We start from the raw sequence: 136,864 nt of genomic DNA on the forward strand, positions 1-136,864 counted from the left end.
CAACTTTATCAAACAGAACCTTTGGGGCCTCCATTCTTGACTACAACCATCAAAGATTATTCAAGAAAAAGCCACATTATAACAACCCACCTACCAATATTTGTTTAGTTTATAATAAGCCAAATTAGTAGCAAGACTTTCTCATGTATATTCTTATCGCCAACTATATATTTATTTTGAAAAATATCAAATACTTATCACCACACCAAAAGTAATAGCCAGTAACGAAAACAGAATTACATTTCCTTATACCGCCACATTTTCGAAAGACATGGTGTTGGACTTGACTCTCCCTCCAAAGTCCAAACAACTGCCAGCCTTAACTGCATAATGCATCCGCCCAACAATCTCCCTGACTTGGCCCTTCACTAGTCTCTGCTGAACAAAGGGAGACTTGGCCCTTCACTAGCCTCTGTCTAACAATATCACTTTTCTTAAAAGTACGATGACTCAATGGCTCAGCAGACATGGCCAAATGTTAGTGCGCACAAGAGATCTGCCAACTTTGAGCATAATCCTCACACTGCCGCCGCCGAGATTTAAACATTGGTCTTTTCTCTCAAATACTACCTACTGAACCATTGAACTAAACCCATACCGACAACTATACAATTTTTTTTAGAGAAGTAGATAAGGGTTTAAATAATGGTGTAGTGAATTAGTAGTAAAGTGGGGAATGTGGTAACATTGATCAAGACTAAGAGCATCCACATCAGTGGATATTATGGAGATAATGTCAGATAAATTATCTCGGGTGGGGATAATAACAAGTGTGGGGTGAGGTTATTGGTGGAGATATTCCTCCTGCAAATTCAAGGAGAATACAGAAAAAGAAGAAAAAGAAAGAGAAGAAAAAGGAAGCTGCTGTGCGCGTTTCGTGCACAGCAGCTCGCCCACACGGGCGCGTCAGGCGCGCCGAACGGCGCGCCTGACTCTTTTTTTTTTTTTAATTTTTTTTTTGTTTTTTAATTTTTGATTTTGATTTTTTTGTTTTTTTTTCCTCCCTTCCCACATTCTCTCTCCTAATCACTCTTACATTATCTCACAATTCTCCCCAAGCATTGTGGATGCTCTAAGAGTGGGAAGAGATGGGTGAGCTGTAATGGGGCCAATGAAGCATTAGTGTGATAAACCTTTGGGCCAAAACAAAAATGAGGAGGAATCATGTTCATCCCATCAGAAGTTGTTTTCAGAGCCCCAAAATCCAATCCCCCATTGAAAGGCTTCCCTTTGATTGTGTGCCTATGGGCTGTGGTGTCAGAGGACAGAGAGCACCATGGCTGTTTCCACTATCTTGTGTTTCTGCAGTCTGCTCATCCAGGTTGCCATTTCCCACTCTCTCATATGTGCCTGCCATTTCAATCATCACACTTGCACATTGCTACACTATCCTGTATTCTCAGTTCAAGGAATTCTCCATTGCATTAGAATGTTGGTTCAGTATCCCCTTCCATTCCCACAAGAAATGCTGGTTTTGTTGGTTGCACGGCTAGCTCAGTTGGTTCTTAGGTGATAAATTATGAGCAGAGGATACGGATTGAGCCTTGACAGTCTCAATGTGAGAGTTTCACCCAATGTGGTGGGTTTTTTTATAAATGACTGATCCTCCTATCTAATAGGTCGCTGAGTCATTATGATTTACCCCTCCACTATCCTATCGAGCCAGGTTGTGGGGTCTTGGCACGAGGGAATTTTGTCTTTTGTGAGCAAAAGAAATACTTGTCCTGATGCTCCCACCTAATAAGCGGCTGAGTCGTCGTGATTTACCCCTCTACTATCCTGTTGAGCAAGGGCGTGGGAACCCTGGGACGAGGGAATTTCGTCTTTTATGTACGAAAGAAACGTTTGTTTTTGTTCCCGACACAATTCAACTGATTGGCCAACTTTAAAAAGTTGACACTTTTACTTCAGCCTTGACAGTCTCAATGTGAGAGTTTCACCCAATGTGGTGGATTTTTTTTATAGGCACTAGGCACTGATCCTCCTACCTAATAGGCCGCTCAGTCACTATGATTTACCCCTGCACTATCCTATTGAGCCGGGTTGTGGGGTCTTGGCACGAGGGAATTTTGCCTTATGTGAGCAAATGAAATGCTTATTCTGGTGCTTCCACCTAATAAGTTACTGAATTGTCGTGATTTCCCTCCATTTTCCTGTTGAACAGGAGTGTGGGAACCCTAGAACAAGAAATTTTGCTTTTTGTGGACAAAAGAAATGCTTATTTTTGTTCCCGACATAATTCAACTGATCGACCAATTTTAAAAAATTAATACTTTTACTTTGCCAACAGTCACATGGTGCAAGGTTTGATTCTTACAGGAAAAGTTATAAAATTGACCTTATTATGGGCACCCCACCAAAGCTCCAGGGCAGAGGCGGTGGTGGCATTCAGGATCAAGAAATGCTTGCCCTTGTTGGGGCAACCATTTTTTGCCAACCTACTTTTGCCCTTTAAAAGAAGGACACTAACAATCAGATCCCTGGCAACCACTCCATAGACAGTATAAATATGGGCAAAAAAGTGGTGGGGGAGGGGGGTGGGGGGTTTGCCCATCTTCTTGGCACATGCTCTAAAGCAAACTGGCCTAGCAAATTGTGGGGAGGGGAACACAAAAGGTGAGCAGTAAGAATTCTCACTTTACATTTTACTAGGTGCATATATATAGTATATACAACTTGTTTTGTCATCAAAATGATGGTCTCTGGGAGGGGAGAATGAAAATCAGATTAAAACCCTACAGTAAGATTTTGCGAAAATGATATCGCATTACAAGAACAGTTTCACGCTTCCATGGCAGCACTAAGCTCTCAGCAACCCGAAAAATTACATTTATGGAGTAGCTTTTCCTTGTAGGAACCAGAAACGCTATAAATCTACAAAATGAAAAGTTAGGAGGAAAAACCCACGGGTGCAGAGAGAAGTTAGTTTGCTTTGGGGGCAAGAACGAATGCTCAAAATAATTGGAAGAAAAGGCCTGTGGATCCATCTCCAAATGATCGTAAATCAGCAGGTCTAACCAAGGCTCTGCACAAGGGGCACGTTCTTTCTCTTTCGAACCTGGGAAAAAGGGTTACCGTTACATACGGATATATGGGAGGAAAAACCGAAGAAGCTCACTGACAAGACTTTTGAGCTTTGAAACGATGTAACCAAAGAAACTAACCATTCTGAGACACAGTCTTCACAGAAGATGTGGTTACAACACAATATAATCGGTGCGTGCATCTTCTCCTGGCAAATGGCACAGAGATCACCAGCTGCATTTACCTGCGGTGAATAATCAGAAATTCTAGTTAAGAGTCCACATTGATAAAATAAGAGAGAACATATGAGTTTATAAGGCTATGGGTTAGACTAGCTAATTGGTTGGATTCAATCTTTTAGTGTGATTTGGCCCATGTGCATTATAGCCCAGTTGAGTGACTCTGGCCCAAGCCTTTAAGGCTGCTGTTTATTTCCAATTTTTAATCCGAACCAACACGGTACCTGTTCAGTCGTTGCATAAGATCCATAGTGTACTTCTTTTCTGGATAATGCCTTAATAGCAGCAAAGAAAGACTGGACCTGAAACACGACACATGATGAGGGAGAGATTAGCGGAGAAGGGTCATACAAAAGACGTCTTGAAAGAGGAACTTGCATAGTCTCTAAAACGAGATGAAAAAAGGACAGGGACACAGAAACGACTAAGAATAACATACTTTCTCGACTATTGACGTAAGCTTGAACGTTAAGTACAACCCTGTTATCAGTGACGAAAAAAGGCTTCCGTAATCTTTGTTCAAGAAGAATCTATACCAGACCGGAGTTGGTAACATTGCTCGGTATAGCAGCAAGGTGTACTCGACCAGAGTCAGCATTTGGCCCTGAGAATTCAATTAAAATGAGAATCCCGAAAATAGAATACTGATTCTAACTTAATTCTGTAGAATATGATTATAAGGTTTACCTGTCTCCGGAAGTTCTGGCCCCTGCCGTTTTTGTAATACATTAACAACAACAACTTCAAAGCCATTGCGACCTGTCGTACCATTGTGTCTGGAAAAAAATTTTTTAAAAAAATTCAGAAAAAATAATTGTGTTGCATTTACGAGAGATAAGGCATAGAAAGCAGGTAGGAGATGATACCATTTACGAGAATGATGGAAATGGCATGCCAGAAGGGCGGGATAGCCTTTGGAGGAACCATGAATAATGGGTAGAAAAGATCATCGTTTCTATACCACCAGTAGACTACAACTACATGAACAGTGAAGGCCAGAAAATAACCAAGAAGGACATGTATCTTTCTCTCTCCCTGCATAAGACTATCCATTAGGACAGGATTCCTTCATTTTAAAATCTTCTTGACAAGACACAAATATATAATTTTACATAGCATTTTATACTAAAGAAAGTTACAAAAATGGCACCTTAAGAGCTGTTTGCTTCCGAAGAATGTCATTTGACTTGAACATGAAAGCAGTGATCCAAATTGCAACAAAGAAACCTGAAATCCCACGTAGGACCGGGGGAAAAGGCAAAAGAGGAGGGATTTCAAGAACTAGTTTACATATTACAATTTACTGGTGAATAACGGTGTCATCATTTACGAATTTAGAACCCATTAAAGAGTATCAAATTTAAAACACTTAAAGCAGATATTTCCAGTTCTCTACATATTACGTTATGCTTGCTAGCAATCAAGTTCAAGCTCTTAAAAACTTTAACTTTTACACTTGGAAGCAGAACAAGAACCAGTGCTTCCCTTCATATAAACACAAAATCAAAGCTCACTGCCTATCAGTCAACATGATTATCAATCCAATCTACGATCATTACAGATTATCAAATACTTATTCACAATCAAACATTACAAGATGCACAATTACAAAAATGCCACCGCGTTTTTTAGAGAAATACTTGAATCAATGTGTTTGGATAGTAGTTTCCCGGTGCACAATCAGTAATCCACAAATACACAATCAGGCATTACAAGATACACAATCGTAATTACAAAAATGACCCCTCATTTTTTTAGGGTATTTGGATAATAGTTTCAAGGTGCACAATTAGTTAGTTATCCGCGAATGCACAATCAAACAATACCAAATGTGCACATAGGTTGTTTGCAGTTCTCACAGGTCTCATTTGATTCTAATCCTCAGAGGCTATTCATATTCATATTATAAAAAGACAAAATAATCAAGAATTATACCTTGCAAGTGCTGGCGGATGAAGACAACCAAAAGGAGCAAAGAAAAGGGAAGAACTTGCTCAATCCACCTGGCAATCCGCTGTATATCATATCTCTGGTAAGAAGAACCCCTACCACCACCACCACCTCCGCCGTCGCCGCCGGAATCATCAGAGACCACGGCGGCGCCACCTACGCCTCTGTCCTCAACCCCACCATCCATCGCCGCCTCCTCATCCTCCTCCTCCGCCTCAACCCCAACGCGGTCCTGCTCCCCAGCTCCAATTATCCTTATCGAAACCTCCCCACTCCCACTACTCCCAGGCTCCGCAGCCCCATCCGCCATGAGACCCACACTCTCCGGGCTCTCGGGCCTGACCCGCAGAAACCCGGAATACTCCAGTATGGAAGATACCGGGGATCGAAGGAATCGAAGTGGGGTCAACGTAGCAGAGCTACTGGGAAACGGAACCGCAGAAGACGACGATTCCGACCCTGACCCATTTGCTACTTCCATTAAAGAAACTCGAAACCCTACAACTTGCTGATTTTTTCCCTAAAGATTGTATCTTGGAAATGAAGAACGATTTTACAGAATGAAATGCTCAAAGAAGAAGACAGATGAATGAAAAAGTCAATCGTTGAGAGATAGAGAGCTCTCTGAGCAGTTGAGATAATAAACTAATAATTACAAGTACAGTATAGTAAAGTACTCCCTAATTAAATACAGTTTTTTTTTCTATAAATAACAAAAAGAATTTATTTGTCCGAAAAGGTAGCTAAATTGGTAAAAATTGAATTTCATGAAAATCATGGATTTGATTCTTAATCAATAAATACTTTACAATATTTTTTTGGTCTAATTCGTTGTACATGATCTTTTGAGTTTGAGTTTACCTTCTTATAATTTGTAGGCTATTATATAGTAACTAGTTTACCCAGTGTTGTAATGCACATCATCAAGTATCGGATTTTTCTGTTCGTACGGGCTTACCTCACTGGTTCAATAGATAGTATTAAGAGAAGAGATAATGGTTTGAACCTCGGCAACCGCAATGTAAGGCTATGCCCAAAGTAAACAGATCTCTTATAGATATTTGACACTGTTGAGCTATTGAATCTTTGTTATTTACATCCAAAAAAGTAAAATCAAAATCTAATGAAAATTTTACACCTCTTACTATCTTATTATGTTATTAATATACTTTTTATCAAATTCATGGAATTTATTTCTTTTTCTTCTTTTAAGTGATGAGAAAAACCCGTAACAAAAATTAAAAAAAAAAAATTGATGGGCTTGTGTTAGTCTAATAATGAGTTGGGAGGGTAAGAAAAACAAGTCTCCATAGTCCTTACATTCTCCGGAAAAAATTGGTATATGTGTATGTGTTTTTGCACCATCTTTTTTGCCGAAAAATGTTGGATCAGTAAAAACTTTTACTTCCGCTTCGCATGACGCTCAGGTAAACCGCACCATCTCTCTTCGCTTTTTCATTTTTTTTTTCCAGATTCTTATAATTTTCTGCTACCAAGATTCCTTCATTGTCTATGTTTTAATGTTTCTGGGAATGGATTCCAATTATGATTCTCAGAATCTGTGCTGGGAACGAGAAATTAATGAGGTGGGTGGGGAAAGGAGGGGGTAGGTGGAGAGTTTTGGGATATGAATATTTGCAAATACTGGTAACAGATTCATTGTTTCTATGTTTTAATGATGTTTTGCTCTAAAAATCAAAACTTTTTTATTCGGGTAGTTATGTTTCATTCTTTATTTTGTTGATAATGCAAGGGAAGGTAGGAAGGAAGGAGGGGTAGTTGGAGAATCTCAGGATAATGGGTATTTGCAAATAGCCAAATATCAACAATTACATTCGGAGTATACTATGTTTTTATGATGTTTTGTTCTAAAAATGAAAACTTTTTATTATCTGGGTAGTTGTGTTTCTTTCTTCATTTGGTTGATTGATAATGCAAGGGAAGGAAGGAATGAGGGGTAGGTGAAGAATCTCAGGATAATGGGTATTTACAAAAACCAACAACCAGGTTCTATACACTTAAATGTTTCTATGTTTTCATGATGTTTTGTTCTAAAGATGAAATCTTTTTATTCGAGTAGTTGTGTAGTTTTATTTTTTTGAAGATTACGACGATGTCTCGTCTTACCCAAATCCATATATATGATGGAATATTGAATGTAGGTCACAGGTGCAGTGATATAAGCAGGATTCAGTTGTTAGTCCTCCATGGGGCAGTGCTGGACTCAGGTTTACAACAAAACAAGAATGTTGAATTCATTCTTAGAGTTAATACCATCTGAGGCCCTCCGAATATAGTGATTTTGTCACGTTTAGTCCTAAATTTTTAAATTGACCATATGTGGTCCTTCGACTTTCAAATTTAACCATTCGTGGTCTAAGTTAACCACCCATGGTCCTTAAACTATTAAATTTTAACCAACCATGGTCCTTCCAAGAGGACCATAGCTGGTTAAATTTCGAAACTTGAAGGACCATGGGTGGTTAACTTGAACCGCGAATGGTTAAATTTGAAAGTTGAAGGACCACAGATGGTGAATTTGAAAGTGTAGGACTAAACGTGACAAAACCACTCCACTCGGAGGACCTCAGATGGTATTAACTCTTCATTCTTAGGTTTATATGTTTATGTGTGTTGATGAGATGAATTTGTGGATAGCTATGCGGACCGGGCAACGAGGATGAAGGCAATACGGGTTCAGCAGAGCTTGCTGGGGGAAATGTTCACCTAGTGACGACCATGGAGAAGTGGGAAGAGTTGATTTCTGAAGCAAACAAGAATGGCCAGAGCGTGAGTTCAATTCATTTTTTTTTTTTTATGACGAGAGAAATTCGCAGTCACTATTTAAGGGTATGAGCGAAGTAAACTTTCGTCACCAGTTGTCATCATTTAAGGGTGTGGACCTTGTGATTTTAATAGGTCAAATGGAGTAAATCAGTCTAGATTGTTCATAGCTGATCAGCGTTCTAACTGGGAGTCGAACTTGTAAGATTATAGATCTTGTGATCCTAATTGGTACAATGAAATAAATCAGTCTAAGTTATCTATAGCAGACCAACTCAATTAATAGGATGTTCTAATTGGGAGTCGAACTTGTAAGGTTGTGGACCTTGTGATCCTAGCTGATACAATGAAGTAAACCAGTCCATAGCTGATTAACTCGGTCAATAGACCGCTCTAACTGGAGTCGAACTTATAAAGTTGTGGACCTTATGATCCTAGCTGATACGATGAAGTAAACCAGTCTAGTTGTCCATGGTTGACCAATTCAGTCAATAGACCACTCTAATTGGGAGTCGAACTTGTAAAGTTACCAAGTCAACAATTAGATCAACTTGATTGGGTTGCCTCTAATGTTTTTTATCAATTGATCTCTCTCCGGCTGCCGGCATCTATAATTAACCGGGCGAAAAACTGTGTGATATGCAGGTGCTGGTAAATTTCAGTGCAGCGTGGTGCAATCCTTGCAGACAAGCAGCACCGGCGTACCGCGACCTCGCCGACAAGCATACCACGGTGATGTTTATTACCGTGGACGTTGACAAGTTAGCGGTTAGTTAGTTAGTTAACCTTCTTCTCCAACGATACCATTCTGTTAAGCATGACATGATATCTATATGACTATATATAATGTGTGCGGGATGCAGGAGTTTAGTTCTTCGTGGGATATAAAAGCGACGCCGACGTTCTTCTTCTTGAAAGAGGGGCGGCAGGTGGACAAGTTGGTCGGCGGCAGCAAGCAGGAGCTGGATAAGAGGATACTCTCCATGGCGGAGACACCGGCGGGCGCCGCCGCCACAAGCTGATGATAGAGTTTGGTTGGTTGATTCATTCAAACACTAAACACTACATATACTATAATGAACAATCATGTAGAAAGAAAGAGACACGGAGAAGCGAAAATTGTGCAGATATTTTGTTGCAAATCAAATTCTGGGTTTTGTCGCTCGTCAAATTTTGCACATTTTGATTTTCATACCTTTTGTATTTTGGCTAGAGAAATTAATTACAACATTTCTTGGGGAGAAAGCATGAGATTCAGGTAGCAATGAAAGCTTTTCTTCGGCACCGTCATCTGATCGGCGAATCAAGAATTCAATCTAGTGTCTGCACGGGCATCTCAATTGGTCGTGGGTGATAAATTGTAGACAAAGACACGAGATTGAACTCTAAGAGTCACAGACTCTTAGTTACACCCAGCATGGTAGACTCTTTGTGGGCATCTGTTTTCTTATCTAATGGGACGCCGAGACACGTTAATTTAACCTTCCATTGTTCTGTCAGGCCCGGGCATGGGAGCGATGGAATTTTGCCTTTTGTGGGCAAGAACTCAAACTGTAGTGACAACTCCAACCAAGTTTGTTAGGTTGTTGACTCAGTGGTAAGCATAAGATTACGAGTTGTACTCCCAGCAAGAACAACCTATTAGTTTTCTTGATTTGAACAGGTCACTTATAGGCAACTTAAGTTAGTTTACCTCCGTGTGACCTTTTGTCAGCTAGGACAACAAGGTGGAGTTTATCTAGTGCACACTTTAGGATAGTAACTACAGGTTTCCCTCGTCACCCCAAACAAAAGGAAATCAAATTGTAATCTGAATAATCTTTAGAGAAAGCAATTCTTCAATCGCATTTAATATATAGACTTTACTGTAAAAAGGGTGTGTTTTGTCTGCTATAATATTTACAGAAAGAAAGAGGAAGAAGGAAGAAGGTATAATTTCTATTAAGCATCCTTACTGGTATATGATTCTTTGTCCTCGATTCTGGGTGATGTTGATGCGCTGATCGCGGAGCATGTTCATGTTTGGAGCTAACAATCTGGTGTATCTGTCAAAATACAGCAGCTGTTTCATCAGGAGTGCAAACTCCCTGGGAAATCTCAGCCCGTAAGACTCGCTGACTCGAACCTGTTCAACCGAGAAAGATAAAGCGTTGTGACAGATAATACGAATATTGCAATGATACGAGAGGTTAGAAGAAAAAAATAAAAGCATAAACTCAACCGAACATTTCTTTTTCTAAACGTGATCTAGTTGGATCATGTCTTCCGTTCATCTCTTTGTGCTATAATGTATTTATTAGCGTCTGCCTAAGCAAGTTTCTCTACTACTATGTCAGTTGATTGTGAATTCTTTCAACAGAGCAACCCGAGCGGGATGATATATAATGTTGACGGGACAAAACTTTTAGGGGGTTATCAGGGTGATATAGAAAAGCTTACCAAATCGAGAAATAGAGCATTCATTTGTCTCTCGTCAAAAACTACATTGGCAGAGACTGCGGTTGCATTTGTGTTTGTATCCCGGGCTGCTGCAACAATGATTTCCGTATCCAATTCCTAAATCATAATAGAAAACGCATCGATTAATATCACTAGAGTGCTAGGAACCAGATACATATAGTGTTCTCAACGAAATTATTATCCTCGAAACGACAGCATGTCAACTACTTACACACTTCATTTCCCAAAACGGCAGTTTTTTCTTGTCTGTGTTTCGGTTCAGTTTACTGTTATTAAGGAAACATTTCTGTATTTCCTGAACATTATCTCTAATTATCCCAAACGAAGCTCAGAGCCTAGTGTGTACCTGTATTGACGAAAATATCTTCTCTAAATCTCTTGAAAAGGCCTTGGAATCCACATCCTTGCCCGTAGCGCCCATGTCAATTAAGCCGGAAGCCATTGCATCATAATCTTCGGTCGATATGGATGTCAAAAACACTTCCATAGCCGCCCACGTTTTAGGAGATATACGACCAACAATTCCTGTGTAAAACACCTCAATCTTGTAATCCCACATCAAATAAAGCCATAAAGAGACTGCAAAAAGTTCTGTGAGTCACAAACGAGGGCCAAGAAAGAAAGATTTAGATACCGAAATCAAGAAAACCAATGCGTCCATCACGAAGAAGCCACAAGTTGCCAGCATGCACATCAGCGTGGAAGGACTCACAAGCAAGCAAGCTTCCAAACCTTCAAACCACATGGAGAACTAGAATTATATTGTACGATAAGTAACTATAAAGCACAAGTTGGGGAAATGAATCGAAGTTATGACTGAACCCTACCACACATTTAAGGCAGTTATAAGACTGGCCTCGGGATTAGGAACGAGTGAGTTTATCGAGTCTAAATCAGTGAGGGGAACTCCATAAAGCCTCTCCATTGTCAGGATCCGTCGTGTGCTGCATTGCCTGTACACTCTTGGTGCTGTAGCCTGCCTAGTCAGACCCATGGCTTCCAAGTATCTCCTAAACGCTTCAATATTTGCCGCTTCTTTAGTGAAGTCAACTTCTTCAAGCATCGACTCCCTTATGTCTTTGACAATCGCAACCTTTTAAAAAATTATGTAAGAAAATACCTAATGTAATATTAGCATAAGACTCCCTACAAAGTATCAGTCAATTGAGAACTTATTTTCCAAACAGAAGATTAGATGCCAATTAAGAAGTTTGCAGATTTCTCGTAGCACTTGGCAAGGCAAGTCAGCAATTCCAATGATTGAATTAAAATGTCCAAAACCTGCCAGCTAAGAATTGTACTAAAGATGTTAAAGTATTTATGCGCATTATACCAGAGATGCACGATCTAATTCAGGACTCAAGAACTCCAAAGTGCGAGCCACAACGTATACAAAGTTCAGATCTGCCACTAAAATATCTTCTATCCCGGGTTTCAAGACCTTTATCACAACATCATCTTGGGAGCCCTTTAGCCTTGCCCCATGCACCTGGAAATTGAAATGTAAAGTTCAAGTCATTTATCATATTCAGTATTTATCACTTGCAACTTGCAAGGACTTAATTATCAAGGATCACTCATCATTATAAAGGACATGTTGTTGTAGGATCAAAGAAAGCGGAACCTGAGCTATAGAGGCAGAGGCAATTGGTGTAGGATCAACATACTCGAAAACCGTATCAATTGGTCTGCCTAATTCCTCACGTAATATTGCTTGAATCTGTTCATAAGGAATTGGTGGAGCCCTATCAAAACAGTACTGGAATTCTTGAACATATTCTGGCGGGAAAATTGTGGGTGCAGATGCTATAAACTGCAATTGCAAGATAGTCAAATTTTTGTAAGTCATATATCATCACAAGACGAAGATATATAAGAGACATCCACGACAATTAAAATAAAAGGATCAAAAACATAAAGCATGCAGATATGATTAAGAAAACAATTACTTCAGTATCATCAAATAGTCTTGGAGGCACTAAAGCCATCCACCAGTATTGCATGACAAAACTACAGTAAATAAGCAAGAAAACCGGAGTTTAACTTGAAATCTTTAGGAGAATTAGAAAATAACAAGTTTACCTGCCCCAATTTTATATAAGTTGCACCCATGCGTTCGAACAATTTCCTCAAATATAGGGGAGATAATAATCCAAGCTGCATCTCGGTTGGTAATCTAGTGGATGAGTTTGCAGTCTAGAGGAAGATACAGAGAATTAGTATTACTTGATTGTTTTATTAAAAAAGGTATTACAATCAGCATTCAAAGACTAAGTTGCAGAAGATAAACTGAATCACGTGAATGCAAGATAAGCGAAAGAGACAAAGAAGGGGGTGGGAGGTCAAACTGAGCTTACATAATGGAAATTACAGTGAACAAATAAATTCATTTTGTTCATATAATGACTGTACACCTTCAGAAACAAAGTGAATACACCATATTAAAAAGATATATTGTCACATCCGTTGCAAATTTGCAATCATTGTCTGTAAGACCATTGTCCATTCATTTCTGTTGAAGAGAAATATAAAATATTAAGTTTTTAGTTAAGTCGAAGAACATCCATTAATGTGATATAGAGTAAGGAAGCCCCGAGTTTGAATCCCCTGCACTACCCATGGGAGGTGTATTGAGGCTAAATATAACATAATGTGATACTCACTACTAGATTAGCCTTTTAGCTGAGTTGGAAGATATAATTCACCAATTTCTAAGGTCTAAATACGACAAAATAAAGTTCAATTGTATCAACAAAGAAGATTGGCCCCTAACAATCATAGCAGAGTCCAAGGGCACCTTTGAGACATCGGCCAGCCACTCACTACCAACCCCAATTACAGCTTGGACACCTTGAGCAAACCTTAAAGCCCCACGTGGACCTGTATCTATGGACGTCTGAACAATATCCTCCACAAATTTAGGCAAGTTCCCAAGACGATCTGCAGAAAATAATTTTCAGGATGTTAAACAAACATTTCTTCCAAATACTTGCACACGGGTTTGTCCAAAAGAAAACAGTCAAATGACAGTAAAATTCACTTGAAAATGTGTAAGAATTAGTTCTTCCTTGTTTTATCCATCATGTGGTTTCATTTTTCATCCCAAGTCTCACATTGGACAAAATAATTTGATGGCCAACTTAACCAATCATGTAGCTAAAAGCCTAAAACAGATTCTATTTTATTCATCCCATCCAACTGTCCAGAAGCATTGGACCTTAGAAATGAATGCTGCATATGGTGGATGATGAACAAAAGGGGGGGAAGAAGAACAGGCAGAAAGTTCAAACTTATACTGAACCAGATATAAAACTACATTTATAATCTATGAAGCTATGATTAACATCCAAATAATTGCTGAATTGCTCCAATAATCACATAAAAACAATCAAGGCTGAATACTTTTTTAAAAGATACAAACCTTGAAGACGAGTGGTGAAAATCTCCTGGGTCTGCGAATACCGGGCCAAAACAGTGAATCCAGTTCGGCGAATTCGATACTGAAGCTTCATTGGCTTATCCAATCTGTTTATAGTTGGAAACTGCACCAAAATTCAACCATAAAATTTCACAAAAAAACAGTATGAACTCCCACTCGGGGAATTCTATTGCGTACCGAGATTGAGGATTGAGCTATGTAGAAGCGGGAATTATACCTGAGAGTGATGAAGAAGAGATGAACGTCCATGAGCGACGCCTCTTAGCACTGAAACCCCCGCCATTCGTCTTCCACAGAGGGCTAAGAAAACCAGGACAATAGTATCATTACTCGTTTTTATTTTTTTATTTGTTTTTTGGATATATATTTAGCATTTCAACTTATTTCAAATTTCAACTAATATAAACTCTCAAAATCGCTATTTAAGAATCATTAGAGAGGAGATAAATTATGAGTGGATCAATTAATTTCTTTAATTGTGTATTTTGCGCACAAAAGATTTTCATCATTTATTAATTATAAATTTTTCATGAGATTTGAACGCTCATGTCCGGGTTAGACTTTCATTTAGAAGGTTGTGAGTTTAAGCTTCAGTTGAGGCGTTATTAGTTCTTTGTATTTTATTAGTTCTTTGTGTTTTAGTAGATTGAGAAAGTAACAGATACTACATTGTAATAGAGCCCTTAATTGAACCAATTAACCTAATCACGGGAAAAACTCACAAACCTTATTCACTACTATATACAAAACCCTTATCAAAATGAGGGTTTCCTTGTGCACAGTAAGCAAATGTCTAGTTTATGTGTTCAACTAAGTTACCATAATTTATATTTTCTCAAATGTTCTGTCAGATCATACATGAAAAGTCTTGGAGTTGGAAATTCAACCTATTGAAAAAAGAAATAAAAAAATCTAAAAGCAGTGAAAGAGCAAACGCTACGTGTCACTGGTTCACTGCGTAGTGCGTTTTCTGGTTTGCAAGTTTGCACCCCAAAACGTTTGTTATTTTGTTATTGTACCCAAATTTTGGTGTTTTTGTAATTCTGACCACATTATTTTGAGTTATTTAAATTCCCTTGGAGTTGGTAGAGGTAGGTTGGTAGAGGTAGAGGAGATACAAGTTGCCAAGTTGAAATATGGAGAAATAAATTGCGACAATTAATAATACCTCATTGCACCCTAGCAAGTTTTGAAATAAATAAATATTGATGGGGCCTGATGAGTTATGCCATGACGTCTAATTAATGGAGATGATGCAATTTGAGAGAGGGGATTTTTGGATCCAACCAATTGATTGAAAGGTAGTGGGCTAAATATATGAGACATGCTTTATATTAGGGTTAATTGGCAAATAGTATGAAGAAGGGCTCCAAAGGGACAATTTGGGCCGGAGAGCATTTGTGGGGGTGGGGGTAGCTTTCAGCCTCTGCTTGCATGGCTGGGGGGGGGGGGGTGCAGCTGATTTTACCATCACTTATATATTTTAAAAATCTCTAATCTTAATTTTAATTTTTAAAATAACACTTAATTAACTAACTTAATCACTTAATTGTTTATAGGTAGTTGGTTGAATCACTACGTTAATCCCATATTCAATCAACTTGCAACATTTTAGATGGTACGGAATATTTATTTGTTTGGAGTCTATAAAAGCTCTCAGGAGAAAATTAAAAATTAATCTCAATCTCACAAATAAAAAAAATAAAAATTGCAAACCTTTGATGGAAAAAAAGCGTTGTGATATTTTTATAAATTTCATCAACTTTAAAGTACAGTGCATTTTTTAACACTATAAAGTGCTGATACATTTCCATTTGTGCATATTTTTCATCTTGATTTTTGATTAATTTCTGGGCTTAATTGCATTAAATCACCATTTGCATGCAATGCTTATTCCTTTGCTCCCCTATCAAAGTATGGATTAATGCTTGATTTGAATGCTTTTGTTGTGTTTACTTGTGTATTAATTGGGACATTTGGCAACCATGCAATGGAGCAAAGAGATGAATGGAGCAAGTTTGGGGTCGAAGGCAAAATGGTCATTCCAGAACTTTCGACGCGTCGAACTTATGCCATAGTTAGAGATTTTTCACTAATAGTTCGATGCGTCAAAAGTGCTTGCTCTGCAACTTTCAAACTTCGGGAATTTTATGTTTTGACCCCTATTTTGTCCTCACACTATAAAACGGTTCATCTTAATTTCCAAAATCCTAGCTAGGTCTAGTACTCATTTTTGGGAGACAAAAGAGTGAGAGAGTGATTGTTATACTTTTTAAAGGTGCAAGGAGGGATCCACCCACTTTTGAGAGAAGACAATCACATCAAGGTTGAGAAATGAAGATTGGGAGTGTCGAGTCACATTGAAAGACAGAGGAAAAGCTAGGATGATAATCATTCGGGAGAATTTCTTCCCTTTTTCTTTACCTTCTTTGTTTCTTGTTATTTTCCATTAACTCTTGTGTAAAAAAGACAATGTTAGCCATGATTGGTTAAGGCTACTTAGGGATTTTTGGTAAAAAGAGGTTATGAACCTATGTGCTTGATTCTTCAATTCCTTAATGAAATATATATATTTAAGTTTTATAACTTGTGTTTTATATTGTTGATATTCGTAATTAAATACCTAATATAAATTACTTATGTTTTGCTATAATTGTGTCTTGATGAGAGTTAAAGCATATATTAGACCTCACTTCCCTGTGGATCGATATCTCGAGAATACTCTGAATATTTGTTTGTCGTTTTGTATTGCAATGCAACCAAGTGCACTTTTTAATACTATGAACTATGAAGTGCACATTTTTAGCAATATATATTCAAAGTTGTTTGTTAATTTTATATATTGATAAAAAACGGTTCCACATCAATTAAAACTTTATGCCATTAAGAAATATATATATATATATATATATATATATAAAACTTTATGCATGTCATGATTGAGCACACATATATCTAAAATTGTGCTCCACCACTCAACCACCCATTCGGGCAACAATACATTATTGTACATTTTTTATACTCTATAACATATATTATTGACATTTGACATAATTTAATTTGTACTTTTTAACACCGACACAACTAGATAAGTAACCACTTGATGGAAACATTAAATTGTTTATTGTTCATAGGGGTTTGCTAATGCAAGTTGCAAAGTTGTTTTTAAAATTCTTTATTATTTCAAGCTTAAACTGTTTGGTCAAACTGATAAAATAATACGAAGCATCTGAAATTTTATTTGTTGAGAATTAAAATCTAAAAGTTGTGGATCTTCAAATTAATTAAAGAATCACAAACACTTGAGGACAAGATATATAATATAATCTTCACTTAGATCCGTACGTTCTCTTACAATTTCCAATCTTTAAAAAAAATCCTTTTTGGGTAGTAAATTTTGTCTAATATCCAGAATCACTACTCTGAAAGTTATGAAATTTTCGACCACTTGAAAATGATTTTAAATCAAGTCAAAAGTAAAAAGTGGTCGAAAATAGCAACAAAGATTTTTTTGCATACCAAAAGTGGCCGGAACAAGGCTTTCAACTTAATTTAATATTACTTTCAGGTGGTCGGAAATTCCATATCTCTATTCCCTAACATGAACTTTCGAATTTTGTGTGTGGGATGAGTTTCTTATGCACAGAGATGTACAGTTTGGTGTTGAATCTTAAAAACAAAATTAGATCGATTTACCTCCTTGTGGGCATATGAGCGGGTTTATGGGGTCCATAATATAGTTTGGCAGCCCTAGGGCATTGGACCATTGATCTAATGGATATATGATAAGTTTCATTTAATACTTGCTTTCAACAACAGAGTGGAGGTTCGATTTCTGCCATCCACGAACATTGGGGTTTGTGTAAGTACGTAAAAGTGTACAACTTAGTGTTGAATTTAAAAGATTGAATCGATTTATTTTCTCATGAGTCTAGAATGAGTTCATGAGATCCAGGATATATAGTCCGGAGAAGAAACAAAAGCGGAACTCAAAAAGCCACAAAATGCCAAGAAAGGATGGGGTTGGTGAGATGGAATTGAAGTATATTATGAGTGTGGTGATGAACGTGGTATGTCTTGGTGGAGAGTTATCCACAGAAATTAATTACACTTGTGTTAATATATACAAACATCACTGCAAAATACATACATGCATGTATGTATGTAAAGTTTATAATAATTATGTAATATATAGTTTACAGCTATTATAATTAGCTGCAGCTTGGGTGGTTGGGTATGGTAGACATGATTAGATAAAAGCGGCAGTGCCTGGCAACAGTGCAATAATAATGCATTAATTATATTATGTGTTCTTAAAGTTGAGTTAAAATAGTTCAAACTAGCAAGTTGAAAATAATTAGGGATGGAGATATATAGATGCATGCATCCTATCTATCTGAAGCTGATTTTGAATATTCAATATTATATTACTACAACTAATTTAATACATATATTATTTGTACCGTCTTAAAAGCCGAGCAAGTAAATTAATTATTTATAGATGCTAGCATGTAGGGTTATAGACTGTTTGAATTGGACAACTTGACCTAATTAATCAAATGTCATGTCTCGTTCAATGTTAGTGTGACTAATTATTCCGTTCACTGCCAATGACTTTGTGGTCAAGCGACATAATGTGACTCTTTCTTGTTGGTTGATTAAAATAATAAATTATTACCAAATGACAAATATATAACGTTTTATATACACACATATTAACAATGACTTTGTATAATACTTATATATAAATTGTTACAAATATAACTAATAGTAAATAAATTAGTAATACTCAAATAAATATGGGTGATGAATTAATTAAAATAAATAAATAAACACGAAATATCATTTCTGATTAAAATATACTCTATGAAAATTCGAGTACCATCCTTCTATATAGTTTGCCAAAATTTACTACCCAAAACTGAAGGTTTTTTTTTAAAAAATAAGGGGTAATTGCATCTTTGGTCCCTGAGTTATACCCAAGTTCCGATTCAGTCCCTGAGTTATGACTGTATGCATATTTAGTCCCTCAGTTATGAACAAAGTGGCGTATTTGGTCCTCGGCCGTTAAAAGTGACGGAAAATTTTTAAAAAATTTAAAATTTGACGGGTAAAGTAGGAAATTCACATTTTATTCTCCTTCTTATATCAAAACCACTTTCACAACATTATTTTTCACTTCTTAGCCTCTTATTTCATGATTGTTCAATTTTAAAAGCATTTCAATAACTTTAGTATGACTTGTTAGGAACCTAGCTCTCGTATAACAAACTTAAGCCTTAGCACAAAAATAAAGAAACATTTGATCATTGTCTTCAGACGTGTGAAACACACTATCCTATCAATTTTCAATTTTCCTTACTAAGAAACAAATGTAATCAAATCAGAACTTTTGAGATACAAAATGATGTCAAATTTCTCAGGTTGCTTTTATGAGAAATTCACCAACTGAATAACTTGAGATTTTTAGTATGTAACATTTTTTCGTATAGTGTGTTTCTTTATTTGTGCTAAGTCTTAAGTTTGTTATACGAGAGCTAGGTTCCTAACAAGTCATACTAAAGTTATTGAAATGCTTTTAAAATTGAACAATCATGAAATAAGAGGCTAAGAAGTGAAAAATAATGTTGTGAAAGTGGTTTTGATATAAGAAGGAGAATAAAATGTGAATTTCCTACTTTACCCGTCAAATTTTAAAATTTTTAAAATTTTTCCGTCACTTTTAACGGCCGAGGACCAAATACGCCACTTTGTTCATAACTGAGGGACTAAATATGAATACAGTCATAACTCAGGGACTGAATCGGAACTTGGTATAACTCAGGGACCAAAGATGCAATTTTCCCAAAAAATAATAATAATATAAAATAAACCCCCCACAAAAAATGTTTCTAGAAAATAAAAATTACGAATGATGATGTCATACAGCTTACGTCATCACTCATTAGATTTTTAACTTTTTATGACAAAAATAAAAAAGAAATAGAAAAAAGAAAAAAAAGCTTTTTTCATAGATTTTTCTATAGCATTTCTTCCTCAGATATTCCTCTCAGTTGCTTCTCTATTTCCTCCTCCAATCATCACTCGCCTTCATCTTCCTTCTCTCTATCCAAACCCTATCTCTCTCTCTCTCTCTCTCTCTCTCTCTCTCTAGATCTTTCATCAATCACGGCGGTCTGCAGTCCGAAATGGACGTGCCGGAGAATCTACGCTTGCGGCGGAGAAGAGCGATCACGGAGCTCTTAAAAGGCAAAGCCTCGGTCGTTCAGCTCCAAACCCTACTCCAAAACCTGCCCCCCGACGGCGCCTCCACCTTACTCTCCGCCGAGCTCGCGCAGGAAATCTGCAGATCTTTCACTCAGGCCATCTTCGAGCTCACTTCCGGCGATGCGGCGGCCCAGATTTGCCAGATCCCATCCGCCTCCGCCTGCTCCGGCGGCCTGACGTTTGAGGACTCCGGCGAGACTACTGGCACGAACAAGAAGAAGGGCCGCAAAGGGCGATACAAGAAAAGGTCAGAACAAAAAAAAAAAAAACAATAATAATAATTTTTTAAATAATAATAATTATTATTTTTATTATCTTCCAACATTCTCAGAGGCCTTTGAAACTTTATTTTTTCTTGAAATTTAAATTAATCAGAAATCTTAATGGTCACACAGACATTGAGACATACATATATAAAACATACATTAATTAATCTTCACGAAATATTAATTAAATGAAAATAATAAGATATTCACCAATAATTAATCAAATTATAAGAACCCCCCACCCCCCACTTCTCTATATTATATATATTAGCAGCATGAACATCAAGCTGGATTAATTATTTAAAATTATTTTCTCCAGTTTTTTAAATTCAGATCTGGATAATAATGGATAATTTTATTTATTTATTGCAGTAAAAATTCGGAGACATGGAACAAGGTATCTGAAACCCAGGAAGATGGTGGTGCATGGAGGAAATATGGCCAGAAGAATATACTCCACTCAGAATCTCCCAGGTATATATATATATATATATATATAGACATATATTTTTCTGTGTGTATATATATACATATTTCTCCACACTAACCTAATTAATCATCAAATTCTCTAATTACCCATCAAAGTTATAATCAAAACTCCAGTCAAGTTAATCAGATTATTAACGGAAAATTGACAAAAATAAATAATTTGATTAACTTGACTAGTTAACGATGAGATTACAAATTGGACTCTTTAAAAAATTTTGTACTGCTACCAATTTTGTTGGGAAAAATTAAAAAACGTCCTAAATCTCGGTCCACTTTTTAACTTTTATGTTTTGGATGGATTAAGGTGCTACTTTAGGTGCACCCACAAGAGGGACCAAGGCTGCAGAGCGACAAAACAAGTCCAAAGAACCTCGGAGGGGTTGTACCAGACAACATATTTCGGCTACCACACCTGCAAGGATCCGCAGAGGTTTCCACGCCGGAAAACCGATCATGTCGCCGGAGCCTTCTCCGGCGACGCTCCAAACGACCATCAAACCATGGTGGAAGCTGCTAATAAGCAGATGAGTCTCCAAGAAGAAGAAGAAGATGGTGGCGCCATTGATACAGTGAAGAAGGAGGAAGAAACAGCACAGAGCGAGATTTCTATAAGCAAATCACCAGATAATAATGATAAGTGTTATGATGATGATGATAATTTTATATGGGGGGATATTATTGGGGAGTCTAGTAATTATGATACCAGTTTTTATGCATGCTCTTCAACTAGCTTCAGTGATCTTGATATGGGTGGCGTTGCAGATTTCGACACCTTTTTCCCCCATTCATGAGGAGATCGATATATATATATATATATATATATATATATATATATATATATATATATATATCACCATATCATTGCTGTTGAATAATACTGGGTAATTTGAAGAGTTGTAAACACACTAGTTTCAATGTATTTTGACTACGTACTACTGTATTATGATGACTTCAATTTCAATGAAAATAAATGTTTCTGCTCATCAGTTTATGTTTTCCTCAACTTAATTGACATTGATTTGTGTTAGGCAGTTTTCACTCTTATTCGGATTCGAATCCGTGACCTCAGCTTATCATTACGCCAAAGCTGAGCTATAGTTAATAATGAAGGCACAATTTTATTTACTTTTACCATTATATTTTCCAGATAGAGACAAGATATATGGTGGACTCGTCCTTCAAGCCTTTATCTAACAATCCTCTAGCTACCTCCTGCTGATCAACTTGGCCTTTCATAGTCTATATATATATATATATATATATATATATATATATATATATATATATATATATAGGGAAGGGTTCAGGTGCGGGTATAGCTTCTCGTGCGGTTGTGCGGTTAAATCTGAGCAATTGATCAAATTTAGATCAACCACTCAAATCAATAAAAATTAAAAAAAAAAAAAAAAACGCTTGCCAAAGCCCAGTGTGCAAATACCAGGAAAGCGAGGAGGAGACTCATTCAACTCATCAACTCTATACTTTGAATTTGGATTTCTCCATTTATCTTGCTTAGGAGTAGCGCAGCTTTGCTGGAGGGTTTTGCCAAAGCCCAGGGCAAGTCGGAGGCTTGGTGCACCTTAAGTGTTAGATCTTAATCACAAACTCACGCACTTTAAGTACAAAACCCACACACATTAAGCACAACCTCACGCACATTAAGTACAAAACCCACGCACTTTAAATATTAACTCACAGACTTTAAGTTTCAGCAACCAAGTACAAAACTCACGCACATTAAGTACAAAACCCACGCACATTAAGCACAAAACTCACGCACTTTAAGTATTCACTCACAGACTTTAACTTTTAACAACTATTCACGTTAAGCACATCCCACGCACATTAAGCACAAACCTCACGCACATTAAGCACAAAACACACGCACATTAAGCACAGAACTCACGCACATTAATCACAGATCCGCTCACCTTAATTTTGACATAGATGCAAAAATTACAAAATTGTTACCGCGTTTTTTTAAAAACTTTGATAATCCTGGACGTTGATTAAAGCGAGATGGATTGCTCAGATTAAACCGCACAACCGCACCGGAAGCCCTCACCTGCACGAGAATCTAAATATATATATATATATATATATATATATATATATATATAAATAAGATGAAGAAAAAAAATCAGAAATGACTAATATTTATTACTGAAAATTCAAAGATTTTCGTTTATTGAAAAGTAAACTAAAATTTCTATCAACCACAACAAACGAATGAATTTTCCTCCTCCGTGGAAGAAGAATGACTTGATTGTCTTTAGTTTTTTGGAGTAGTCCAAAAGTAAATTATATCATGGACTAGGGTCTACCTTGCATTGTGGATTTTGGTTAAAAAATAGCATTCAAATTCTATACCTATAGTTAACATGATAACTACAAACACATAAACTATTAACTGCAGATACAAAATATGTTAATGGAATAAGGGTCAAATAGGCCATCGAACTGCACACGATAAAACAATTAGGCCATTGAACTTAAAAAACCAACAATTAGGTCCCTAAACTAATCAATTTCAAACAATTCTTTCAATTTGAAGGTTTCCAACAGGTCAACAGGTCATCTCCCAAATTAATTTTTTTTAAAAAAATAAATTTTAAAAATTAATTATTTATAAATTAAAAAAAAAAAAAAAAACTGGAATCCAGCCGGAGACGGTGGAACCAGTTTTTTTTTTTTTTTTTTTTTTTTAAATTTAAATAATTAATTTTTAAAATTTAAATTTTAAAAAATAATTAATTTGGAAGGATGACCTGTTGACCTGTTGGAAACCTTCAAATTGGAAGAATTGTTTGAAATTGATTAGTTTAGGGACCCAATTGTTGGTTTTTTAAGTTCAGTGGCCTAATTGTTTTATTGTGTGCAGTTCGATGGCCTATTTGACCCTTATTCCTATGTTAATTGTAGACACATAACATATTAACCAACATTTATGTGTCAGTTAACATATTATATAGTTATTATTTTATGTGTACGAAATTACCATGTTATTATTTTATGTTACCATGTTATAGACAAAAATTGTAAACTTCAAGTACAAAATAAGTTAATTGTAGACACAAAATTTTTGGACTTTATATGATTCATAGTGCAATATGAAACCCTAATCCATGGTATAGGATTGGGCGGGTGGATGGAACATTTGTTTGTACTAAAAGGTCACAAATTTAATGAGTCTTTCAAGACATTAGATAGGACTAGAGTTTACCTATTACATGCTACAACTTTCACTTGTCACAAAAAAATGGAGTGGCAGTTCTAATTTCTTCCTTTTGAATTTACATGATAGAAAATTAGAAATTTGGAAGGTTTCAAAATTTCAAAAAATTTTGGAATTTGGAAGATATAATCTTTTCTTTTACCAAGATTATGTGGTCTAATGGTACCCGAGTTGGACTTTCATTTGGAAGGTTGTGAGTTCAAGTCTCAGTGGAAGCGTTATTGGTTCTTTGTAATAGAGCCAGTATAGGTTGAGAAAGTATATAAACAGATACTACATTGTAATAGAGTCTCTCTTAATTTTTGATTCTTCTGCCCACCAAGTAGTGTATTTTATTATTATTTATTGAATTCTTTTTTAGGTATACCAGGGTTTCCACCGACACAGTTATTAATCCCCTCGAATTCATGACCTTTAGTTAAAGATAGATGAGTCACTTCCACTCAATCACACCTTCCAAGTTATTATTATTTATTGAATCGAGTGTTATAATTACACTCGTTTTATTTAGTGAAACGAGAACTTTATGGTCGGACCATTGCACCAAATGTATGGATTGAATTATTATAATCTTGTCCCAAATACTGCACACTAAACCATTGAGCTAAGCCCGAGCTGGTTGAATTATTATACTCCATTGGGCAAAATGTGGCAATATATATATATGTGGCATAGTCCAAAGTAGTGACGTACTACGTCGTATCAATCATCCTCAGGGCATCCTCAATAGTGAGAATTTTGGTGTGATTTTTTTAGGTGGCAACTAGGAAAGAGATGAGGAGAGAGAAGAGAAAAAAATAGAAAGAAAAAAAAAACAAAAAAACAAAAAATTGACGCCTCCAGAAAAAATTCAGGAAATCTGATGCCTTGGCGCCATTGCTCCACGCATGACTTTCCAGCCTTCTCTTTCATTTTCTCTCTGTTATTGGGCCCAAAAAACTTTCATATTGCGGGAGAAAAGTTTGGCCAAAGACTTCATCTTTCATTTGTGAAAATTTCCTCCATGGAATTTTGTTGTTCTAAAACTTGGTGAAGACCCTTCTAATGGGGGCGGATGCCCTCAAGATTGCTGAAGAGTGAAATAAATCATGTCAGTGTTAGGCTACGGTAATACTTTAGTAGGCGTCGTCATGCACTGAATGTTTTAATCCTTCCAATTTTGAATTTGGCAACCTTTCATCTAAGAGTGAAAGTGAGTCGAGTTGTTTGTGATGAGTTGTTCAATCAAAACTTGATTCCAGTTCGACACACTCAAATTTAAATTTGAGTTACGCTCGAACTTAATTAAATACTGATGGTTTGTAGCTCGTAAAGCTACTCACTACTTATACACACACAAAAAATAAAAAATTCAAAACATTTGGTGAATAGAAGTATAATTAAATTACTAAGACTATGTGGTATAATGGTATCCGAGTTGGATTTCCATTTGGAAGGTTGTGAGTTCAATACTACATTGTAATAGAGCCAGTAACATTCAAAAAAATAGACGAAATAATGAAAAAAATTTCGTCAATCCACTTTTAGATTAAAGTTTATCAAATAACTGATTTTGTGGTCTTTTACCGATCATAGTCATAAAGCGAACTTCACTTATAGTACACATTCGAGTAACAAATACAAACTTGTAGTATATCAAAGATTGAAATGGACCATCATATATACCAATTCAATCACAACAAGAAGTGTCAAGGGGTGTTCAAAAATGATTTGTTTATTATCTAGAAGGTCTTTACAATTCTTCTCGTACTGTTTAATTTCTTTGGAGCATGCGTTGAGTTTTCATATGTAAAAACGACATTTTGTTATGTAGTAGTTAGCTAGCTACAACCCACGAATTGAAGTGTGAACGCATTTGATGTCGCCAACTAATATAATCTCCATACCAAATCACAATAAAAACAATATATATAATCTTGGGGTAGATAGAACATAATTCCCCTACTTAAAAATTAGGGTTATGATTTTTACTAACATTATATTATTTCAGTCAAATCTACAGGACATGATTCTTTTAGTATAATTTACGTACCTTTCTTTTAATTTATAGAAAAGCCCGTAGTATCTACTTAAAAGTACACATCTAGACTTCCTTGTAACCCTAGTCAACAAAAGATCACTGCACAATAAGGTAAACCAGCATAGGTTCCTCATAGTTGATCGTCTCAAACCAATAAGGCTAATAGCCAGCTCCCACGCACAGTCTCTCATAGCGACAAACTTGAAACCCTGTGACTACCAAATCAATTGTTCAACTAACTTGGCTTGGGGTTGTCCTCACGGTTTACCTTTATAGTGTGGTTTGCACATATATTATATAAAAATAAAATTTAAGTAGTGACTATGAGTTTCTCTAATTACTCATAAAGAAAATTAAAATCAGACAGATATGATGTGTGTATACATAAAGTTTACTGATGCGGATCCTCCATTAGTGACTGTGAATTTCTCTCGTGATTTGAAAGGAAATTCAAACCATCCAGCAGACAGAATGATGTGTGTAGGCAGAAAAAGGGTTGTCGAATGCGAAGCATATAGTGAAATTTCGCGACGATCACGTTTTAACGTTGTTGTCTGATCGTCATCGTCGTCTCACTTGTCAGCCGGCTAAACTGACAGCAAAAAAAAAAAAAAAAAAAAGTTTGAATTTGAACGAACGTAGTTTTTGCCGTTGTCGTAGTTATCTCTTCGTACGTTTTCACTGTAACTCCGTTCTCCGTATGTCCCACAGCGCCGTGCTCTAATTAATTGAAAGGGATAGATGTTGTTTTTATTTTTTATTTTTTAAATAAATTTGTGAAGCTGTAAAGCCAAGTTTTGCAGCTGTATGTATTGCAGCAAATAATTTACCAAATTTGGGTAGGTTTATTACTATAAAACCTGATTTCCGTCTACGTTGATAGTTGGATAATATAATCGAGAAAATGTTATGTGATTGTCAAAATTTTTCAACAACCTTTAACGGTGAGTGGTGTTACCACTTTTGTAACGGTAGGAAATAGTTACGAGTATTTCTTTTTCTAAATTCTAAAAGTGGTTAGATTTTTTTTTTTTTATCATTATTGCTAATTCTAAATTTGTGACTATTTTTCGATGGTTAGAAATCTCAAATTTTTTAGTAATATTGTACTTGGTATGATCAGCGGTTACCTCTATATTAAAATACTATAATTAATAATATATTTGTACGCCACATTTTAATAACAGCATGCTAAACTCTTTTAATTTTTAAATTGCTGGCAAACAATACTAGTTTAATTAGATGTGTCATGTGTACGTGCAAAGTGTTGGTGTGAATGTGCCCTATCCAATGTACTCAACTAGTAATTAAATAACTAATTAATAATATAATGTCACATGAACTATAGGAATGGGAATCAATTAATTAAATAACTTTCTTACGTTCCACTTACCTCAATCAATTTCTTAATCAAGGATAGGTTTGTCTCTTTTACTAGTCCAACTCAATCTATCGCTACCTTATTGGGTAATTAATTAATGATTCTATTTTTGCTCAGCTCCTTAATCATCATTATATTATTTGGTTTGGATCGGAGCTAGTTCCTAGCCTGCCTTTTCACACACATTCACACTCCAATTTGATATTTAATTAATTAAGGATAACTCGGTTTGTTTTACTCGTCCAACTCAATCGCTACCTTAATGGGTAATTAATTAATGATTCTTTTTTGCTCCTTAATCTTCATTATATTGTTTGGTTTGGAGCTAGTTCCTTGCCTTTTCACACATGTTCACAATCTCCACTTTGATATTTGATTTAAAATTCTAATTAACTCAAATTTCATTATATATATATATATATTATTTTAGGAAATTCTAGCCGAGGAGATGCTATGCATGTCCCGGTCCAGGAGGGTCTTCATATCTTCAGGAAGCTGCTCGAGGATGGTGGTGTCCCAGGTTAGATATTGCCCCATATTGACAAGAAAGTCGACACATTGATTTCCTTCGCGAAACACATGCTTGAGCTTAATCACCTGGAATTGATTCATGAGAAACCTACAATCTGAGATCAGGGTATCCGCCTCCGGGCTGCCACTCTTAGCTTGTCTTTATCTAAGGCTTGCTCATTCATTAGAAGACCAAATTTAGTAGATATAGATGTTGGTGTAATGGTAAGCGTTTGATACTAGAGATTGTTAAATGTAAGCATGCTCATTCATTATTAGTTATAACTTTTAGCATAGTAGTAAGCGTTTTATTATGGTTGGGTGTGCGGTACCCTTTGCAACTGAACCAACAAACCTGAGAAGATATTAACAAAAATCAATCTCGTAACTATCAAATTAAATACAAGAATCAGGGTCCACCCCTTACCAGGCAAAATTTCAATATTATGTATGTATAGCAACAGCAACCAATGCCATGTATATTTTGCATGGATGATATTAGACTTAATCCTTAAATCCTCTAACCAACAATAAATAAAGAATCATGTTCTGACCTAAGTCGGAAACCTAAGTGTTAAAAAAAATTAAAACAATAAATAATCTCGAAGAAGTAGAATGATACTCTGTATATATGTATCAATTAGTACAAAAAAACTAGCACAAGTTCAATTCTAAAGTGAAAACTCAATGATTATTTTTTTAAAAAAAAAGTGCAAATTCTCAAATTGTAATATATATAGGACAACAACAGGAAATCAAAAACAAATTAATGTCGGAGAAAACAAAAAGTATCAAAGTGTGGAATAACTGGCCGGAAAGGAAGAAAACTTTTTTTTTTTTTTTTTTTTTTTCTGTTTGATCAAACTGTTGACTGTTCGCCGGTTCCGCACTTTCCGTCGCACGTTAAAACGCTCAAACTGAAGTAGAAAAGTCAAAACAGTAAAATTAAATGAGAATTATTGTGATAAAATAATTTCTCAATTTTCATTCGTGGTATGGAAGATGAAGTCCATGCTATTGTTACTGCTACTCCCGGAGTTAAACATGGCATCCGCCATATCCACCACCGCTTGCCCCCCGAAATCCGCCTCCCCCCGCCCATACCTGCCGGACCCAGACGGCCCCGCACCGCCGCCGCCCGCCGCCGCTCCGCCGCTAGTACCCGCAAATTCAGTCTGCATTTGCCCGCCTTCCGATGTAGTCATAGGCATGATATCCATGGAGAGCCAGTAGCCGCCGCCCCCTGCCGGCGGCGGCGGATGGGTGGTTGTTCCTGGCGGTTGAAGTACGTCCCCAGCTGTCGGCGGCGGCGGCGGCGCCGAAGGCGCCGTGGCCGACATGTGACACGTGTGGTGGTACCTATACGTCACTTTCAACATCTGTGGATTGTTGTCAAGACGTTGAACTTGTTTTTTGGCCGGACAGCTGACAGCTTTTGATGGGTACATCTGTAATACGCCCTGGGAGTAATTAATTAACCACAAAAAAAAAAAAAAATTATCCCAAAATGAACAATAATTTCAGTAAAAAAATAAATAAAATGAGACTATAAATTAAATTAATAATAATAAAAGGGTCAAAATATGAAGATGGGGGAGTCCAAGAACGATAACTTGTTCAATGGTCAAAACACAAGATTATTGAATGGATTGGACGAGGATGGACCAGTTTGATTACTGCTTGAACTTCAACTTTCAATTCAAAGGCATTCTTAATTTCATTGAAAAAAAAAACAATAATGTATTTATTAATATTGTTATGAATTTCATTTGACTCCTTCTAGTAAAATAAGAAATACCAAGAACCAGTCATATATCCTAGTCCTAGTCTGTTGATCTGATCAACAACCAGCTGTGTGTATATATTATATATTCTTGTGACAAAGAATATATAATACAGGTTATTCAATACTGTCAATCCCTATTAATATATGCAAGTTAGTTGGGAGTGAAAATTTGATATATCACTACTGGAAATTATGAAATTTCCGATCACCTAAAAGTGATCTTAAATCAAGTCAAAAGCCTTGTTCCGACCACTTTTGGTATCCGGAAAAACCTTTGTTGCTATTTCCGACCACTTTTTGGTATTAACTTGATTTAAGATAACTTTCAGGTGGTCGGAAATTTCAGAATTTCCAGTAGTGCTACCTAATAGTACATATGTAATTTGGAACATATTAAATGAGATTTAGGACGAGACGGGTGAAGGTAATACTAGATGTGAATTAGATTCAGAAATGATTTAAATAATTCTAAATATATTCGGATTCGTGAATGACTGTAGAAACATAATATTGAAGGAGTAGGTAGGGAATGAGTACATACCTTATTACAGTATTAACAACATGTTAATATGTAACATGAATAACATGTTAATATGTAACATGGATAAAATTACCTTGGGAATCTAGAACCCAGGATGTCTTTCTGACCATATTTCCTCCATGTATAGCCATCCTCAGGAGGCATGTCAAGATTTCCCATTTGAGGAGCAAGTACATATACAGTAGTTCTGTCTGTCTCTTCCCTCCTACCACTCAAAAACCACATATATATGATGCCATCATTATTAGCTAAGATCAATTCAATAATAAAGATTATTTGATTTACCAAAAAACTTACTATCGCTACTTAAATAAAATGTATGTTCTGAATTAAAAACGTCTCATGACCTTAGTCAATAATAAAAGATCATAATGAAACTTAGAACTTTATGGTTATCAAACCAACAACCCGACCAACTCGAATAAGGCTGTCCCTATAATAAAGAAAAAATTCAAAATCTTCAAATTCAATGGTTTTTGTACTATGTATGGTCACAATGTCTAGTTGAGTCGAGTTTTGTGTTAACTACTAAGCATGATCATGCATGGTCTGATATGTTTAATTGTATTAGGTACTATAGTAACAAATACAAACAATACCCAATATAACTGTACCCAGATAATATATATGATTGTAATTAGTACAAAATATAATAGCGTCTTTCGACACTCACACACATGTGTCACTATCAAATCCAAAAAGTGTTGCCGTGTTGAGGGCAATTTAAAATTATGTGGGTTGTTCTTATATGCAAGTTGTCCTACAATTCTGGGAAGCATTCATTTTCAAGAAGTCACAGGAAATGAACATAGAATGTAGATGCACAAAAAAGTCCCAACCACCAAATGGAATATACAACATAATATTTAAAAAGTGAAAACGAATCCCTTTCCAAAAAAAAAAAAAAAAAAAAAAAAAAAAGTGAAAAGGAATCGAAGAACAATAATTTTATCGAAATGGGGTTTCTGTCGGAATCAAAATGAGAACGCAAAAATAAAATAAAATACTATGTATTGCAGTCATACACATGCAGCTTTATGTTCCCACGTCGTAAACATTGGAACGAAATATAATATAATTGTGATTTAACGTTTCGACCCGTCAAACTTTATGTTATGATCAATACCTATCAGTCCAATATCGTGATTTTCCAAAGATTTTAGGTTCACATTAATTTTTGTTTTTTTGATATTTTTCTACAATAATAATAATACTACTATGTGTAATTATACATGATATACCTAATTATATCAGCGGGCACAATGAATATCAACATTGATGATACCTAATACAACAACAAAATAAAAACTGAAAATACTATACATATATAGTTATATTCAGTGATTTCTAATCAGGTGGTGAGAAATGAGAATCAACCTTAACATGCAAATTCGAACTAGTAAATGATTGCATTGCACTTAATACATAATTGCACTGTTACAACTCTTAGACATGTCTGGAGGACCTTGCAGTGCAATCGTATCCAGGTGCGGTGCGATTCTTCATAAGTTCGTAGTTCACAAGTTAAGGTTGGTTATCACCTAATTATGGACCTATATTCAATATTACTATCTGCATCATAGACTACATAGTAGATGCTACATAGTTGGTTCTCATCCTTCAGAGACTACGAGTGTAATAAGAGCATCCGTCGACAAAAGGATCACCCTAAGATGATCATCTCGTGGCTATTGAGAACGAATGAAATCAGATGGTTCTATTTCTCAATCTTTCTGACTTGCTCCTACGGAACCAAGGTCGAAAAGATTGAAAAAATCAGTCATTCACAACCACTGATGAAGGATTCCTCGAAAAGTTCAGGATTAGTAATCCTTTTTAGAAATCGAATGGATTCGGTCTTATACATACGCGAGGAAGGTAATCAAAAAAGAAAGAAGAACCCATCTTCTTTCTTTTATCACTTAGGAGCCGTGTGAGATGAAAGTCTCATGCACGGTTTTGAATGAGAGAAAGAAGTGAGGAATTTGTATTTTATTGATATTATTATTATTTATAATATAATAATAAAACATTCGTCTTTTGAATCATGATTATTTAGAATTATAAACCAATAAACAATAACACATCACTCAAACTAGACATTGATATATTATTATAATATAATTAACTAACTAAGCCATCGATTTTCAAAAAAAAAAACTAACTAAGCCATCGAAGATACTAAGATTTGGACTTATCATATATGATGAAAACGTAAGGAAAAAGGTCAGGATCTCATCATCAAAGTGCACAACATTTTGGTACTTAATTAAGGAACATTGATTCGGTCATTTGTAGTGAGCCTAAGTTTCATTGTCCTTATCCTTGTGAAGTCAAACTCAAAGATCTTTACCCTAACTTGAATGCTTCAAACTTTCCTAACAGAAAAAAGACATTGCTAATATAACATCTGCTGATTTATTATTGAGAGTTTTAGTATATGATTTGTTCGATATAGTAAATTAGTACTGTACATTGTAAATTTCAACAAATTAAAGTAAGGGGTATCGACATTTGTTTAAAGTCAATCTAACAATTTACACACACATACATATAAGTCATCTCTTTCGAATCTTTATTGATATATCATAATAATGAAACTATCGTAGTTATTGTAAAAGTGTTTACCCTCTTGATCTTGAAATATTCACAAAACATAGTACACACATATGAAGTTTTGTACTTTTGTATGTATATATATACAATCTTAGCTTGAATTACTTAATTAAAGTGTTAATGAGAAAAGTTTGTATATTTATGAATTCCTTTCAAATTAACTGATTTCGCTGTAAACTTCTTAAATGAAATTATTTAAATTTGTACAAAAAAGTAGTAACCTTTTAATTAAGGTGTGTGTAGCACACATGAAATGACTAGAATTTTTTTGTTTAAGAACAATATTGTTGAATTAATGAAAAGCCTAAATTTCTAGTTTCACATTTCCTAGTAAGATTTGAGGCTCACACATTTCACACTATCTGTGTTATTAAAATAATTAAAGTAATTAGTAGTTAACCTAAATCCTAGGAAAGTTCAAAGAAACCTTAAAAAATAGAAATGGGAACGAATGGATAAAAGAATTAAGTTTCACAGTCACCTTCTCCGTTGGGTCTGCGAAGAAGAAGCCCCGGCGCCGAGCCCTCTGCTCGGCGGCTCCGCCACCTCGCCTCCGCTCCCCGCCGCCTGCTCGCCGCCCGCCACCTGATGAAACAAGTCAAGTGCTTGACCACCGCTCTGCTGCTGCGGCGGCGGCGCCTCCTGGATCATGGCCAGGCTATACGGCTGCAAACTCGACGGCGCCGGCGACGGTGGCGGCGGCGCCCGCCCTATCGTCTCCCTCGCGCTAGTAAAAACCCTAATGATCTCGTCGCAGCTTGCAGAAACGGCTTCCGGCGGCTGGCTGGCTAGGGTATGAAGATTGGCTTCCAGCTCCTTTGCTAGATTAATCCCATGTTGGATTAACCTCGTAGTAGTATTATCGTTATCCATGTTCTGTTCTTATCCCGGACAGATCAATATCCCGGGTTTAGCTGGGATACTGGGTTCATCATCATCATATTCATATACTTATATATATAACAACAAAACCTATAATGATCGATAATGGAGGTCACTCAAAGTAAATTACAAGGAAAAAGAAAAAGGGTTTTTGGGGATTTCTCGGAAATATCTTGGCATTCTTTTAAATTCTAAATTCTATTTTTATTTTTATTTTTATTGTCAAAGTAATTGCATATACTTTGAATATGAGCGGGACAAATACTTATATTTTCATGGAAGAAGCATAAGAAGGTATGACTAAGTCATGGTCCACTTCCCTTTACACAATATTTTCTTGAGTCCACCAGAAGACTCAGCCCCATTGAAAACAAACCCTTTTTTGGGACCATTGATTTTTTTTTTTTTTTTTTTTACTTTCTTTGGGTTTAGGGAAATTTATAACGTATTTTTAGCAGTAAAATTAACATTAATGGTAATTATATATTATATATTTTCTGTTTCGGAAATGTTTAGGATCCTGTCGGTTGAACATTTCTCATGTATCGGGCCCGTTTTACTTGGCTGTTGTCCACCTTGCTACTCACTTATTGGGTGGATATTTGTTCATTAAAATATATATTATATTTTTGCTCGATTAATATATCATATTTATAGGGAACAAATAATGAATTGTTAAGTCACTAGCTATACAACTCCATATGATGTTATCATTCATTGATCAACTCGAATGAACCAACATGAATTCATGTTAATCAAAATTCTCCGATTTCAATCTCCATCAATCCATTATCACTATAATATATATAAACTTAGGATCAAAGTTTACATAATACATACACTTGAATAATAATAAATGTGAATTTCCTTCGTCACAAAAAAAAAAAAAAAAATCTAATAACTATCAAAAAACCATTCAAAAAGAAGGCTTCTTGAGAGGCCTTTTGTCTAACATTGATTTTACAACTAGTCTTTTCCTCCTTTATAACATATATTCTACCTTTCTAAGCCCTTTTAAATATTGTGGAGAGGAAAAGAGAGGGGAATTGAACCAAGCGATGCCGTGTATGGGGTTCTCCGGCTTCTTCAAGGTAGAATATTATAAAGGAAGAAAATTAAAGACTAGTTGTAAAATCAATGTGGGACAAAAAGAATCTCAAAAAAATTTCTTTTTGAATGGTTTTCCAACAATAACAAGTTTAGAAGATTGTTGGGTATACATTGTACTTACTACCCATATTTTTACTGTGATGTTTTGATTGGTCATTAGTTATTGAGATTATATATTTTTTTCTATACAATTAATAGAACTCATGTAATAAGTATAATATTTTCACAAAATATCACGAGTAATTAATAACTACAAGTTAAAGGGACGATAATATTGGTTTTATGGTTAAAAGAAGGTTCAATAATAAGCTTGTGGCATACATATTCTCATTTTACTCTTATTTTTTAATGTCTTGGACTCTTGATTAATCATATTTACTTAGATAATATATTTTTTATTCAAAAAAATAAAATAAAATTATACGCAATCAATTCAAATAACGAGAGTAACACTCTCTAAACAATCATGACTCATGACTTGTAAAAATTTATTATTACCACTATAACTTTATTTTCTGTGGTTTCAATTTTTTGTATGGAAGAACATTTTGCTTCCCATTCATGGAAACTTCTGTGGCCCCCACAATAATCTTGTATTCCATTTTTGTCACGTTCATGGGCATTTCCCCAATAATTTAGCCGTAATTTGTACACTACAGATATGGGCAACTGCAGGAATATTTGCACACAAGTATTGAATTTTCAAACTTCAACTTATTTATTTTTTGAATAATTTTGCACAAAAGTTCTCCTGCATGTGAGCTACCTATTGGTCTTCTCAGTATGAGTCAATTGATCAGTTATAAGCAACTTAGACTGTTTTATACCATTGTGATCTTTTGCCGGCTTGGGTCACAAGACAAGCTTCACTTAGAGCTCATATTCGGATAATAATTGCACACTTTCTCGTAAATCAAAGATATGGATCCGGACGATTAGGGGCAACCTTAGCCGAGTTGGTCAAACTGTTGGCTTAGTAACGACCACAATGTTCTACGTTCGAATTTTAATGAGAGCGGCTTATTAACATTCTTGGTTTGAGTCAGTAAGCTAGCTACGAACACCCTAAACTAGTTTACCTTATTGTGATTCTTTACCAGTTAAGGTCACAAAGTAAATTCTTTCAATGTACATTCTCGATAGTAACGGCAGATTTCCGTCTAAAAACTTTAAAAAAAAGATATGGGCAACTGCAGGAATATTTGCACAAAAGTTTTGAATTTTCAAACTTTTTATTTATTTATTGAATAGTTTATCACTTTAATTATATTATCCCTAGAAGCTAGAAGACTGCGACAGTACAACACGCCAAGCTATCATGTACAATACCCCCAGACCAGTGACAAATATTGGCTTTGAGTTTCAACACATGTTCCCCCAATTGAGACTTGTAAAAGTCTATGTTACAAAATATGGAGGAACAATTATACAATATTAAATAATATTTAATATATAATTATCAATATTATCTATTGCCATCCAATCTGCCCATGAATGTTGTGTACCAAACATTGTACCTAGTTCCCTATTAATATTGCATGAATGTGGTCATGTTGACAATATTTTACTTTCTATGATAGTAATATGTAAGATGATGATAGCTACAATGAATCTTTACTGTAACATTGATGAATTCATACTAATTAAGTTCTAGACGAAAGCTACATGCATGTAATTTGTAAGTAATAACATGTGTGTAATATAAGGTGGTTGATTGATTGGCATGTTCAAATGGCATGGTTAAATGAATGTGTGCTAAATGACGAGTGCTTACTTTTGAATTCTTTGAGTATTAAATGAATGTGTATAAGATTTCAGCAAGTAAAAAAAAGGGGGGAAATGAATAATAGTTTTGTTGAACGAAGGTTTGAAGGGTCGAGTTCAATATCATGCATGTTATCGAAACGTGACATTATTCATAGGTGTACGTGAATGAGATGACACGAGTTTCTTCCAATTTAACCAGATATCTTGGCTGGATTATTCAAGCCTTAGAGACTAGAGTAGTGCTTTGCCATCCTTACCCTTGGAGGACAAAAAAATATATTAGGGCATGCAATAATGATGGTATGTAAATATATATTAGGTTGATATATGATGAAGAAGTTGCAAATAAAGTTATAGATTGCAAATATTAGGGCATGATGTCCTATATCTCTCTTCCTAACTAATTTGGGCATACAACTATAATTCTAACCAAAACTTTGCTTTAACAAATTAAAACTTGGACAATCATCGTTATCCACCGTCCCTTTTAACCTAGCTGATTTTCTTGATCTATTAGGTCTCGACTTGCCTTTCATGAAGTCTACTTTACTCGTCAAGCCTAACCTAATCTGTCTGCCTTATAAGATTATCTAAATTTATAAATTAAAAGTGAAAGCTACTAGATGAAAGCTACCTGTGAATAAATAACATGTGTATAGTATGAGGTAGTTGAGTGGAAATGTGGAATGTTAACATGGTTAAATGAATGTGTACTAAATAAATACTTTTGAATATTTAAGTACCGAATGCATGCATGAATGTATTATAAGATTTGAAGTAAAGAAATTTGGAATAACATTTTAATTAGAAATTTGTAGCAAGTAAAATATATCAAGGCCGGGCCGGCAGCGTGATGGTGATGAGTATCAAATTAATTAGCTTGAAATATTTTTCAAAAAAAAAAAAATTAGCTTGAAATATGAGGAAGAAGTTGCAAATAAAGCAATAGATTGTTATGAGTGTGATTACTACTGCTAGAATATGATAGAGGAGTCCACACGGGCTTAGCTTATTGGTTCAGTAGGTAGTATTATATTTGGAAATTGAAGAAAGATCAATTCAAATATCGACAGTGACAGTGTGAAGATTATGTTTAAAGTGGGTAGATCCCTTATGCGCATCAGCATTTAACCTCTTTGGACAGATCTCTTGTGTGCACCGACCTCGTCTACTGAGCTATTAGGGATTTAACCTTTTGGGGAAGAAGAATCTGTTCCAAGTCTAGCCCAACTTGTCATCTTCAAACCCACGGTCACTTATCGGATTAATTAGCTTGTGCATTTGACCCAATATATTAGAATACCAAACTTATAAATTGGAAGACTGAAAGTTACTTATGTATAAATAACATGTGTATAATATAAGGTGAAGTGGAATGTTAAAATGGTTAAATGAATGTGTACTAGCTAAACTTAAAAATTATAAATTAATAATTAATAAATACGACACCGCGTCATAAGTTAAATAACATGCATCTTCTTATAGTAAAATACTTGAAACTAAAGAATTGGTTTAAATATAATCTTTAATATTTAGCGATTGTGATGAATATATATAATAAATAAGTTAATTAATGGATTATTATTGAGTGTATTGTATTATTTAATTTGTAGACCTCATAAGTACATAACACCACTGTTGCAAAAATCGGTCTAGGTGCCCGCCTAGGCGCTAGGCGCCCCTAGACCGTGGAGAATTCCCCCCTAGGCGACCGGCCGCCTAGGCGTCCGCCTAGCGCCTAACTCGGCCGACTTGACTGCCTAGCGTCTAACTTAGCCAAACTAACTCGTCCATTTTGATCGAGTTAACCCGATCAGCTCGGCCTTGCTAATATTTTTTCATTATATATATATATATATATATATATATATATATATATATATATATATATATATATATATATAGATTAGTTTGATACTTTGAATTTTTTGATGATTGAAGTATTTGAGTATTCATATTTGAGTATTTTTAAATTTTAATATTGTTTTGATGTTATGACTTATGAATTATCATTATTCCATTTATTTGGATGTGTTATTTGATTGAGTGTTGAAATCAGCCTCATTAAAATTGTCAAACTGCAAGTCTATCACTGTTTTTTTTGCGCCCGACTAACGCCGCCTAGATTCCGCCTAGGTGCTGCCCAGGCGCCCGACTAGCGCCTACTGCAACCATGCATAACACATAATATAAAGTTAGTCATTACCCATTGATAAGACAGAATTCTATGGACGGTTTAATGGTTATGGATTGAAGCCCATTTCTGTATTTCACACAACTTAAAAGGTTTTCACAAATTTATATTTTATACTCTGTCAAAATAATAAGTTTGTTACTTGTTGCTTAACTGGTTTGTTGCTTAACTGGTTTTCTGTTCAACATATTAGCCTAGCCTTTAAGGGCTTTTTTGTAATTTCCTTTTCCTTTCATTCTGTTAATTCTGTTACATGGCTGCCAGCATATATAATGATGCTGCTGCTTCCTATCTCTCTCTGTAACTTCTTCTTCTTCTACTTGCTTCAATAATGAATAAACAACTTTTCCCCCTTTCAATTCCCTCACTAAAACAGCCTATCAAGCTCTAAGCATTCTATCATGGTATCAGAGCGGCATACATACGCTGCTGCAGTCACAATGAACAATCAAGCCGCCGGCGAAGGAAGCTCTGCCGGACAGACGGCAAATCAGAATCAGATCCAGCGGAATGATGAATTTGATGATCCGCTATACCTACATATCACTGAAAATCCGAATCTAGTGTTAGTTTCACCGGCCTTATCCGAGCACAATTATGCTTCGTGGAGTAGATCAATGAAGATGGCTCTAGAAGTGAAAAACAAGTTCGGATTTGCCAGTGGATCTATCCCTAAAGCAGTTGAAAATGATCCAAAGTTTGGAGTATGGAAGAGATGTAACAATGTTGTGTGTTCGTGGCTCTTGAAATCTCTCAATTCAACAATCGCCGAAAGTGTTCTCTATTATGAGTTAGCAGCAGACATTTGGAAGATCCTCGAGAAGAGATACTCACAGGCAGATCCGCATAGGATTGCAGAGCTACAGAATGAGATCTTCCGGAATGTGCAAGGTAACATGACCATTAATGAGTATTTTACTAAGAGTCATGCGTTATGGGAGAGAATGAATGCTATGAGACCTATAACACTGTGTGAGTGTCTTCCTAGGTGTTCCTGTACTCTCCTAAGCAAGATACAAAAAGAAAGAGTTGATGATCAAGTAATTAGGTTCTTGGAAGGACTCAGTGATGATTATGAATCTGTTAAGTCCAATGTGCTTGTGATGGATCCTATTCCAGAGATGGAAAAGGTTCTTAATATGACCTTGAAAATGGAGAGAAAAATCAATGGTTCCATTAGTCAGAGAAGCAGTGACCTAGTTCAGTCCAATGTTATTCAGAATAGTCAAAACCAACCTACAGATGAACATAGTAGTGTGGCAGTTTCAGCTTCTAATACAAAGAAGAAATTCAATGGTAATGGGGGGAAGAATGTTCCTAAATGCACATACTGTGGGATGATTGGCCATACCATTGAAAAATGTTATAAGAAGCATGGTTATCCCCCTGGTTGGGTGCATGGTTACAAATCTAAAAACAGACAGGTTCAGGAAGTTCAACAGGCTGTGAGTCCTTCTATAAACCAAGTTGGTGATATAGGGATATCAGCTGATCAACTTCAAAGGTTGTTGTCCTTGTTGCAAGGACAAAGTCAAGGAAATCAAGCATCCCAAGCATCCTCTAATGCTGCTGTGACAGTGAGCAGCTCTGGAATAAAGCCTGCATTCAGGAAAACCTCTGAGAACTCCAGTGAAGGTAGTTATATTTCCAATCTGCATGTTAACAATGTTTTGACTTCACCATCTGTTTGGATATTGGATTCAGGGGCAACAGACCATATTACCTGTTCCCTAGAGTTTTTTGAAAGACATCAAACCATACATGGAGTGTTTGTGAGATTGCCTAATGGAGAAACAGCTAAAGTAACTCACATAGGGGAAGTCAGACTGGATAAAAACCTGCTATTAAGAGATGTCTTATATATTCCTGCTTTTTCATTCAATATTATATCTGTTAACAAGTTGGCTAAACAGATGTCTTGCAAAATTATTATGAATGGTGATTCATGCAATGTCCAGGGTCCTCATGGGACAGTGGTTGGTTTTGCTAAGGAGAAAGATGGACTATACCTGGTTACAGAACCACCTGTCAGAGGAAAGAAACATTATGCTGATGAAACTTGTGATGCTCAGTGTAATAGGTTGTCCTTAATGCAATGGCATAATAGACTAGGGCATTATCCCATAAATAAGATACATCTTTTGAAAGGAATAAAGCATGGATATTCTGTTAAGCCTTCTGATTTTCCTTGTGATGTATGTCATTTTGCCAAACACAAGAAATCAACATTTCCTGTCAGTTTTTCTAGAGCTGAAAGATGTTTTTATTTAGCTCACATGGATGTTTGGGGCCCCTTTGCTATTGCTTCCTTAAAGGGAGAATACTACTTCTTAACTATTGTTGATGACCATAGTAGGTTTACTTGGTTGCATCTAATGAAAAATAAATTAGAAGTCAAGTTGCTATTTCAGAATTTCTGTCAGTATGTCCACACTCAATTCTCTGCAAGCATTAAGACTGTAAGAACAGATAATGGGACTGAATTTCTCATGTCTAATTTTTCTAATGAGAAGGGAATTATACATCAAAAGTCATGTGTATATACACCTCAACAGAATGGGATTGCAGAAAGGAAACATCAACATCTTCTAAATGTAGCCAGAGCTCTTAGATTCCAATCTGGTTTGCCTATGGAGTTTTGGGGACATTGTGTCTTACATGCTTGTTATACCATTAACAAACTCCCTTCTCCTATTTTGGATGGTAATACCCCTTTTGGAATACTGTTTGGCAAGCAGGTGATATATGATCAATTCAGAACTTTTGGTTGTTTATGTTATGGTGCCACTATTGCACAAGGAAGGAACAAAATGCAACAAAGAGCCAGAAAGTGCGTTTTTTTAGGAATCCCTGCCAATGTGAAAGGTTATCTATTGTATGATATCATTGACAGGGATTTCTTTGTCTCTAGGGATGTCCATTTCTATGAACAGAACTTCCCCTTCAAAGAAGATGTTGCACAGATCAGCTCAGAACCACTTGAAGCTGAGGAACTTGATCCTTCTCCCCTTTTGTTCTAGGATATAAATGATACAAGAATCTCTGGACCAGGGACATTGAGTGAATTGGATACCTGAGGTACCTGAAGGCAATCTCACACATAACGCAGTACATGATGCAGTTTTAGAAGAAAGCAGTTCACCTCAAAACTATGAATCAACTTGTGAACCTGTTCATAGAACAGATGATGATATGACATCAGAATCAGACAGGTATGAAGTAAATAATGCTCAACCATCATTGAGAATATCAGAAAGGCCTAAAAGTATTCCCACAAAGTTGCTGGACTATTACTGCCACTCAATGGTCAGCAATGACATGCAGGTTAAAACTTCTCCACACTCCGTTACAAAATTCATATCTTATGAGCATTTGTCTCCATCTCAAAGGCTCTGTGCATCCTCCATTTCTGTTGAGCATAAGCCACAATCCTATAATGAAGCAGTGCAACATGAGTCTTGGAGAAAGGCCATGCAATCTGAAATACAAGCACTTGTTGAGAACAAGACTTGGATACTAACAGAACTCCCAAAAGGAAAATCTCCCATTGGATGTAGGTGGGTCTATAGGATCAAACACAAGGCTGATGGGTCCATAGAAAGGCATAAGGCAAAGCTTGTTGCTAAGGGTTATACTCAGCAGCTAGGGGTGGATTATGTTGAGACTTTTTCTCCTGTAGCTAGGATGACTACCATCAGGACTTTTCTGGCAGTGGCTATTGTAAGAGGTTGGGATATTCAGCAATTAGACATCAATCATGCATTCCTACATGGTGATTTGGAAGAAGAAGTTTATATGACTTTACCCCCAGGTTTTCAAAGTGAGAATCCTAAACAAGTTTGCAGACTAATGAGATCTCTCTATGACCTAAAACAGGCTAGCAGGCAATGGAATGCAAAATTGACAAAGGCATTACTTGATAATGATTTCCAACAGTCCACAGCTGACTCCTCATTGTTCACTAAGGCATCAGGGAACTCATTTACTGTTCTCTTAGTCTATGTGGATGATATTCTTGTTGCAGGCACACACCCTCACCTGATTGATGAGTTAAAACTCTTTCTAGACAAGGCTTTCAAGATTAAAGACCTTGGACAGTTGAATTATTTCCTTGGAATAGAAGCTTTCAGATCCCCTAATGGCCTCAATCTATGTCAAAGAAAGTACACCCTAGATATCTTGAAAGAATATGGTTTTCTGGAAGCTAAACCTGCATACACTCCCTTCACTGCAGGACAGAAACTCACCAATACTGAAGGAACACAACTTGATAACCCTGAAGTCTACAAAAGATTAATAGGAAAGCTATTGTATCTCACAAATACTAGGCCAAATATCACTTATGCTGTTCAACAGCTAAGTCAGTTTGTTGATCAGCCTAGAGACATTCATCTTGTTGCAGCTCACAGAGTATTAAGATATTTGAAAGGGGATCCTGGCAAAGCCTTGTTTTATCCAGCCAAGTCTCACCTCAAGCTCTATGGCTTTTCAGATTCAGACTGAGCTACTTGTCCAGAGACAAGGAAATCCATCACTGGTTTCTGCATTTACTTAGGGGAATCATTGGTTTCTTGGAAAACAAAGAAGCAAGCCACTGTTTCTAGATCATCTTCAGAGGCAGAATACAGGGTTTTGGCTTCTTCTGTGTGTGAAATTCAATGGCTCTTATATTTGATGGCAGATTTGAAAGTGCATCCTGACAGTCCAAGTGTATTGTTTTGTGATAATCAATCTGCTATAGCTATTGGAGAGAATCATGTGTTTCATGAACGAACTAAGCACATTGAGATTGATTGTCATGTGGTCAAGCAAAAGGTTAATGAAGGTGTTGTAAAACTGCTTTCCATTTCATTCAAGGGACAAACTGCAGATGGCTTTACCAAGGCCTTACCTAAGCCATGTTTTGATATTTTCCACTCTAAGCTGGGCCTTCAAGACATTCATGCTCCAGCTTAGGGGGGGGGGTGTCAAAATAATAAGTTTGTTACTTGTTGCTTAACTGGTTGTCTGTTTAACATATTAGCCTAGCCTTTAAGGGCTTTTTTGTAATTTCCTTTTCCTTTCATTCTGTTAATTCTGTTACATGGCTGCCAGCATATATAATGCTGCTGCTGCTTCCTATCTCTCTCTGTAACTTCTTCTTCTGCTTGCTTCAATAATGAATAAACAACTTTTCTCCCTTTCAATTCCCTCACTAAAACAGCCTATCAAGCTCTAAGCATTCTATCATACTCACACATCAGACTTTATAGAGTTTGAGTTTTATCCTTTTTTCTAAATAAATATATTTTTAAGTTTGATAGTGTCATCGTATTTATGAGATTTTAGTTTCAAGTCTTGATAATGTTAAAATCGATAATATATTATGTTAAATATGTTCGAAATTAACATTAATTAACTAGTAATATTGGTACATATAGTTAGGATGAATTTGAAGTGTAGGCAATCCTTTGAGGCCATTCAAATGGCATTAGGAATGGGCTTTCGTTGTGTTATTTATAGTATGATTTTGAGACAATGGTAGTGAATTGGGTTACAGGGGTGACGTATAGTATCTTGAGGTCCAGTGAGAAATCTCTGAATTATTAGAATCATGTAAATGAGATATAGGTTATCAGTGAGAAATTTAAGTGACACATATATATAGGACCAGACGCAGATTGTATGTCACACAATCTGTGTCTGATGTTACCTAAGACACAAATTGTTTAACCAATTTGTGTCTGAAGTATTTTAGATGTAAATAATCCTTTACTTCAAATACAGATAATTCATTTTGTACTAATGCTTCTCTTTAACATGTTTGGAGTATTCGAGTGCTCGAGTTATCTTTTATGAAGTTGTAAGTTTGTAGCAATTGTGGACTAAAGATAGTCTATGTATTTCTCGTTTGAGGAGAGTCATTAATAATAATTTTTTTTTTTTTGGGGGGGTTCTCTTCTAGTCTTCTACCGGTAAAAAAATAAAATAAAATAAAAAATAAAAAAATAAACATTACCTATGACTACATTTCTTATTTGTATAATTAACATTCATCATATTTGTTAACATGTCCACTACATTCAACCTATACGGAGTACTAATTAAAAACTCCTTGAATTAATAACACAGTGAAATTAAGTTCACTCGGCCTATGCAGAGTAACCACAAGAGAGATAAACAATACTAAAAAGGATAATAATTAAACTTATAATTTTTAGAGAAAATTGTAATTTTCGTCCCTAATTTATAAGTTAATTGTAGAATTCGTCCATAAGTGTTGGACATATTTATTTTTTTGTCTCTAAGCTAAGTTATCATTGACGTTGCACTTTTTGTCCATTTACTAATAAAATATTAGGGACGAAATGTGCAATTTTAGTATAACTCAGGGACAAAAAGTGAGCATGAAAGGACGAAAGGTGCAACGCTAATGTTAACTTAAGGACGAAAAATGAGCATGACAAACACTCAGGGACGAATTCTACAGTCACCTTATAACTTAGAGACGAAAAGTGTTATCTTCTATAGTTTTTAAATACATATATTATGTTCCACCCAGCCTACTCACTTACTTCTTTCGAGGACAGATATTTAAAACTTGATTAGATTAATCTTATTTTACAAAATGTGGATTTATTGTTCGGTACTTGAAAATAAATGAAGAAAAGTGGTCAAAATACCTACGAGATCCCCGTACTATAGTGTTTTGTTCAATTTAGTCTATGCACTTTAAAAGTGGTGTGGTTAAAGACAATAGTTAACGGTGTTAATATTAGTGTTAACTTAGGTTACATGGCGCTGACATCATCATTGTCACATCATGATATTTATATTCCTACTCATATATTACTTTATAAATATTTAAAATTAATTATTTTTTACCACCAATAAGGCAATATATTAAATTAGTATGTCCAAAATAAATTAGTATGTCATAGCAATGATATCAGCGCCGCATAAGCTAAATTAACGGTAATATTAACACCGTTAACTATTGTTCTTAATTATATCCATGGTTGCAGTAGGCGCTAGGCTCCCAGGCAGCGCCTAGGCGGAATCTAGGCAGCGTTAGGCGGGAGCAAAAAAAAACAGTGGTAAACTTACAGTTTGACAATTTTAATGAGGATGTTTTCAACATTAAATCAAATAACACATCCAAATAAATGAAATAATGATAATTTACAAGTCATTACATCAAAACAATATTAAAAAATTTAAAAAAATACGCAAATATGAAATACTCAAATACTTCAATCATCCAAAGATTCAAAGTATCAAACTAGTCTACGGGTATATATACGTCATATTATATATATGTATGGGTGTGTATCTATATATATATATATATATATATATATATATATATATATATATATATATATATCTACATCTACATCTAAATCTACATCTACATCTCTACAATTCTAATAAGTGCCAATAATGTTAGGCCCTTAACTGGAACAAAAAAATGTCGGTCCTATTGTTTCTTAAAATGAATGGTTCATATTATACTATTGTTTCTTAAAATGAATGGTTCATATTATACTATTGTTTCTTAAAATGAATGGTTCATATTATTTTTATTTTAGTATTTTTTATTGATTTTCCTTATTTACCCTCTATTATATTATTTTCTTCCCTTAAATAACTTAAATTCCGTTAGCATAAACTTTAGTAACGGAATATTCCGTTAAGTATTTATTATTTTAACTTACACATTAATTTCTATAAGAAAAGTCTTAGTTTTGAACCACATCTTAATTAGAGTTGGCATAATTGTTAAACATATACTACGAATATGTTAAAATATATTTAAAATATATATAATATAAAATTTAACATAAACTTTGTTCAAATAATTAGTTTGACTAAATACATAACATTCAAAGTTAAGCATCAAAAATTATAAATCAAGAACTTTAAAAATCATTTGATCAGAAAAAAACTTAATATTCTTTTGATTATTTAGATCAGAAAAAAACTTAATATTTCAATTATACTTTTGCATTAATATTTTTTGTATGTTTTTTAAAAAAAATCAATGATTGCATTATTGTTGATGAAAAGTATATACGCCACTTTATTACTTTTATTAAACTAAATAAAGTAGTAACTACAACAAAAAATAATACATATGCATTTAATTAATTTAGAAGTAGATGTCTATAATGCCTTTATTTTTTTTAAAAAAAATAATTCATTATAAAAAAATTTTAAAATAGATATAATTTCATTAGTTATATTATCTTTATTTTCTACAATTAAAAGATTCATTACCTTCAAATTTATTAATTTATTATATTCAGTGCATTGTCCATTGTCTTCTTTTTACATTATCTTGTAATTAAATATCAAAGTTATAATACAAAATACATTATATATATTTATTTACCAAGTATTTTATACAAATATAATAAATATTAATATTTTGTTCAATACTTTCACATGATAACCTACGACACACATCTCACAATGCATGAAATATGTAGGGGAATTAGAAAATTCAATAAATATTATCTTGCATTTATATATTTTGAATTACCGATTTAAATAAATAAATTTAATATTTATTTACATATGCATGAACATCTCCGATATAATATTGCGTTGATATACTTTGAAATACTTATTTAAAAATAATCATTGGGCATTATCCCATTCGCGCAAATCGCGTAAAAAAACTAGTATATATATATATATATCTATATAATGAAAAAAATTAGCAAGGTCGAGCTGACCGGGTTAACTCGATCGAAATGGACAAGTTAACTCGACCAAGCTAGACGCTAGGCGGCTAAGTCGGTCGAGTTAGGCGCTAGGCGGACGCGTAGGCAGCCGATCACCTAGGCGGACGCCTAGAGGGAAAATCGCCACGGTCCCGGAGTGCTTAGAGGCTAGACTGATTTTTGCAACAGTGATTATATTACATAGAAAGACTAAACTGAACAAAATAAAAATATAAGAATTAAATTAAACAAAAGGCATGTAGTACTTTAACCAAGAAAAGTTGATGAAGGGACTATGAACCTGAACCTATGAGGATTAATTACATACTTTAATAGGTCATTTGTCTGACTCCTTGACGCAGCAAACCAAATCGAACCAAACTTGTACGGACTACAAGAACTCCAGTCACTTTCTTCCATTCTGCTCTGGGATTTCCCAACATTTTTTAACCCATATATTATACACACGCATATACATTTTATATAATATATATAGAGAGAGAAAGAAATTGAAAAGAAAGGGCAAGAGAGAGTGAAATGAGATACAGGGGAAATAATGAATGTGATCTGATGATGGGCATAATGTGGGTATTTCAATTTGTGATTGTGGGGAGTGGGGTTATAGGGGTGGAAGGGTCGATCCACGAATATGGGAACGAGGCTTTCATTCCTCGCTTCAATTCCTTCTTCTTCCATGGCGGCAGTGAAGGGCTTTACGCTTCCAAGGTGCAGGAACAGGACCCTCCCAAACCCTCTCCTGAAGACGCCAATAAACCACTCAATGGCAAGTCATTCATCAGGTATCAAAGATTCAATCTTTTTGTTTTTTTTTTTGTTCATTTCTTCACTTGCCCTATTTCCCATTTCTATTCTATTGTCATTGTTGGTACTATTATTTTGATTTTTGTTGGTCAACATTGTGCCATTTTGAGTATATTTACTGCTTGTTTTGTCTGCCTGTTTGCATTCTTTTGGTTTGAGATATTTATCATTTTTTCTTTTGAATTTGCATAGCTGCATTGTATGGAAAGTTGGTTCTAGGAGTATTGCTTGTTGATTGGATTGAAATAAAAAAATGCATTTTTGTCATCTAGTTATACATGTGGTACAGACTTAATCTCTGAGTTATATGTGTAATCATCTTTAACTCATAAATTATGCATGGAGTGTCGATTTAGCCACTTTATTAAGTGACAAATTGGTGGTAGAAATAGTCCCCGAGGGACTGTTTTGTGCATAACTTAGGGGTTAAAGATGGTCACGCATATAACTCAGGGACTAAGCTTGTACCATGGGTATAACTGAAGGATCAAAAATGCAATTTTCTCTGTCTTATTTGCTTCAAATTCAAGGGAGAGGTGTGTAGAATCCTGTTGTTTAGCCAGTGTGTACAGTCATGAAGCCAGAGGTGTGTAGAAAACAGGGAAACGAAATGAGATTTAAGTCATGGATATAATAACCTTCAGTGTTCTCAATTCAGAGTTTTGTTCTAATGGTAGTTTAAGTACTAAAGAATTTTCCATCATATTGTCTGTTGTCACTTCCACACTTCCAAGTTTTGCATGTTTTGAATCACTTGAGTACTGAAAATTATTCTAAACTAGAACCATCATGATTCGGTTATTTTTGATAAACGAAAAATTGTGAACCAAATAGGATGAACAGTTTACTTCTCCCTTCCCACATTGTTTCAGATTTGAGTCCATCACCTTTAGAAGGACAAAAGAGGCTGCAAATAGGCAAAATGAGATGCAGCAGAGTACGGGAATGGTTGAGGCCATTATACTGGACGTCAAAGATAGGGATAGAATTGGTGGCTATTATCTCAACTCTGATGCAATATGCTGCACCCCAGATCTTGCCAAGGATGGATCGTGTAAGGTAGGAGAGGTTATCATACGCCAAGATCCTAACAACCCTGGGTGGCCTAAACGAATTCAGACTTCTTTTGAGGGAAAAAATGAAGAGGCATATATGATGCTTCAAAACATTGAAATCAATAAGACGGGAATGTATTATCTATATTTCATGTTTTGCAACCCAGAACTCAAGGGCACATTGATTAGTGGAAAGACTGTTTGGAGAAATCCAGAAGGTTATCTACCGGGGAAGATGGCACCACTCATGACATTTTACGGCCTGATGTCTCTGGCGTACCTCATTCTTGGTCTCGTATGGTTTTTGCGGTTCTCGAGATACTGGAGGGATATAATACAGTTGCACTACCACATAACTGCTGTTATTGGGCTTGGAATGTGTGAAATGGCTCTTTGGTATTTTGAATATGTCAATTTTAATTCCACAGGAAGCAGGCCAATGGGAATTACCATTTGGGCAGTTACCTTCAGTGCCATCAAGAAAACCGTCTCAAGGCTACTTCTTCTAGTGGTTGCAATGGGTTACGGTGTTGTGAGACCCACCCTTGGAGGGATAACCTCAAAAGTACTACTTCTTGGTGCGGTATACTTTCTGGCTTCTGAAGCTCTTGAGCTTGTCGAGCATTTGGGGAACATCAATGACTTTTCTGGAAAGGCAAGGCTCTTCTTGGTACTACCCGTTGCTTTACTGGATTCCTGCTTCATCGTCTGGATTTTTTCATCATTATCGAAGACTTTAGAGAAACTTCAGGTGATGATATGGTCCCTTGTCATGGAAGCTCATAACTATTTCCATCTATGGGTGCTTAATTTGAATGCATATTTCTGTTCTCTTCAATTGGGATGGGACTAGAACAAAGGTACACACTTTCTATGCAACTGAAATTCTTGACCTATGTGGAATTCAGGTTCGGAGAAGCCACGCCAAACTTGAGTTGTACAGAAGGTTCACCAATGCTCTTGCCATTTCAGTTCTGCTTTCTGTTGCCTGGATAGGTTATGAGGTTTTCTTCCCTCCTTTCTCTTCCGTTTCTTTACTCAGACTAATGGAAAATCACTTTCTCCTTTTCCTAATGTCTCTGCATTTCGATTTTGATGACCCACAATAACAATGGTTTTCTGGTTTTTGGTTTTTGGTTTATGGTTTAGTTATACTTCAATGCAAGTGACCCTTTGAGTGAATTGTGGCGAAGAGCCTGGATTATTCCGGCTTTCTGGATTTTATTAGCCTATTTGCTGTTGGTGATGATATGTGTTCTCTGGGATCCTTCATATAACCCTACCAGGTACAGGATCCTATACTTATTCTATTATTATTAGCAATCCACTCATTAACCCTTTTTATCCGATTAATCCCACTAATTGATCAATGATGTATCAACCTCCTATACGGTTAAGTAAAACCTTATCCCTCCTAGTTGCTGCAATGCGAAGTTCTGAGAAAATATCTCGACTTTGGGTTCTGAGAATCCAATCAGACGATGAAGGGAAAGCGGGGGGGTTATGATTTTGAATGCAAATTTGTGCAGATACTCATACTCTGAGGAAGTTGGCGATGATGAGGAAGAGGCGTTGTCCCTGACAGCCAGTGGGGTAAAAAAAGTGGCAGGAGACTTCACGAGCAAACTGGAAAGAAAGGAAAGGAAGGCATCAATGTCAACAGAGCACGTGTTTGGACTAGCAGAAGTTGTGGAGGAGGACAAGAGAGAATGACATTTTCATCTTCGCCATTTTGTTGTCCATTCCTTCATACACAAGTTTTCCTAGACGCGCTAACCACTCCTTTCACATTTTTCTGTAAAACGCTTGAGAACAGACTGCAATAAACGCCTGGGCAGAGACAGAGGAGCTGAAGGAGATTTTGACAGAAAACCGTTAAACTACCGAAAGGGACTTTCTTTCTGCTAGAAGTGTTGGTGAAAGATGAGGGTTATAGTTTCATTTTGTGAAGAAGGTCAAGAGCTGAGCTCTCATATAGAGGTATAACTGAAACAACTATGGCATGCATATTCAAGGGTAATTCATTGATAAACTATTGTGTGTGAAAAGCTTGATAATGAATTAGATTGTGTTTAGACCTCATATCTGGTATTCCATACACAAAATTCTTGATTGTTCATCTGATATTCATTTGAAGAAAGAAAGATCGTTGTGTTCTTTTTCTTTTTTGGTTCACGAGAGAAACATGCAGTCACAACCCAAGTGTGTGCATTAGGTAAATCTCGCCTTGTAATCATAGTTAGCAAAATACCACAAAAAGGCAAATCAGTCTAAATTGTCGATAGCTGATCAGTTCAAACCAAGAAGGCCAGTAGGCCGTTCCTACAGGAAGTATAATTTGATATGTCGTGGAGTTGTGGTTATCAAGCCAATAATACGATCAACTTAGCTCTGGGGTTGCCCCATTATGAAGGCAAAGCCTCTTACCTTATTGAAAATTTGGTCACAAACTCACAATAGTGTATACTTTTCGTGTTGTACCGTGTATTGTCAACTCGTGCTTGTAATACTTGTATAATCCAAAAAGCAAAAATGGTTGTATGCAGTATAGAAGCCACAAGTGTCAATTAACACCATAGAATTTTTCATAATTTATAATATCAGGATACACAATATTGAGTTGATAAATGAGAAGAATGAAGTCATTGTAGGCAACTTTCACTATAATCACCTTTCCATTTCATAATACTTCTGAGACTATGAAGAGTGTGATATACCTGAATTGTCCTGGGGGAGGATGAATCACCTGAGAAGAAAACATCAGTGCTATCTTTCACCTCAATCCAACTGCATCCACCAATCTTCTTCAACCCTTTCTGCTTCATCTGAGCCCTCAAATTTGCCGCCTTTTCTTTCATCCCAGCCTCCCCATACAGATTCAGCACTTGAACATAATTGCTACCTCGGGTTTCTTCCATCTTCAGGAGGTTCTGGGCAGCCAGCTCCCCGAGCTCTACATTACGATGGACTCGACAAGCAGACAATAAACATAGCCAGATGCTCGGTTCAGGGTCCATCGACATGTTCAGTATGAGATTGTAGGCATCATCCAACTGCCCAGTACGACCAAGCAGGTCCACGATATTGACATAATGATCTATTTGAGGCTCGATCGTATACTCTCTCATTAACTGGAACAGCTTCAAGCCTTCATCTACTAAACCGGAATGGTTGCAGGCAGAGATTAAGGAAAGGAAGGTTACATGATCTGGTGTAATTTCGGATCTTCTCATTTCACCGAACAAGTTGATGGCTTTGAAGCACTCGCCATGGGATCCATAACCGGCAATCATAGAATTCCACGTGACCAAGCTTCTACCAGGCATGTTATTGAAAATACATTCTGCATATTTCAAGCATCCGCTTTTGATGTACATATCAGTCAAGGCGTTTCCCACTTGATTATCTTCTTGGATCTGATATCTTATAAGGTAACCATGAATGGCCTTCCCTTTAAGTAGTGCTGCTACTGATGAAACTGCAGCAAGTGCAGTAGTGACTGAAACAGCATCCGGGATTAAGCCGTGCTGTACAATTTGGGGAAGAACAGAGATAGACAGCTCCGGGAGGCCATTTTGGGCATAACACGAGATTAAAGAATTCCAAACCACCACGTTCTTGTTGGAAACTCCAGAAAATATTCTTTTAGCCATTTCTGGCTGCCCAAATTTTGAATAAAGATCCATCAAAGAACTCCCCACAAAAGCATCTGATTCCTGCCCAAGCTTAATAGCGAGCCCAAAGAAAGAGCAGCCTAACTCTAGACTTTCAACCCCCACACTGGCATTTATCGCCATCACCAATATATTTCGGTCTGGCTTCATATAGAAACTCACCATTTCTTTACATAAACCAACTGCATCTTCATATCGTTTATTTTTGTAAAAACCCGACACCATGGCACCCCACGCAACCACATCCTTCTCCTCCATTCTCCTGAAAACCTCGAGAGCATCCTCTAGTTTCCCACATTTCGAGTACATGGTCATCAGTGCGCTTTGCACTGAAACAAAAGCTTGCACTGGTCTTTTTATCAGTTCAGCATGAATCGATCTACCAAAATCATAATAACCAATTATACTACACGAAGTTAAAATATTTGATATTGTGAAAGAATCAGATGCAACAACTCTTGTTTTCATTTGATTGTAAGTAAGCAGAGATTCATGAACCCAGCCATTACCTACATAAGCAGAGACCATAGCATTCCACGTTTCGACCCCCTTCCCTAATACAGAACCAAAAACTTTCTCTGCATCCTCTATCAGTCCACACTTTGCATACATGGTTAATAGAGAGGTATGAACATACTGATCAGACCCAAACCCCATCCTAACAACATCACAATGGACCTGCCTGCCAAACTCAAGATCTTCACCCTCAGAACAGGCAGTCAATACACTGCAGCAAGTGCTTGACATGATTTCATAATTCCTTTCTCTTAATAATGAATATAACTCCAAGCTCCTATTCCACAACCCATTTTCACAAAACCCACTCATCATTGCATTCCATATAACAACATTGCTCTTGTCTCCCTGGCTCTCAAACACGTTCCAGGCATCCATTGCCCTGCCACATTTTGTGTACATATCAACCAGAGCCGTCACGATAAAAGGGTCGCCCTCGAACGAGTTTCGAATCACATAGCCGTGAATTTCCTTCCCCGTTGAAACCCCAGAGAACACTCCAAGAAGAATGCTAAGAGTATACCCATCGGGCTTCACCCGCAACGCCTGCATTTCGCGAAACTGAGCCACGCAATCCTTGCGAAACCCGTTCTTGAAATACCCATCAATCATAGCGTTCCACACAGTCACGTCTTCCGACTTGGGAATATGGTCGAACACCTGTATTGCATTGCAGATTGACCCGCATTTCACATACATGTTGATAAGCGAGGTGGCCATGTAAGGGTCGCACTGCATACCCATCACAATTATCGTGGCGTGGATGGTCCTTCCGATGCTCAGGCTCTGCAGAGACGCGCAGGCTTTGAGGAGAGCTGGGAAGGTGAGTTTGAAAGTTTTGAGAGGTTCTTTGGAGTAGCATTGCAGAGCTTCAAAATGCTGACCTTTCTGGACCAAAGCTTTGATATTCAAGTTGAGGTGTGATGAAGAATGGGTTTGCTTCAAAGTGCAAAATTTTCTGGAAATGAACGATCCTAGATGCATAGCATCATCCTGGAAGCTCAAATTTTGCAATGGCGCACTTTTTTTTTTTCTTTTTTTTCAAAGATATAGCAGACTGAAAGAAACTATAGGCCCAATAGTCTAAGCTCGTGAACAAGCCCATTTTGGCAATTTTTTTTTATCGCAAATTATGCCATGGAATCGTGTTCACCGAGAATGGTGAACACAAGGCAAAACGACATCGTTTTTAGGCAAAAAAAAAAAAAATAAATAAAAAATAAATCGCGGATGTGAAGTTAACAGCGCGCGTTTGATCAAATTATGAATTTTCTGTTATGAGATTATGAATTTTATGAAAATTCATAATCGCATAACAGAAAATTCATAATCTCATAACAGAAAATTCATAATCTCATAACAGAATATTCATAATCTTATAACAGAAAATTCATAATCTCATGGTTCCAAAGTGAATGTGTGGGCATGGTTCCAAAGTGAATGTGCAGGCATGGATTCATAATTTATGAATGTCCGTGATTTCGGACGGGAATATGTAGGCATGGTTCCAAAGTGAATTTGCAGGCATGAATTCATAATTTATGAATGTCCGAAATTATGAATGTAATGAAAATTCATAATCTCATAACAGAAAATTCATAATCGCATAACAGAAAATTCATAATCTCATAACTGAAAATTCATAATCTCATAACAGAAAATTCATAATCTCATGGTTCCAAAGTGAATGTGTAGGCATGGTTCCAAAGTGAATGTGCAGGCATGGATTCATAATTTATGAATGTCCGTGATTTCGGACGGGAATGTGTAGGCATGGTTCCAAAGTGAATGTGCATGCATGAATTCATAATTTATGAATGTCCGAAATCTTTGTTCACCTCAAATTAAAGTGAAACCGCAAAATGTGAAAATAAAGAAGAAAAGTCACACAATTAAAAAAAAAAAAAAAAAAAAAAAAAAAGATAACGGTCTACTAACACCGTTGGAACCGTGTTCACCATGAATGGTGAACACGGTTCCATGGCATAACGTCCCGCAAATTATTATGTGGACCCGAGTTCAAATGACAATTTACATATTAAATTTTCATAATTTACTTTTTAAAAATTTAAAATTTGTATACTACGAAGACACAATGTTAACATATATATAATTGCTTACCTTGTTTTGTATTCACAAGTTTCTTTCAAATATTGCAGTCACACAATATTAACAGAGTAGGATTTAATGATCATGTATTGTATTCACAAATTCCCTTTGTGTTTTGACTAATAAACACAATTTATAGGACCAGGATCCACCTTGTAAGGTGGGGATAATTATGCTGTGGGCTCGTGCCCAGCGTGCTTCATGGCCACGGATAACGGTGCCGTCAGGCACCGTTATCTTCCCTTTTTTTTTTTAAAAAAAAAAAAAAATTAATTTCAGACCACTTCGTTATAGGAGCATATATTCACAGCTTTGTGTTTATAATTTCATAACTGTACATTCATAATTCCATAACTGTACATTCATAATTCCGTAACTGTACATTCATAATTCAATAACTGTAAATTCATAATTTTCGAAGCTCTATGTTCATAATTGTAAGTTCATAATGTCAGAGTTCTATGTTCATAATTTCATAACTGTACATTCATAATTCCATAACTGTACATTCATAATTCCATACTGTATATTCATAATTCCATACCGAACATTCATAATTTTCGAAGCTCTATGTTCATAATTCCATAACTATACATTCATAATTCTATAACTGTACATTCATAATGTCATAACTGTATATTCATAATTTCATAACGAATATGCCGTTAACGCCGTTTCGAACAATTTTTTTTTTTTTAGTTAAAACGGCGTCGTTTTCCGTGAAAACGACGCCGTTTAAGGTGGACCTGGTCCATGGTATAACAACTCTTTTTTTTTTTTTTTAAAGCGGTAAATAGTATTATTATTATTATTTTTTGAATGCTATTAGCTCTATTAGATTGTAGTATCTGTTCATATACTTTCAGCTAATAACGTCTCCACTGAGGCTCAAACTTACAACCTTCCAAATGGAAGTCCAATCCGGGTACCATTAGACCACATAGTCCTGGTCGCCGAAGTATATGTTACCGCTGAAAGCAATACTTTTCATCTACTTAGACTAATGCCCAATGGGCAATATTAACATTTTTGAATTTATTACTAAGAAAAATTAAATTTTTATGTTGGTCCCTAATTATTAACATATATATTTTTTCTCTCTTCCATCCAAAAAAACATCATTGATAAAATTTGTAAATTCATCTAAATTTTCTCATTCCCTCACTGATTTCTCTTTATTCGACATATAGGAGAATTTATGATTTTAAGTTATTTGAGCTGAACTCACGAATTAAATTGAAAATTTAGTGTTTTGTCTCAATAGTGAAGAAAAATACAAGAGGAAAAGAGAAAATTGTGTGGGCTTTACAAATTCAGCATTGAAAAAATTAGATTTTAAGACAAAAGTTAATCGCTAACGGTTTCGTTCCAATCAAGGAAACACCACTACATGCCCCAATCGGTGTAATTCAAATAGTTGGACAATCAATGTTTAGTATTATTTCTAACGGTATGATATAGTTTGAACTTCAATGGGAAAGTGAGTCATTGAGAGACTTTGACCACAGAAAACTTAAGAAGTGACGATCTCTTGTGAAAAAAATTACAAGTAACAAACATTGGAACATATATTACTTTGTAAAAAATTATGAGTATTTAAAAATATATACTATTATTTTCTTGTAATTCAGAGACCATTTTCTTCTACATAAAAGTTAAAATTGATGAATTAGACGAGTAACGCCCAACACGGATTCACGTTCCTTAACGCTGTCCAGTTGAATATTTTCTCATTAAGCTATTAATTAATTAATGCTTCCACCCAAAGAAACAACGACTCCCCCATTCTTTTCTATATAAACTTATCAGATTCCAACTACCACCTTCCCCTTTATTCTTCTTTCTCACCTCTATATATTTCTACTTTTCCCAACTCCACTCCAGATCTGCTGAAATACCAGATTCCCAGGTACGCCCATGGACCTCTAAAGTATTCTTCTTTCCACTTTTTTTTCCAAGATTTCACAGTGGGTTGCTTTCAATTTGCATATTGTATTCTGGGTAATCGTTGGATTTTGGATTTAGGTCAAAGAAGAAGATGGGTCACCACCACCACCACCACCATGGCGGTCCTGATCCGTGCCTGTTGTGCTGCTGCTGCCCTTGCATGATGGTGGCGTCTTTGTTCTCCGTCTTCCAGAGGTGCCTCATGTTTGTGTGCTATCCTTTTCTGAGTTGCTTGGGGTGTGTTGAGCATGGCCATCACCACCACCACCACCATCATCATAGCCATTTCGAGTAGTATGTAGTCTCCATTAGCTAAAAGTCCTAGATTTAATTTGTATCTTGGTTTTGTTTATGATGCTTGTTCGGTCATACACTCATACTTGGCTCTTTGGACTCGTGTCTTCTTCTTCTTCTTCTTCTTCTTCTTCTTCTTCTTCTTCTTCTTCTTCTTCTTCTTCTTCTTCTTCTTCTTCTTCTTCTTCTTATTATTATTATTATTATTATTATTATTATTATTATTATTATTATTTATTATTATTATTATTATTATTATTATTTTATTATTATTATTATTATTATTATTATTATTATTATTATTATTATTATTATTATTATTATTATTATTATTATTATTATTATTATTATTATTATTATTATTATTATTATTATTATTATTATTATTATTATTATTATTATTATTATTATTATTATTATTATTTTTTTTATTATTATTATTATTTATTATTATTATTATTATTATTATTATTATTATTATTATTATTATTATTATTATTATTATTATTATTATTTTATTATTATTATTATTATTATTATTATTATTATTATTATTATTATTTTTTTTTTTTTTTTTTTTTTTTTTTTTTTTTTTTTTTTTTTTTTTTTTTTTTTTTTTTTTTTTTTTTTTTTTTTTTTTTTTTTTTTTTTTTTATTATTATTATTATTATTATTATTATTATTATTATTATTATTATTATTATTATTATTTTATTATTATTATTATTATTATTATTATTATTATTATTATTATTATTATTATTATTATTATTATTATTATTATTATTATTATTATTATTATTATTATTATTATTATTATTATTATTATTATTATTATTATTATTATTATTATTATATTATTATTATTATTATTATTATTATTATTATTATTATTATTATTATTATTATTATTATTATTATTATTATTATTATTATTATTATTATTATTATTATTATTATTATTATTATTATTATTATTATTATTATTATTATTATTATTATTATTATTATTATTATTATTTATTATTATTATTATTATTATTATTATTATTATTATTATTATTATTATTATTATTATTATTATTATTATTATTATTATTATTATTATTATTATTATTATTATTATTATTATTATTATTATTATTATTATTATTATTATTATTATTATTATTATTATTATTATTATTTATTATTATTATTATTATTATTATTATTATTATTATATTATTATTATTATTATTATTATTATTATTATTATTATTATTATTATTATTATTATTATTATTATTATTATTATTATTATTATTATTATTATTATTATTATTATTATTATTATTATTATTTATTATTATTATTATTATTATTATTATTATTATTATTATTATTATTATTATTATTATTATTATTATTATTATTATTATTATTATTATTATTATTATTATTATTATTATTATTATTATTATTATTATTATTATTATTATTATTATTATTATTATTATTATTATTATTATTATTATTATTATTATTATTATTATTATTATTTATTATTATTATTATTATTATTATTATTATTATTTATTATTATTATTATTATTATTATTATTATTATTATTATTATTATTATTATTATTATTTTATTATTATTATTATTTATTATTATTATTATTATTATTATTATTATTATTATTTATTATTATTATTATTATTATTATTATTATTATTATTATTATTATTATTATTATTATTATTATTATTATTATTATTATTTATTATTATTATTATTATTATTATTATTATTATTATTATTATTATTATTATTATTCTTCTTCTTCTTCTTCTTCTTCTTCTTCTTCTTCTTCTTCTTCTTCTTCTTCTTCTTCTTCTTCTTCTTCTTCTTCTTCTTCTTCTTCTTCTTCAATAATAGTGAAATAAATGAAAATAATACACTTATTAAAAAAACACACTTAGCTTGCAAGTATAATTGGTGATTCAACTTTTAGAATCATTTATAATAATAATAATAATAATAATAATAATAATAATAATAATAATAATAATAATTATTATTATTATTATTATTATTATTATTATTATTATTGTTATATGTAATCAACTATCAGGTAATAGTTAATTTACCAAACACCTTTTTATAACCAACTAATACTAACAGTTGTGGTCAAACTAACAAACACAATCAGCTATCAACTAACAACCAATTACCAAACATCCCCTTAATTAGTGTTTTGTAGGGATGGCAATGGGGCGGGGTGGGTGCGGGGGATAAATCCCCCGCCCCCGCATTCCCACCCTATTCCCCGCACTCGCTCCCGCTCCCGCGCGGGTAATAAAATTCCTACCCCATACCCGCCTTCGCGGGAATTTTGCAGGTGCGGGTATTACCCAACCCGCAACTTTAATTATTAATATTACACTTAAATCTAATAAAAATTTTATACTACAATTCTAATTATCACATGGATTTTTTTATATATGTTTGAATATAACTCTAAAATTTAATAAGAGCCAATAAATTTGTCCTTAATTGGAACTAAAATTGATTTGGTAGTATAAATATATTGTATTAAGTGTTTACTCATTATGTTATTTGTGTTGTTCCTAATCAATTTTCATAAAGAAAAAGCTAAGACAATGAAATGATAATTCAATTGAATCTCCGAGGCACTAGCACATAAAGAAGTTTAATTTATTAAGCATTTTTTATTATAAACTTATATAATAAATGAATACTAATAACACAAGTATATATATATATATATATATATATATATATATATATATATATATATAAAAGGTTGCATTCAAATACAAACTCCCTTAAAATACAAACTCCCCTTAAAATACAAACATGAGTTCGTACACACATTAACATACTTACATGCACACATCGCGCACTGCCAACAATTTATGGGATTAACTCGTGCACACACTAACATACTTACATGCACACAGCGCGTAGGAGAAAAAAATCACAACCATTCATCAAAGCTCGTGCACACATTAACATACTTACATGCACACAACGCGTATGAGGATAAAATCACAACCATCCATCAAAGCTCGTGCACACATTAACAAACTTACATGCACACTGGGCACACTGCCAACAATATATAGGATTAGCTCGTGCACACACTAACATACTTACATGCACACAATTTGTATTTTAAGGGGAGTTTATATTTTAAAGGTGGTTTGTATTTGAAAATAATCCTCTCTCTCTCTCTCTATATATATATATATATATATATATATTCTATATATATATATATATATATATATATATATATATATATATATATATATATATATATATATAAAAGTGTGGGTGCAGATGCGGGGCGGGGATACCTCCCCCTGCTCCCGCACCCATTACCCAAATTGTGCGGGTATTTTAAAACCCGTAGGGGCGGGAATGCGGAGAACCCATTGGGTGCGGGTAGAATTGTCATCTCTAAGTATTTTGTCTCAATAATGAAGGAAAATATGAGAGGAAAAGAGAAAATTGTGTGGGATTTACAAATTCAGCATTGAAAATTTAGATTTTAAGACAAAAGTTAACAGTTAATGTTTTTGTTTCAATGGAGAAAACACCACTATATGCCCAGTCGGCGTAATTCAAGTAGTTCTACAATCAATGTTTATTATTACTTTTTGTGGTATGATGTGATTTGAACCTCAATGAAAAAAGAAGTCATTGAGAGACTTTGAATATGAAAAATCTAAGTGACAACTTCTTATAGACAAAACTTACAAGTGATATTTTTTTGGTAGGGAAACTTACAAGTGATATGTATTAGAACAAATACTACTTTGTCATTTTCTTTTACGATGAAAAGTCAAAATGGAGGAATTAGAGGAGTAGGAGAGTAGGAGTAGTAGCGTCCCACACGGGGTTCACGTTCCTTAACGCTGTCACGTTCCTCCACGATTCTTTTCTATATATATAAACTTTTCCACCTTATCAGATTCCAACTACCACCTTCCCCTTTATTCTTCTTTCTCACCTATCTACTTTCTCCCCACTCCACTCCAGATCTGCTGAAATTGCCAGATTCCCAGGTACGCTCATGCCCATGGACCTCTAAATTATTCTTCTTTCCACTCTTTTTTCCAAGGTTTCACAGTGGGTTGCTTTCAATTTGGATATTGTATTCTGGGTAATCGTTGGAATTTTGAATTTAGGTCAAAGAAGAAGATGGGTCATCACCACCACCACCACCACGGCCATGGCGGTCCGCACGATGATCCTTTCCTGGCGTGTTGCTGCTGCCCTTGCATGATGGTGTCGTCTTTGTTCTCCGTCTTCCAGAGGTGCCTCATGTTTGTGTGCTATCCTTTTCTGAGTTGCTTGGGGTGTGTTGAGCATGGCCATCCCCACCACCACCATCACCATCACAGGTTCTAGTAGTAGTCTCCACTGTGTTTCTTTCAGTTTTGAACTCTATGTATTAACCTGATGTGGACATGTGATTGTGTTGAACTCTGCATATTTGTAAGTCTTGGATGGATGGCAGCCCCCCAAGTTGTGTGTTTTTTTTTTTTTTTTTTTTTTTTGTTGGAAAGATTGAAACTTGGTGGGCCAGTCATCTGTGTGTAATGTGGTTTTGTGACTCTACTGTTATCTGAGGTTATGAAATGGGAGACAATTATAAAATGCTATCATGTTTTTGTAGTCAATAAATAAGGAGTCTTGTAATGAGTAAATCCTGATTTGTGATTTTAGTCAATAAATAAGGTAAATCAGTATAGGATATTCAATTGGCTCAAATCAAGAATCAAATCAAGGTGGTCAATTGGCTACTCCCACGAGAGTCAAAGGTAACCACAACTCTTGGAGCGGATAAACCCTTATTTGTGACCTGACCCTAATTGGCAAAGGACCATAAGGTAAACCAACATTGGTTGCCATTGACCAACTCAAGCTAAGGCCAATTGGCTACTCCTACGGAGAGTTAAAGGTAACGGCAACTCTTGCAGTGGGTAAACCTTGATTTGTGACCCTACTCGGTAAAGGACCATAAGGTAAATCAACATTGACCAATTCAAGCTAAGGACAATTGGCTGCTCCCACGGAGAGTCAAAGGTAACCACAGCCCTTGCAGTGGGTAAATCTTGATTTGTGACCCTAATCGGTAAAGGACCATAAGGTAAATCAACATTGACCAACTCAACCTAAGGACAATTGGCTCTTCCCACAAAGAGTCAAAGGTAACCACAGCCCTTGCAGTGGGTAAATCTTGATTTGTGACCCTAATCGGTAAAGGACCATAAGGTAAATCAACATTGACCAACTCAACCTAAGGACAATTGGCTCTTCCCACAAAGAGTCAAAGGTAACCACAACCCTTGCCGTGGGTAAATTTTGATTTGTGACCCTTATTGGTAAAGGACCATAAGGTAAATCAACATTGACCAACTCAAGCTAAGGACAATTGGTTGCTCCCACGGAGAATCAAAGGTAACCATAGCCCTTGCAGTGGGTAAACCTTGATTTGTGACCCTAATGACAATTGACCAAGGTAAACCAACATTGGTTGCTCATTGACTAGCTCAAGCTTAAGGACAATTGGCTGCTCGCTTGCTCCAATTGGGAGTCAAAATTGTTGCATTGTGGCTACCAAGTTAACAGGCCAACTTAGTTGGGATTATCCCTAATCTTGAATATTCACTAGGTTGAATGCATAATTGGAAGATTTATCAATAAAAACATGAGAAAGAGAATATCTCAAAAAAAAAACATGAGAAAGAGAACCCAATTGGATGTTCATTTCATTCTTGGTCCCAAACATTATGGCTAAACTCAAAGGGGAATGATGATGCTATGTCATCATCCTTCAAGAGTGCTGGTCCCAACCACTATGGCTGAAATCAAAGGGAATGATGCTATGTCATCATCTTACAAGAGTTCAGAAACTCAAAGAATGACTGCTAACTGGAAGAAATGGAAAAAGACATTAAAGAGTGTTTATCAGATCAATGATGTTTTGATCTTTATTATCCTCAGCACTGCATCAATTGCCCTCTTAATCGCTTCACATCTGCGTGTTTGAGTGGCTTTAGCATGAACATCTGGGCTCCTTCCTCCAAGCATCTGCATACTTTCCCAGTTAGACACATTTCATGGCATCAAAATGACCAAATTATAACAAAACTTTGAAGTTTACAGTACTCACTGATTGATCCGAGTTGGAATGTTCTCAGATGACATTATCACAACAGGGATGTCCTTCATGTTAGAAGATTCCTGGTTTCAACAATATCATCAGATGTTTAGATGTTAAGGTTTATGATCAGAAAAAAACAACAATATTAAACCAACACTTCATCAGTAAACTACCTTGATTTTCTTGAGCAGCTCATAGCCTGTCATTTCAGGCATGCAGTAATCTGTGATGATCATATTCACCTTTGATCCCTGCAGAAAGGGAAAATCTACAAAGTTAACGAAAATCGCAATGAAAACAGTCTATTTTCTTCTCAAAATATACAGATTTGCCTGCCTGTCTGCTGACATTTTCATTTTCATTTGAAGTGTTGTGTTGTTCATCTCCCAACCCCAAATACTCCAAAGCCCTCAACCCATTCTCTGCAGTAGTCACTGATGAAATACAAATCAAACTGTCAATACAGATTCTACTCTATGATTAACTTTAAACAACACAGACAACTCTTGCCCACAAAAGGGCAATGAAATTCCCTCGCTCCCAGGACCCCCACACCCCAACAAGATAGTGGAGGGGTAAATCACGGTGGCGGGTCATTAGGTGAGAGGACCAGTGCCTGATGCTCACAAGGAGCCCGTCACAATTGTGTAACTCTCACACTACAACTGCCAGGGTTTGATCCTGTGTTTTTACTCACAATCTACCACTCGGTTCTTACCTCTGCAGGATGAATTCTTGAGTAGCATTTCAACGAGTTTGCGATCGACGAGGTTGTCATCAACAGCTAGTACATGAGGTGATTCATCTCCCCCATTCCTTGAAGAAGTTGCCATTATCTCCAGAATCCTCACCAAAGACACAACCTTTCTCCAAGAAAAGCAGGCACAAATTAAACCTTAAAGGACAAGAACCTCAACTATATATATATATATATATATATATATATGATGATGATGTTGCAGAGGATTGGTTTGCAAGAATGATGCAATGAAATGTTGAGTAGGGTGTGGGATTTAAAGAAGGAAAGAATCAGCAGATCAGAGGGGATAAAATCAAAGGATGTGGGGTGGGGTTCTCACTGATATTTCGTGATCTTTTAGGAATTCTTTTTCTTGATTCGATGCATTCCTGAATCCACTGTTTTTTTACCTCCTATATACATAATGTATGTATAGCATGATAGTATCAACAGATATTGATATCAGTATCAGCTCACTGCTCTATGAGATCCCCATTTTATTTTTTTTCAAATTTTAAACTCCCTCCAATAAAGATAAAAAAGCAAGAGAATCCACTGTTTATATGTAAATTAAATATGAGAAGTCAAGTGGTTTTAAAATATTTATCTGGTTAGAGTTTTGGAGTATAAAACAGAATCTGATCTGAATCTGCATGCAATGGGGAGAAGATTTCTGAGAGCAATATCCACAAAATATATAAGCAATCAAATCTGGCCCTCAATTCTTATATTACAAATATTCCTCAAATATAAAATACTAACTCGTAAAATAATAACCGTCTTTTTGTAATATATATAATTATAATTATGCGGTGTTCAATATGCCATGCACGTTATATTAGTTGAGTTTTTACATCATGTTAATTGATTTTTCACGAGTGTATAATTTGCAGGAATTAGTAAAGAGCAGTTGGTGCAATTACACACAATGTACATTCAAAAACCTACATTATATCACGTACACTCTATATGTTAGTTGACTAGTTGAGTTGATATGTTATGTTAATTGAGCTTGATATTATCCTTGTATAACTCACGCGAATTAGTAAAAAGGAGTTGGTTAATACCCAATTCAGTCCTATGGTTTTTCTTGATTTAGTCATAAGACATTTTGTGTTTAATTAGGTCCTCAACTTTGAAGGTTTTACCGAATTGAGTCATTGATTGTTATAATCAAAGACTAAATCAAGAAAAATCATTATATTTGAGGACTAAATTGGGTAAAAGTGTAAAACTACTATAGTCGAGGATTAAATTAGGTATTTTAATTACCAAGATGACTCAATTGAGTAAAACCATAAAAATCGATGACCTAATTAAGCACAAAAAATCGTGGTAAATAGCAATTGTGGTGTACATGATATATGCATTACTAATTTACATTAGACGCTAAAATTACATTATTGTAAAACCGCTCACATTTGAGAGTTTTGGTGTACCTTTAATAATTAGCTTGTGAGTTGTGAATGAAGAAGAAAAGTTTAGAGAAGATTGAAAACGATTGGATAAGTATAGAAAGGGGGTTTGATTAGGCTAAGGTCGTTTCAAGAAGAAGAAAGTCGAAAGTGGTCCAAAGTCCGAATCGGCGCAGAGATCCGATTCGATTTCACAATGCACCATAGAGATACGAATTGCAGTCATGATCTTTGAGATTTTCAAAGACAAAACGTGTCAATGGCATTTCTGCATAGATTTTCAAGGTACGGTCGCCATTCATATCCCATCACTGTAGAATACTACAACATACAGCACAACTCCAGCTAACCAAAACTTTTCCAACAAAATGCAGTTTGCTCTACAAAAGATAATCATTATAATATCTAGGTTGAACTGAGAAAATTTTCGCGATCTCGCAGATTTCAAATGTGCGTCCATCACTTGATGCTAGCACGAGGGAGGGAGGATGTGCAGGGCCCAGCAGAAGTCATGAATGGGATACCCTTGAATGTGGCCACGCCATTGTCATCCGTGAAGAGGTTCTGCATCCAAGGAAAAACTCAATGTAGTTTGAGTACTCAATTGAATTACAGAAGCCAGAAGGGCTAAAATCGCACGAGATGCTCGTAATTTAAACATATATGGATTCTTCAGTATTTAGTTATTGAAGACACGGAAATCCATCAATTCTGGATTCTGGTATGTGAACTGGGAGAACTTCAATATAGACAACTATGGTGTCCACCAATGAATCAATATTGCAAATCTCCATATTTGAAATAAAAGTTAGAAAGACAGATACATACCACAGCTATTTTGTCAAACTGTTTCTTTTTAGGGTTCAATACATCCTCTGGTTTTCCATCATGTCTGGACCCAAAGATATTAAAAACATACGTTTAATAAATAATAATAATAATAATAATAATAATAATGAAGATAGTCTGTACTTTGAACTATTGAAGCAATTCATCTAAGATTAAGTATAAACGTAGAAGAATACTCAAAATATGGTAATGCAAGGGGAATTCACATATTAGCATGTATGGCCATGTAGATAACTTAGTACCAAGCTCAGTGAGTGATCACAAACCAAGATTAAGCAATGTCATTTTACCAACTGCCATAGTTACTAGATATAAGATGGTATGAAACAGCTGAAATTTTTTACCATGAAACTAGCGTTTTTCATAATGGTGCCAGGACAGATAGTAAATCGCGGCTGCTTATATTGTGCATAATCTAGTTGTCCATAGAACAAAATTTTAAACAAGTTTCCCCTATGACCCTATCAAAGGAATGGTTCTCCATGATGCCTCTAGGTAATGAACTACTACAAAAGAGAGGGAGAGAGAGAGAAAATGAGAAACCACAGAATTGATAATAAATGTTGGGCCTCAATCCTTCTTGTTAACTTATTTCAATTATTTCAATATAAGGTTTAAAAGAAATTTAAGCAGAATTGTCAAGACCAAAAAATCTAATAGGCTAAGACATACCCAGAAAAAGACACACATTCCCCAACTTTTGCCCCTTCCGGTGCTATTAGAGGCTCCACAACTGTGTGATCATCATTAGAAGCACATAGTACCTGAAAGGATTAAATAATATCAAAAACATTTAACACCCAGTAAATTACCTTAACATCGACTAAATTCAAATGCTGAAGAACTGCATATGTTCTCAAGTGAACCCTTACTCAAACTATTCTGATGGTAAATGGCAAAATTTTCAAATCAAAATAGGCAAATTCAAGATTGAGAATAGTATCATATCCTAGTATAGCATGTTCAAAGTAGGCCCAGTAGCTAATTAGGATACTGACATAACTTTAAAGAAAATAGCTCATACCATATTAGTAGCACTAAACTCCTATTACAATATTTGGAATAAAATGAATTAGTCAAGATATTAACAAAAATATGGTGCTAAAAATACCATCCCCTCAGATGCCACATCTCGAAGTTTGGACGGTTTCATGTTTGTGATAAGCACCACTAGGCGATTCTGTAACATGGACAATAAAAATGATTTATCAATACTACAGCTAATAAATATTGGATCTGGGAATGTATTTCATTCATGGAAAATTGCCCAAAACATACTGTCATTTGTTCTGGGGTGAAATACTTTGCCAGACCACTGACCACTTGTCGACATTTAGCTTCCCCAACATCTATCTCCTCAACTAGTAAACTACACAAGTAAATCAAAGAACAATGTTCAAATAAGTAAAGCTTTTTTTTTCTTCCTTTTTTGCTGATCCATAGTTATTTGGCAACAAAATGTGACCATAGATGTGTGCTCAAATTCTTTAGCTTGGAAATGAAAAATAAAAGGAAAAGGGAGAAGGGTAAACAAAAATCACATTAAGTAATTATATATATATATATATATATATATATATATATATATATATATATATATAACAACAGATAAGGAGGGTTTAAAATTCTAGCAGGTTGACCATTATACCTGTCAGCTGATGGATGCTTCCATGCTTTACGAATATGACCAATCTGTACTTTAAGCAAACTTACACTAATGTCTTTATCCTTCTCATCCACTTCTTTTTCAGGCACTTTCTTATTGTTCTTATTGTCTGTGGTAGTTTGATTACCCCCTGCAGCTTTTTTCTTCCATTTTTCAGAAACAAAAGGCAAGAATGTCAGTACTAGGAAATTAATACGATTTAGGTAAAACAGAAGTATAACTTTATAAAAAGTGTTTAATGATTCTTCACTAGATATATGCAATCATCAAAAAGAAATTTCCAATGATTCCTATTTCCAGCATGCTCTTTTGGTATAGAATGTTGCATAAGCTTGTCAAGAATTCTTTTCATAGAGCCATAGAGGGCTTTAATAACGCCATTAGACTGAAACATTTGATAAATAATGTACCGCATCAGCATTCTTCTTTGGTTTAACATCTTCTGCACTCTTCTTTGGTTTTACATTTTCTGCACTACCAGACTCTTTCTTCCCCTGCTCAGGATTTTTTACATTTGAATCTACTTCTGCCTTCTTCATAACTTTCACTACCTGGAAAAATATATATAATAATAATAATAATATTAATAATAATAATAATAATAATAATAATAATAATAATAATAATAATAATAATAATCATCATCATCATAATCATTATCATCATCATCATCATAATCATAATCATAATAATAATAATAATAATAATAATAATAATAATAATAATAATAAAAGATAAAAGAAAAAGAAACATCCCAAAAATAAAGTTACGTTCTTTTACTAATTTTTTTTTTAAAAAAAAAACTATTTATTTCCAAACTATTATTCTGTATGACTGTATTAAATCTATTAATTAATATTATTATTACTTGACAAGTTGACATATATAATAACTTTGATTTATTTATATCAAGTAATAATATATCATTAATTAATAATAACAATAACTTTGGAAAGAAAATAAAATAAAATAAAAATATCAACAAGTTAATTAATAGTGTAATGGCTAGAATTTCTATTAATTATTTAAGCAGCGTAGGATCAATACTAGATGAGAAAATGATGAGTGATGACTAGGCAAAAAAAATACCCTTGTATGGAAAATAAGTTTTAAACTACCCTTATTTAGGAAAAAAGATTTAGAAACCACTCTTGTGTGGAGGGGAAAAAAGAAAATCAATTTAGCAATCTAGTATTTGAATGTGTATATTTCACAATAATAGATGCAACCCAATTCCCAGCATTCAGCTTTGTATCCACTCCCAGAGAGTGCAATTCAAGGTTTCCATAAAGTAAAATTGCAGATAGCTTTTTAGCTGAAAATTCACCAGGATGGACTATGGAGGGTTTACTCACAGGAGGGTCAAATTCAACCTTCTCAAGTTTGATTCTTTCAAATAGATTTGCCACATCAACCATGTTCTACAAGAAATAAAAAAGAAAAAATGTCAATGAGCCTTATAATCATACATGGAATGATGGAAATTATATGTTCTATAAGGTTTCAAATAAAAGCAGGTTATATTGTAAAGATACTTAAGCAATCTGAATTGGTGATTCACTTAGTTTTGATATAATAGTACTTAATTGCAGATATTTCCAAACTGAACTCAAACAACCTTAAGAAAATAATTTAAGGTTAGTCTGTGATGGACAATTATGGATAATGAGATATAAATATATGAATATATCATAACTTTTTAAACAATGATAAAAGATGCCTTAACTCACATAATATGAATTATTGAATCCCTCCACTCCTCAAACTACAAATTCTGAAATTTGCCCCCTTTTTCATTACTAGTCAAGAGTGACCAGAAATTCAATATCCTTTTTTTTTCTTTATATATAAGAATTCTCTCATTATGATGGGAACTATCAATTCTGACAAAAAGCTATTACTATAGTCTTCAATTTGACTTTTTCCTCTCAAAATAACAGCTAAACCCAATTGATCCCCCCTTCCCCCTCCTCCTCAAGCAGAAGCTAATAGTGCCAACAATGCAACAGAAGAAAAAAATAAAAAAAACTGCCACTAACTAGATTTTGCTTTGTCATGGTAAGGTATGCAATTCTTTTTAAAAGAGAAGTGCCAGGTTATACCTGGATGTAATCCACCCATCTAAGCAAATGTGGTAATTTGTCTTGATCCAACTTTGAAAGGCCAATCTGAAAAGCAGTAAGACCTATTATACATACAACTAATGTTAAAGAAACCAATATTCCATTTACAAATAAGTAAAACAATTCAAAATTCAAATGATGGTACTGCTATCAGAAGTGAAGAAAGTATATAGGCATATAGTAGTAGCTTACATCTTATGTATCCAAAGCAAGGGATACTCGAAACCACTGTAGATTTTCATTTCTAAGCAATATCATTGCTCCAATGATGCATTGAAAATGCACCATTCGCAGAAAAATTCTTAATTTGAAAACTAATAAAACATAGTACCAAAAAAAAAAAAAAAAAAAAAAAAAGAAGAAGATGAAAGCAACAAGTTAGATGTTAAGTGCAAAAGATCTAGCACTTGGCAGGGAGCACGAGCAGCAAATTTATAATTATGATTGAGCTTAAAACTTGTAAAAGCATTTATATCATTAAAAAGACAGCAGTGTTTTTAATTCTTTATGCTTTTTAAAAATTCAACAATCCCCAAAATTAAGTACAATGACAACTCCTAAAGCAGAAAGGAGAAATGGAGAATGCATACCACAGATGAGTGAACAGTGGAAAAGACAATGATATCAGCAGCTGAATGCTCAAACCCATTGCCTAAAAGAACAGATATTTTAACCAATTCTTCGTTCAATTCACTGAGTGCTTTAAAGCAAGGCTCTGAATCCCCTGGGAATTTGTCAGCAAACTCTATCCACTTCATGAGCTGTAACAAAATTCGTAAATTTCAACATCAAAAACAATAAATCTTAATACTACTACTCCATGGTTATGCAACTCGCTAAACTGCCACGAAATGTCAAAATTGACGGCGTTCACCTCATTATCCTTTAACAAGGCAGCACCACTGGGGGTTGAGCTGATAATTTCTATACACAAACTCTTGATATCTTTCTCTGGATTCCTCAAAAACTGTTTCTGCGTGCATTTCGAAAAAAATAAATAAATCAAATTTATACACATTCGAGATTGAATTTTATGGAAGGAAATTTAACTCGGGAAATTACTGGATCCAATGATAGCTCTTTGCAGAGAGCCGTGGCAATAAGTTGCTTACGATTAGACGCCATTGTTACGCGCTCGACTCACTCCTCGGTCTGCTCTTGCTTCTCAATTCTCATTCTGCCAATTTCACTTGATCGCTTGTTTCAGTTCAACCCAGAGGAAGAAAGAAATCTTCCGTAGGGTTTTGGACTTTGGGCCGTTTCGGGCTTTGTTGTATGGACTATAGTATAATAGTTTGCTTACTATTGACTCAAAGCCCACATTGACCGAGACCAATCATTATTGCATGAACCATGGTCTATACAATTGTATGGACGATAAATAAAAAGTATATTTTTAATATACTAAGGGTACATTATTTATGTACATAAAATATATTTTTTAAAAATACATTTTTAATATACTAAGGGTACATTATTTTATATAATGTACCTTCAGTACAAAAATAATGTACTTTTAATATATTAAAAATGTACATGATTTCTTCAAAAAAAAATAAAATGTACATGATATTCATTATCCACACAATTGTGTTATTTGCCGTCCGAAACCGCAAATTATGCTGTGGAACCGTGTCCACCTTGCAAGGTGGACACGGTTCCAACACTGTTCATAATTATGAATATATACTTCAAAAATTATGAACATATAGTTCTATAATTATGAACATAGAGTTATGAATATATAATTCTGTAATTATAAATATAGAGATTCAATAATTGTGAATATGAAGTTCAAAAATTATGAATATATAGCGTTATAATTATGAACATATAGTCAGTAATTATGAACATAGAGTTTTGTAATTGTGAATATAGAGTTTACTAATTATAAATATGAAGTTCAAAAATTATGAATATATAGCTTTATAATTATGAACATATAGTTCAGTAATTATGAACATAGAACCATGTTCACCTTGCAAAGTGGACACGATTTCACAGCATAAGGATTGGTCCGAGATGGCAAATTATATCATAGACCAGAGTTTACTTTGTATTGTGAATTTTGATTTAAAATAGCTTCTAAATTATGTGTTTACAATTAAAATATTTTGTAACTGTAATATATCAATTGCAGACACATTATTTTTGGATCAAGATCCACAATGCTAGATGAATCATGATCCATCCATGGTATAACAATTGGTCAGAGACTAATTATATATATATATATATATATATATATATATATATATATATATGCGTTTTTTTTTTTTTTTTTTTGCGTCGGTTTCAATTTTTTAATTCTAATTTTTCATTTTTAATATCCTAAATATTTTTTTCTATTTTCTATTTAAATGTCCATGTTTCATTTTATATTCCCTTTTTTTTTTGCAACATGCCTCACAAATCAATTTGTGAAAAAATTTACTTATCAATCGCGTTAAAAAAATCTAGTATAACATAGTGTAAAACAAATTTTAACACAAGTTTGTCAAATATTTAACTTGGTAACCACAACGTCGCAAATTTAGTTTTTTTTTTTATCTTTTTAATTTGAATTGACTAACTATAAACAACCTAAGTTGATTTACTTTCTTGTGAATATTTGTCGTAGAAGGTAGAATCACAAGGCTGGCTTTCTCATAAATCCCTTTGCCATGCAGGCTAGAGTCACAATGGAAGATCTGATAGCAACTTTATATATATCACCCATTCAGCCCACAGTGATCGGTTTACCAATGAAAACAAAGGATAAAATTCTTTTACATTTCTCAAAACTTTATATATAAGCTAATTGATTTCCTAAAGCAACTAACACATATATAGTAGCAGCACAAGTATGGCAAAAATTCTATCGCTGTAAAATCAAAATTTCCTGTTGAATTCTTCTTTGTTTGCCTCTCCTACCAGAGTGGGTGGCAATCAGCATAGTTTTTCTTTTACATCTACAAGAAGCTGGCGAAAATCTATCTATAACTAATCATCCCAATCATTACCCCAATGATTCGTGTCTGGAGAGGCAGTGGTATTACCATTTGCCAGGCGTCTTGGACCGGGCGATGTAACTGCCTTCTCTTCATCCCAGTCATCGTCCCAATCCTCATCCCAGCCTGCCGCTGATTCCACTTTTGTAGATGAAAGAGACCCTTGCTCTCCCAATTGGAGCTCTTGGTAGGGAACTTCACCAAGATGCCTTTCCCTTTTCCAGAACTTGCAGCAAAGCAATGTTCCGCCAATTATTAGACACACCATGGCTAGAAAGAATAGCCCGTAGATGGGTGTCACGTGTGGCGTGTAAGAAGGAAAATTATAATTGTGTGTCGGAAATGAAGCCTCCAGGGAAATTGTACAGTTCAAATTTGCAGCACTTACCACAATTGATGAACTGCCTCCGATGTCAGATGAGATATTAATCTAACCCAAGGATCAGAAAAGAAAAGAAAAATGCAAAACAAGCCATCAGGAGGCGAAAAAGGAGACATGAAACCAATAAATGCAAAGGTATTATGAAAGAATTACTAAAAGACTAAGAGGCAATTGATGAAGCTAAAGGATATTGTACCTCATTCAGTTTGAGCTTCAGTTCTACATTCTCAAGTCTTTTATTCTTCGGTAAAAAGGTAATGTTCAACAGCTTGGGGTTCGTGTCATTGTATATGACAATCAGATGAGAGTCATGGCCTATTAAAGAAGCAATTTGCGCTCTCAGCTAGTATACATATGACAAAAAGCATCAAGCCAAAACCATAGTCACTCGGAAAGCAATTAATCATAGTATACATGAAACATAAAACAATATGCAAATCCAGAAGCCATGAGCTTTTCAGCAAATAAATAGCACAAGTATTATGACAAACCAAAAATGAATCCAAACAGATGCTCCATAAAAAAAGACACGCAATAATTTACTATGTTAATTTTTAATCATAATACCAGCTAAGAAACTAATGCTCCTATACCAATTCTAAGGAACTTCAAAATGAATATATATCTCTTTTAAAATCAAGTGGAGTCTCAACCAAGCTCAATCATTCATTGTCAAAAGCCATAAGCAGCATAATTACATTGGTTTAGAAGTCAAACAAAAACATAGGTATCTCTTGTGCTTACAGATATACACAGAGACTAAGTGAAGTAGATGAGAGTGGGGTAAAGAGGGTAAAACAATATACACATTACTTATCTCTCACCCAGATCTAAAAGAAAGCAAGGGGATATACAAATACACAATCATATACAACAATTCCTAGAAACAAAAAGATCAAGAACATGTACAGAGTAATAAAATATATTAAATGAGAAAAGGTTGAATAGAAGAGATGCTGAATATTACTCCGTACTACCCTAAGGCAATGGAAAATGACTACAGATAAATAAGATTTAGAAAGAATGCATCTTAGGCAAAGGAAGGATATCCTAGGTCAGACTACCAAGTACCATCATATTTCAGTATTTCACAAAACAAGAGTGAAATCGGTAAGAGTCTTCATGAGTTAATAAGCTCTGAAGTTTTTTTTGTTTTGTTTTTTTTTTTTTTTTTTTTTTTTTGCAAAAAAGCTCTGAAGTTCTATAAAACCAAAACTTCAAATAACATATTCCAAGTCCACTAAATCAATAGATGTTCGGTAAATCAGTAACTAATTAAAGATGAATTGCCTTTAACATCACCATTTGAACTAAAAAGGTTAAAACAAACAATTTTCCTTTACTTCTTACTAGTCCCATACTCCCATATGGAGAAAAAACAAAGATGGCCTGTCAGTCCAAACCCAGAAAAAAGCCCTATTTCTTACACTGAAGCTTAAGTTATTGCCAGTTCAAAAAATGTGACCACTCGAACAAAAGTGAAAGACAATTGTGATTAAAGTTAAATTCAGATAAAGTTGCTCTACTTTCTTACCAAATTTGTATAAAAGTTGATGAAATGCATGTTATATTCCTAAAAACACTGAAAAGGGTCAGAAATTCAGAATGCACAGATCATATGGTCATGCCAACTATTTTAAGGTAAATAAACAGAGGTGCAAGAACCCTTTTTTTTTTTTTTTTTTTGCTTATCTCCCTTAAACTTGCCTACTTGTAGCTCAAGTGCTCAAGCGCACTCCAAAAAACATTCTTCCAAAGGCTGAACCCCAACCCTAAGGGCCCCCCACACCCCCGACCCGACAGAGCATTTGGGAGGATTTAAATCATGATAACTCAACTGAACATGAACCACAGAGGCTAGACCAGGAACCCCTCACTTTGAGAGGTTGCTCCCACACTGCCTCTGGTGAGATTCGATCCCTGATCATTCTTCCAAAGCGCACTCCAAAAAACATGATCAAACACATAGCGGCAAGTCATGATATAGTTCTTTGTTCATCAAAGTAAACTGTAACAAGTAAAAACTAAATTTGCATAGGCCCTAACTGGTTACCAACTATAGCATCCTAATAAAAGTCTCTATTATCAAAAATTTAAGCAATATCACAAATGTTCACCTCGGGAAACATTGTTATCACAGTATTAAAAAAAAAAAAACTATTAACTAAACACAAACAGGTACAAATCACATAGCAGTAAAAGCACACTTAAACAATAAATTACCTTTTTCAGCATGCGGAAAGCAAGCGGTGACATTGATTTGAGGAACAGTGCACTTCCTAGACACCTTATCGCATGCATTTTTTGCAACTGCGTCACCATCAGAAGGCTTATTCCCTGAACCTTGCTTGACGCTATTATTCGGCTTAAATGCTGCAGCGGGGCTCGGAGACGGAGATATCTGTCAAACAGGATAAGCGGATAATAGTAAAAATAAATTCCAACTGACAAGCACATAACAATATAAAACTAATTAAAAAAAAAAAAAAAAAAAAAAACAAAACAAAACAGAGAGATTGAATCTGAGAGAAAACCTGATCCGTATGAGGATGATCAGCCTGAGCTAAAACCCGGAAAAAATTAGGAATCGCGAACGATTCTCGAACAACCAGAGTAATCAGAAGGATTACAAGGAAATGGAAGCTCCTATGCTTCATTTTCCTTTATCTTCTTCTTCTGATGTGATTTTAAAAAAGGTATAAAAAAAACTGTAATCTGAATCCTATGTTCTAGCTCCGGAAACCAATCCGGAAAAACACGAGCAACGAGAAACTACAAAAATGCTCATTGTTATATGCTCCGTAATTGTTTAAGAGAAAAATGAAAGTTTCGAGGAAGCAACCGGGCGTATGAATGTTGACGGAGGAATCGAGAGCGGAAAAGGAATTAGAAGAAGAAGTCGACGACGACGAAAACCGCGTCAACGCTAAGGGAGAAAGTGAAGTCGGAGAGAGAAAAGGCTGGACTCGTCGCGGCGTGGCGTTGCTCCTCCTTCCTTCGCTCGTTGCGTTCGAATGCGTCGTTACTCGGTTCGTTTTTACGAATCGCTCGCAAACCTTGCGGGCCTTCGAAAGTACAATATTAGCCTCCTGTCCAACTTTAGTACAAATAATTAATAGTAGCTTGTAGCGCAATGTTACTTATGTAATTTAATAGATTGATAAAGTATATCACTACATTATAATAAAGTTATTATTACTCAAAAAATTAATACAAGTTTTATTTTTTTTTGGCAATAAAAACCTACCGTTACTCTAAAAAAAAAATCTAGCGTTACTATACGAAGACGTGCACGAGGTAAATTCTACCTTGTGACATTAGAACATCCCCAATAGTTGTAAATTTTTTGAAAAATTTTTACAAGTGTGACTAGAAAAAAGAGGACGAGAGAGAAGAGAAAAGAAAAGAAAAAAAAAAATACATCAAATTAACGCGCCCGGTGCGTTGTACGTGACCAAATGCAAGCCATATTTACACACGATGGGCCCCACTTGTCTGAGTAAAAACCAACTCCTTGCATGGAGAGTTTTTAAAGATAAACTAAAAGATAAACCAGTTTAAGTAGATCAAAACTCATATTGTGACCCTAGCCGATAAATGATCACAATGAGATAAACCAACCTAAGTCAGAACCTTTATGACTACCAAGCCAACAACTCGATCAACTTAACTGAGATTGAAACAAGTCCAAATCTTCTCAATCAAGACCGTTGTACATAATCTTTTTAATACAATTTACACAAGAGTATAGTTTACCCAATGCACACTTTTCAAATAGTAACTATGAGTTATTCTCTTCACCCAAAAAAGTACAAAGAAAGCTCTGTAAAGCTAAGTATAATGCAAATAGTAAAAGGTCAAATGTAATGTGACCATCAAAATATCAAACTCGTGAGGTGTTATAATGATATCTTGCAAGTAGATTGACACCAATGGCATGACAATGTACTCAAGACCTCAACACAACAATGGAAGCATAAGTCATCGGTATAACAAATAATTAGATTACTTTATAGCATCTCCATATGTGATTTTTTTCACAATTTTTGAAAAAAATATTTTTTATGTGGAGAAAAGAAAAGATATGAATTTCTCATGCAAGATTGATTTTTTGTGAGGTTTGTCAGGAAAAAGAAAAAAAGAAATGAGAAAATGAGAGGCACAACCACGTGAGTGGGCTGCACAGATTGGCACCTCAGATGCTCTATTTTTTCTTTTTTCTCGTCAAATTTACTTTTTTATTTTATTTTATTCTTTTCTTTTTCCTTTTTATCTTTTCCTACTATTGAAAATGCTCTTATAACCTCGCCACTCATGATTATTTAAAATTTCACAAATTCTTGAAATTAGCATCTTATTAATTTCACGATTTCTTGAAATTAGCATCTTATTTTCTCTTCAACACCATCCATACATTCATATTTCTCTTTGTTCTTGTCTGTCTGCATAGCTTTTGGTACAAAGACAAGATAGAAACAGTTTGCCGAGGGAGAGAGTATGAAATAACACATGACAACTCTAGCAGTATATATACATTTATTGCAAATTCTTATCACTTTCAGTGAGAAACAACTTCAGCTACTTATTACTAATAGCAATCACTTCAGCCATGAGAAAAAGGGCGAAATGGCTAGTGTTCATGAAAACGAGAGAGGATCGATGGAAGGAAGAACTCGAAAGTGGATAAATATGGAATAAATATTGGCGTGTTCGTGAGTTGCAGTGGTTAGAATGATCAGCAACAGGGTAGGTTTTCAGTTGATGCCAGAAAGTTGCAGGTCGAATAAATCGAAGCTGCAGCAGCTCTGACAGCCAAATCCCGCTCTGGATCAGTCTCCGATCTGCAAAGGGGCAAAAGGTATCACGAAACGATCAGATCAAAAGTCTACCGCGTTTTGATGAGGTATATGTGTTGAGAATATAGCCATGCAATCCAACTATCAGCTTAGGCTTTTAGTTGGGATGGAGCACATGCTTCAATTTGGTATCAAAGCCAGACCAAAGGTCATCCATAAGCGACTACGGTCCACAAACGCCCCAATTATATGAAGAACGATGTAACAAAACGGGAACTTTTTTCTTTCGTGTTTCTAGCAGTGTATTTACCTGTCGTCGTTATGTAGTGCAGAAGGTTGAGGCGAACCATATGGCCCGTTGTATTTGGTAAGGCCCCATTCGCATTGCAACTGCATTTCCTGGACTTGTTTGCGCCAGCTTACCTGAGATTAACACGGGAGAAGATTCGAAGCGTTCAGAAACTTCACAGAACCGAAAAAGGGAAAAGAGCGTTTTTGCAGATATGTAAAATAAAAACCTTTGCTATCTCCTATCAATTGGCATGTATGCAAGTGGACTCACCAGCTGACTCTCTTCCTCGGAAAGAGTTTTCTCCATCTGATCGAACATTGCGATCCATCTAGCATGATGCGCACTAGCAGTAGCTTGTTCAAATTGCCCGGCACCAGAATCTTGTGGATTACAAGAGAATTCCCTCGAAATTAGGCCCGGGAATTTCGTCTGAATAACCTCCCGGACCCTCTTTCTACTGCTTCGCAATGCTGGAAATATAAAAGTAGGCAGTTAGCTCGTTTACTGTTGTATTTTCGAATGTCTAAACTGCAAAACCTACCCGCAAGACGTCCTTTAGTGTCTTGATTAAGCAATTCCAACCATTGTGAAGCGACGTTAGCAGCTAAAATGAAAAGAAAAAATTGAATCTGATTAGTTTTGGTAGTTCACGACATAAAATTTTCAAACCCTACCATATATAGTGACACAATAAGTACACCTATTCATAGCATTCAAATTTCTACTAAACATTTAAGATTGGGCTAGGGTCACTCAACTGGGCTATAATGCACATGGGCCAAACCGCACTAAAAGATTGAATCCAACTAATTAGCTAATCTAACCCATGACCTTATAAACTCATATGTTCTCTCTTATTTTATCAATGCGGGACTCTTAACAGGTGTTAAACAAGTAAACAACCAACCTTTAATGGAGAGTGCGGTAACACTAGCTGATGCATCACAAGACATGATGTTTGTGTCTGACGGCAGCTTCGATGCATTTACGCCATCATTACCGTTTGTCGTGGAGTTCAAGTGATAATTCGTCCTTTCGAAAACCCTTGTCTCGACCATACATGACTTACCATTCCCGTCTAAATCATTTGGCAATGCCGAGTAACCACCGATATTTTCAAGATCCTTTCTTTCTCCACTCTTCATTTGGTTCCCGTGTTTCTCTCCAGCAGGACAATTGTCGTGCTTTTCGGATCTAACGAGGGCTTCTATAATAGAATAAACCTGCTTACCGTTTCTTACGTGGTTTATGATCCCGGGGTTCAAACCGTTTAGCAACCCTGTGGGAGCAGCAACTTTAGCGAACTTGTCCGCTTGTTCTTTCTTGGCAAGCTCGATCTTTTTCTTCATCCTCTCGTTTTTAATCTTCCGCACACATGGCTTTGGTACTCCACGAGAATATGGAAGAGAAGCATTCTTTTTCGTCTCACTCCACGCTCTCAATGGAGCTCTCTCCTCCAACGGGCCCACAAAACTCGCACACTCGAAATCGTCAACTGATTTCACCTTTTCTATAGTGTTGCAATGATAAGAAGGATCGGGATTCACCGAGCTAGAAACATCCGCTACGTTTACATCAAAGCCAAATCTTTTCATCTTTACTGCACAAACCGAATTTTCCTTCCCTCCCGTCTTAAAAGAGCCCTCTCTGTTGGGTTTACCAAAACTCGCAGCAGCAGTGTCACTGTTAACACCATCACTGGAAGCACCGGCAGTTGCATTATGATCAAGCGTTTTCTGCACATCGCCAATCACAACATGTCCATCATCTTTTTCATTTCTTTCTGCCCAAGCAAAGTCAAGCAAGTATAAAATGAGAGAGTAGTTCGGAAGTACCTAATAGAAAGGATTTCAACCCCCAAATAAGTTGGTCAGACAGTTGGCTTGATAACCACAAAGTTCCAAATTTGACTCCCCCGTGGGAGTGGCCTATCAGCCTTCTTAGTTTGAGCGGGTCAGCTATAGGCAACCTAAGTTGGTTTACCTCCTAACAACCATCACACTAATAGAAAGGATTTCAACCCCCAACTAAGCCGGTCAGACAATTGGCTTGGTAACCACAAAGTTCCAAGTTCGACTCAATGTGGGAGCAGCCTATCGGCCTTTTTGGTTTGAGTTAGTCAGCTATAGACAACCTAAACTAGTTTACCTCTTGGAGATTATTTTCTTACTTCTTAGTGGCAACTAGGTTCACAGGGCGGGCTTCCCGCAAATCAAAGAAAGGATTTCAACACTATAAATCCAAATGTTCACAATATCAAAGTATTCCCACTAAGAAAACACAACATATCAAATCCCTTTACTCAGCCTAACAACCCTTCATTATCATACAAATGGAAAAACACATCACTACCAGGCTAATCAAACTTGAAAACCTATCAATTAAACACAAATAACAAATAATTCAGGGCAAATTAGCATAACCAATCCAAACAAAAAGAAACTAAAGAAGCATGCCTCTGGGGTGTTCAAAACCCCTCACTTTCTCTTGAGAAAGCTCCAATCTTTCTTCAATTTCTGCAGTTCCTCTCTCTGCCTAAAAATACAAAACAATACCACAAGAATTACTACCAGCCCCTCTCACAGAAACTGAAATCAAGGAAGAAAAGCATATAAAAAGACAGGAGTAAAATCAGAACCTCTGGCTCAGATCCATTTATCATCGGAGAATCATCGCCGATTCCTCGTTCGCCCACCATCACTACCCAGACAATAAAGGTAGAGATTACAACCCAAGTACAACGTTGACCTGATTTTCACAGAATTCAGATTTCTGTGGAGGATATTCGGGGAAAAAGTGAATCAGACTAAGAAAGTTTGAAACTTGGAAAATGGTGGAGGTAAGGGTTGAGCAAGAAATGGTTTTAGAGTGTGATTCGGAAACGAATTGCAGATGGGCGCGACAACAGTAACGTGACATTTTCTTTTTTTTCCTTATTTCTTTCGAAAATATGTTTGTCAATTAGAATATCGACCCTTCATTCCTTAAAATTCACAAAAAATGCCCCTTCTAAAATGGGCCAAAACCCAAACTAAACTACTAACAGTTAACACGACAGAACCCTTCTTCACGGCCCAGCAGGACGATGAAAATTCCACCTTTCGATCATGGCTGCTCTGTAAACCCACTTGTACAGTTGTACCCAGTCAAAGCTAACGTGGTTCTACTTGCCGTCCGACAACAATATTGACCGGTTCGATCAGTCATGAGATAGTAGTGATTAATGTGCCAAAATTTATGATCTTTCTTTGACCACAACTCCTCAATCCATCTTCTGCCTCAACAATTTTCACCAAAATAATGTCATTCTCATATCACTCGTTTAAAACACCGTCCACCTTACCCCTATCAAATCATTCATTAAAATGAAGTTTCAACAGCTCAATTAATCACATAAAATTTAAAAATAATAATTCAAAATTTAAGTCTCAACCTTTAAGATCCTTTGTGTATAATAAACAAAGGTGTAATAATGTGAGAGCAACCTTTCAAAGTGAGGGTTTCTTGTGTGTTCAATTAAATTTAATAAATCTAAAGTTAAAACAAATCAAGCATGTTGATGACTTGACGTGTCATATTTTAATTACAAATAAATTAAAAGCAATTTTTTAAAAAATATAATCGTCATTGGATGTGCCTTTTGCCTACTTTTGCCGCATTCTAAACGGATTACTTAAAAAAGTGACATCTATTGTTTCAAATCATTTTATTCCTCTAAGATAGTTACATTTGATTATACACAAATCTTACAAAATTTAAAAAAAAAAAAACAATTTAAAAATATTGGTAATGTAAAACACATGATACACATGTGCAAGTTTCACACCAAGTCATCAACAACTTACATAGCTAAATAAACAATTTATGCCCGTATAAGCAGATCGAATCTCTCAAAATGAGATACATTTTATGTACAGTAAATAAAAATCTAGCCTAGCATGAACTTTTGTTGGACTAGGATTGAGAATTCAACATTTTTTTAAAATAAAAGGTACTACAATTATTATTATTTGATTATAGTTAGAAGTTTATTTGATCTTAATAATGGCAACTAATGGTAATTGATGAGTCTTCAATGAATCAAGAAGGAATGTGAAGTAAAGAATTCTAATTTGCTATACAATTTTCATCATCTTTATACAAAACTATATATTGAATGACTAGATGATCGATGGCAAGAATATATGAGAACTGGGATTTGGGAAGAAGATGATGATCATTGAAGCAGCCAGCAATTCTTGAACTGGCAAAAAGCACTTTCCCGGAAACTCTTCACTCTCACCAGGCAAAAATGGGTGCAGAACGCTCCCATTCCGATTCCGGCGCCGACCTTGCTCGTCTTCAAGAGGTAGCAAACCGGCCCGCACTCGGCGCCTCTTCCCTGAACCACTATCCCCCACGCCCGTGTCACCGTTTCGTTGGCTTGGCTGTTAACACCGTCAAATTTTTCTTCTTCTTCGTCGTTAACGGCGTCATCTCTGAGCTCTTCAACGAAGATGAGTCCGTCGGGCGATCGTCTCTCCCCGCTCTCCCATTCGCCCTTGACCGCCGGCCACTCCTCGACGACCGCCCTCTCAGCTCTGACCTCGGCGTCCTCCTCGCCGCCGCCGCCGTCCGAGTACACTTGGACTAGCAATGGCGCTCTCGTCAAGTTCTTCACGATTTCCGCCACGGATCCCCGCATCCACCGGTCCAACTTCTCCGCCACGATTTTGTCCCCGCCGCCGCCCGCTTCTCCTCCGTCCGGCACCGCAATCGCCGCGGGATCGCGACGTACCAGCGGGCCATCGCACGGCGGCGGCGAGTAGGACGCGAAAACTCGTTGAATTTGATTTTTCTGGGAGATGTGATTAGGGTTCAGGCGGACCGGGTTGGATTTGGGGCGAACAAACGCCCGATTGCCGTGAACGAACGCCGCTCCGGAGTGGACCTTGAGAGACGCCATCGTCGGAGAAAAAAGGAAACTCCAACCGGAAAAAATGGAGAAACGAGAGAGGATGGAAGAAGAGAAATGTGGATTTTGCGTGCGGGGAAGAGTGGAGTCGGTGGTTGTTATAAATGAGGGTTGCGTCTTTTGGGAAGAAGCTTCGCATGGGAAGCCATTATTGATGCAATGCGCCGGTCTGAGGATTCCACGCGATGGCGGTGTGCCGCTTCGGCTCGGCACGTGCTTTCCCGCCTTCTCCCGCCCATCTGGCGCATTTTTGCTGCTGACGTGGCATTATTGTACCACGTCATTTTCCTTTTTTTTTTTTTATATTCATCTTTTGGGTCATCAAGAATATTCAACCAGCACAACATGTCCAGGTTCAATAGTTATGCTGTGCATCTGTATGCACCATGCATGGTGCATACGGATGCCAAAACGATATCGTTTTATTAAAAAACGCGCGTCTCCCCTTTAAAAAAAATTCAGGTTCGATTCTCAGCAACAACATTATATTGTTCATTCATTCTGAAATTTTAGTTCATAGATTATGGAATTATAGTTCATTGATTATGGAATTATAGTTCATCGATTCTGGAATTGTAGTTCATCGATTATGAAATTTTAGTTCATAGATTATGGAATTTTAGTTCATTCATTCTGGAATTTTTAGTTCATAGATTAGATTCTGGAATTATAGTTCATCGATTATGGAATTATAGTTCATCAATTATGAAATTATAGTTCATCGATTCTGGAATTTTAGTTCATATGTTGTTGCTGAGAATCGAACTTGATTTTTTTTTTTAAGAGGAGACGCGTGTTTTATTAAAACGACGTCGTTTTTGCATCCGTATGCACCATGCATGGTGCATACGGATGCACAGCATAATTTGCCGTCCAGGTTATAGTGGGCCTGAATTGGGCCTAAACTGAACTTTAGCCCAATCTTGTACTCTTAGGAGTGTCAAAGTTCAACCATCATTGTGTGGACCACGGTCCAAAAACGACATCATTTTTTCATTAGAGGCGACGGCGCCGTTAGGTTGCACAAATTTTTCTCACGCGACCTGCATTTTCCTCTCCACTGCTGCAACATACTTTTTCATAACTAATAAAGTACATTATTTTAACTCATAAAATACATTATCTTACCCGAAATGTTCATTATTCTAGCATATAAAGTACATTATTCTAACTTATAAAGTACATTATTCTACCTCATAAAGTACATTATTATAACTCATAAAAATATATTATCTTATCCTAAAAGGTTCATTATTCTAACACATAAACGACTGAGCAAATCACATCATTATTGATTAACAAATCTTTTTCCTTTTACGTCAAAATAATGTCGTTTTGGACCGTGATCCACACAATTATTTGCCCCGTTGAGACTCCCTAACTAGATTTTATATTATTTATTCATTGTGTATAATAATAGTTAGTATGCTTTTATATAGAAATGAGTACAAGTTATTATAATTATAAATAAAAAATCATTACTATTAAAATATATTTTGTATTACATATTTTTTTCTATTTATGTATTAAAATATAGCATGTCAGACAATATAAATATTTTCTTTTGTATATTTTATTTTAAACTTGCCCACAAAAATCCCAACTTGCAATGGGGCCACCCGATCCACATTTACACCCCAATCTCACCATCTCATTGTCCCAATCCTTGCAAAGTGAAATTCTAACTGGACATTTTTCTAAGGTAGAGAGGAGCAGGGTAGAATATGTGGATTGTATTCCTAAATTTATCTTGTATTGTTGATGCAGACTTGTTGACAGTTAATATACTTCGTTTCGTTTAAAAAAAAATAAAAAAATTGGACATTTTTGTTTGTGTGAAGATGTCTGAGTTTTTTTTTTCAAATTTTTTCAACCTGATAGGGAATATCTTCATAGTATACTTTCCCTTGGTGTACCACGTACCTGCCCGGGTCATTGGGAGGAATCATTTCCGATCTCAAAGCCTACTGGCCCGTCCCGATACGTAAGACAGAGCGGAGGCTCAATCAATAGTAGTGTCCTACCATTTATTGACTCGTCTAGACTATCTTAGGTTGGGATAGGTTACCTGACCTTCTCCCTTGAAGCCTTGAGCCTTATTCCTTGAGTCAAACCCGGTTGTCACGAATCTCAGTACATGTGAAGGGATCAGCAAGGCCTCCAACCTCCCCTTGTGAATGAGCCCCACATGTCACGCATGCCGAATGATTGACATGTGTCTCATTTTTCCTCTTATAAATACCGCATTAAATGCTTAAGATGGGGGCTTTTGGCACCTTTGACACACTTATATTTAGCTTGGATCCTCTGACCCACTGTCACATAACCCAATCTTAGATACCTAAACCAACAAGCAGACTATTAAATGAGCTATCGAGGATTCGACCCTACAAATTATACGTATATGTGGATTCGACTATATTTACCAAATAAAAAATAACTTAGTAATTTGAAACAATTAGTAACTGAGCGGCCAATGCAAGCAAAAATCAAACTATGTAGGTGCAATCCAAAACAAATTCAGATTAATCTCATAGTATAGAATATAGATACAAATATCACATGTAAAAAAAGTCCCAACATTTGTATACAAATAATTATTTATATAGTTTGAATTTTGAAATGATAATATATTATTTCAATCATATTATCACTACTATTTTACTAAATAAATATTTTTTTATTACTTCAATAAATTCAATTTGACCATTCTAACCTTTCCCTCAAATCAGTATTCCTTGATATGTTTAGACTTTAGATGGACAGTGGTAGGTAAAACACGCGGTGGTTATTGCTCCTCGCTCGTGGGTGGATGGAGGAGATTGCATGGCTCCCAGCCCCATGACGTTTCATGGATAAATTTTTATATTTTTTGTTCTAATATAAGAAAGATATTATTGATTTTGACATACCAAAACAATCAAAGATTATATTTCATAGCCCAAACAATAACCAAGTAATTATTATTGTGTGGATCATACTATTAAATAATGTACACTTAATATACAAATAATGTATTTTTAGTATATTAAAAATGTACATTGTATTCAGGAAAAGTACATTTTTTAGTACCGAAAGTACATTATTTTTAATAATTTATATTTAGTACACGAATAATGTATTTTTTTTTTTGTTATGGTACACACAACACTGCGTCGATCACGGGTAGAACATAAATTTTTGTACTTGAAGGTTACAGGATTCGATCATTGTCAACATTCTTGAGTATGTTGTACAATGGTGTGTAATTTAAAAAATATCATAGTGTAATAATTTATTATCGACCCAATATAGACTCTAGGAGTAGTAGTTATGAGTTTTCTCGTCTGAAATTGATATATTTCTTTTGGTGCACAAAATTCAACCTCTAAACATGATTTTAATACGAATTGGTTTCTGCCAACTTAAGTCTTAAACTACATATTGTTCGTACAATTTAAAGTCATATATATTCATGTCTAAAATGTGACACCCTGGCTAGTTCAGTTCACAGATCCTACCTAACTTCCCAAGGCTAGATGAAGTTTTGACCGTTGATCGTTGGGCTACAAAAATAAAATGAATAAAATAAAAATAAAAATAAAAATAAAAATGTGTATATATATCACTAGCCAATGCAAGAATTTCCCAGTTCTTCTTGCAGGCTGCAGACATATATCCTTCTCTTTCTCCTTCAGCTTTCTAAGATTAAGAGAGTAAGCCCTTTTTGTAATTTTCAATTTTCAAAAAGTTTTTTTTTTTTAATTTTATAATTTGAGTTATTATTATTATTAAAAAAAAATTGTTTTACATATGCAGTGGGTACTGAAATGGTGATGGTGGATGAAATCCCATTTCCTCCCCAGGTCAATCTGGACAATAAGCTGCTATCACTGATGGGTCATGGTAAAGTTAAAAAAAAAGGACAAATAAATGAATATTAGATTTTTTTTTTCTATCTATTATTAGTACTATAATTTTTAGGATTTACATTTTAGTAGTGTTGTTGATATTTGTCCATTATATTCTGCAGGGATTACTGATGTTGAGATACATTTTCTCCAAATAAAGTACACTGCAATTGGAGTTTATTTGGACCCAGAAATTGTGTCACATTTGCAGAAATGGAAGGGCAAAACACCAGTTGACCTAGCTCAAGATGATGATTTCTTTGAGGCTATTATCAATGGTAAATTTATCATCAGTACCTTAAACTTTGTTTATTATTGTTGTTGTTGTTGTTGATGATGATAATGATGATGTTATGGAAATTGTGAAAAAAATATAATATGTGCAGCTCCAGTGGATAAAGTGTTGAGAGTGGTGGTGATTAAGGAGATCAAAGGGTCACAGTATGGGGTGCAGCTTGAGAATTCTGTGAGGGACCTATTGGCAGAGGTGGATAAATATGAAGAGGAAGAGGAAGCTGCCCTTGAGAAAGTTGTGGACTTTTTCCAGTCCAAATATTTCAAGAAAAGTTCTGTCATCACATTTTCTTTCCCAGCCAACACTGCCACAGCTAAGGTAACAATAATCAACTAATCTAATTGTTAACTTCGACGAGTAGGGGTGAAAATAGGCCGAGCCGAGTTTTAGAAAATTAGGCTTGGGTCTATTACGAAAATCTAAGGCCTAGGCATGGGTCTGGACCTATATGCAGGCTTTTTGTTAGGTTCAACAAGCCTGAAGCCTTTTTAAAAGTCTATTTAATATGTAGGTCATTCAAAAGGCTTCAAAGTAAGTTATGCTTTTTTTTTTTTTTTGAATGGTAAGTTATGCTTTTTAGTCTATTTAAAACCTATATATTAAGTCTTTTATAAAAAAATTTAAAAAGTAATATATAACTACATAAATATATCGCCACAGTGCAAACATAATAGTATTAAAACATATATAAAATAAAATAAAACAAGTTACAACTTCAACATGTTTGTTAACTTGTTTAGGAATGATGATTGTCATCCTATATAATATCATAAATAGTTAACAATCAACTCACATACTTATTAAATATTTAACCGTAAGAACAATTAAACAATAAGAACACTTATAATAGGATTAACAACAATGTTTATAGTTGAATCAGAATTTAGAATGCGATTTCGGAGATGAAAGGTTGGGGTTTGATAATTATATATACTTGGAATTATATTGTAAATATAAAAATGTATTAGGTATAAAATATAATATATACTAACTTAATATTACAAATAAATTATATATATGTGTAAATAGGCTAGGCATGTAGGCCTTAAGGCCGAGCTTTGTATAAATAGGTCTGGCCTGTTTAATTTAATAGGCTTCAAAATAGGCCCAAGTCTGACCTTTTTACTAAACAAGTCTGGCCTATGTAGGCCTTAAATAGGCCGGGCCTTAGGCTCCTATGAAGGGGTCTGGCCTATTCCCACCCCTACGCTCGCATAGCACAACTGGCTGACTAATCCAAAAAGAGTTTGGATCTTTGGTTCACTAACACTTGCAAAGCATACATTGAGTTCAATTCATACATTGTTGTAAGCACCCGCCACCAGAAGGGGCGGATCCAGAAATTTGTCCTTGTGGGGGCTAAAGATTAAAAACCAATGAGATATTTTGAGAAAAAAAAAAACAAACAAAATACATAGAGCATCTCCAACATTTGTGATTTTTGAGAAGTTTTTGGAGGTATAAGTAGGAAAGAGAAGATGAAAAAAAAAAAAGCTATTATGTGCTCCCTCCTTCCTCCACACGGGACCCCTTTTTCTAATAAAAACCAGCTCCTTGCAGGAGGGTTTATATTTTTCTTCCTAGTTCCTACTCACCCTCTCTTCTCCACACATTAGTGGGGATGCTCTTAGAATCCGAAGCATTTTGGTATAAGTCATATGTCTTACCATCTAAACTAACTTATCCTTTGGTTAAATTTATGTAAATTTAATATTTATAAGTTAACTATATATATACAATGGACATATACCCCAATATATATAAAGAGAATGGGAGTGGGGGCTGTGAATTCGCCAGTGGCCACCTGCATACATGAATATTTGAAAATGTGTAGGCTATTGAGACACATTTTACGATATTGACTAGTTTCCCGTCTATTTTTGAATAGATTGTGTTTGCCACGGAGGGGAAGGAGGACTCATCAATTGAAGTGGAGAATGCAAATGTGGGTGGGATGATCAAGAAATGGTATTTGGGTGGAAGCAGGGCAGTATCCCCTAGTACAATCTCATCCTTAGCCAACATACTGCCTGACTAAGTGAATGTCTGTAATATTATCTCCCATTTGAGAGTTTGGTGATCCTATGGAGTTCAATAAAGTTTAATGTTCCCTTTGTGTTTGCTCGAGTACATTGATTTCTGATTGATGAATCTAATTTTTACAAAGGAATCATACAATGATTATTGTTATCAGCAAAACTGTTGAGCATAAGGTGTTTATCAATAAAATGTTATATTAAAATTATGACGTATGTAACTATGTATTTGTACTTTTGTTGTAACGTATGTAACTATGTATTTGTACTTTTGTTGTAATGGTGTCCAAGTCTCAACCACAAAATTTGGGCAAGAGCCACCTTTGATCTGTCATGCATCGGAAACCATGAATGACAACATAACTTTTGGCATCATTTGACAAAACTTTTCATCGTATCAGTTATAAATGTTTCATATGCCATAACTTTGCATTTTTTTGGGTAAGGAAAATACTCTCATTTCTTAAAAACCGACAGTTGTTTCTTTTTTATTTTTTAAAAATTGAGAAACATCGTCTGTGTTTTGTAAAAACCGACGTTGTTTCTCAATTTTCTTTTTTAGATTAAAGATGACGTTTTTTTTTTTTTTTTTTTTTTTTTTTTAAATCAACTTCGTTGCTTTAAATTTTTTATTTTAAAAAAAAAAAACATACGCCGTTAGTTTAAAAAAACTGACGTCATATCATTTATTTACAATGTCGTGCCTAATTACGTCGCCAAATAACTGATGTTGTATGTCTATAAAAATCGACGTTAAAAGTGTTTTCTATAGTAGTGTGATTAATTACAAATTTAGTGATATAAAATTTTGAAAGTAAGAGAATATTGCAAAGGTGCGGATAGCCTTAGAAAGCTAGCTTGCAAGCCTGTAAAAGGCTGCCGCATGGAAGCTGCAACAACGTTTTGTGTACTATTTTTTTTTTAATTTTTAATTTATTATTTCTTAGTATACTATAATATATTGTGAAAGTGAGAGAATATTGTAAGGTAGTAGAGAAAATAATGAAAAAATTACAAATTTAATAATGTAGAAGTGAAATCTATTTTTTAAAATGAAAGAGTATTGATTGGATAAAGACAATCTAATTGTCAAATAAGGTCATAGACATATAATATATGGTGGTGGTGTTTATAATCAAAGATTATGTCTCTTTGTATTTTAAAAAATAAAATTTTGGGGTGTAAATTGTCTATTGATGTAATAATGAAATGTGATATTTAAATTATAACATATTGAAAAAAGAAAAGGGATAGAGATATGTATGACTTGATATGGGGCAAAGTAGATGACCCACCACGTTGAGAGAAAATGAAAATAAAAAGGTTAATGAAGAGATGCCATTCTATGAGCACATGATGATTCCTTGTTCCTTACTAGCAATGCCTACCTAGTACCTAGTAATGATTATTATAATAGAAATGAAATAACTTGCACTACTTTATAAGCCTAAAAATATATGTAACGAAATTAATAACAATCGAATTTTGTTTGATGTGACATTAAAAGATTGATACGGAGTACAACGAATTGTAAAGATTAACTTGTGGAAGGGATCAGTTATTAAACGATGTATTTTAAACATTTGACTCTAAAAAATATTTTCAAAAGTTGATTATTATTATGTTCTAAAATATCTAAGGCTCATACCTACCTTAGATAGGTCCAATAATATAGAAATTTAGAATATTGAATCAGACCTAAACACGTAACAAAATTTAAGATGTTACTAAAGATAAACCTGACACTATAATGCTCACTTGGAAGATTCAAAATACCCCCGCCCACTATGGGTCATCGTCACCTCTGATCGACTAAAATCTCCCAATCATCACCTTAATTTGCCAATAAAATTTAATTTCACACTGTTATTGGAGCAACACTTTAAGTGACTAGTCGAACCAACTGAATTAACTAACCTAACCCTTAAATCAACTTTAACAAGTGCTACTTCATGTATTGATCTTATGCCGTAAGGGTCACAATACGGTTTCGTTTCTTAACTTGTTTGTTGAATAATTTGTAGAATTAATGCAACAAACACACACCACAATCAGTACATGACCAAAAAAAGAGAGGAAAAAAAAAAAACAAAACAAAAGCCAAATTCAGTACGCATTCCTACCTTTCTATCTCTAGTCTTTTCAACAAGAACCAATAAACAAAATCAGCAGCGCTTTGATTGGCCGCCGGCGGAACCGGCAGATCGAAAATTAAACAGAATGAATCGCCGAACTCCTTAAGCTCCCATCGGAGATGACACGCTCCGGTTTAAGAATCTTACCCAGCCTCAACATCCGCCGCCGCATCAGACGGCGGAGGCAGTTCAATCAACGACTGCCGGCACGTCGGGCACGACGGGTGCGCCGCCAGCCACACATCTATACACCGCACGTGAAACCCATGGTGACATTTAGGAAGCACCCTAACCTTCTCCCCATCCAAAAACTCCCCGAGACAAATCGGGCAATCCGTGGCCGGAATATTCACTCCCGACCCGTAAACCGCCACCGGAATCTGCTTCAAACTGCTCTTCTTCAGCCCGCCGCCGCCGCCGCCGTCCGAGTCCGAACTAAACCGGCTGCTAAACCGCAAAGCGCACCTCACAATCGAGTTGAGCCCAAGCGCGCATAGCAGAGCACAGAGCAGCGCCGCCAATATGATCACCATGTTAGTGTCGAAGCTCGCTTCGTTGGGATAGCCATTCCGGTGCGGCGTTCTGCTGCTTCCATTTCCGGGCCGCGAATCTCCGCGCGTCTCCAGAAATAACCTGTTGGGGCGGTGATAAAAATCCATTCTTCTTGATTCAGTTCCTGAAACTGCAGATCGGAGAGGTGCCGGAATTCTTGAAACAACGGAGACTGGAAGAAGAAGAAGAAGAATTCTTGGCCCTTATCCTCATCATGGGCTACAAGATGTTGCCGATTAATGACGCTTCCATTCAGCTAATCTTCAATCATACTGAGATTCAATTAGGAAATATTTTATCTTGAAAGAGAATTCAAATGGAGAGTGAGCTTTAAGTTAGTGTAATTATACTATTGAGGATTTGACAATTGACATGCATGGACCTTTTATAACAAGTAGGGGATAATAGGAGAATGTATTGTAAAAGATAATATATATAATTCCAGTTAAGTTTGTATTCCAGTTTGATTCTCTATGGGAGTTGTTTGATCTTTTGATCTCACAGAATAAATCATGCTTTGTGATTCTAGTTTCAAAGGAGAATGAAATAAATCAATCTGGGTTATTCATAGTTGACCCGTTCAAATCAAGAAGACAAAAATGTCACACCCACTAAGAGTTGATCTTGAAACCTTGTGGGAGTTGTGGTTTGTATTGGAGTTCAACTCTTCATGAGACATGTTTGGTCTTTTGACTTTTTTGGTTTGTGTTTTTTGGGTGACAAAAAAGAAACCAAAAGTTATTATCCGAAGGTGTGAACTGAGTAAATTATGTTTCTATAATTATAGATTGCAATGGACCAAAGAGGTACATCAATTTAGGTTACTCATAGTTCACCCGTTCAAACTAAGAAGGCCAAAATGTCACCCCTAAAGTTGATCTTGATACGATCGACCTTGTGGGAGTTGTGGTTTGTGTTTTTTTTTTTTTTCCCTCAAAGTGCACTTTTGGGTAGTGACTTGAGCCCAATTAGTGGATTTTCTCACACCTAATTTATCTCATTACGATCATTTGGGTCTTACCTAAAGCACACACCTTCAAATAACGATCCTGACTTAATTTGGACTACATCTACCCGTGACTGACCCATAAAAAAGCTATTATAGTAACTCGAAAGATGTTGGACATATCTACTACGGAGTATATGTTTAAATTTTTAGTTAATATTGAAAATATATATCTTTCTATTGGTATGTTTGAGAATGTGGGTTATGGTTCATGATTCCACCTAATTAATTAAAATTATTTCTTTCACAAAAAAAATAATGTAAAAAATTGCAAATTCCCCAGCATCAAAATTAATCCTTCTCCCACTTTAGCACTCCTCTATAATGAGATGCCCAGAAGCCAATCAAGCCATTCTCTCCTTTTCTCCTTTTCGCTATTATTATATAAATATTTTGCACTCTGGCATCTTGATTTTGATCAATGGCTTTTGTCGGGTCGGATACAGGTTTAAACAACAGACAGTACGTATCAAGGATTTCGACTGTAAATCTCAAGTTTACCTCACTTTAATCATGTTTTGTTTTTTTTTTTTTTTGCCTTTCTTTTATAGTAGGAGACTACATAATTGGTCCTTTAAACTTGTTACAGTCTTACAGACAAGAAAGCCGGTCCAATGATGTCTCTGCATGCCATAATGGTTAAAATCTTGGCCTCTTTACACTGTCAGTCTGTCACATATTTAAATTTCACTGCATATATAGATGATATGACAACTAGCTGTCTTGTGAGAATGTACAACCAGCTTAGCTTAGCTCAGTTCATTAATTTAGTAAGCAGTAATTAGAAAAAGTTAAGAGACTAAGGTCCTGTTTAGTAAAAATTGGCTTATAGGTCAATTTTGGCTTATTTGACCACTATTAATTGTTTGATTTAGTTAAAATATTAATAGAAATGTTTGGTTAATTAGCCTTTTGCAGCTCCAAAAGGTTAAAATTCAAAAAGCTACTCCAAGCAACTTTTTCAATTAGCTTTTTGAGAAAAGAAATTATATCAAACAGCTATCAGCTAACAGCTAATTTACCAAACACTTTTCTACAATCATCTAATGTTATCAACTATTTATACCTTTTAATTAACACAATCAGCTAACAGCAAACAACTATCAGCTAACAGCCATTTTACCAAACAGGGCCTAAGGCTCAAAATTTTGATTGTACAAGTGTTGGTATTATACTTAAAGTGAACAATTCTCTTGTGCGCACCAACATTTAGCATTTTCTGTTGAGTCATGGTTCTGTCGGTTGAGTCATTGAGTCACCATGATTTACATCTTCTCAAATATTTCGTCTAGCCGAGGTGTGGAGGCCCTTGGGGTTGAGGATTCAACTTTTGGGAGAAGAAGAGTGTGTAGACTAATTTTATTCATTCATTTAATAAGATGATCAAGACTGTAAATTAATGAAAAACGTGTTGGCATTTATGTAATTACAATTGTGCATTTGAAAACGCTAGACAGTGCATTTGTAAATAGTTACAGTGTACTTGGGATCTATAATAGTATAATCACGTGTGTGCACTATTATAGTTATATATATGTCAATGCACTATCAAGCGTTTTCATGTACCATCATAATTACAAAAATGTCACGAAATGTTTTTTCTTAATTTTCAACAATTGATCATTTTAAATGGACAAATGAAATTAGTCTACATGTTCTCACGAGACTACTAATATTCACATTAACCATACCCTTATATAAGACAAATAACATCGAGTACTTGATATAATTAGGTATGAGTTGTACCCTATATTAATGATGTGCACAGTATAAAAGTCTATATATATATATATATATATATATATATATATATATATATATATATATTATTTTCAGATACAAACCTTCCTTAAAATACAAACCCCCCTTAAAATACAAACTGTGTGCATATAAGTATGTTAATGTGTGCACGAGCTTTGATGGATGGTTGTGATTTTTCCTCCTACGCGCTATGTGCATGTAAGTATATTAATGTGTGCACGGGCTCAAGTTTTTATTTTAAGAAAGTTTGTATTTTAAGGGGATTTATATTTGAATGCACACACACACACACACACACACACACACACACACACACACACACACACACACACACACACACACACATATATATATATATATATATATATATATATATATATATATTACTAGCTTAGTAGGAACTTGCAAACTAAAATTCAATGGTATTTATGTAATTATGGCGGTGTATTTAAAAATGTTTGATAGGACACTCAAGATCTAATATAATGCACAATTTGTTATTTAATTTACAGATGCACTAGCAATCGTTTCCAAATGCATTGTCATAATTACAGAAATGTCAACGTGTTTTTTTTTTCATTCTTCTTAATTTTCATCACTTGACCATCTTAAACGGACCGATGAGATTAATCCATACGTTTTCACAAGTACAAGTTCGATCTCATGCTAGGCTTTACATATGCAAATATATATATATACAGAGTTAATTCCATTTTTTGTTATAGATTTATAGGTGACAGTCCACTTTTAGTCCATTTTATCAGAACATCCATATTTTGTCATAGTATTATTTTATTTTTGGCATCACAATTTTTTGTCCTCTATCAACAAAACAGTTTTAACGCCATTAAATACAAAGACATTTCGGTCTTAAATTACAGATATTTTTTTAAAAAAAAAACATAAAAATATAGCGTGGTCAACTTACTTTGTATAAAAATGATCAAAATGCAATTATATTTAATGATATTTTAACGATTTTGTTGACGGAAGACAAAAAAAAATCATGCCAAAATAATACTAAGACCAAATGTGAATATTTTGATAATAAAAAGACTAAAAGTGGACTGTCACCTATAAATTTAGGACCAAAAATGAAATTAACTCACATATATTTAATAATCTTTTATAAGACATGTAGCATCGGGTACTCAATAAGTCAATGTAATTAGATATTTATTGTACCCGATATTATTAGGACCCACGGTAGAAAAGTCTTAGTATATATTTATTATTAGTGTTTGAATATTTGGTTTGTGTGTAATTTGTTTTTGATAATGTATTTGCGGAATAAAAAATGTGTGCTCAATTACTCGCGGCATAATAATTAATTTTAAAGAAAATAAAATGAAGCAAGTTGCAATCCATCAATGGTAGGTTAAAACTTTATTGCAGACACCTAGTACATGTACTATAATACATATGTCGATTTCATCTACATAAAATGTCGTTTTTTTTTTTTTTTTTTTTTTTTTGTTTTTTTTTTTGTTTGAGGTAGCTATCACAAAAAGCGTTAAACCAAATAAGAAGAAATTTAGTATACAATAATGTCTTTGAGATAGTTGTTCTTAAAACAAGTCTAATTAAAGTCCTTGAGTAGTAGTAATAATGCTCTTGAGAGAGACGCCTAATCGAACTAAATTGGTCTCATCACACAGTAGGTAGTACTATACGCGTAGCCATAATAACAAAATTAAAATATGTAACAAAAGGGCCCTTAAGATGTTGGTCTAGCAGATGAAAAATATCATTTAAGACTTGGTTTTATTGAAAAGGTGAGAGTTCAATTCCTGCCACGAATATTAGAGATTTACTAAATCGTTGAATCTTGCTCAATTTACCTTTTTTCATAGGCACATGTTATTACGAGTGGATGAAGCATGATTATTAAAATATTACAGATTTATCCAATGCACATTTTCGATAATGTCTACATATTTTTCTCAACATCTAAAACAAGATACGTGAATAAAGTTTCCTTATCATCATTTAATTAGATTTTGTCCCACCACTGTTCCCAAAAATCTTGTGGAATAGAAATATTTTGAGGCTGTGAGAGGGACACATTGCATAAAATTGCATGAAAGATATATACATACATATGAATGATGAGAAATAATCTTGATGTGTGAATAGAAGAGTGGTGTGGTGTGGTGGGTTTCCGGTGTCTTATGGTAGAGGCAAGTGGTGAGAGGACTAACTCCATGGGCCATGGCAAACCAAACATTGCTCCACAATCATCATTAATTGAAGGTGATGGACACATGTCTTAGCTTGTTCCTTTACAACTCATGGTCTCTTACAACATCATATATCCCAACACCATCATACCTTCATTCTCATTCATCTCCTACCCACCTTTGCTTTTCAATCTAATTGGATCTTCATTCCAACAATGTAAATCAAATTAGTTGGATGTATAACCAATAGGAATGAGTCTAGCTAGTGAAAGACATCTAAAATTTTGATGTAACATAACGTTATCGATCGTGAAATTAAAAAGTTAGGCAAAAACTTCTATGATGAGACCGTCTTACGGGTCACAATTCGTGAGACAGGTCGGATCTTTGATTAATGGAGTTAAAGATCCGATCCGTCTCACGAATTGAGACCCATGAGACGGTCTCACATAAGTGTTACCTTTTTCTTTTATTGATAAATACTTCATATGTTTCATTTTACATTTCAGATTCGCTATTCATTGGTCAAACCAACTTTATTTTTTTTTAGTATTTTTAAAATTATTTTTAAATTTAATATTTTGTGTTTAATAGTATTTTTAATGTAATTTCTAAATATATAAATTTGATATACTAATACTAAACTTAACATTATAATAAAAAAAATAAATTAAAAATAATTTTGGTCAAGTCTCGTTAACTAAACAAGACACGAAAAATGAGACGGGGGAGTAAGAGTTTAATTAAATATTACTCCGTAGTTTTTATAGCTACGCTAAATTTAATTTTAATCATTATTTTATTAAAATCTACTATATGAATACAACAATCTTATTGTTTGTTTGTTTGTTTGTTTTTTTTTTTTTAATTAAAGTGAAGGATTGTATTGTTATGTACAAAATGTTTAGGGCTATACTTGGGAGAATATGATTAGTTATTGGACATATAGAATCATGATGAGGATAAGATAGCAGAAAGAGTTTAAGGAAGTAATAATGCGACATAATAAGTTGTTAGATCTTTTGTCTAGTAATTTTAAATATTTAATCATGATTGATTACGACAAATTAGTATGAAATCCTAATGTTTATCTTGTAATTATATAGATCCAGTTGAACATGACATAATTATATGCTAAGCCTATACAATAGCTTCCCTACTTGAAGGAGCCAACAAGGTCAAAACATGTGTACCGAGAACTCGAGCATGTGATCCATCAACCTACTAGTATTGACATCGAATCGAGTAGTGTAATGAAATGAAATAAAGACTACCTTAATGTCTTAGAAAGAGGTTGTTTGCATATTTGTTTGTTTGAGAGATTGATTGAATCCCCTAGCTAAATAAAACCGAGAAATTAGAAGGAAGTAAGTTCACATATCTTGTTTACTTGCTTTAATTTGGTGCCCAAACCAATGGCAGGGGTTCACGTTTGCCTTCAACAATGGTAAGAATGATAATGTGTTCCGTCTCCGTAAGGGACGAAGACGGGAAAAAAATTCGAGGATCGAGGGCAGGGACGGGGATACCTCTACCCGTCTCGTCCCTGAAAGTGTATATATATATATATATATATATATATATATATATATATATATATATATATATATAATTTTAGGATTGGGAATTAGATTTTAAAATTAAAACACCAAAAGTCACTAAGTTAGTAACTCTAATTCCCTAAGACCTAAGTCGCAGGCACTGTGAATATTGAATGTTGATAACATTCAATAATATGTGTACAGTGTATATAATAACAATAAGTCAATAATACTAAGATTTCAATTTTTTTCTTTTATTTTTAAAAATTATATTAGTTTGATATTTGACCATGGATTGATCGGGGATGGGGATTCCCCGTTCCCGCCAAATTCCCCGCGGAAATAAGAATGGAGAATGTTTTCAATTCCAGGCCAGAAACGAGAACGGGGTCAGGGTAGCGGGAACGGGGAGTATACTCCCCACTCCCGTCCCGCCCCGTTGCCATCCCTAAACAAAGGCTTATTAAGCAATCAAACTCAAAGGGCTAATTAGAACCATAGAATTTGAACCTACGTCATTGGATTTTGAAGATATGTTTACTTGATCATCGTTTTATTCCGTTAAGCTTATAAACTTGTAAAGTATGACAATTTATATCATGGACCATGGATCAAAACGTCGAGATATATAATTTCATAACACAAGACACATACATATGTTATATATTTACTTATTTTTCAAATCTGATTTAGGCATATAATTTGTGTTCATAAACACAGAATTTCACAAGACACAAAAATTCATAACATAAGACACAATTATTAGTTTGTTTCAAGTACATAATTCATACTCTTAAGATTAAAAATTTCATAACACAAGATACAAAAACTCACAAAATAAGACACATATACATATCCAAGGTCCACAGTGCATTGTGAACCTTGTTCCATGGTTGGTAAAGTATAATGTCAATTGTTATGCTGTGCATCCGTATGCACTATGCATGGTGCATACGGATGCAAAAACGACGTCGTTTTGACGTCTAACTTTAAAAAATAAATAAATAAAAATTGCATAACTACACATCCATAATTTCATAACTATACATCCAGAATTACATAACTACACATCCATAATTTCATAACTATAAATCCAGAATCGCATAACTACACATTCATAATTTCATAACTATAGATCCAGAATTGCATAACTACACATCCATAACTTCATAACTATAAATCCAGAATTGCATAATTACACATTCATAACTTCATAACTACACATCCAGAATTGCATAACTATACATCCAGAATTTCATAACTAAAAATCCAGAATGAATGAACTAAAAAATGAATAACATAATATTGTTATTGAGAATCGAAACTGATTTTTTTTTTTTAAAGTAGGACGCATGTTTTGATGCAAAACAACGTTATTTTTGCATCCGTATGCACCATGTGTATGGTGCATACGGATGCACAACATAATTTGCCGTATAATGTTCAAGCTATTCATTATTTTGGGCCTGAAATGCAGTGATCATCATTCAAACTATAGGGCATATTTAAATGGGCCCTCATTTTACAAAATCTTAGTGGGCCCAATATGGTGATCCATCCATCAATCCCAAAATTGAGCCCACAACAGGCCCACTTCGTAAAGTCAAACCAATATCCTTTTTTTTTAAAAAAAAAAGTTTATAAATAAATATAAAAATTAAATATTCAAAAAAATTCTTACAAATACTTCATATTAACGTTACTTTTAATACCTTGTGAAGAATCATGAGTAATTTTTTTAATTTTTTTTTAAACTTTGCTTTTGATTGAGTAAGTTCTAATTAATTATTTCAATTAGTTTCTACTTTAGAGTTTTTTCTTTTTATTTTTTAGATAACCAAGGAAATGCGTAGTTATTATTCGATAGTATATATTGTGTAATAATTCGTAAATTATATAAGAGAAGTAAATCGTATTATGAAGACCAATTCAACGGGTTCGACCGAAAATGTGCTCGTATTTCATCTATTCAATCACTCCTTTTGAACTATTTTTTTATTATTATTATTGATGGTTTTTGGGTTTTCGGGCCCAAGGAGGTCTAACACAACCTTAAGCTGGAGGATACACCTTTCACAAAAAGTCTAGATCTTTAGTGAAGTATGATGCTCAATAGTGCTTTCTATTTCCCTCTCCGGGTTCTCCAATCTGCCTCTTACAAGGGTGGAGGAGCCCTCTTTATAGTGGTTCCTCCTCTACTGACTTAAAGGCTCATGATGGCCGACTTAAAGATTACATTCAATGCGCCGAGCCGTTGGGCGACGTTACGGACTCTGCCAACGGCTCTCTCTGGCTAGTAACTGGCGGACCGAGTCCGACTTTTAATGCCTCAACGGCTCCTTGCCTTGACTGCTCTGAAGGCTCCCTCAACGGCTTTCCGGACCGAGTCTTCCCCTGGGTCGGGCCTGGACCGACTCCTCGTCCCCGTTTGGCATTGGGCCGTCCTTCCGGGCTCTGAGCTGGGCCTCCCTCTTTGGACCTGGGCCGAGTCCTGGACTCGGCCCATGCATTCTTTCTGGGCCTCTTTTCTTGGGCCGGGGTTCTCACCCCATCAACTAGTCCCTCACTTTTCCATACTCGGTCCACCAACCTGGGTTTGGAAAAGTAGTAACCATCTCCTGCTCACCGAATCCGTGCCTTGAATGACTCAGGATTGGCCCAGATTATTCGCTATCTCCCGGATCTCGCGGGACCGTTCTGATCTCCTCGGCCTGGCCTGGCTCCTATAAATGACCTTGGCCGTTCTTCTCTTAACTTACTAATTCCTCATGGGTCTCTCACCACTGAAAGGGAAGCGGATTGACTTTGGGTCGCCCCGGCGCCCCTTGCCTTCGAAACGGACTCGGCCTGAGAGGGAGTCTAAAAAGAAGGCTCCCCGTCCGACTCCACAGAGATCACCTGTTGGCGCTGCCTCCATGGCTCTTCATCCGCCGACTCCTGCTCGTTGTGAAGTCGCTCCGACTTCTCGCCCTTCTCCCCTTCCGGGGACAGCTCGAGTAACTTCCCCAGGCGGGACCGTTGTTGACGTGCCTGTCCCAGAGCAGCTGACCTTCCGTATGACCTTTTCTATTCCTCTGGATAACTTGGACGGTCCGGTTACGGGGCTGATGAACGAGGAAGACTTTGCTCGCTATCAGGAAATGTACCCGGACGACGAAGAGCTGGTTGTGCCACCACTCCTGCCGGCGTTCTGGGACTCGCTTTACCTATCCCCTCCTGGACCATCGGGAGGGTTCTTTGGAAGCGACTCCTCCTCGCCGGGTGAGTGATCTTTGTGGATTGGGGTCGGCTGGATACTCTAGAGGGGTAGTTCTTTTAGGAGCACTTGCTTATTCTGTAATAAGCTCCTTGTAACCTGCACCTTCTTATTTTATAATAAAATATTCTCGGCCTTCAGCTTTCATTTTTTTTGGTATATTTAGCGCACTCGTCCAAATTGTCGAGGGGTCGGCCACGATGTCGAGTCCTCCCTCCGCTTGACACCTGTAAAATCTCGCTTCCCAGGGCGAGTCAGGCTTTTTCAGTTTAGCGTGCGAATCTCACCCTTCCAGAACTAATTGGATGGGATTAATCTCTGACAGAGATTCGCGCTGCCCATCCAATCCGGCTCAGTTATGTCAGTTACGATTCCCTCCGTGATTTGCGCCTCGGTCGTCGCCCTCTCGAGGCTCTATATAAGGGCTCTTGGTAGCTCTGTGTTTTCTCACTATTTCACATTTCAAAACCTCAAGCTATGAGTTTCAGGGACGGTGATCGTCGTTGGTCCATCCGTAATAAGAAGCATGCCCGGCTGGAGGAGCTCCGGCGGAAGAGGGCGGCTAGCGGAGGGCACTTGGTGGGCGACTCCACTTCTGATCCCATCGTGGTGCCTCCTGACATGCTTGATCTGATGGTCGTGGAGCCGCAGGAGGACGAGATAGTGCCCATGGTGGAAGACCCGGAGCCAGAGGAGGACCTAAACTGGGAGGCTCCTCCACTTTTTGGCGTGGCCATGTCACCGAGTGCTCTGGAGAGGCCCCTGCGGATGGTCGTTGATGGGAAGCCTGCCGTGTGTCTGGATGAACTGCCCGAGCCCGAGCCTGAGCCGAGTCCCCTGCCTTTCCGCCCCCACTACTACCTGGAGGGTCCGCAGCCGGTGCGTCACGCGGAGGAGGAGGAAGTTAAGCCCTAGGCCTGTCTTTTCTGTGTAATGTTTGTGGCCGAGTCCTCGGCCTTGTACCCCTGTCTTTATGGAATAAAATATCGTTTTTACTTTCCGGTTCTTGGTTTTGCGTGTTCCTTTGGCCGACTCTTGGTCGTCCTGACCGACTTATAGACTCTGCCCGACTAAGCCCTGTGGGTGAAGGACTCGGCAAATCCGTCGGCTGACCTTGCGACCTGAAGCTCGTCCGGGCCTCTCAATTTGGCCGGGCCCAGCTGGGTCACTTCTAGAAACTTCCAGCGTGATCTTGATGGGCCCCCCATAGCTTTTGCCTTGATGGGCCTTTGCCCTGGCAGGCCGGGTCACCGTCACTCAGCCTCGGCCTAGGGTAAACGCGCCGCTTGCAGGCTAGCTCTAGGCCTGAACCGTCGCCCCGCCTATCGAGGCATTAAATGCGGCGTCCCTTCGACGTCTTGTCGCCTCCAATTCCTCCACTAAGGAGGCGCCGCGTGGCAGCCTTTTGGACTTCTTTCTCTCTTTAAAAGGCCCTTTCCTTTCATTCTTCTTCTTCAATTCTCCCACCAAGCTTCTGCTCCTTCATCGTCTTCTCAGCCCCAACTCCAATCTGTAAGTAATGCCTTCCTCTTCTCATTCTTCTTCTTCCCGTTGGCCGTCTTTTGACAACCCGGCGGGGACTTCTCCGTCATCCTCTTCTTCCTCTTCCGTCGTCCGCCGCCTGGAAATGCCGGCGGGCTTCCAGGCGGTGTCTTCTTCTTCCTTCTTAGACCCTTCTTCTTCTGGGGCGGCCACCCCGATGAGCCCAGCCCCGTTGACCACGGTGGCGGCTTTGCCGGGCGGCGTGGTACGGCCGCGAGGCAAGTTTGACTCGGTTGTCCGACCGTCCGGCCTTCCGTCGTCGGCCACAGCGGCGGACCTGGACATGGCTCGCTTTCTGCTTGGCCCTTCGGCCCTGGTCGTCGCGGCGGAGAGCCGGCTTATCCACGACCCGCCGGAGGGTTTTGTGGGTATCCACCTTCACTCGGTTGCATTCGGCTTCCGAGTGCCTCCACACCCATTTCTTTCGCTTCTCTTTCGGCATTATAACCTGGTCCCGGGCCAGTTAGTGCCTAACTCTCACCGACTCCTGACCAGCTTCATCAATCTCTGCCATTGGTGGCAGTGCGAGCCGGATTTGGACCTGTTCCGGTACCTCTTCACCGTGAACAAGGTCGGCTCTCACTCGCCCGGCTTCATCCAAGTCGCTGCCCGTCCGGGGCGACAACTTTTCGAGGGGTTGTCCGACTCTATAAAAGAGTGGAAGCCCCTTTATTTCTTCGTCCGACCTCGCTCCTCTTCCTTCACTTTTCCGACCCTATGGCCGGCGACTCTCTTCAAGCCCTGCTCTCGGCGCGCCGTCTTTACGGAGGATGCTGTCAAGGGCGGCGACTTCTTGAAGGGTTTCGGGCCGTACTCCGTCAAGTACTGGTCCCGAGTCCGGGCCATGGCCAAGCATGGCCTTCTGCCGGAGGGCGCCGCCACCGTAGGTAGCGTCTTTTTCATCTCTTTCTCGACTTGCTTCTTATTTCCTACGGGAACACTCACAAGTGAGTGGATTTCTTTTACAGGTCCGTACGATTCCGACTCCTCCAGCTCCGGCGAGGCTATCGCACCGACCCCTGAGATGGCAAATAGAGCGGAAAAGATGAGGCGTCGCTTGACGCAACGCTCTACTGGTGCTGCCGCTGCGTCCTCTTCTCAACCATCGCCGGTGGTTCGACCGACTCCTCCACCTTCCCACAACGTGGTTGACCTCACACCTTCGCCCGTGGTATCGCCCAGTCGGCAGCCGCCTCCTCCTTCTACTGAGAGTCCGAGTTCTAAGCGGCCTGCTGAGCATACGGAGGGGCCGACTCCGAAGAGGATCAGGCTGTGCCACGAGGTGGACGAGGATGCCCAAATCTGGATGGGCAACACCTCCATTCGCAAGTGGTGCAAGGATGTCCTCCTGCCAAAGGATGTAGAGTCGACCCATGCTCTTGGCGACGGGTTCATCATCGAGGCCTTGCTCCGGCAGTCGTATCGCTTAAGTGTTACTCATTCGGCCTTTCCCTCTGTTTACTCTTTTTTTTTCGTTCGACTGATGGTTTGGTGTGCAGGACCTCACCCTCCAGATGGAACTGGGCAATCGGTTCCAGGGCTTTAGAAATGATATGCGGGCTATGGCCACCAAGTTGTGCCAGACAGAGGAAGCCCTCCGGGAAGAGCAGGCGAAGCAACTCAAGATGGTGGAGGTGCACAATGCCGAGTTGCTGAGGGTCACTCGTCAGTGGGAGGAGGAGAGGGACAGGGTGGCCACGATCGCCGCGACCTCTGTTGAAGATTATAAGAAGTCGGCGGCCTTCGAGGCGGATGTGCAGGCGGCGGTGGCAGCTCGGAGGAGAGAGGTGGCCAAGGAGTGGCTGGCGACCCCAGAGGGCGATGATTTCCTCCTAGACCTGGGCGAGCGGGATTACCGCCTCGGCTTCCGCGAAGCGCAGATGGAGATTCACGCCACCTTGTTGGCCCGCGACTCTGCGTTCACTCCCGAGAGCTGGGGTCTCAAGCCGGTGCTGGACGCGGATGGGCCGGCTGCGCCTACTGACCCGGCGACTCTTCCTGCGGCGACGCCTCCAGAGCTCGCCGAGTCCTTTCTTCAGGCGGAGGACCCTTCCTCTGTTCCCCTTGCTGGACCATCGGCGGGGGCGCAAGTTGAAGGGGTCGCCGTCGACACCCCCTCCCCTGTAGCCTAGGGTCTTTTTAGAATAGACCCTCTTTTTGTAAGGGCTGGCCTCCTTATCGGCCGTATTTTAATAAAAAACAGCTTTCCCTTCTCTTTTCACGGAATTTGTCTTTGGGGCTCTTTTAATATTGGCATTCTTCTAAGGTTTTGAACCTTACTTTTACGCTTACGTTTAGTCACGAGGCGACTCTTTTACGCTTCCTCCGAGAAACGACTAAGGGTCTGGGCCCTTGTCTCCCAGCTCTTTCTCGCCGAGTCCCTCAGTCGAGGCGACTCCTTTTGGCTTTTTCACGGAAACGTATAAGGGTCTGGGCCCTTGTTTCCTATCTTTCTCTCGCCGAGTCCCTCAGTCGAGGCGACCCTTTAGGCTTTTCCTGTTCTCAGAAACGGTTTAGGGTCAGCGCCCCGTTGTTTCTATATATACTTGCCGAGTCCCTCAGTCGAGGCGACTCCTTTTGGCTTTTTCACGGAAACGTCTAAGGGTCTGGGCCCTTGTTTCCTATCTTTCTCTCGCCGAGTCCCTCGGTCGAGGCGACCCTTTAGGCTTTTCATGTTCTCAGAAACGGTTTAGGGTCAGTGCCTCGTTGTTTCTATATATACTTGCCGAGTCCCTCAATCGAGGCGACTCCTTTTGGCTTTTTCACGGAAACGTCTAAGGGTCTGGGCCCTTGTTTCCTATCTTTCTCTCGCCGAGTCCCTCAGTCGAGGCGACCCTTTAGGCTTTTCCCGTTCTCATAAACGGTTTAGGGTCAGTGCCCCGTTGTTTTTATATATACTTGCCGAGTCCCTGGGACGATTGGCTGCAACCCACGCACTTTATTCAGATTTCTTGGAATCCTCGAGCTCATACATGACCTATCATTGGCTACTGATAAAACCTTTTCAAATGTGTAGCATTCCATATACGATCTATAAGCTTGCCTTCCATGGTCTCTAATTTGTAAGTTCCGGCCTGAACTACAGCCGCGATGCGGTACGGCCCTTCCCACTTGACCGCGAGCTTGCCTCCTTCGGTAGGCTGGCTGGCTTGTCGATCCCGTAGCACTAGGTCGCCAACCTGGAAGGTTCGCGAGCGAGTTCTATGGTCGCGGTATCTTTTCACTGCCTGCTGATACTCAGCCATTCGCGCACTCGTGGCTTCCCTTCTTTCTTCTAGAAAATTTTTCTCAATCTGCAGGTTCTCCTCATTCGCTGCGTCCGAGTAGGTGCGAACCCGGTAGGTGGGTTCGACCACTTCGACAGGAACCTTGGCCTCAAAGCCGTATGCGAGCGAGAACGGACTCTCTCCCGTCGCTCGCCGCTGGGTAGTGCGATAGGCCCATAGGACTCGATCAAGCTCGTCCGCCCAGTTTCCTCGGACGTCTTCGAGTTTCTTCCGGATCCCATCGACCAAGGTTCGATTCACATTCTCAACCTGCCCATTTGCTTGGGGGTAGGCCACCGACACCTTGGTATGCTTGATACCGTGTCGGCGGCAGAATTCGGCGAATGCCTGGCAATCAAACTGTCGCCCGTTATCGCTGACGATGTGTTCGGGCAAACCGAAGCGACAGATCACCTTTTTCCACAGAAAACGTCGACACTGGTACTCGGTGATGGTAGCCAAGGGTTCCGCCTCGACCCACTTGGTGAAGTAATCGATGGCCACGACGCAAAACTTCACTCCTCCCGGGGCGACGGGTAATGGTCCCAACAGGTCTATTCCCCATTTGGCGAAGGGAATGGCAGTGGTGACCGGTGTATAGAAGGTGGCTGGCCGAGTGTCTTTCCTGGCGAATGCCTGACAAACGCCACATTTGGACATCCGTTCAACACAGTCTCGCATCATGGTCGGCCAGTAATACCCTTGAACGACCAATTTTCGGGCGAGCGTGTGAGCACCCTGGTGCGCCGCGCAAATGCCTCTATGAGCTTCATCCATTACCTTCTCGGCCTCAGGCCTAAGTAGGCATTTCAACAGGGGTCCTCCGAACGACTGTTTATATAGGTCTCCGTCAATGATCCGGAAGGAGGGGGCTTTCCGCCGAACCCTCGCGGCGACTGCTGGGTCAGTTGGCAACTCGCCCGTTTCCTTGAATCGCCGGATGTCATCTATCCAGAACATCTCAGGGTTTTTCTCTCGATCCCACCCTTCGATGTTTACTTGCTGGACATCTAGCGGCGCCTCTTCGATACTCGGCCGACTTAGCTCCTCCTTCTGGCAAATCTTTATTAAATGGTCTGGCACCCCTTCGAGGGCGATTTTAGACAAGATGTCGGCCTCTATATTGTCCGCCCGGGATATGTATTCTATTTCATAAGCTTCGAACCCCTTCAACATCTTGGTGGCACATTCTTTGTATAACGCCATCCTCGCGTTCTTAGCTTCGCACGTACCCGAGATCTGCCCGACTACTAGTCGGGAGTCGGTTTTGACTCGTAGCCGTTCAACTCCTAGATCCTTGGCGAGTCGGAGGCCGTTCAATACTGCTTCGTACTCGGCCTCGTTATTCGATGCAGAGAACAGGTACCTTAGGGCGTAATACAGCCGAAATCCCTCCGGAGTGATGAGCACAACGCCGCCTCCGCAGTGCTGCCGACTTGATGCTCCATCCGCATGCATCTCCCACCACTCGCCCGGATTGCTCTCCGAGGCGTGTTCCTTCTCCTCCTCACTCGCGGTACACTCGACCAGGAAGTCGGCCAAAGCTTGGCCTTTGATGGAGGGCCTGGGTTGGTACTCGATCCCGTATTGAGTCAACTCGACGGCCCACTTTACCAGCCGGCCGGAGGACAAGGGGTTCCGTAACACACTCCCGAGTGGCTGATCCGTCAGGACCCGGACGGTATGGGCTTGGAAGTAAGGCGCCAACTTGCGCACGGTGACCACTAAGGCATACACGATCTTTTCCAGGGCGGTATACCGTGTCTCAGCAGCTTTCAGTGAGCGGCTTACATAGTAAACCGGGTGCTGGACTCGGTCCTCCTCTCGAACCAACACCGAACTTACCGCTTTGGCCGAGGCGGCGAGGTACAACAGTAAGGGCTCGCCCTCCTGGGGGGTAGACAGTACTGGGGGAGTCGACAGATATTGTTTTAATTCCTCGAACGACTGTTGGCATTCGATAGTCCAAGCGAATCCCTCTTTCTTCTTCATGGCTTCGAAGAAAGGCACAGTTTTATCCGCCGATTTGCTCAGAAAACGGCTGAGAGCAGCCAGTCGTCCGGTCAAGCGTTGTAGGTCCTTGATAGTAGTAGGAGGCTGCATGTCGAGGATGGCTTGTACTTTCTCTGGGTTAGGCTCAATGCCTCGCTTGGTGACCATGTAGCCCAAGAACTTACCGCCCTGGACGGCGAACGCACACTTCTTGGGGTTCAATCGGAGGTTGTACTTTATCATTACTTTAAAGCAGTCGGCTAAATCTTCCGCGTGCTTGTCCTCCTCTCGACTCTTGACGAGCATGTCGTCGACGTATGCGGCCATCGATTTTCCTAGCAGGTGGTGGAACAACCGGGCGACCATTCGGGTGTACGTAGCCCCGGCATTTTTGAGTCCGAATGGCATGACTCGATAACAATAAACTCCGTCCGGAGTTAGGAAGGCGGTCTTCTCCTCGTCCGCCGGGTGCATGAATATTTGATGGTATCCTCTGAAGGCGTCCATAAAACTGAGCAGCGCCGACCCGGCCGTCTCGTCGACTAACTGGTCGATTCGGGGCAGAGGAAACGGATCTTTTGGGCATGCTTTGTTAAGATCAGTGTAGTCTACACACATTCGCCACGTCGGGGGCTTGGGCACGAGGACCACGTTAGCCAACCATTCCGGGTACTTGACCTCACGGACGTGCCCGGCTGTTAACAGCGTGCTGACTTCTTTCTTCACAAACTCCCTCCGGTCGTTGGCCAAGTACCGTTTCTTTTGTACGACCGGCCGGTGCTCCGGGTCTACGGCGAGTCGATGCGATATGATCGATCGATCTACGCCAGGCATATCTTCTGGGCCCCAGGCGAAAACCAGCCGGTGCTCTTGGAGCACTTTCGTGATTTCCCCCTTTAACTTCTCTGAAAGGCCGACTCCGATTCTCACTCGCCTGCTCGGCTGTGCTGGGTCAATCTTAATTTCCTCTAGCTCGACGGCCGGCTCTGGGCGAGGTATCACTGTTTTCTTAGGGGGCCTCTCGGTGATCTCATGGACCTGCATCCCGCGCTTGCCCATTCCTCTACATGCTTGCAGATAACAGTCGCGGGCGACCTTGCGGTCACAACGCACCGTTCCTATTCCGTTCGGCGTGCGAAACTTCAGACATAGATGTTCGATTGAGATCAGGGCCCCGAGGTCTTCTAAACCCGGGCGGCCGAGTATGGCGTTGTGTGAGCAGGCTAGATCGACCACGATAAACTTCATGCTCAACTGTTGTACGTCCGGATAGCTGCCGATTTCCACAGGAAGAGTGATGGACCCTTCCGCCTCCACCGAGTCCCCGGTGAAACCGGCGAGAGGGGTGTTCACGGGTCTGAGCTGTTCTCGGGTCAGCCCCATCTTGGTAAAGGTCTCCAGGTACAGTACGTTGACGCTGCTCCCGGTGTCGACCAGGATTCGGCGAACGACCACACCGTTGATGTCCATGGCGATGACCAACGCGTCTCGATGCGGGGTTTCCCCGGCTGGCAGGTCCTTATCGGTGAACACGATGGGCTCCCGGCATATCTTTTTGGAGCTCTCTTCTCGACCATAGACTGTTCCGACATATAGCTGCCGAGCCCAGGCTTTTCGGGTGTTCGCGGAATCGCCGCCTTCTGGCCCGCCGACTATCATGTTAATGACCGGCTTCTGACGCCATTGGGCTTCGTCCTCTTCGGAAGCCGGCTGCTTGCCTCGGCTTTTTTCTGCGTCGGCGGCGGGTCCCTCGCCTCCTCGACTGGTCGACCTTCGCTTCCATTGGTTAGGGGGCGGTGTCCCTTGCTGGATGATCCCCTCCATGATCTTCTTTAGATAGTAGCATTCTTCCGTGCTGTGAGTATAAGTTTTGTGATAGCGACAATATTTAGAAGTCTTACCGGTATCCTCGTCTACTGCACGGTCGTCAATCGGCGGAGGCGGAGGCGGGGCGACCGCCTGTACTTCGTGGACCGGTCGCTCTGGAACCGGTCGATAGGTGTGAACGACGGGGCGGTCATACGGTCGCCTGACCTCGGGTCGCCGGGCTGCATCCGAGCGCCTCTCTCTCGTCTCCGCCCGCGTCCTTTTTCCGCCGGCGGACCCACCGACCTCGCGCTGCCGTTTATGCTTCATGGCCTGCTCTGTGTTGGCCCTCTTGTTGGCCATCTGAATAGCCTCCGCGTACGTCGTCGGGCGGTTGTCCCTTAGGTCCCGATACAGCTGTCCGGATCGCAAAGATTCAATGAAGAAGGTGAGCGCTGTTTGGTCCTCCACTTCTTCTATTGACTGGATCTCCTTTTGCCAGCGAGCAAGATAGGCTTTCAAGGACTCGCCTTCATCCTGATGGATGTCGCCTAAGTGTGTCAGATCCTTCTATGGCTTAATGTTAGCGGCATAATGGCTCATGAAGCGGTCTGCCAGTTCCTCGAAGCTGTGAATCGACCCTGGGGACTGACCTACAAGCCACCTTTGGGCGGGCCCCTTCAGCGTGGGTAAGAAGGCACGACACATGACCGGATCCCGCACTCCTAGGACTTGCATTTTAGCTTGGTAACTCAATAGATGTTTTCGCGGGTCGCCTGATCCGTCGAACGTGGCTTGCTCCGGGAACTTAAAGTCGCCCGGTAACTTAAAGGCCATGATCTCAGCGGAGAAGGGTAACGCGGTTAGCAGTGCTCGTCCGGGGGCCTTGGTCCTTCCTTCTACCTGCTCTTTCAGATTTTTCACCTCTTGGGCTAGGTTGGCCATTTCGACCCTCTCTTGGGTGTGGTTTCCTGTCGATTCCGCGCTTTCGCCAACCCCTGACTCGGCGGGTTGATCGTGGTCTCGGGCGGGCTGCCCCACGCGGCGAGCCACCGTCCGGCCTTTCCCCGCACGGTTACGCTCACGTGTGCTCTGCCGACTGTGAGTTTCTACCGGAGCGCGGAGGGGTTCTCTTCGTCCCAGCCGTTCTCTCGCCGACCGTCGCTCGACACCGGGGCCTAGCCGAGAATGAACGGACTGGACGGGTTGACTCACCGCCTGGCGGGTTGACTGTCGATTGTCCGGCCTTCGCGGCGGCGGGGGGTCTTGTTGCGGTATCCGAGTAGCGGATTGCTCCCGTATTCCCCGACTTGCCTCGGCAAAAGCGCGTCCTATCGCGTGTAGTTGATCCGGGGTGAGTGGTACCGCAGTCGGCTGTGTATTTACCTGCGGTGTTGGTGGTGGTGTTGCGTCGTCTTCCCGGCTTCGGGTGCTTCTTCGATTCAATTGATCTCTTAGGTCGGCTCCTAGCCCATTGCGTTGGCTCAATTGCTCTTGGCTTCCTGTCATGGTAAAGTCTTTCAATTCCCCACACCCAGGACTCTTCTTGATGATCTCTCGGACCCGCTTTGCTCAGAAGGCACGCGACTCTTGGTTCGATCCCCACAGACGGTGCCAGTGATGGTTTTTGGGTTTTCGGGCCCAAGGAGGTCCAACACAACCTTAAGCTGGAGGATACACCTTTCACAAAAAGTCTAGATCTTTAGTGAAGTATGATGCTCAATAGTGCTTTCTATTTCCCTCTCCGGGTTCTCCAATCTGCCTCTTACAAGGGTGGAGGAGCCCTCTTTATAGTGGCTCCTCCTCTACTGACTTAAAGGCTCATGATGGCCGACTTAAAGATTACATTCAATGCGCCGAGCCGTTGGGCGACGTTACGGACTCTGCCAACGGCTCTCTCTGGCTAGTAACTGGCGGACCGAGTCCGACTTTTAATGCCTCAACGGCTCCTTGCCTTGACTGCTCTGAAGGCTCCCTCAACGGCTTTCCGGACCGAGTCTTCCCCTGGGCCGGGCCTGGACCGACTCCTCGTCCCCGTTTGGCATTGGGCCGTCCTTCCGGGCTCTGAGCTGGGCCCCCCTCTTTGGACCTGGGCCGAGTCCTGGACTCGGCCCATGCATTCTTTCTGGGCCTCTTTTCTTGGGCCGGGGTTCTCACCCCATCAATTATTATTTGAGTAGTAGTTTACTTGTAATCTCTTGATGGTTTAAAACTAGATAAAATTAAATCTCCTTAAAAACAATGTTATTAAATTAACTAAAGACTTTTTTATCAATAACAAGTAACTTCAAACATGATTTCCAACCCAACAATTTAGAACAATTTATAAGCAAACTATTAATATATGCTCGTAGTTATTAAGTTCGAGTTTTGTAATCAGTCAAGTCTCTTAAATAGGGTTTTGTAGGAGGAAAAAGTAGGTAAAATTTTATGGAGAACCATATTAGAGTAAGGCTTTTGGCCTATTGAGATATTTCTTCGCTTTAGTATTATCAAATAAAATAAAGGGGGGTTTAATTTTTGTATAACATTAAATAATCTAGTGATTGGTCCCTAGTTTTCTCTCTCGCATTTCTTTGCGAGCGGTCTTCTTCTCCCTTATGAACGGTATTCTTATGTTATTCGTTTTATGCTATGGATTCTGATAGTGCTATGAAGTCTCTTGCGGATCTGGAGGATGATGATGATGTCTAACAGATTGGTAACGTTCCTCTACGATCGTTGAAAGGGGAGGAGGAATTCTATGCGGTAGGTCGGCTTCTGACGGACAAACCTACCAAATTTTTGTTTTTTCGTAAAATTTTGTCAATTTGATCCTCGAAATGTTTAATTGACAAAATTTTAAATTATTTGAAGATCAAATTAGTTGAAATTGAAAACTAAGAACTACATTGATAATTGAAAACAATTGAGGGACCAAATTAGTGAGTTACTAAAAAAAAAAAAGAATGGTTGCGGGGAAAAAGTTAACCAAACGCGGTGTTGGTAGATTTAACTGTTAACTGCCACTGCTGTACTACACTGTAGATAACTGCGTCTGTTCATCTTGGACTCCAAGTTGAAAGCTGCTGCTGCTTCATCGTCTTTTTACTTTCTGAATCTCAGAAGAAAAGGCGTCACCTTACTACTTTGCTAACGTCACAATGCAAGATCCGTCAAATCCAAAGCCGACAATGAACCAGACGCCGCAATTTTCCTCTGCATTGTGGCCGTCGCACCACCGGAGAGCCCACTCGGAGGTGAATTTCCGTCTGCCGGAGGATCTGGATCTGGCGTCCGACCCCTTCGATGCGGCGCCGGCCGGCAGCTTCGAAGAGATCGGCTCCGAGGACGATCTGTTCTCCACTTTCATGGACATCGAGAAGCTCGGCGCCGGATCCATTGCCGCGGCTGCCGGACTGGACAATGACGACGGCGCCGGAGGGATGGCATCGGAACGGCCGCGCCATCGGCACAGCAACTCGGTGGATAGCTCCAGTTTGCTGCTGAGCGAGAGCGCCATTGAAGCTAAGAAAGCTTTGGCTCCTGAGAAGCTGGCTGAGCTCTGGACCATTGACCCTAAGCGAGCAAAAAGGTAGCTGAGAAGCTTTATTTACTGTGCTGTAATTTCTGCAACTTCGTCTTTTTCACTGCATGTTCTCAATATGAATCGCTGATATACTTTACTAGTTTACTGAAAATCTGGAAATTTAGATTTTAAAACTCATATATGGAGTGGGTGGTAGATCTTCTAGACTTTAATCAATTCAACTTTTCGAGTTTTTGATTTACAAGAGAAACCGTAGTCATTGCTAAATTAGTCTAGATTGTCTAGCCGGCTAAAATAAAAAGTCAATAGGTAGGAGAGTCGAATTTGTATCCGTGTAGTTATCAAATCAATAGTCTGATCGGCACTCAACTTTTGAGTTTTGCCAGAAACTTTTGATGACTTTTCTTTAATTTTCAAGACTGGGCCCAAATGATTTAACCTCGTCTTTCTCATATTAATTTTCACCTGAATTATGAACTCTTCTTAGTCCATTCTGCATAAAACTGTTCATCTGAGATCTGGGTCTTTCTTGAAATGTTCTTGCTGGTTTAGAATATGGTGCTGCAATGATCTTATATTCAACCTCAAGAAATTGCAATTTTTGTCTAGTTATGATCACTCTTTAGTCTTCCCCCCCCCTGCAACTTCCTGGAGTTGGATCATATTCTTGTGATCAGCTTGTCATGCAATAATGCAGTTTGAAATAGTGTTTTGTCGATTTGGAGGTCTATGGTTGTCTGAGATTTTAGGCTTTGTTTAGAATTCTGGCGAATCGGCAGTCTGCAGCTCGATCAAAGGAGAGGAAAGCACGATATATGTCTGAACTCGAGAGAAAAGTTCAGACCCTTCAAACCGAGGCAACCACTCTTTCTGCTCAGCTCACCCTGTTCCAGGTTTGTTGCAGTCTCATCCTTTGCTTCAAAATTCCGACAAAATGGGATGCTATGTATGATAGCGTGAAACCAAATCCAATACAGTCACTCTGTGCAATTATAATATGTTATATGAACTTTATAATGTTTGCCAAGGCATGCTTGGACTGTTTGATAAACCATTCGTTCCATCATGTTTCTGTTCTTGTAATGCAAACTATAGAAGAGAATGCTACTGTGAAATCTTTTATTTTCATGAATTATTTGTTTCTTCTTTGAGCAAAGAAAGCCTCCAAGATCCAATCATTACAATTGGCTCTCCTTTTCTTCCACAGAGGGACACGACAGGGCTTTCAAATGAGAACACCGAGCTTAAGCTTCGTTTGCAAGCCATGGAACAACAAGCTCAGTTGCGTGATGGTATGTGCCCACCAAAACCTGGCTTTTTTACCTGATTTCCTTGCATTTCTGTCTTAGGCTTTTGCGTTTTTTATGACCATTTCTATGCTGTTTTGATTGGTAGTTCTACCATACACTGATGTATGGTTCAAATATCGTATGGTAGCCATCCCGATTCTTGAATCTTGAACATCATTCGTGACAATGATTGACAATTTTGTTGCGTTGTTGTCTGTGCCAAAAACACAGCTTTGAATGAAGCACTGAAGCATGAAGTCGAGAGGCTCAAAGTTGCTACTGGGGACATAACGTCATCTTCAGACCCATACAATCTGGGAATGCAGCACATTCCTTACAATCAGTCTGCATTCTTTTCACAGCAGCCACAGCCCGGGCCAAGCGAGTCCCAGAACATGAAGATGCCACAGTTCCACCCTCTCCAGCCACGCTCATCCGCTCCCCATTACCCAGTCTTGCTGGCTTCCCAGGCGCAAGGCCTCCGGGATACAATGCAGCAGCAGCAGCAGCAGGATCCCCTCGGGCATTTCCAGAGCCTCGACATCAGTAGCAGGGGTTCTCATCTCATGAACTCTGAGGCCAATTCCATACCTGCCAGTGAAAGCAACATTGCGTTGTGAACATAACTTTGTGCAAATGCCCCTCCAACCCTCTCTCTGTTGAATTGTTCATAGACTGACAGGCACCATGTTTAACATCCAGGAAGATAATTCTTCTTCTTCTTCTTCTTCATATTCTTTTGAAATTTGTTTTGGCCTCCTGCAGCTTGAGCAGGATCATTCTCAGTAGCTTCTGGCAATCCTGTTATTCTTTGTTGTTGTGGCAATGGGCTTGGAATTTTATTTATTTAAAATAAATTTTGGTACTTTGGAGTCTCTTTTCAAATTGGTTGTGTAAGGCTTTGTTTCCACTCTAATGTTTCATACTACAAATGCCAATGTTAATCTACCCATTCATTATGTTTCAAATGCTTCAATGTGTTATATGGCCAAAGAGATATTTGTCAAAGTGTTATTTGCTGGCTACGCTCACAAGGGTTTTACATGCTTCTCGCACTTGTAGGTAGTTGTTAAGAGTTTTCTCGTAAATCTAACGGTTGTTTGATTCGCACATGAGAATCGAAATCAAAATGGGTATCAAATACTTGGTAATGATAATGGGTTTTTGTGAAAGTATTTTGTATGTTTGGTAATAGGGTGGAATGAGAATGATTATCAATAATGTTGTTTGGTTATGTATGATCCTATAATGAGAATAAAGATTTTAAAAATATAAGAACACAACATCAAGACAATTGATTCTAATATAAAGACATTCAAAGTTTCAATATGAACAAAAAAATAAAAATAAAAATTTAAAAGCACTATAATTGGGGAGGCGATAGTTAGAGAAGCGGCTGAGAAGAAATAATGGAATAATACCCTTATTTTATTTTTGAATATGGGTTTTTCAATTAAAGAGTATTTGAAAGTTGAAACCGTGTTCTAAAAACTTATCAATCAAATAATACCAATTATATTGATATCCATTTCTTAGAGTTAAACTTGTCGACCAAACACACCCTAAAGAATAATAAAAAAATAAATAAAAATAAAATATCCGAGTCTCCTAGTCGAGGCGGCGAGTCGACTCAGAACCCACAGAGATAAAATACCGTCAACACCTACACAGTCACTCGTTTTGCCGTCTCTCACTTTCTCGACTGCTCGATATATACTAACAGAATCTCGAAGAAGAAGGAAGAGTATACCGGCAATGGCACTTCGAAACCTAGCCACCCGAAAATCCCTTTCCGCCACCGCGCAAGCGTTCCGGCAGCAGCTGCGCAGCTTGCAGACCGCCACGCTTCCTGATCTTTCCTATGACTACGGCGCCCTGGAGCCCGCCATTAGCGGAGAGATCATGCAGCTTCATCACCAGAAGCATCACCAGGCCTACGTCACCAACTACAACAAGGCTCTCGAGCAGCTCCACGAGGCCATCAGCAAGGGCGATGCGTCCGCCGCCGTCAAATTGCAGAGCGCCATCAAGTTCAACGGCGGAGGTCCATCTCTCTCTATCTCCCTCTCTCTCTCTGTATCCGTATATTTGCAGCTGTATCGTTTCAATATCGTTTTAGATTGTGTATCCAGTTGCATCGAACACTGGTTTTCTCGGAGTGAATTAGATGTATTTTGTGCATTTCCGAGTAATTAGGTTTAAATCGGATGGAGGATAAGCTTTTGGATTTTCTAGGAGTGGTTGTGAATATTGCTAAGCCTCTTTGAGCATTGACAGTAGGACATTTTCTATATAAGATGATCAATATTCTTCCAGGAAACGAAGCCAAATGAAATTTCTGTTATCACATTCATTGAGACCCTATGCTTCCACTGTGATTGTTAAATTATGCGTTTTATGGCCGATTACAGTTATTCAAATGTTCATGTTCTAATCTCACTTCCAAACCAACGAGTATTGCACAAATCAACATGCTAATTGCTCCCTAAAGTATTTCAGCATCTTACTAGTTATTGCTGAGGCTCTTTGAGCATTGACAGTAGGCATTTTCTATATCAGATTATTAATATCCATTCAGGAAACGAAGTCAAATGAAATTTATGTTATCCCATTCATTGAGACTCTATGTTTCCACTTTGATTGGTAGATTGTGCATTTTATTGCCGGTTACAGTTATTAAAATGTTCATGTTCTAATCTCACTTCCAAACCGACTACTATTGTACATACTACATAACTTATCAACATGATAATTGCTCCCTACAGCATTTCAGCATCTTACTAGTTATTGCCATACTGCTTGTTTTTGGGTTAACATGGTTTTACTTCCAAAACAGGCCATATAAACCACTCAATTTTCTGGAAGAACCTTGCCCCTATTCGGGTAAGTTAATATCCTCAATACTTTTTGTTCTTATTTGAGGAGGAATTTATATCTGACTGCTAAAATTTTATGACAGGAAGGAGGTGGCGAGCCTCCGAAGAGTTCTTTGGGCTGGGAGATTGACAATCACTTTGGCTCTTTAGATGCTCTGATACAAAAGATGTCTGCAGAAGGTGCTGCTGTACAAGGTTCTGGCTGGGTGGTAAGTCTCAAGTTCGTTTATTTTGAAATTTGTGCTTAGTGAATTAGTGGTTTTATTACAGCTTGTGATGCGTCTGATTCTTTTTTCACCTCTATACATTATTCAAGTCACAATCTCTTGTCTATGCAGTGGCTGGGTTTGGACAAAGAGCTGAAGCATCTTGTGGTTCAAACCACCCCAAATCAGGTATGCACCAAACTAATTGTTTCAAAAGGGAGAGTATGTGGCAGTATGGCCATTTATGTATGTGTATTTATATACAATTCAGAAAATATCTCTATTGAAAATTTATGTATGATTTTTCCTGTTCTGTAATTGATTCTGTATTCCAGGACCCTTTGGTTACTGTAAATCCAAACTTGGTTCCTCTACTGGGCATAGATGTTTGGGAACATGCATACTACTTACAGGTCTTTCCCTTGAACTTCTACAGCCTAATATCTATTTATATATGAAGTACACATTTTGTTTTATGCTGGTACAGGCTTGCCAGTTCTTTCTTTATTTTATCCCCGAAATGCAAATCACATAGTTATCTTCAAAACAATGTTATGCTAGGACGCATGGTAGCATTTTGAACACTTACCTATGTTTTTAGTTTATGACCTTAATTTTGGTAAAGTTAATTCAACTTTGATGGGCACTCTACTTCTATTGACAAATATGTTTTCTTTTTATAATGCAGTACAAGAATGTGAGGCCGGATTACTTGAAGAATATATGGAAAGTTGTGAACTGGAAATATGCATGTGAGGTTTACCAACAATTTACCCCATTGCCTGCAAGCAGAGACTGATCACACCGGGTGATACAACACTCATCAAGGTGCCCAAATTTCTTTAATTCCGTGGGATAAAATAATGCTAAGTTAACTTTGCTTCGGCTTTCTGCTGAAGTGTTGTTGCTTCTGTTTTCTGTGTAATGGTAAATAAATTGTTGTATTTGTGGATTTTGTTGCTTTTAGCACACTGTGATGTGAAACTTATCACTTCAACAGAGTTAAAATCGAAAAATGCAGGAGTTTTTCTGCTAGATTATTGTTTGTGGTCTCTCTAGGATTTAGGCAAGTGATTCGATTCCATGGCTAGCTTTATTCTTCAACAGTGCAACCTTACAAGTTACAAAGTCTTAAGTTATTATTACAAGGCCATACATTCAACTAGCTAGCCAACACCAAAACATGAGTTATATACATACAGGAACCATTCCCCTCTAACCACAAACCTCACACTCATCACCATGAAGAATAGCTAGTCACTGTCTGTGGAGTGAAAATATATAGCTCAGAGCCATGAGACTTAACCTTGGCACTGAAGGATTTCACGGCATTTGCTGAAATGTCTTCGTGCTGCACTTACAAATAGCGAGGATAAGAAACATTGAGGTGCAAGCAGAGATTAGACTTTACTGGGTTCACGTGTTCAAAATGTAGGCCAAATTTGCTCACCTTCCACAAATCTCTTATAGAGACACTGGCTGAGGATTCAAGTCCGATTACATCCCAATGGGCAGTAATAGTTTCATCTTTCGAACATCGATTCCAAAGTGCCACCACCAAACGATTCCCAGACAAAGGTCCTGCCCAAACCTGGATTCAAGAATTAAAACTTCTTTATCAACCAAAACACCATTCTTAGCCATACTATTCCTCTCAAGTTGCCATTTACCACCTCGAAGGAAGGGCATAAGAATTAAACAGTACAAAACTATACCTCCTGGCATCCATCTGCTCCAGAAACTGAAACTTTCCTTCCTTGAACTCCGAGTGGATCTGCAAATGGGCGAAAGACAGGCACAAAACGTCAACAACAATAAAGAATGGTCTCTGGTGAGGAAAGGGGCAAGAAACTCCACTCCACTTCCCTATCACCTAAAGAAAAGAAATAAAGGCGAGGAAGGAGCTGGGTAAGACAAATTTGACCTTGGTCTACGGCAATAACCTCCGTATTGCTGAGAATCTCAAATGTTTCGGCAGTCATGTTCCTTACATCACAACCAATTATAAGCGGAGCCTGCATAACCAGATGGTAATAATCTAAGTTCATCAAGTAACTCTAATCGGATTGATGCTCCTTTTTCAAAAGCTAGCCAGTTTACATCTATATCTGTTCCTTCCATCATGATTCTTATTCAAATTCATCCATTGCATTGTAAAATAGTTACCCCTGGCCAGATAAAGAATTAGTTTTCAAAAACATTGCATTGTAAAACAGTTACCAGATAAAGAATTAGTTTTCCAAAAATATTAAGAGTGGTACCACTATTGCTAAATTAAACAGCCAAACAAAACAAACACAGAATATCACAACTTTTTGAGTTGGGGAATACCTTCATCAACGCCCAAATGCTAAAATGTGCTCGGTACTCCTCATAAGTCATGCCCCCATTGCCAACCTCTAACATATCAGGATCTGCAAGAAATCCAAAGATTCAAAACTCAGATCCTAAATAACCATTATATCTTTATAAAATTTACAGATGTAAGCTCATCTCTCTACCATTCCACCCGCCAGGACCAGCATATTCTGCCCACTTATTGTTGATATCAGCAATCGCTGTCATGCTAAACACAACACATGATGAAGCTCAATCAATATACTTATATGTCAAGTAAGCTATAAAGGGTAAAGACTAAAAGTGCAAGCAAATTTGACGCTTAAAATCCAGCAAACTAGCTAGGATACCCGTGTCTATCTAGAACACGGTCTATATAACATCACAGCACTAAAGAGTACTCTCTACTGCAATAAGAGACAAAGATCCCAAGAATTTAGAACCTTTCCCATGTATCTTCGATGTCCTCTGTATTACGCCAGCTATTTCCAACCCCGTTTGCCCATAATGCAGGATCATCAACACCCCTGTCAAATTTAAGGAAAAAGAAAAAAAAAAAATCAATGTGTTTCCAAGGTCCTGGTTAGTGCCCCTATTACAAACGTAGCTATTGAGGTAAACTGGAATTTACCAATCGCAAAGTGCATAGAATACTGCGCGTCCACTAGCATTTAGGGCATCACGCATTGGCGGGTATCTGGGAATAATCAATCAAACCATTCTTGTCAGCATACCGAGTCAAAGGTAAATTCACTAAATTTAAAACTCAATGGACAAGAACATACCTTTCCTTTGGGTCAATGCCGAGATTGTAACAATTGTCATATTTCAAGTAATCAACACCCTGAGTAATGAAATAAATCAAAATAATATGAAATGCTGATAAGCAACCGTGAAAGAGAAAAATCTACATAGTAAATTAACTCAATTAGAGTTCCAGGGATACACCGGGAAATTGATGCTGTCCATTTTGGTTGCAGCACAACCGAATAAGATTTCTTAATAAAGAAACATAAACTAACCCAAGATGCCCAAAGTGCTGCATCATCATTCTCATGATATAGTGATCCAGCTCGAACTTGACAAGTAAAAATCCTGCAAGGTTTGGTTTGGTAAATTAATTCTAGAAGATGATACAGCTGAACCACAGCTTTATGCTAGTGAATAATGTAAAAAGCGTTTGAAATGGTATAACAGAAGATTCTGATCATTTGCCGAGACATTTGCCTTACCCAGCATCCGAATAGATACCAAGTTTGAGTCCCTTTGCATGGACATAATCTGCAAGAGCTTTAATTCCAGATGGAAAAGATTTTGGATCGTTAACCAATTCACCCTGCAGAACCAGTAACCAAAAAATGAGATTCTTCATCTCAAACAAATTACCGACTAAACTTAAAAATTTACATCCACGAGAAAGTTGGTATCTGATCAACTGACCTTCGAATTCCTCAACGGAGTAGACCAACAATCATCTGTCAAGGAGATTAGTCAATCAGAGTGTTAGTCTCAACTGATATACAAGTAAACATGCACGAGAAGTATTTCAGAAGCTCACCAATGTTGACATATGTATAACCCAAGCTCGCCAAACCAGATGAGATGAGCGCATCAGCTGTTAAATAGTGATTAAGCATGAAATTAAAAAATAACAAATAAAATAAGTGAACAGACTGTAACCTGAATTTCAGAACATCATATCATAAATATTGGATGAAATTTCTCAGGTGCTCTTTGACACCCTCACATCTCCAGAAAGAACACAGCACTATACAGTTTCCAAGTAACGAATTCAACTTATACAACTAATAGTTCATCACAAACCAAGACTTCTTCACAGCTAAGTCATGTATTTTTGGTTTTCCACACCATTTTACTGGTCAATCAATAATCTATTAATAGCCCACAAGGACAACTATCAATAGCCCGCACGAACAACTCAATTGATTTATGGTTGGTAGATGATGGGCAAGGATACATGAGCCTTCCTGGGTTGTAGATTATGAGCAAGGGCACATGATCCAACCCCGTCAGCCACAGTGTGGAGTTACAACCAATATGGTGGACTCCTTGTGGGCACCAAGTGTGGTTCTCCTACCTAATGGGCTGCTGAGTTGCATTTAGCACTCCACTATCCTATCGGGTTAGGGTGTAGGCCTTGGGGTTGAGGAAATTTGCAGTTAATCCGATTTTTTAGTATTATTAACTCTATTACAAGGTAGTATCTATTCTATACTTTTTCTATCTGTTGTTGCAACTCAAAGAGTCAATACCCTACCACCGGGGTTCGATCCTGTGACCTTCTAGTAGAGGCACATAGGTGCTATCTGAGCAAATTTGCAGTTAATCTATTGGTATCACAACCAACACTAAAATGAGAGTTCCATCTCATCTCTGTGGGTTTCAGGAAGAAAAAAAAAATTGTCAAAATAAAGCCAAAGCATTACCCGTTTCTCTTATGATTGTCTCGTTAATTTCGCAGGCAAATAGGTTCCAGCTGCTCCATCTGCCCCAAAAACACAACCCAAAGTCAAAATTTCTGAATTATGAATAAAATCACCAACAACAAGCCATACCCAGAACTCGAATTTCACAAGAAAACATAAAACCGGCTAACTTAAATCAACTATATACAGCTTACAGGTAAACGCTAATCGATGAAATAGTCGAAAACAACTGCCCCCATTTGAGGAGGAGTTGAAAATAAGAAGAGAAGGGGATTGAAAATAGATTACATACCCCATTTGAGGAGTCCGAGCCAAGCCATTGTTGAGCTGAAGAATACCGTACTTGGAAGTATCATAGACATTGGGGTTAATAGTGGGGTTTCTCCCTCCTTGGATCAGCTGAAATGGATGAAGTGGCAGCTGCGTTTCTGCGACAGTCCATGAAATCGCCCACAGAAGCAGTGCAATGGAGAAGACGCCAGCGCTCATCTTTGATCAGAGAAGTGTGGTAGTTGATGGGAGCTGACTATTCCGAAGAATGAAGAAGAGTTTAGAAGCAACAATTATATCATCTCTTCAATGCATCACATCTTTTCATCATATATAATATACTTCTACACATTAATTGAACTATCAAACAAAAAAGTATACAATGACTCTGTTTACCAGAGTTTATTTAGGAGATTATAGCTTTTTAAGCTATTAATAAGCTATAAGTCATGTTTGGTAATGTTTTCAAAATAAGCTCCTAACTTAAAATAAGAGTTTATTTTAGAACGCTAGCGTTTCAAAATAAGCTCCTAGCTTCTTAATTTTTTTTTTTTGTCATCTTTATCCTTATTATTTTAAAGAAATGACATAATTTACCCTTCCCATTAAAACTCTTTTCTTTTATCCTTTATCTGAAACTTTCACCACAAATATTATTATTATTATTATTATTATTATTATTATTATTAGATTTGCAACAATATTGCTATTTCATTATGATATGCTAGCTCATGATTATAATAGTTTTATTTCAAAATGTTAATTTTTTAAGACAAAATGTTGAATTTTAATATTTAACAAACTAACTTAAATTTTATGAAGATGTCCTTTTTAGTCATTTTACATTTATCAGCTTATCAAAAAGCTAATTTTACCAAACATTTTCAATCATAACAGCTAGCTTAACAGCTCTTCAGTTTTCAGCTCCGAGCTTATAGCTTTTCAGCTTTCAACTCCTTTTCAGCTTTCAGCTCCTAGCTTATAACTTTTCAGCTAGGTTTGCCAAACAGAGCCAATTAAAACATTAAAAATTCAAAAATTGTATAAATAACATTTTTACATGTTACTTTCAAGCTTCCCTTAAATTTGATGTTGTCAAATTATATATACAAAATTACTTTAATTATTTTTTTTAAAAAAAAAAAATAATTTGTTTTAAAATTTCATAATCAAAAGATTATGAGGTGAGAGTTGTTTTCCTTGGGCTAGCAATCTCAGCAAGGTGCGGAGAAAATGAGTAAATGCATGTAATCATTCATACTTTTCTTTGCAGTAGAAGGTGGTTTAAAGATGGCTGATTATATCACTTTTTCCCTTAAATTTTTGTTTTTATATGCTGTCAATAAATAGGAACTTCAAATGCAGAAATTTCAACAGTTTTTGTGCTTTGCATGCTAAATACGGAGTATTAAATTAAATTGTCTAATCCAGAAATACTATTTGCTTCTAAAACTTTCGTGCTAAGACTACAGTTTTTGTTTTTGTTCTTCACCCCCTGTTTTCCACTATTAGGTTTATACAAATATTGAAGGCAACAGATCTCATGTAGTACATACCGCATGGGCTATGCTGTCTTATTTTTTTTATTTTTTATTTTATTATATATATACCGGTCGCCGTCTCTCCCCATCGCGTCTGTTTGTGCATTTTCAATCTTCCGTTCGTTACCGCCGACTACGAACCGCGACCACGAACTAGGGTACAGCCGTACAGGAGACCACGAACCGGAGGTCGTCACTACCCACCGCGAACCAGAGGCCGCCACCACCAACTGCGAACCAGAAGCCGCCGCCGCCTACCGCAGTGAACCAGCGACTGTTTGTTTATTGCTTTTCTAGTCTAATCTAAAAACATAATAAGTGTGAATGAAAGTTATACCCCTGATTTATGTCTGTTTTTTTTCGTTCAGTTTTTTTGTACATTATGCTATAAAGATTGTACATTAAAATATTTTGGACAAACATACCCCTATCGTTATAACTTCCGTTATCGTTTCCACTATTGTTATCATGCACATGCATCCACCATATATTTTTTTATCTTCTTCATTAATAATAATATATAAACATTGTATATTTGAGTTATATGTTAATTATTACATAAAATATAAGTATCAAAATTATAAAAATGATTTACATTATTATTATTATTATTATTATTATTATTATTATTATTATTATTTAGAATAATTTAAATATCTAAAATCTAAATAAATTTAAAATTGTAATATAATGTATTAATATTGGGCACCTATTTTTTGCGCATCGCGCATAAAAAAATACTAGTATATATATATATATATATATATATATATATATATATATATATATATATATATATTCTAGTGTGATTGGCAGCCCCAGGTGCGGTTGTGCAGTGAGAGGAGAGCCATTGATTTTGTTTAAATCAATGTCCAGGATTTTTTTTTTTTTTTTTTTTTTAAAACGGTGGCAATTTGATAATTTTTGCAACTAGGTCAGATTTAAGGTGCGTGAGTTTTGTGCTTAAGATGCGTGAGTATTGTGCTTAAGTTGCGAGAGTTTTGTGCTTAAGGTGCGTGTGTTTTGTACTTAATGTGAGTAGTTGTTAAAACTTAAGGTGCGTGAGTTTTGCGCTTAAGGTGTGTGAGTTTGTACTTAAGGTGCGTCATGTTTCTTCTTTACGCACTCTTCTCTATGAGTCACGGGTAGTTCAGACCTTCAAGAAGAACAAAACTTTTGAACCGAGGGGTAGTTCATACCAGAAAAAGAACAAAATTTTTGAACTAAGGGGTGGTTCATACCCTCAAGAACAAAACTTAACGTGCGTCATTTTAACACTTAAGGTGCGTGAGTTTTGTGCTTAAGGTGCGTCTTGTTTTGTCTTTGCGCACCATTCTCTATGAGTCACGAGTAGTTCAGACCCTCAAGAAGAACAAAACTTTTGAACTGAGGGGTGAACCGACCCACAAGAAGAACAAAACTTTTGAACTGAGGGGTGGTTCAGACCCTCAAGAACAAAACTTAACGTGCGACATTTTAACACTTAAGGTGCATTGTTATAACATTTAAGGTGCGTTGTTCTAATACTTAAGGTTCTTAATGTACGCCATTTTCAGCTCATTTCTTCGAGACACGTGTTTTTTTTCTTTTTTTTTAATTTTCATTAATTTGAGCCGTTGATTTAGATTTTAATGCTTAAGGTGCGTCAACCGCATAATCGCACGGGATATATATATTGACATTATCATCTCATATTTAAGGGAAATTTGAAAGTGACCTTTAAAAAATACTATTTAATAATTTTTAAATTTTTAATAGTCTAATTACACATTTTTTTGTTCAATGATTCAATTGCACATTGATTATAATTTATAAAGCGATCATCATGATGCTTGAGTAATGGATAACACATGTAACAAGCAACCTTAGCTAATTTGATACTCGCCTAATCCTAAAATAGTTGTCTAAGTACTCAAATTACTCTAAATTATGTTTTCCTTTTAATAATTATAATCTCCATGTGTTGATAATATGAATCTTCACCCGCCACCCCTCAGCTCCAATCGTCGTTTTCCTCGAGAGCAGGGTCTGGGTCTTTGTCAGCAATTACATCACTACTTAATTATTTGAACAGGGAATCTTCCAGATATTCTCCATGGGATCCCTATGAAGAAATGTACAGTTATCAAAACAAATTTTATTTAATTTGTTTTTTTTCATGAGCTCAATTCAATCTTATATAATTAACCTGTTTTTCATGAACATGGATCGAAAATTTTCCATCTTGAGAAATCTCGTGTTGAAATAGCATAGCCCGTTCAACCAACTGTAAATTATATTGTACAAATTGAAAGGTAAACTTCTGATACGGGGTAATTTTTAGTATACTACAAAAGTTTTTAAGGTAAAACACAAAAATGAGCATGTTTCACATATAACGAACCTATTAAAAAAAAAAAAAGAACATGTAATAATATAATAAACATAAATATATATGTTAGCAATCCACCTTACAATGTGGACTATTGTACATAATATAATGATTTTAGTGATTGACCAATAACTTAAAATCGTTTTTCTGTGGAACCGTGTCCACCTTACAATGTGGACACGGTTCTATGTTCATAATTATTGAACTATATGTTCATAATTATAAAGCTATATATTTATAATTTTTGAACTTCATATTCATAATTATTGAACTCTATATTCAGAATTACAGAACTCTATATTCATAATTATTGAACTATATGTTCATAATTATAAAGTTATATATTCATAATTTTTGAACTTCATATTCACAATTATTGAATCTCTATATTCATAATTACAGAACTATAGATTCATAATTATGTTCACAACTCTATATTCAGAATTTTTGAACTATATATTCATAAGTATGAACAGTTTTAAAACCGTGTTCACCTTACAAGGTGGACACGATCCCACAACATAAGGCAAATTATATTATGCACCGCGGTGCATAATCGATTATGCACCGCGCGTCTTTTTTTAAAAATGAAAATAAACAGTGTTTGTTTCCGCCGTTTCGCACCCTTTTGCAAAAAGTAACTCTGTTATTCAGTGTCATTTTGTATACACTGCAGTTTCAGTTTAACACAACTACAGTTTCATTTCGATATAACTATAGTTTCATTCGATATTTATAGACTCAAATATGTGAAAATGTTATTTAATTTTATTTATATACACTATAGTTTCATTAAAACACAACTACATGATCATTTTGATATAATTACAGCTTCATTGTACAATATACACTAAAATATGTGAAATGTTATTCAGTTTCATTTTATATACACTGCAGTTTCATTTCATTATAACTACAATATCATTTTGATATAACTACAGTGTCGATTTAGATATACTATAGTGTCAGTTGGTGTTTAATACACCAAACAAGCGGACTCCGTTAACTCTAACGGCGGGCCATTTCGTTACTTAAAGAAACGGTGCCGTTTTTTAACGCGGTGTATAAGCACCGCGGTCTATAATATAACGACTAACAACATAATTTGCCAACAACTTAGCATACTTTTATGTTGGCCCATTATAGGGTAATCCAAATAGAGTTACATTGTCCAAATTATGTACTTGCACTTTACATATAATGTACATTCAATTAATAGATCATGATATGTTAATTACATGTACATAGTTCGAATGATTTGCGCTATGCAAAGTATAGACCAATTACAAATGGGGTTGGTTCATATGAAAGACAAATTATTATGTGGATCCGAATTCAAAATACACAATTTATATAATGAACTTTCACAATTATATACTGAATGTTCACAATTTTGTAAAAGATAAATTGTGAACATTCAGTATGTAAATTGTGTATTTTGGATACTGGTCTACCTTGCAAGGTGGGCAAATTATGCTATGGAATCGTATCCATCTTGTAAGGTGGACACGGTTCTAAAACTATCATAATTGTGAATATAGAGATTAAAAATTATGAACATAGAGTTTTATAATTATGAACGTAGAGTTTAGTAATTATGAACATAAAACCGTGTCCACCTTGTAAGGTGGACACAGTTTCACGGCATAACAATTGTGCAAGGCAGACCCGGGTCCATGATATAACTATTGCGCAAATTATGCCCTGGACCCGTGTCCACAATGCATTGTGGACACGAGTCTAAAACGACGTCATTTTCAGGGAAAACGTGTCATTTCAGTTAAAAAAAATTGATTTTGTCTCGCCGTTAACAACGTTATTTGTTTGTGCCATTATGAATGTACAGTTATGGGATTATGAATGTACAGTTATGGGATTATGAATGTACAGTTATGGAATTATGAATGTAAGTTATAAAATTATGAACACAGAGTTCTGACATTATGAACTTACAATTATGAACATATAGTGATAAAATTATGAACATAGAGCTCTAAAATTGTGAACATGGAGCTTTGAAAATTATGAATTTACAGTTATTGAATTATGAATGTACAGTTATGCAATTATGAATGTACAGTTATGAAATTATGAATGTACAGTTATGGAATTATGAACACAGAGCTCTAACATTATGAACGTAAAATATAAACATATAGTGATAAAATTATGAACATAGAGCTCTAAAATTGTGAATATAGAGTTTCGAAAATTATGAATTTACAGTTATTGAATTATGAATGTACAGTTACGGAATTATGAATGTAGCAATTATGAATGTACAGTTATGCAATTATAAACACAGAGCTCTGACATTATGAACTTACAATTATGAACATATAGTGATAAAATTATGAACACATACTTAGGGATGACAACAGGGCGGGGCGGGGCGGGGGCGGGGGCGGGGACAGGGACGGGCCGTCCCCGAAATGTCCCCCCGTTCCCCGTTCCCGCCCCGTTCCCCGGCGGGAATTTTTCGGGGACGGGGAATCCCCGCCCGTTTTGATTTATGCCTTTTTTAAAAAAAAAAATTACATAATATAATATGCATTCTTAACAAAACTAGAGAAACACATTTTTGTTAAGGAAAAATCTTAATTTGCAAAGATGGAAAAAAAAAATCATCTACTAATACCATGAGAATATGCAGAGGTAGAGAATGAAGAATATAATACATTGATGTTCAATAATAATTTAAACAAATAAACATAGCCTATTTATACAAGATATATGTACGGTATTACGGTAACAATGAACAAAAAATGTATGTACCTAAACTAGAATATTAATTACATGGGAATTAAAGAATATGATTAAATATATACAAGAGAGATATTAATTTATATATAATATTAATGTTATTAGTCGGGGATTCGGGGACGGGGCGGGGATCGGGGTCGGGGCCGGGGTGGGGAATGCCCTCCCCGTCCCCGTCCCGTCCCCGGCGGGGACTGGAAAATTCCCCCCATCCTCGCCCCCGTTCCCCGAAATAAATCCCCTAACCCGTCTCCCGTCGGGGCGGGGATCGATTTTCCCCGTTAGGGGCGGGTTCAATTGCCATCCCTACATATACTCCTATAACAAAGTGATCTAAAATTAAAAAAAAATAAAAATGAAAGAGAATGGTGCCACTAACGGTACCATTACTGTGTCCAGCATGCATGCATAACGATTGATAACTATTGTCATATGAAGATGCCAAATTATAAATGGGCTTAGTCCTTATGAATCATAGCCCAATTACAAATAGGCTTGTTTAATAAGAAATATGGCCCATTTCGAAATCGGCTGGGCTCACATGAAGTATAGCCCAATTATAACTGGGCTTATTCATAATAAGTATGGCCCAATTAAAATGAGCTTAGAACACGGGTGGATATATATCATAATTCATAAGATCAAGCTGTCAACAACTTTCATGTAATTAAGAACAGGACGCAATAAGAATATCAAACAAACAACCTTAAATTATACATAAAAATCCTGGGAAGAACGTACGTACACGTATATTTACAAGCTACAAAATATGAGTATATGATATATAATCACGTTTATACTGTAAATTCAATCGAACACAAATTCATATAATCACATTACATACACACTTATTACTGCAAATTAAATCAAAACAAAATCACTATAATAAGGTAAGAATCAAAGAATTATATATAGGAGCTGATCGATCGATGGAGGAATATAATACTATACGGCAATCTAGTTGTTAACTTCGTTGGTTCCTTTGCTCGGTCCGGACGGCGGCAGCCTCCCTTTCGGCAGCATGTGCAGCAGTGACATCACGCGCTTCTTTCTCGCGTCTGCAACGCCCGATTCTGAGATTCCGGCGGAGGAGGAGGCGGCGGCGGCGCCGTGGTTGTCTGTCGGGAGTAGTAAGAGGTTGGAGGAAGATCCGGCGGCGTTTCTGAGGAAGTGATGGCGGCAGAGTGGTCTGGCGGCTGTCGATGATGATGATGATGAGAATATGATTAGGAGAAGGAGGAGGAGGAGAGAGATTGGTGGTGCGGAGGGTTTCATGGCGGATATGATGAGAGAGAAATGGGGGATTTTGTGTTGCTGTGGTGAATCTGAGTTGAGATTAATTGGTGGGTGAAGGACTGCGCTTTGCTTTGCTTTGCTTGGCTTTTATAATGGGGGGAAGGGAGGGGAAGGGGGGTGGGGTGGTTAGATTGCTGCCTTGCTGGAGAAGAAAGTGAAGGAGAGGAGACTTCCATTGGATTTTCTTGCTTTTTTACGGTAGACAGGTGAGTTAAGAAAAGTCAGCACTCGCTACTTTGAAGTCATGCCCATTTTAGAATCCCACATATTACTAAGATAATTCAATTTTTTTAATGTTTAATTTCTTCATAGTAATCTAATCAATGAGTTGTTATGTATAGTAAGTGTATAATAATGAAAGTAAAATTCACTTTGAGTAGGTTACTTCAACCTTTATTTTCTTTGTTATTTATGGGTTATACTTATTCTTCGATCAGTCGAGTCGTTTGACTTGTGCCTCTAAATGTAGCTAGTAGGAATAAGGGGTCACGTACGTGCGGCATATTACAAAGAGCCTTACTCAATTTTTAACGCAATCAGATTAGCCAATCAGGAGAAGACATATATGTAGAGACACAATAGTGGACTAACTTATAAGTGTAGGGTGACTACTCCATGTGTAGTATGAATAGCACACTTGATTCCAACTCAAAATTATGTTGTACTCATTCTCACTCTGCTCATCTTACTCAATAGCAATATAATATCTGATTGTCCAGAGTCTCTTGATTGACTGATTATCATACTAATGTATATTTATATACTACTCCATTCACTACACTATAACAAATCTCTAAAATATTTATAAAATTTATGCTATAGTTACTTTTACATTAATAGCGGAAGAAAATAAAATAAGCAAGCCACACTGCACGAAAGTGATGTACCCTTATATATCTACCACTTCCCTATTCCCCAACTGATGTAGACAACATGCAACCTTCTTTTTTTTGTTTTTACAAGGTGAAGGACATAATCTAGATACCCGCTACAAACTCCCATATATATGTTGACAGTAAAACTCGTAATTCAATTTCCTAAAAATATCACAAACTAAACCACCACACCTGTCAAACACCTTGTGCTCAGATGACATGTAGTGATTCTTCCATATGGGAGGTCATGAGATCAAGCTTCAGTGGAGACACTCTTTGTACTTCAACAGGTCCCAGAATGTTGAATCTCCAACTCCAAAAATCCGATAGAGCATTTGAAATGATGTAAATAGCTCAATAGACATGGTCTTTTGGTATACTAAACCATTGAGTTCCGTCTGAACTAAAAAAAAAAAAAAAAAAAAAAAAAACTCTTTAATAGATAATCCACGTCAGACCGTAGAGCAACCTGCGACGCACGTCACGGAACCGTCCAAATGTGTTTGTTGCCGGCGCCGCTCCATACATGCTCGTGTGGTGCACGCTTTGATTGTCTTGTGTTTCATGCTTTTTCGCGCCCATTTTTCTTTTTTTCCTTTTTTCATTTTTTCCCCGACATCAATGAATTTAGACTTGGATGTTAAATTATGAAATTGATTATTCGTGTAAGATAGATGCATATAATTAATTATTACAAATGAAAAGGTTAGAAATTAAGGCACACGAAATATTTTTTTTACTATTTTCTTTTGGTATATATTCAATTAAGTATAAATTGCAATTATTATAACTAAATATAATATTTAATAAATAAATACAATAACACTTTTATAAATGTTGGCTCGAATTCGTTAGGACATTGAAACTAATAACTCATCAATAATTGGAGTTTGATAGTGTGGTAAGCATCAAACATGCAATTTTGATGTTTTCTATTAAATGTATGATTCTAAATATAGATGTTATGGGAAATTCGTTTGACATATGTAATGGTAATGAAATAGCCAACCGACCCAACGACTTGCTCAGGAGAAGATATATACATGGAGGATTGGCAGTGGACCAATTTAGTATAAGCGACTTCACGTGTAGTATAAATAGCACAGCTTGCTTAACCCTGCTCGAAGGGTTATCTTATACTTACTTCACTACAAACTCTACTATTGTAGTATACCTAATCGTTGTGAGTCTCTCAATTGATCAATTGACTCTTTATCTACCTGCACTCAACCTACTTTACTAATGATACCATAGTAATCCTCAACCCTCGGTCCAATTTATTTTATCAATGAAAAAAATACTATTTTAGTCGAACCCATCACACATATATATGATTTTCCTAATGCGATTTATCTATCTTGTGTGCTTTGCTAACTATTTTTACACATGAATGGGATTTACATAATGCACACTTTCAGATAATAGCTGTGAATTTTCTTTGTTACCTACAGGTCCAAAAAGACATAACAAAACTTCATTAAATAATAAATATATGCAATTTTATTTTTTTTAAAAAAAAATCTTTAATGTGATTTCATTGTCATTTTGTTTTCCACATTGTTAAGTCAAAGTAAATGAGTCAACAACTTAATAATCCTTGTTTGTATTATTAATGTAAGCACTTTGGGTCAAATGGAATTAACAGTCTTAATTTCCACGAACCAATAAATGTGAAATGTAAATTGGACTGGAAAATGTATACTTGGAAGCTGCTAAGTTGACTCTCACCTACTCTCATTTATAATGTTATATTATTATTTTTTAAAAGAAAAATAATAACGTGTTGACGTAAGAGGGTTGTTGTACGTGTACAATGGATGTGAGTTTGGAAACCAGGTTGCACCGCAACGTGCAGGGGAAGAAAGCATATATGGAGAAGTTCAATGCAACTATGCAAGTGGAGCTTCATCAAATGTTCACATTTATGAAACACTTGAGCTACTTCATACAATCTTCATGTTTCTAAAATTTAATTCATCCACTTTTGGTATTATTGCTTCCCATTTAATTTCAAGATATCTCAAATCTTCATATTTAAGAAATAGTTATTTATATAGGTTTAAACCCTAAGCTTAAGGGTCCCTAGCTCGGTGAGTACGTCATCATATCAGTCATGGTGTGAGTGCTTCCTTAGTATGTATTTGCTGAGTCAGTACACTCACACTCAATTTTTTTTTATCACTGAACTATTCCCAAGAATATTCGCATATTATGGAATGTGAGTAGTTGACTAATTCAATCAAATGACAAATATATGGTATTATCTATAACACATCTTCAAGATCAAGTGTTATTACATATATGTGGATTTAAACTTTTGATCTCATACTTAACACTGACAAAATGTTTACAGGTGAAACTACAAGGATCAAACTCTTTTACTATTTGGTAATAAATTTTTATTATTCATTAATTACTATAAATTGATTAACCTCAGTTCACGTTAGAACATGAATCTATTTTTAATGAAAACTTTTGGTCCATAAAGGTTTGAAATATATTCAAATTAGATTCAAAATTACTATTATATTTTTTTAAAAAAGGAGATAATACCATTTTTGGTCCATCCATTAGCAATCTGCCCACTTTTAATTTCGTGACTTTTACAATTTTATCAAATCCAATCTAAATACGGAGTGTTTGAAAAGTTGATGAATCAAAAAAGTGAATCAATTGGTAGTCAAAAACTAAAAATAAAAAATCCCATTGTAATTAATCAAAGAACAAAAAGGTAATATTAACTTGCGTGTCATTGAATGGGTGTAAATGATTCTCGTACTATAATGTTAAAAGTTTGATTTTTGTCAACTCTTTCTTGATCGAGCTCGTCACGCAAGGTTTTTATATTATCGGTAATTACACATGAGCAATGCAATTTACTTCTCTTGTGGAGTTTATAAACTATTACACAAGAGTGTGATTTATCTAATGCACACCATTAAGCAGTGATTGTTGATTTTCTTCGTAACCATAAAAAAAAAAATGACTCTATGACTGTAAATAGAACTTATAATTTATTTTAAACTATAAATGAGCTATAAGCTCTATTTAGTAAAACATGAGAAACTTATAATAAAAGTTTATTTTGAAACACTACATAGAATAACATTTCAAAATAAGTTCATTAATTTTTTTAACTTTTATTTTTGTTTTTTTTTTCTTTATTAATTTACAAAACTGACAACATCTATATTCCCTTCATTAATCAAAATCATAATATATTAGTTTATCATTTTATGTTTTTTTTTTACACTTATCACATAATTCAACAATTAATTTTACCAAAATTTTAATGTCAGCTAGTTAGCTTATTAGCTAATAGCTTTTCAGTTT

At 36.8% G+C, this 136,864-nt stretch overlaps 17 protein-coding genes, 1 long non-coding RNA gene and 1 pseudogene across 21 annotated transcripts; 8 read left to right on the forward strand and 11 right to left on the reverse strand.

Moving 5' to 3' along the window:
• Positions 1 to 2,617: 2,617 nt before the first annotated feature.
• Positions 2,618 to 5,863, reverse strand: LOC109194070 (RING finger and transmembrane domain-containing protein 2-like). Its single transcript, XM_019344933.1, has 8 exons — positions 5,199 to 5,863; positions 4,414 to 4,490; positions 4,130 to 4,298; positions 3,951 to 4,039; positions 3,703 to 3,867; positions 3,488 to 3,565; positions 3,165 to 3,268; positions 2,618 to 3,058 (listed from the first exon to the last, which is right to left on the reverse strand). The coding sequence occupies exons 1-8, from the start codon at positions 5,692 to 5,694 to the stop codon at positions 2,953 to 2,955; spliced, it is 1,284 nt and encodes a 427-aa protein (XP_019200478.1). The 5' UTR covers positions 5,695 to 5,863; the 3' UTR covers positions 2,618 to 2,952.
• A 648-nt stretch (positions 5,864 to 6,511) lies between these two features.
• Positions 6,512 to 9,412, forward strand: LOC109194071 (thioredoxin H4-1-like). Its single transcript, XM_019344935.1, has 5 exons — positions 6,512 to 6,640; positions 7,376 to 7,441; positions 7,872 to 8,003; positions 8,643 to 8,765; positions 8,861 to 9,412. Exons 2-5 carry the CDS (start codon positions 7,421 to 7,423, stop codon positions 9,017 to 9,019), a joined length of 435 nt encoding a protein of 144 aa, XP_019200480.1. The 5' UTR covers positions 6,512 to 6,640; positions 7,376 to 7,420; the 3' UTR covers positions 9,020 to 9,412.
• Positions 9,413 to 9,798: 386 nt separating this feature from the next.
• On the reverse strand, positions 9,799 to 14,225 carry LOC109194069 (uncharacterized aarF domain-containing protein kinase At5g05200, chloroplastic). The gene is made up of 11 exons (XM_019344932.1): positions 14,114 to 14,225; positions 13,879 to 13,999; positions 13,255 to 13,397; positions 12,540 to 12,653; positions 12,082 to 12,270; positions 11,791 to 11,946; positions 11,285 to 11,550; positions 11,092 to 11,189; positions 10,804 to 10,982; positions 10,437 to 10,553; positions 9,799 to 10,122 (listed from the first exon to the last, which is right to left on the reverse strand). The coding sequence occupies exons 1-11, from the start codon at positions 14,177 to 14,179 to the stop codon at positions 9,949 to 9,951; spliced, it is 1,623 nt and encodes a 540-aa protein (XP_019200477.1). The 5' UTR covers positions 14,180 to 14,225; the 3' UTR covers positions 9,799 to 9,948.
• Positions 14,226 to 19,928: 5,703 nt separating this feature from the next.
• On the forward strand, positions 19,929 to 21,901 carry LOC109193845 (probable WRKY transcription factor 70). Its single transcript, XM_019344679.1, has 4 exons — positions 19,929 to 20,410; positions 20,802 to 20,903; positions 21,223 to 21,717; positions 21,756 to 21,901. Exons 1-3 carry the CDS (start codon positions 20,085 to 20,087, stop codon positions 21,707 to 21,709), a joined length of 915 nt encoding a protein of 304 aa, XP_019200224.1. The 5' UTR covers positions 19,929 to 20,084; the 3' UTR covers positions 21,710 to 21,717; positions 21,756 to 21,901.
• A 6,940-nt stretch (positions 21,902 to 28,841) lies between these two features.
• LOC109193849 lies at positions 28,842 to 34,054 on the reverse strand (annotated as a pseudogene).
• A 5,307-nt stretch (positions 34,055 to 39,361) lies between these two features.
• LOC109193901 lies at positions 39,362 to 41,980 on the forward strand. Its single transcript, XM_019344729.1, has one exon. The coding sequence runs from the start codon at positions 39,362 to 39,364 to the stop codon at positions 41,978 to 41,980; it is 2,619 nt and encodes an 872-aa protein (XP_019200274.1).
• Positions 41,981 to 48,039: 6,059 nt separating this feature from the next.
• On the forward strand, positions 48,040 to 51,685 carry LOC109193956 (transmembrane protein 87A-like). Its single transcript, XM_019344788.1, has 5 exons — positions 48,040 to 48,468; positions 49,363 to 50,296; positions 50,454 to 50,549; positions 50,695 to 50,831; positions 51,075 to 51,685. Exons 1-5 carry the CDS (start codon positions 48,206 to 48,208, stop codon positions 51,256 to 51,258), a joined length of 1,614 nt encoding a protein of 537 aa, XP_019200333.1. The 5' UTR covers positions 48,040 to 48,205; the 3' UTR covers positions 51,259 to 51,685.
• A 419-nt stretch (positions 51,686 to 52,104) lies between these two features.
• LOC109193953 (pentatricopeptide repeat-containing protein At2g40720) lies at positions 52,105 to 54,748 on the reverse strand. Its single transcript, XM_019344784.1, has one exon. It carries the CDS (start codon positions 54,717 to 54,719, stop codon positions 52,188 to 52,190), a length of 2,532 nt encoding a protein of 843 aa, XP_019200329.1. The 5' UTR covers positions 54,720 to 54,748; the 3' UTR covers positions 52,105 to 52,187.
• A 2,903-nt stretch (positions 54,749 to 57,651) lies between these two features.
• On the forward strand, positions 57,652 to 69,224 carry LOC109193970. Of its 2 annotated transcripts, none has more exons than XR_002056349.1 (3): positions 57,652 to 57,753; positions 62,289 to 62,793; positions 69,214 to 69,224. It is a non-coding gene; the product is annotated as an uncharacterized LOC109193970 (long non-coding RNA). The 2 variants fall into 2 exon arrangements; XR_002056350.1 differs by lacking the exon at positions 57,652 to 57,753 and adding an exon at positions 62,052 to 62,165.
• Positions 63,853 to 65,417, reverse strand: LOC109193968 (two-component response regulator ARR16). Of its 2 annotated transcripts, none has more exons than XM_019344806.1 (5): positions 64,989 to 65,417; positions 64,619 to 64,704; positions 64,444 to 64,521; positions 64,280 to 64,350; positions 63,853 to 64,197 (listed from the first exon to the last, which is right to left on the reverse strand). In XM_019344806.1, the coding sequence occupies exons 1-5, from the start codon at positions 65,101 to 65,103 to the stop codon at positions 64,107 to 64,109; spliced, it is 441 nt and encodes a 146-aa protein (XP_019200351.1). In that variant the 5' UTR covers positions 65,104 to 65,417; the 3' UTR covers positions 63,853 to 64,106. The 2 variants fall into 2 exon arrangements, with proteins under 2 accessions (XP_019200351.1, XP_019200349.1); XM_019344804.1 differs by having other exon boundaries at positions 64,607 to 64,704.
• LOC109193960 (probable methionine--tRNA ligase) lies at positions 66,635 to 72,290 on the reverse strand. The gene is made up of 12 exons (XM_019344795.1): positions 72,125 to 72,290; positions 71,937 to 72,035; positions 71,653 to 71,823; positions 71,042 to 71,107; positions 70,295 to 70,360; positions 69,350 to 69,490; positions 68,922 to 69,082; positions 68,552 to 68,642; positions 68,385 to 68,453; positions 67,946 to 68,037; positions 67,253 to 67,316; positions 66,635 to 66,988 (listed from the first exon to the last, which is right to left on the reverse strand). The coding sequence occupies exons 1-12, from the start codon at positions 72,185 to 72,187 to the stop codon at positions 66,884 to 66,886; spliced, it is 1,188 nt and encodes a 395-aa protein (XP_019200340.1). The 5' UTR covers positions 72,188 to 72,290; the 3' UTR covers positions 66,635 to 66,883.
• Positions 72,291 to 73,688: 1,398 nt separating this feature from the next.
• LOC109193962 lies at positions 73,689 to 77,473 on the reverse strand. Its single transcript, XM_019344798.1, has 4 exons — positions 76,969 to 77,473; positions 76,658 to 76,835; positions 74,631 to 74,749; positions 73,689 to 74,482 (listed from the first exon to the last, which is right to left on the reverse strand). Exons 1-4 carry the CDS (start codon positions 77,089 to 77,091, stop codon positions 74,045 to 74,047), a joined length of 858 nt encoding a protein of 285 aa, XP_019200343.1. The 5' UTR covers positions 77,092 to 77,473; the 3' UTR covers positions 73,689 to 74,044.
• Positions 77,474 to 78,932: 1,459 nt separating this feature from the next.
• LOC109193957 lies at positions 78,933 to 82,500 on the reverse strand. Of its 2 annotated transcripts, XM_019344790.1 has the most exons (7): positions 82,161 to 82,494; positions 81,979 to 82,057; positions 80,430 to 81,305; positions 80,064 to 80,126; positions 79,793 to 79,992; positions 79,541 to 79,653; positions 78,933 to 79,275 (listed from the first exon to the last, which is right to left on the reverse strand). In XM_019344790.1, exons 1-7 carry the CDS (start codon positions 82,218 to 82,220, stop codon positions 79,170 to 79,172), a joined length of 1,497 nt encoding a protein of 498 aa, XP_019200335.1. In that variant the 5' UTR covers positions 82,221 to 82,494; the 3' UTR covers positions 78,933 to 79,169. The 2 variants fall into 2 exon arrangements, with proteins under 2 accessions (XP_019200335.1, XP_019200336.1); XM_019344791.1 differs by lacking the exon at positions 78,933 to 79,275 and having other exon boundaries at positions 79,561 to 79,653; positions 79,749 to 79,992; positions 82,161 to 82,500.
• Positions 82,501 to 83,574: 1,074 nt separating this feature from the next.
• Positions 83,575 to 84,588, reverse strand: LOC109193963. Its single transcript, XM_019344799.1, has one exon. It carries the CDS (start codon positions 84,465 to 84,467, stop codon positions 83,739 to 83,741), a length of 729 nt encoding a protein of 242 aa, XP_019200344.1. The 5' UTR covers positions 84,468 to 84,588; the 3' UTR covers positions 83,575 to 83,738.
• A 3,479-nt stretch (positions 84,589 to 88,067) lies between these two features.
• LOC109193965 (probable chalcone--flavonone isomerase 3) lies at positions 88,068 to 90,854 on the forward strand. Its single transcript, XM_019344801.1, has 5 exons — positions 88,068 to 88,171; positions 88,275 to 88,361; positions 88,489 to 88,644; positions 88,753 to 88,979; positions 90,550 to 90,854. Coding segments are annotated over exons 1-5 (621 nt in total). The 5' UTR covers positions 88,068 to 88,170; the 3' UTR covers positions 90,700 to 90,854.
• Positions 90,855 to 92,670: 1,816 nt separating this feature from the next.
• Positions 92,671 to 93,796, reverse strand: LOC109193967 (RING-H2 finger protein ATL74). Its single transcript, XM_019344803.1, has one exon. The coding sequence runs from the start codon at positions 93,489 to 93,491 to the stop codon at positions 92,976 to 92,978; it is 516 nt and encodes a 171-aa protein (XP_019200348.1). The 5' UTR covers positions 93,492 to 93,796; the 3' UTR covers positions 92,671 to 92,975.
• A 20,915-nt stretch (positions 93,797 to 114,711) lies between these two features.
• Positions 114,712 to 117,500, forward strand: LOC109193961 (transcription factor RF2b). The gene is made up of 4 exons (XM_019344796.1): positions 114,712 to 115,308; positions 116,024 to 116,156; positions 116,471 to 116,555; positions 116,784 to 117,500. The coding sequence occupies exons 1-4, from the start codon at positions 114,878 to 114,880 to the stop codon at positions 117,170 to 117,172; spliced, it is 1,038 nt and encodes a 345-aa protein (XP_019200341.1). The 5' UTR covers positions 114,712 to 114,877; the 3' UTR covers positions 117,173 to 117,500.
• Positions 117,501 to 118,220: 720 nt separating this feature from the next.
• LOC109193964 (superoxide dismutase [Mn], mitochondrial-like) lies at positions 118,221 to 120,669 on the forward strand. The gene is made up of 6 exons (XM_019344800.1): positions 118,221 to 118,596; positions 119,389 to 119,435; positions 119,512 to 119,637; positions 119,767 to 119,823; positions 119,970 to 120,047; positions 120,323 to 120,669. Exons 1-6 carry the CDS (start codon positions 118,308 to 118,310, stop codon positions 120,431 to 120,433), a joined length of 708 nt encoding a protein of 235 aa, XP_019200345.1. The 5' UTR covers positions 118,221 to 118,307; the 3' UTR covers positions 120,434 to 120,669.
• A 39-nt stretch (positions 120,670 to 120,708) lies between these two features.
• On the reverse strand, positions 120,709 to 124,993 carry LOC109193959 (alpha-galactosidase 3). The gene is made up of 15 exons (XM_019344794.1): positions 124,711 to 124,993; positions 124,419 to 124,477; positions 123,530 to 123,586; positions 123,412 to 123,446; positions 123,204 to 123,307; positions 122,994 to 123,066; positions 122,757 to 122,815; positions 122,603 to 122,668; positions 122,415 to 122,498; positions 122,136 to 122,200; positions 121,966 to 122,048; positions 121,559 to 121,649; positions 121,350 to 121,408; positions 121,085 to 121,225; positions 120,709 to 120,985 (listed from the first exon to the last, which is right to left on the reverse strand). The coding sequence occupies exons 1-15, from the start codon at positions 124,905 to 124,907 to the stop codon at positions 120,872 to 120,874; spliced, it is 1,287 nt and encodes a 428-aa protein (XP_019200339.1). The 5' UTR covers positions 124,908 to 124,993; the 3' UTR covers positions 120,709 to 120,871.
• Between the last annotated feature and the right edge of the window lie 11,871 nt (positions 124,994 to 136,864).

This window comes from Ipomoea nil, unplaced genomic scaffold (genome assembly GCF_001879475.1).
Source record: "Ipomoea nil cultivar Tokyo-kokei standard unplaced genomic scaffold, Asagao_1.1 scaffold1932, whole genome shotgun sequence".
Classification (NCBI taxonomy): Eukaryota; Viridiplantae; Streptophyta; class Magnoliopsida; order Solanales; family Convolvulaceae; genus Ipomoea; species Ipomoea nil.

Coding starts and splice junctions, on each gene's coding strand:
- LOC109193953 (XM_019344784.1), bottom strand. CDS start 54,719: ATGCATCTAGGATCGTTCATTTCCAGAAAATTTTGCACTTTGAAGCAA.
- LOC109193964 (XM_019344800.1), top strand. CDS start 118,308: ATGGCACTTCGAAACCTAGCCACCCGAAAATCCCTTTCCGCCACCGCG. Junction 119,436..119,511: donor AGAACCTTGCCCCTATTCGG/GTAAGTTAATAT, acceptor ATTTTATGACAG/GAAGGAGGTGGCGAGCCTCC. Junction 119,824..119,969: donor TTCAAACCACCCCAAATCAG/GTATGCACCAAA, acceptor TCTGTATTCCAG/GACCCTTTGGTTACTGTAAA.
- LOC109193963 (XM_019344799.1), bottom strand. CDS start 84,467: ATGGCGTCTCTCAAGGTCCACTCCGGAGCGGCGTTCGTTCACGGCAAT.
- LOC109194070 (XM_019344933.1), bottom strand. CDS start 5,694: ATGGAAGTAGCAAATGGGTCAGGGTCGGAATCGTCGTCTTCTGCGGTT. Junction 4,040..4,129: donor TTCCATCATTCTCGTAAATG/GTATCATCTCCT, acceptor ATTTTTTTCCAG/ACACAATGGTACGACAGGTC. Junction 3,269..3,487: donor CTTATGCAACGACTGAACAG/GTACCGTGTTGG, acceptor TATTCACCGCAG/GTAAATGCAGCTGGTGATCT.
- LOC109193845 (XM_019344679.1), top strand. CDS start 20,085: ATGGACGTGCCGGAGAATCTACGCTTGCGGCGGAGAAGAGCGATCACG. Junction 20,411..20,801: donor AAAGGGCGATACAAGAAAAG/GTCAGAACAAAA, acceptor TATTTATTGCAG/TAAAAATTCGGAGACATGGA. Junction 20,904..21,222: donor CTCCACTCAGAATCTCCCAG/GTATATATATAT, acceptor GGATGGATTAAG/GTGCTACTTTAGGTGCACCC.
- LOC109193961 (XM_019344796.1), top strand. CDS start 114,878: ATGCAAGATCCGTCAAATCCAAAGCCGACAATGAACCAGACGCCGCAA. Junction 115,309..116,023: donor GACCCTAAGCGAGCAAAAAG/GTAGCTGAGAAG, acceptor GGCTTTGTTTAG/AATTCTGGCGAATCGGCAGT. Junction 116,157..116,470: donor CTCAGCTCACCCTGTTCCAG/GTTTGTTGCAGT, acceptor TTTCTTCCACAG/AGGGACACGACAGGGCTTTC.
- LOC109193957 (XM_019344790.1), bottom strand. CDS start 82,220: ATGGTGGGCGAACGAGGAATCGGCGATGATTCTCCGATGATAAATGGA. Junction 82,058..82,160: donor TAAATGGATCTGAGCCAGAG/GTTCTGATTTTA, acceptor TTGTATTTTTAG/GCAGAGAGAGGAACTGCAGA. Junction 79,276..79,540: donor GCACTACATAACGACGACAG/GTAAATACACTG, acceptor GCCCCTTTGCAG/ATCGGAGACTGATCCAGAGC.
- LOC109193967 (XM_019344803.1), bottom strand. CDS start 93,491: ATGGATTTTTATCACCGCCCCAACAGGTTATTTCTGGAGACGCGCGGA.
- LOC109194069 (XM_019344932.1), bottom strand. CDS start 14,179: ATGGCGGGGGTTTCAGTGCTAAGAGGCGTCGCTCATGGACGTTCATCT. Junction 11,190..11,284: donor ATAACTGCCTTAAATGTGTG/GTAGGGTTCAGT, acceptor TGTGGTTTGAAG/GTTTGGAAGCTTGCTTGCTT. Junction 10,554..10,803: donor AGATATTTTCGTCAATACAG/GTACACACTAGG, acceptor ATTATGATTTAG/GAATTGGATACGGAAATCAT.
- LOC109193962 (XM_019344798.1), bottom strand. CDS start 77,091: ATGAAGCATAGGAGCTTCCATTTCCTTGTAATCCTTCTGATTACTCTG. Junction 76,836..76,968: donor ATCATCCTCATACGGATCAG/GTTTTCTCTCAG, acceptor CCTGTTTGACAG/ATATCTCCGTCTCCGAGCCC. Junction 74,750..76,657: donor CTTTCCGCATGCTGAAAAAG/GTAATTTATTGT, acceptor CTTCTTTAATAG/GCCATGACTCTCATCTGATT.
- LOC109193965 (XM_019344801.1), top strand. Junction 88,362..88,488: donor GCTATCACTGATGGGTCATG/GTAAAGTTAAAA, acceptor TATATTCTGCAG/GGATTACTGATGTTGAGATA. Junction 88,645..88,752: donor CTTTGAGGCTATTATCAATG/GTAAATTTATCA, acceptor TAATATGTGCAG/CTCCAGTGGATAAAGTGTTG.
- LOC109193901 (XM_019344729.1), top strand. CDS start 39,362: ATGGTATCAGAGCGGCATACATACGCTGCTGCAGTCACAATGAACAAT.
- LOC109193968 (XM_019344804.1), bottom strand. CDS start 65,103: ATGGCAACTTCTTCAAGGAATGGGGGAGATGAATCACCTCATGTACTA. Junction 64,351..64,443: donor AGCTGCTCAAGAAAATCAAG/GTAGTTTACTGA, acceptor TGTTGAAACCAG/GAATCTTCTAACATGAAGGA. Junction 64,198..64,279: donor ATTCCAACTCGGATCAATCA/GTGAGTACTGTA, acceptor GAAAGTATGCAG/ATGCTTGGAGGAAGGAGCCC.
- LOC109193960 (XM_019344795.1), bottom strand. CDS start 72,187: ATGGCGTCTAATCGTAAGCAACTTATTGCCACGGCTCTCTGCAAAGAG. Junction 68,643..68,921: donor AAGCATCCATCAGCTGACAG/GTATAATGGTCA, acceptor TTACTTGTGTAG/TTTACTAGTTGAGGAGATAG. Junction 66,989..67,252: donor AGTTTGACAAAATAGCTGTG/GTATGTATCTGT, acceptor CCTTGGATGCAG/AACCTCTTCACGGATGACAA.
- LOC109193956 (XM_019344788.1), top strand. CDS start 48,206: ATGAGATACAGGGGAAATAATGAATGTGATCTGATGATGGGCATAATG. Junction 50,297..50,453: donor AGACTTTAGAGAAACTTCAG/GTGATGATATGG, acceptor TGTGGAATTCAG/GTTCGGAGAAGCCACGCCAA. Junction 50,550..50,694: donor TTGCCTGGATAGGTTATGAG/GTTTTCTTCCCT, acceptor TTTATGGTTTAG/TTATACTTCAATGCAAGTGA.
- LOC109194071 (XM_019344935.1), top strand. CDS start 7,421: ATGGGGCAGTGCTGGACTCAG. Junction 7,442..7,871: donor TGGGGCAGTGCTGGACTCAG/GTTTACAACAAA, acceptor ATTTGTGGATAG/CTATGCGGACCGGGCAACGA. Junction 8,004..8,642: donor CAAACAAGAATGGCCAGAGC/GTGAGTTCAATT, acceptor TGTGATATGCAG/GTGCTGGTAAATTTCAGTGC.
- LOC109193959 (XM_019344794.1), bottom strand. CDS start 124,907: ATGAGCGCTGGCGTCTTCTCCATTGCACTGCTTCTGTGGGCGATTTCA. Junction 121,650..121,965: donor GCATTTGGGCGTTGATGAAG/GTATTCCCCAAC, acceptor CTGGTTATGCAG/GCTCCGCTTATAATTGGTTG. Junction 121,226..121,349: donor GAGCAGATGGATGCCAGGAG/GTATAGTTTTGT, acceptor TCTTGAATCCAG/GTTTGGGCAGGACCTTTGTC.